Genomic DNA, 118,044 nt, shown 5'->3' with positions numbered 1-118,044 from the left:
GGCAGGCAGAATGACAAGCAGAATCAACCCCTAGCTTGTTGTAAGTAAGGAGGAAGACAGGTCCACAAGGGTCATCTAGTCCAACCCCCGCCATGCAGGAATCTTTTGCCCAATGTGAGACTCGAACCCACAACCCTAAGATTAAGACTCTCATGTTCTACCAAATGAGGACATGTTCTTTCAGATATTTGGGGCCCAAGTCATATAGGGATTTAAACACTAATGCACCTTGAATTGGGCCCATAAATAAACTGACAACCAATATACTGAGTTCCTTTTTTGGAACCTAACACAGCATGTTAAAACACGCACATATAATGTGGCTGAATAGACAAATAATATGAAGTGCTTCTTTTCTCAATGAAAGGATTATCTAATCAATTGCTCAAGTTAGTCAGTGTGCCCCACCCTGGATAGTTATTGCTTCTTTGTTTATTTTACATTATCTCCTTTCCTCTGAAAGGGCTCAAGGTGGCTTACAGGTAAAACAAGAACCACTAGAAACAGAGAAAAATCAATCATTAAAATACAATGAAACATTGATAGAATTAAAAATATATAATATATACAATATGTTAAAAACATACCAATAATTACAATAAAAACAGCACAGCACCCGGTCACATGACTGAAATGAATGGAGATAGTATTCAGCTTAAGTCCTGCCCTGCAGCCCCAGCAAGCTTTGGCTCATCCAGCTGAGCCCTGTGTGAGCTGGGGTGAGCCAACTATGCCAGCGTATTCCTAGCTGAACTTGCATTCAGACTTACACTGGTGTAGCTGAGCTCAGATAGAGTTAAATAACACGGAGGAAAACTTTTGCCTGACAGCTATTAGTATGGTTTCCACTGGGTGTGCATTAATGTGGTGGCACAGCTTATAGGGGGATCTCAAGCTGCAAGAAATCCAGTTCCCACCCCTGCACTGCAAGACCAGATATTTCTAAAGTGGGTTGCTACACCCACCATTCAGCTGTGATCTACATGGCAAAGAAGTATTTCAATTAAGTGTTATCTGGTAAGATAACCCATCCATCCAACCAGTTGCAATCATAGATTATCAAATCAGCAGGAAACAGTTTGTGTCTGAGGACAGTGATAACTGGGACACACAACAAGGGCTAAGAGAGACCAGAAGGACATATATACAGATGTTGAGATAGGTGAAAAGCAAGAGACTTTGGAATAGGGGGGTGTCATATGTGCATTATGGCAGCAAGGTCCTAGATTTGTAAGTTATTGCTGTACTTTATAAATCTTTTTGGGACAAAGATGACTATTATGGAATAACACTTTGCACATAATTCTTATTTTGTTTGCTCTCACAACTACCCTGAGATAGATCATCACCGTTTACACTTTGCAAATGGGAAAGGAGTGACTTGTTTCAAGCTTAGGCCATCAGTGCCAGGAGCTGAAGATCAGCTTTCTACCCATTATGGGGCAGTGGCTGCCGCATGAAAGGTGTTGTATGGATTTGGCTCCTGAAAAATAAGGATTAAATCGCTAAACACAAGTCCCTAATTGGATGTTTCTAGTCATGTGATTTCTTTCAGTTCTGCAAAAGATTTGACTTAAATAAATAAAAAGTTTCTGCCCTGGAGTAGCAAACTCGGCAGCCTACAAGTGGAACCCACAACAAAATGTTGCATTATTGAGTGTGCACTGATTTAAGTATTTGGCAACAGAAGTCCACCACTCATAAAGAGGAGATCATAACAAGCCCACCGGACCGAGCTATATTCTGCTCTTATGGACAAGAAGACAACGGGGGGGGGGGGAACGTTCATTTTCCGAACACCCCACAGGCGCAACCCTTTGGAATCCTCAAGGCGCCACCAGTGTTTACACGCCATTGGCCAGCAGGGGTCGCTACAACGGCACGAGAGGGGAAGCCGGTGGTAGTAGTGGTGGTGGGCGGAGCCGAGAAGAAGGAGGCAGGAGGGAGCGTGGCGGCGCTCCGCCCTCTCTCCCAAGATGGAGCCTTCCCTCCGCCTCCCTCCTCCCGTCATGCCCTGCGGCGGCCGGAAGCGGCAGAGGGGTCAGCGCGCGGGGGCCGTACCGGAGACCCGGGATCTGCACCGGCCTCGGCGGCGGAGGGCCTGAGGCGGACGTGGATGGCGGAGTCCGCGGCGCAGCCACCGGGGGGCGCCCCGAGCCGGCACGAGAAGAGCCTGGGGCTGCTCACGACCAAGTTCGTGTCTCTGCTGCAGGAGGCCAAGGACGGCGTGCTCGACCTCAAGCTGGTGAGGAGGAGGAGAGAGCGGGGGAAACGGTGTGCCGGGGGGGGGGGTCCTGCTTCCACAACATGGCTGGGGGTGGGCTATGGCTGGCTCCCATCAGGGCAAGAAGCACTCCTGCTGGGCAGACTTAGGGCTTCTTGGATCTACTTTGTTCCCCCTCCTCCCCCCAAAATCCCCCATTCACCAGCCAGAGGTAGCTGAACACACACACACACACACACACAAACACACAGCTAGTAAGAACAAGGTGCCAGGATCTGGGATGGGTTCCCGGTACCACAGCGGTATTGATATCACAGCCCATTCACGCTTAGATTAGTTTTCTTTATTTCAACAACAGCCCCATTAGTGTGGGGGTTTTTTTGGGGGGGGGTTTGTGTTGCTGCTATGAAAACAGTTAACAAACCCTTACCGGTAGATCTCAATTTATTTCCGTCCACCCGATGGTATAGACAAGGGAAAGGAGGCAGCGTGGAGTGGCCTTGGCAGGATTTATCTCTTGGGGCCGGATCGGGCTCACGAAAAGTAAGGATCAGGGCCCTATTAGGTATCTGTTCCGACCACCTCCTTTTGTCTGGACCTTGGGTCTGTTGCTGTGTGTCCACATTTGGGATCTCTTGGATGTGTGTGTGTTAGGAAAAATCCCAGTTAATACATTCTGCCTTGAATTGGGCTTTTCTCTCTCTTGGTCCTCAGACCAAATTAGCAAACCCTAGGGGCAAACTGCTTCCCCATCTGTTTGCTAGCTCTTCCTCTGACCTCCCTCACCTCATATCAAGGAAGCATGACCGTTAAGGTGCAGCATCCGCCAAATGGGGAGATAATGCTGAGTTGCATGTTGGGTATGAACTGCAGGAGTGCATGAAGGGATCTCTGCGGGTGGGGGTGTTACACTGAGCTGGTTGCATATGTATAACTTAGTCACAGGTGTGACCAGTTTGTTGCCAGTGCAGAACTCCAGCAGTTGCAGGAGCTTCTGCTTTACCGCAACAGTAGCTTCTGTGTGAAAGGGACTGCAGGTGTTCGCAACCTTGCCTGAAGTGCTTAACCTTAACTGAAATCTGCTTTTTGTTCCACTGCAATGCAGGCAGATGGGGAAACAGGCAGATGCCTCTGCAGTTCAAAACGGTTTAGGACCAAACATGGGAAATCTAGAGTAGAAAAAGTGGGCAGGAAGAAGCTTTTAATGCTATGAACCACAAACTGTTTAAACAACAACAAAAAAGCATTAGTGTAGTGTTACTGAATCCAGATGTGGCTTCTTTTGTGAACTAGGCCAGTAAGCTGCAGGGCCATCTAAGGGCCTTTGGTTTGGAAGGGAACAGCAGTGGGAAGGAGCCCTGCTGGAGCCCTGTCTAAGGTGATTGATGATGGCTTTGACAGCATAGGTCTGTGTATCTTTGCACCAAAGCAAACCCCCCTCTGTTCAGGTGGTGCTTACTCCTACGGAAGTGCAAGGAGGGTTGCAGCTTGAGACTTTTCATCAAGGCAGCTCTTGTATTTTGCTAACTCCAGAGGAGCAGACATAAGAAGCTGCCTTGTTCCCCCTAGCTCAATATTATCTAAACTTTAAATTACTGGCAAAAGCTTGCCAGGGTTTAAGATCAGAGGGTTGTATACAGTTTAGCACCACACAGAGTAGATCCATTGAAATTAATGGGCATTATTAATATAGGTCCATTAATTTCAGTGGGTCTACTCTGAGTAGAACTTGTGTACAATCCAGGGTCTTTCCTATCCCTACTTGGAGATTGAACCTGACTTCTTTTTCATGCAGAGTATGCTAGCGGCAGCATATGTCCATGGGCACTTTAAAGGCTTATTTACTGTGTTGGAAGCTTTTCTGAGTCAGAGTCTATTAGAAGTATGAAATAGTCAGGTAAATGGGTGGATATGCATACCCTGAGTAAGGAGATAACGATGTTTCTATGAAGTTGAGAAATGGAAGAGATTGTGGTAAGTGTCATAATTTGCACAACACAAGTGAAAACAGGCTCTGGTCAACAAAGATCAGGTACAAGAAGCATCCTTGTGACCCACTCTTAGTTAGAAGTTACTTGTGATGAATAGGCATAGCTGAATTGATAGTCTCGGTAAACACTGAAAGGGACAGTGGCTTTCTCTTCCCAGGTGGTTTATTGAGGCCAAGTTCCCTAGTGTCAAGTTTGGCAGTGAAATCTAATTTGGCAACTTCATGCCAGAGTCATCCGTTCCAACTTCTTGAAGGCTTTAAAGTCTGCTGCAGAATGTATGGGAAGATTTAGCTGGACTTGTAATCCAGATGGTTAAGCAAGATGGATACCCTGGGGAAGTCCATAAGAAAGGTGTAATGATTATATCTGTCTCTAGCTTATTCCTGGCATGTACCAGTCAATGGCTGTTAGTCATGATGGATGTGTACTACCTCCAGTATTGAAGAATTGTATCTCTCTGAATACCAGTTGCTGGGGAACAGAGTGTTATTGCACTCATGGCCTGCCTGCAGGCTTCCCATGACCATCTGGCTGGCTGCTGTGAGAACAGGATAGTGGGCTTTTGGTCTTACCCAGCAGAGTTGTTCTTATGTAGTAGTCATACTGTTCTTGCGAATGACAAAGTTGCACTTATATATCTAACAAACATGAACTGTGCTGCATGTTGCTGGCCATAGCTCAGTGGTAGAGCACATGTTTTGTGTGCAGAAGGTTCAGAGTTCAATCGCTGGCATTTGAAGATTAAAATAAAATCTAACGGCAGGTAATGTGAGCTGCTGCCAATGAGAGCAGACAATACCAGATTACATGGACACATAGCATAAGCTGCTCTTACACAACTCCCTTTGATCCATTTGTGCTCCCAGCATTGTGTGACTGAAAGACATCTGGATATTTTTATATCTGGGTGAAGTTACGAGTCCTCTTAATTTCTCTAGAACCTGCTTTCTAATAGTAAGCGCTCTAATCTACCTACCTTTTCACCTTTACCTTGAGAAAAGGGCATCTTGGTATCTACAAAATCTTTGTTAACACATCAGGCATTTGTTAACACATTGCATTTTATGCAACAATAATATGGGGGATTTTGATTTTCCCCCTCTCTTGCATCTTACTGCTGGATATGCTTCCAGGCATTACCTGTTTATGCATGCTATACATTTGGTGAAGCTGAGGATCCAGAAAAGTCACAGAATACAACCCAGCTGCCCTGCAGCGATACTGCCTAAACAGGATATAGAGAGTTTGGTTCTTACACTGGGTACTGATAATCCACATCACTGTTCATTGATGTTCTGAACAGTGGATATATATAAACCCTTTCATGTAATAAATAGGAAATCATCTTTTATATGTTACAGATTTTGGGTTTGCAATATTATTATCATGATGATGATGATATTACATTATCCTGTTCTTCCTGCAGGGAGCCCAAGACAATTTACATGTTTCCCTCTCCCGTCTCCCATTCACAATAACTTGGCTAGATAGGATTAGGTTGAGAGAGTGACTGCTCCAAGCAAGGCTTTATGGCTGAGTGCAGATTTGGATTCCTCACCCAGTTCTCTAGCCACTACACCATGTTGTCTCTGTGTGTGGCAGTGTATCAGAGAAAGCAATGCCACACATATACGCTTCTCTGCCATGAAAGGTGGGATTTGTTCCCTCGGATGTGCCATGACATCAGGCGGTCTTTGGGGCCACTTGGAAGGAACCCCAGGATCACAGATGGGTAGCAGCTTCTCATGCTGAACTTCTGTTTTGTTTATAAACTAACCCCCTGAAATGGAACATGTGGGAGGCAAAGAGATTTAATTAATGGTTCCTCTCCCAAACCCAAGACAGAAAAAACTGAGTCCATGCATGTTCCTATGTATAACTGACAAAGTGGCTGGAGGTTTTCTTTGTTTTGTCAGCTTCCTGCTATTCTCTGAGTGGCTCAGGCCTTCGTGAACAGGGCATGATAATGTTTTGGGTTTCCTACACAGGCAGCAGATACCTTGGCAGTGCGGCAGAAGCGGCGCATTTATGACATCACAAATGTCCTTGAGGGCATAGGGCTGATTGAGAAGAAGTCCAAGAACAGCATACAGTGGAAGTAAGTGCCCGTGAATTGGAGCAAGGATTGGTGAAACTAGGCTCTGTTCTCAGTGATGCATGGGGGGCAGTTGCATTTGAGGAGTGTGGCACAGTCACAGCTTGCATTTGAGTAGTTGACTGTGTCCTGAGTGCAGCATTTAAGGCAGTTTTGAATAAGCTTCACCAATGGTCATGCTGTTCTCCTGTTTGCTGAGTGGTCACAAATAGCAGGGAAATAGCTTATGAAATTGAGTTGTAAGGGGAGTTGCAAGCACCCACAGTATTGGGATTTAGGTGCCTGTTTAAACTCATCTGTTTGCATTTGCTTTTCCTGAGCAGTGATCCAGTTATGTTTGATGTATTAAGCAGATACACTAATTTGGGATGTGTTTTATGAATATAAATTTATTTTATGCTGTTTGCTGCCATGATATTTTCCCCTTGATGTTGGCAGCATAGCATTTATAGGTTCAAACTTATAAAAATGTACCTCACCTAAAACCTAATGACATGATATACTATTTGGGAATAAAAACATGACTGAAGTTTGGAGGAACTCTCTTCCAAGGGAACTGTGTTGGTGGAGGAGATCTTTGAATATTTTATTTTTATTATTTATTGCATTTATAGCCCACCTTTTTCTCCCAGGAGCTGAAGATGGTGCACAAGGTTTCTCCCCATTCTTCATTTAATCCCTACAACAACCCTCTGAGGTTGGTTAGGCTGAGAGGCAGTGACTGGCCCCCAGGTCAGACAGTGAGATTCATGGCCCCGTGGCGATTTGAACCCTGGTCTCCCAGATCCTAGTCCTGCCCACTAACCACCGCACCATACTGGATAGTGACATAATATCTAAAGGGCTGTCAATTCCTCTCTGGAAGGTTTGGGCTTGGAAACAAAGGGAGGAATAGTTTGTGCTCAGCGCGACTGAACAATCCTGTGGGTTTGGGGCGGTATTTTGCGGTTGCGATGGCAATGTCTCTGATAGCTCATGCCATCTAGGGAAGCTCTGCAAGAGGTGGCCTCTCTCATTTTTCTTGCTTCCAATTCTCCTTCCCTCCAGAGGAGTAGGTCCTGGCTGCAACACCCGTGAAATTGCCCACAAGCTGATAGAGCTGAAGGCAGAGATTGAGGACCTGGAGCAGCGGGAGCGGGAGCTGGAGCAGCAAAAGATGTGGGTGCAGCAAAGCATCAAAAATGTGACGGACGATGTACAAAATAGCCGATATCCTTCTGAGTGCACCGTAGTCCTTTTTCCTCCTTCTCCTCCTCCTTCCCCCTTTCATTTCAAGTTTCCAATGCTCGTTCCAAGATGATCCTTCTAGGATGGCGGAAGGAAAACATTACTTTCCAGGGCTTGAAGGCAGTGACACCAATCCTGTAGTGCTGGCACAACTCTTTAATTTCAAATCACTTGCCACCCTGTGCAGGATACAGAAATTTCAGTCTTCTTGCTGGGTCATGTCCACATCATTGGCCAGCGAGACATCTATGGTGAGATAGTGACTGTGTGTGTGTGTTTGCATCTATCTGTCCCTGGATGAAATGCTAAGAATACCAAAACAGCACCAACAACTCAACTGCCTTATCCCAGATCTCTTTTTGAGAAAATGGAAATAATTTCTCTCTCCACATCATTCATCCCCACTCCCCTGCCATCATCGCGTTGATGTCACTTTTCTTTAATCTATCATATTCCTTTCTTGGGAGTGGGTTTTGTTTTGTTCTTTTTGCAGAAATACAGCTGCAAAAGCAACAGAATCTTTTGGCTCCTTGAAACTTATTGTGTCATAAACTTTCATGAAGTCCACTTAATGAAGTAGACTGTGGTCCACAAAGGCTCATGTGCCACAGTTCATTTGTTAAGTCTTTAAGCTGCCACAAGACTCTACTAAGGCTCCACCTGCACTACACATTTAAAGCAGTTTCATACCCCTTCTAACAGTTACGGGTTTCCCAAAAGAATCTTGGAACTGTATTTTGTAAAGGGTACTGAGAATTATTAAGAGACCTCTTTCCCTCCTACAGAGCTATAATTTCCAGAGTGGTTTAGTCCCTCTTCCCTGGGACCTCTGGGAACTGTAGCTGTGTGAGGGGAATATGGGTTCCCTTGCAGTTCTAATCACCCTTAACAAACTACAGTTCCCAGGATTCTTCGGGGGAAAGCCATAACTATTCACTGTTGTGTGAAACTACTTTATAGTACAGGTGGGTGGGTGGAGCTTAAAAAGTGTTAACTTCTTAAGAAAATGTATCAAATCTAAAATGTCTTCCTCTGCTGCTGCTTTTGTAGAGATGCACCCAGTAGGTGGGGCACATAGGACACATTCTGACCAGCGTTTTCTGCAGCACCGACTGATCACTAGATCTGTTGTTCACTTGTTTCTTCCAATTCCCCTAAACATCTTGAAGTGTTCCTTTGTCCAAAGATCTCATTGTTTCTGGATGCATCTGGGTTTTTCCCTTAACTTCAGGAACGTTAGCCTATGTGACTGATGAGGACCTCTGCAAATGCTTTCCAGGTGAGGATGTGGTGGTGTATCCTAGCTAGATTCCCCTCCTGTATGCTGCACCTTTTCCTTGGCCTGGTGCTCTCCAGGTGTTATTAGGCTACAACTCCGATAATCTCTGATCATTGACTATGCTGGTGGGTGGGGGAGCACAGCAACGTTGGGGACCCCACTCCTTGCTCAAGGAACAAATGAACTGAGTTGGGCAAGAGTTCAGAGCCTGTTTTTCTTAGAAATCAGGCAAACTTTCACAGCTCTCAGAAAGTGCAGTAGCCCTTGTCTTACTACCCAGGCTAGATTCCATTCATGTATACTCTGTTTTGCCATCACCTTGCTTTAGTCACTTAGGTCTACTAGCATTAGCCAGATAAATATTGTGAATGAAATGGCCTTTTGCTCTGAAAAAATACAAGCAGCCTTAAAAAAAACAAATCACAAAAATATTCGCACTGCCCTTCTGTATCTGAGAACTGTACACAAGTCTGGGAGATGTCCTTTTTTCCTGCCAATATTACTGGCTGTGTTAAATGTTTGCAGACCAGGTAAAGCATGGATGGGGAAGTGTTGTCCCTGCTGATGTGGCTGAACTATGACTTCCATCATCCCTGGCCATTGGCCAACCTTGTGAGACTGATGGGGGTTAGCATCTAGCAACATCTGGAGGGCCACAGGTCTCCCATCTCTTGAGGGAAGAGGTGAAAAAAGAGGAAAGAGAAAGAAAGAGTGTGTGTCTTGGCTTGCAACGGCCCGCTGCTCCATTCTGCACCTAGATCAGATTAGTAAATGCTGCGTTTGCTCTCTTGTTCCAGGTGACACACTGCTAGCCATCCGAGCCCCATCGGGTACTCAGTTAGAGGTTCCTGTCCCTGAGGTAGGTGGCACGTGGATAACAAAGGAAAGGTCCCTGGTTGCAAAGAGGCAATGGTGGAAGCCTTATATGAGGGATCGCTAGCCTTTGGCTCTCCTGGTGGTGTTGGGCTCCTGTTGGCGCCACCATAGCTCATGTTTTGCCTGCAGGAGCTCCCAGGTTTAATCCCGAGCATTTCCAGTTAAAATGTGGTTGGGCAGGGGAAAACCTGTGGCTGAAACCTCAAGGAGCTGGTGGCCCTTGGAACAGTCGCATCTCGCATTGCAGGTTGATGCTTGCTGCAAGTTGTGAAGGCGTTTTCATTTCGCATTTTCTTGCACAACAACATTCATCTGGCACAAAACATTTTACCAGTGGAACAAGTATCCCGCTAAGATTGTTGAGATTCCTGCACTGCAGGGGGTTGAACTAGATGACCCCCCGGAGTCCCTTCCGCCTACAGTTCTATGAGTCTAAGTAACTTAATGCTATATTGGATACAGTCCTTTACACACATAAATGCATCACTGTGCTGGCTTGGGTGCCTTACCTTGCAGCAATCTCTCTCCCTTTCTTTAGGGCTTAAATGGTCAGAAGAAATACCAGATCCACCTGAAAAGCACAAGCGGTCCAATTGATGTCCTGCTCGTAAATAAAGACGCCTGGAGCTCTCCTCCAGTGGTACTACCTGTGCCTCCCCCGGAAGACCTCATTCAATGTCAGCCAGTCACACTCTCTAAGGCACAGAGACCACCTGTTGCCCACTTCCAAGAAGCATCTCTTCCCAGTGGCACACACCCTTCTGCGCCCGTTCCCAACAGCACACAGGACCAGGTCTCTGCTGGGCAGAAAGCAGCCAGCGCCACAGGTGAGTCGCAGAGGAGCTTTCCCTTCCTGTAACCTCTCTCGAATATGACACTGAAGTCGAGTCACTTGGCCTTGCTGTCAGCCTCTTCCAGATGAAAGGCGTGGGCAGACATGGCCAGAGGCCTGCCTTCTTCAGCAGCCACCTGAGAACTTTGGAACCTGGCCTAGGCAAGGTTAGGAAGCCTCCAACATCACTGTCCCGTTTCAAAATGGCACCCAAACTGGACTGGGGGTCCTGTAGCCCTCCAGATATAGTCAGGCTGCAGCTCTCATCTTCCCTAACCATGGGCCACACTGGTTGGAGCTGATAGGAGCTGGAGTTCAGCAACATTTGGAGGGCCACAGGTTTCCCACAAATGCTGTAAAACCTTCCTATTTCATCAAAACTTAAAGGAGAATTTAAATTTTCTGAGTCTTTTCCGTCATATGTATAGCCTCCTTGTGATTTTATAATTGTTTGGCTTTTTGTTTATTTGCTTTAGTGTAAATTAGTTTGAACTCTGGAAAGCAGTACAGCCAGTCAGCTGCAAAGTGCTTGGGTCTCAAACTGGAATAATATATTTACAGTGGACTGTACCAGCTTTTCCCATCATGTTTAAAAATTATAGTTGTATGTAAATTATCTTACATAATTTTCAGTACATACAATTATTGTAAGCCAATAACACATACATTCCTTTTTTCTAGTTCTGAAACAGCACTTTCTTTCATATATGTAGTTACTATATTTCTTATCCCAAATTAAGATATGGAAAACACATAACATCCATTCATTGTAATCATCACTAGTCTTAATGTATTTATTTCATTAAACAAATTATTAAATAGGCCGCCATTAAAGTGGTGTACACTGAGAATGAAACACAGAAACACAAGCTCAAAGAACAGTAAAATCAATTTAGCAAACTCAAACAATGAAACCATCCATACAGACTCTTAAAAACAACAGTACTATTTTATCAAATATAAAATTGATCTTCCATAAACGTCTGGCTTACACCTTGGGGTAAGATTTCCTTTAAAAAAGCCCGTATTCAGTAGGCGACTAAACATCCTCATGTTAGGTGCCTGGCTCGTAATTGATTCAGGAGAACTGGATCTACAACACTTCTTATACATTCAGAAACCCAATCAAGTATTGACAGCTGTTTTCTCTACTATTCCATTGTTGGGAAAGAGAGAAAATCAGTCCTTCCCCCCACTACACTCCCAAGTTTCCCTTCTACACATCCTTCCTTCCTTAAACTTGATATTGTGCGTGTACATACTCCATGTATCAGGGATGGGGAACCTGTGGCCCTCCAAAAGAGAAGTTGTTGGACACGGCCACAGCCAGCATGCCCGATAGTACTACAAAAACACCTGAAAGGCCACAGGTTCCCCATATATGGCTTACATACCAGTTTAACAATCTGCCTCCTGCAAGTGCATCAGAAAAGGGCAAGTTTTTTTCTGTGGCAGGTCTGCCTGAGACAAATATTTGCTTTGCCTTGTGCATTTGTTTGTGTGTATGTGTGTTCTCTCTCGAGGATTAAATTGCGGTCTACCACTCCTCACTCCTGGAATGTGTGTTGAATTGTTAAGGCAGTGGCTTGGGTTTTTTTGTCTAAAATTCTAACCTCGCACCTAACTTTGATAACTGTTTACAGGTTGACTCTTTGGGAAAGCTGTATCTTCCCAGTTAGGTTTTAATAAAAAGTATAGCTGTTTTGTGTTTTTTTAAAGTTGCATAATAGGTTGTTACTGTGGTAAGAATTTACTTCTACACCACCTTGCTCTCAGCCAGGCGAGGGTAAATAAAACACGTAACCAAGGAAATACTTCAAGCCCAGCACCCAGTTAGGAAGTCAGCATTTACTGTAGCAATAAGACAGAGCTCAACTTAAGTGGTTGTTCTCTAGCTGAACCACTAGTTAAGAAGTCACCTGCCACTAAGAGAATTAGAACAAGGGTTTTATACACACAGGACACAAAAGAGTCATAAAACATCTAAACGTTCTTAAAACATCAACATCCTTCTACATACATCAGGAAAAGTTACAGATCATGAGAAGCAAAACACGCATGGCTCCATCCCGGTACCTTGACCCCCACAATCAGCTTGGGGTGCCCCAAGAGTGCCCAGGCCATATGGTCTCAAATGTAGCATTTCTATCACTGTTCCCCTGGCAAGCAGCCCTTCATCAGGTTGTTGACATTCCTTCCTTTATCTCACTTTCCTTGGGGAAGCTTCAAGGATAGCTGATTTTACATTCTGGTCCTAAATCATGATAGATTTAGAATAACATCCTGGAGGGCCATTTGTGCCACTTTCAGGGTCAGATAGAAAAGGAATGCAGCATGGGAGTCATAAAATGCAAACACTGAGAATCAAGTCTAATACATGCTAGCCAAAGCTTCAATACAATTAATATTGGAATGTTTTAAAAATCTACACCCTGGGCCTCTAATTCTTACATCATTGCGATACTGTTCATGTTGGCTAAGTTGCATCTGGCCTGTAGTGCATCTGTCTGGAGAATGGCGGATGGTGTAACAGAAAGCTTTTGGACATATGAAAATTCATCCCCTTCATGTGGGAAAAGGCATGTTGAGGAGAAAAGTTCTAATCAATGACCTATGAAGGCTAGTAACTTTTCTGTGGCGTATTTATAAGGCTTAGGGGGTGCCTGCGGGCATTTAATGCAACACCGTACTGCCCTGGAGTTTGGTGGATGAGTGTCATGTCGTATTCAGTGTGCAATCCATGAAATGTTGCAAAATTGTCGCCATCTATGTCTTACACCTTTGCAGATAGTGGCGTCTCAACGGCAGAATCGAGAAGCAGTGGGGAGCTGGACCCACTTGCCCCCTCGACAGCACCAGCCAGCCCACCTGCTGGGCTGGACACGCAGCCCCTCCAATCCTCGGCCTTGCTGGACAGCAGCTCCATCCTGCCCAGTCCCTCCACCTCCTTTGAGCCAATCAAGCCAGACCCCACAGAAAGTGAGAATTCTTTGGTTGCTACCTTTTGGGTTGGGGGTTCCTGTGTTCCCAAATGGGCATGGCGCTAAGTCCCTCTTTTCCCAGAAACTGGAGCAGCTTTGTAATGGTTGCTATGGTTAAAAGTCTGCCATGGAGCAATGTTTGTGTGCCTGTGGTTTGTTTTGGGTTTTTTTGAATAGCAAAGCATCTGCTTTGCCATGTGCAACAAGGGTGGAGAACTGGATGTGGCCAGCAGGCCAGATTGACCTCCCCTCCCCCTGTCACAGGCCACTTTTGCAAGGTGGGTGGAGCTCCTCACCTTTCAATCAGCTGATGCCACAAGTCTCTCTTAGGGGGCATGCAGTGCATATTAAAGAAAATCCCAACATAATGCTGTATCAGAGCGGGCAATGAAATGGGATTTCTAAAATACTGATAGGCAGGGTTGTGGGCAGGATATTTATGTTGGTTTTTGTACTTTTTCATGTTCGTGGCTTCCTACAAGGAATCCTAGGATCTTTAGTTGTGTGGGAATGAGTGTTTCCAGACATTACTAGCTACTCTCAGAACTACAGTTTCCATGATTCTTTGAGGCCTGGTTCACAGACAACGCTCAACTGTAGCTTTTTGGAGTGGTTGCGAAGGGCAAATGGGAAGCATCAGTTTTCTGGCTGAAGCTAACTTTCAGTTGCTGCATCCAGCAAGGACAAACTGTGGCTGGTTTAAAATATTGTTTATTTAAATGAGCAAAGCTAAAGCCCTAGCTTCTGATCCTGGCTTGTACTGTACAAATAAAACCATAGCTTAAATTAACATTTGTTCCTGGGTTGTAAGTAGCAACATACTCTGGACAAGTAAGATCTGGTGCTTCTGAGCCCCTCTTCCTCGTGTGTGTTGCAGGAGATCATGAGCCTGAGGCTGGAGCAGATGGATTTGCATAGGCAGCCCTTTAGCATTGCTTCCAAACTGAGCCCTCCTTAAGCCCACAGTGTAGATGTACCATCAAGCTTCACAACCATCTATAGCGGAACTGTCTAGCAACAGTGGGCTTCCACCAAATATTATGGCAGGTGTTGGTAGTGTGTGTGTGTGGGGGGGGGACTCTGCTTGTGAACAGAGGCTATCAAACAGGGGAGAGCACCCTGTATAGGTTACTGCACTTTGGACATTACTGGAGCAGCATGGAAACCAGAGCCGTCTCTTCTGTTTTTCAGTACCGGAACTTCCCAAAGAGCTTTCGGAGATGTTTGATCCAACAAGAGGTGCGTTGCTTCAGCAGAACCATATTTGTTTCACTTTTCTGGGGCAACGTGAGGGACCTTTGAACCTGCTTGATCTCGCATTTTCTCCCATGTTTTCAGAGGCCCTTACTATACTCAGTTTGGAGAAAGCAAATATCATGGCAGAGTGGCCCTCTGCTGGATACATGTGAGATAACAGCTAGCTCAGGGATATTCATGCTGTGGTAGTGACACTGCCCTTGCTGTGAAATTAGGGTGCCTGTGGCTATCGCTTTATCTTGTGCAGCATTACTTGCTGCAGCGCAAGCTGGCATCTGTTCATAAGCAGTTCCTTTAGGCCTCATTGATCTGTTTGGGTCATCTGGAATATAACATTTCTCCCTGGGCATCCAACACTTACCCCAAGAATAATGGGAATTGTAGATCTGTAGGGGTGAACTATAGTTCCCATGATTCTTTGGGGGAAAGTCATGTGTTGAATGTATTATAAATACACAGTGGGGTGTGCAACTGACTGCTTCTTTTTACAGTTAACATCCAGGTAGTTAACATCCATCAAAGCCAAATCTGGCTTCTTTATCATGGGAGTGTATTCGAAACTGACATACCTGAGCCTTTGTTTGAAATGATACAGAATATTCTACTGTAGAATCCCAAAGCAGAGTGTGTGGTTGTAATGCAACTCTTTCTTCACACAGAATGCATGAATTCTGAGCTGCTCGAAGAACTAATGTCATCTGATGGTAAGGATTAAGCCTTTTGCTATTTCCCAGTTTTGGGGTGGAGATGGGTTTGGGTAAGGCTAGAAAGTTAGGGTATAGGAAATTGAGTTGGTCCAGTTGAACTGTAAGCAAATGGTAAAGCTCAGCTGAACTGTAATCAACTGAGTAGGCTAATGCACACTGGTCTCAAACTAACACAGGTGTGGGTCTGTTTACAAGCAGGACATCATTTGGACCTCTTGTACTCCTGATGTTGCTGAATTACAACTCCCATCATCACTGGCCATCGGCCATGCTTACTGGGGCTGATGGGAGTTCTAGTACAACAACATCTAGAGGGCCAAAGGTTCTCCATATCTGGACTAACTGGTTAGGAGCCACAAGCTAAGTGGTTGGGATCCACAAGAAGTGACCTAAAGTTGCACTTCTTATTTTTGTTTTAACTGTCCCCTCCACCCGCCACAAAACATAAAGCATATGTTTATCTTTGCTGCCCCCTTTTTTAAAAATAACAACAACAACACACATGTTGGTTCTGCAGTAGTTTAATTGCCATGGTTGTTCCTCCATCCCCCAAAATCCGGGGATTTGTAGATGGTTGAAGATACTAAGCACTTCCTGTTGTGGGTCCTTAACCCCACCAGTTGCTCTTCTTTCCCCACCCTGCAGCTACACTTCCTCAGAGAGAAGGAGTAAATGTGGCATTGGTATATCTGCAGTTTTTTTGTGTGCCCTAAAAGAGGCATAGAAGAGCAAAGGAGCTTATAGGTTCTAAAGTTAAAGCAGGGTCCCATGTTTCAAGGTTGGGTTTAATGGTGAGTCCTGAGGGTCAAGCTACAAGTTGACATGGGCAATCTGTTCCTTGGGTCTTCTAAGGTCTTCTACTTTTGGTGAAGCGTGCAGGGCAGGGAGGCATGTGGGAGGGGCCTTACCCTGGTTTTTGTTGCCAAAGGGCCAGCATACAAGCACAGTAAGCCAGACACAGCCTGACTGTACTCCTTTCCCTTCAACAGTATTTGCTCCTTTGCTCCGTCTCTCCCCGCCTCCTGGTGACCACGACTACATCTACAACCTGGATGAGAGCGAAGGGGTGTGCGACCTTTTCGATGTGCCTATCCTCAACCTCTGACTCCTGGCATATGGATGGACTTTAGGATACGTGTTTTTTAAAAAACAAACAAACCAGTCCTTGGAAAAACCTGGTGTTTTTTTGGATTCCTTTTCTGCTATAGTGCTCGAGTGACACACTTGGCTGCTCTGGTCTTGACTGAAGATCAACAGGGATGGACTTGCGGACCAAGCAGCAGCAGGAGCAGCAGCTCCCTTTCCTGGCTTCTTTTCTTCCTTTCCTATGTTGCACAAGGCAGTCCCCTGGTTTCCCTCTTGCTCCATTTTTGGCTGTCCTTTCACTAGATCTGAGGCCTCCTTCCCAGCGGCCTGCGGTCAATTCTTCCTGAACAGCAGAAGAGCTTCCTTGGGTCTGCAAGCCTGCTTGGCTCTTGGCTCCCCTACACTCCTGGTGGCACTTTCTGGAGAGAATAGGAGGGCTGAACAACAGGGGCAGGGAAGGCTCATGCTGTCTTGTCTTTATAGCTTGTCTCTATGTATTTCAGAGGTGCTCATTTCCTTTTCTCTCTCTGGCAACTACACACTTTGACACGAGGGGGGAGAGGGGGAAGCGACGCCTTGTCAACCCTGCCTTGGATCCATTTTATGTATGGAAGGTGCTCAGAAACTTCTTCCCGAGTTTCAGCCGCTTCTGTTTCACTTTGAGAGCACGACGATCACTCGGTCTTGCAAGCCGAAACATGTCCAGTTCTTCTCCTTTAGCCGTGTAGAGGTGCCAGTTTTGCACAGTCACTTTTCCTCCAAAGAGTCAGGATGGAGAAACAAATTGCCCCCTCCCCAACAGCCAAGTTGTTTAGGGATGGGGAAGCTTGGCTGGGATTGCCTGCAATGCAAGGCCCTGAGCTCGACAGTGAGAGCCCAAGATGGAGGGGCTTGGATTGAGGGAAGGGGCCAAGTCTGGGTGATTTATTTCAATATCCTCGGTCAATGCTGAAGGTGGGCTTTTTTTGAGTGCATTCGAGCTACTGCATTTTTCCCTTTCCAAATTGCTGCTTTCATTTGGATGCCCATCCGTGCAGCTTATCTTCTCTCCCAGAGTCTGTATGCGACACATCTTCCCCACCTTCCAACACTGAGTATTGCTCACCTCCCCACCTGCACCCGTGAGGATCTGGGTTGGTGAACCTCCTCCTATGACTCCTTTGCACTTCTCGACCTCTTTCCCGTAACCGCAGTGTTGCTCTCCAGTCTGCAGTTGTGCTTTCACCAGATGCCAGCCCCTAACTCACGCTCCCTGGCCCGTAACCTTTGCACAGTTCTTGGCCGCAGGCACTGAATATGAAGGTGGTGCTGCCTTGCACCCTAACCTTAAAAACTGCTGCTTGGGTGAAGAGTTTGATTTCAGTGGGATTTAGACCTGCAGCCCTAAGCACACTCACCACTAAGCTGCCCATATTAAATCAGGGAATGTTTGTGTTGTCATGTGGTAGCTTTTGGCCAGCAAGAGCTAGTTTAAGCTGGCTGCCCTGTCCTGCTTCCTAAGAGTGGCCACAAGGGTGTAAGTGGTGCAGCCGATACTTCCCTCTGTATGGAATATACAGCCCTACAATTCCTCGGCATCCTTTCCAGAGTGGGAACTTGTTAATACTCTGCTTCCAGATGCTTAGTGTTTAGAGAAGCCTCTGGTGTCCTGTTTAGCAGGGATGGGCAACGTGGTGTCCTCCAGATGTTGTACTCCAACTCCCATCAGTCCCAGCCCACATGGCCAGGGAGCTTTGGGAGTTGTAGTCTAGCCACACCTGGAGGGCTACCCATCTGCTTAGGCACCTGTGAGGACACCTTCCTGGCCTGCATGTCTCTGTTTCCAGAGCAGTTCCTGCATTGCACAGATGCTCTAGGAAGCCCAGAGGTGTGTCCCATTTCTTCCTCCCCAATAGGCTCAGGGGCTTCTCTGTGTCTTTGGGAGGGATCTGTTTAGCAGCTGAACCGTCACTTCCCTTTGCTATAAATTTCTTGCCTTCTCTTTAGATGACGTCCTGGAAAAGATACCTAAAGAAAATGTACAATGGGAAGGGGGGTGGAAATGAACTTTGATTCATATATAAAGATTATTTTTATACTTTTTGCAGCAAGAGACTTGCCTGTAATATTTGTACAGTTTTTGTTTTTTTGAGTGAATAAACAAAACCTTTCCAAAGCTGTCTCGTGTCAGCATGTTGGAACAAGCCATTTCATGCCCTCTGCAGCCTGGCTGATGCTGTGAGGCAATCGTATTGTAAGGCAGAGTTTAAAGAGATTCTAATGCTAAAGAAGGATTTCCATTGCGCGGAGCGTCTGGAAAAGAAGCAACAGCTGCCTCTTTTGGTTTCTTTTTCAAATAGTCTCCTCCAGTCTCAGATTAGGCTATAAATCAGGTGTGGCTAGTATTTGCCCCTCCAGATGTTGGTTTACACCTCCCATCAACCCTGGGCATCAGCCATGCTCTCTGGAGCTCATGAGAGGTGAACCCCATTAGCATCTGAGGGCACCATGCTGGCTCTGGTTGCATCTGTCAGTCTAGGCAGTCAAACTGCTGGAAGGTTGCAGTGCCTTCTGTGGCTGTAGAGACTGATACAGGAGAGATGCTTAGTTGCAGCTGGGGCAGATGAAGGCGTCTGGTTGTGCTGCTGCTGCTGCACTATGGCATTTCTTCTCTCTGCGCTCCTCCCAGCAGCCATTCCTCCTCTGGTCACTGCTATGGATGCACAACCTAATTGATGGTCTCCAGGTGCTGTGGTTGCCTGCATCATGGGGTTGGGGTTGCCAGCCTTCATGCCATGTTTGCAGACATCTTTGTAACACAGAGTTGATCTGCCAATGGGTCTGGTACCGGGAGCCAGCTTCCCTAGAGCACATCCTTGAGCATTCTGCTGTCTTCCGTTCTGTAGACGTGACCAAGCCAGTGTAGACGTCGCTGAGACAAGAGAGTGAACATGCTGGCTACTCAGTGGTGGAACTTATCAAATAGCACCCGGGTCAGCCATGTGGGGGGTGCCCCCGAAGATGGCATGGCACAGAGGGAGCCTGCTGCGGCAGGGACACATTCATGCGCCCCAGTCCGGGAGAGTGGATGGCAGCATTGCTGCCTACTCTCCTCTGCCAGAGCTCCTGGTCTGGCAGAGGTGGGAGAGGGGACTCTGGGGTGTGTGTGCCTGCTCCATGCCCCCCCATGGTGTGCCCAGGGCCACCCCCCCGCTACTCCACTGTGACTACCCCAAAGGTATTGTGCATTGCCTTGCTCTGTGGGTTTGGGGACTCTTGCCCTGAGGCTCCTGCCGCCCACAGAGCCTTATCCTGATGGGAGATTGCTGCTCAGAAGAAGAGACCAAACGGTTAGGGAGTATCTTGCTCTGGGTACCACCCATCCCAAACCATACTGACTTTTAGAAATCCCGGACCACCAAGCCCGGCAGGAGAGGAGCCACTTAACCACTGATGGAGGCTGGGATCATGGCCACCACCTTTTTGATTTTGCCAAGCCCCGCTCCCCTTTCGACGGCAACCTCTTCGCTCCCGCACCCTTGACGTGCAGAAATGCGGCACCCTGGACCCTTTTGCTGGAAACTGGGAGAGGGGCCGGGAAGCGAGGAGAGGGGCCGGGAAGCGAGGCGTCTGGGGGCCTGAGGATCCGGCGATGGGCTGCGCGCCGCCGGCCGGGGGCGCCCCGGCGTGTTGGACGGCGCTGGAGGGATCCGGACTTCCTAGCCCTCCCCAGGGGCGGGGACGCTCGCCTTCCTCCTCCGCACCCGTGGTTGGGGGGGAGCCCAGCCACCGCCCCGGAACTACCGAGAGTTGAGCAGGAGGAGGCCGGGCCAGCGCGTTCTGGCGGCGAAGATCGGAAGACGAGGCGGGAGGAGGAGGCGAAGGAGACGGCGAGCGCCCGGACGAGCCTTCCTTGGCGTGTCCTCCGGGGACCCCATCAAGGGCACCTGCTTGCAGAGGTGCGCGCCGGTCCCTTGCAGGAGCCAGGCTGGGGCTGCTCTCTGCAGGGCGCCTTCTTTTCCCGGAGCAGGCGAGCGGCGTGGTTCATCCGGGCCGCCGTCCCTTTCCACTCTCCCGCGGCGGGTATGTCTCCACCCCTCGTTTGGGAACGAAGTGAGGCAGCCACAGTTTGGAGGGCAGAGGCTGAAAGCGAAGCAGGGGGGAGGATCCATCGTACCCCCGCAGGGGTCGACGGACGGGGGGGGGAAGAATTGGGGGATCTGCAGGCGGCGGGACGGTGCGGGGGAAGCTTTGCAAAATTCTTCCAGATCAGAGTAGCTGCATGTCGTGTTCAAAGTTCCAGAGAGAGGAATTTTGACTTTGGGACAAAAAGGGTTAAGAGGCTAATTACTGGTTTCCGGAGTCAGGGGTGATTTGGTTCCATTTCGTAATTTATTTCTCCTTATGATATCCGCTCCAAAAAAGTTGTATTTAGGGACTAGCCCCTATGTTCGTTATATATTTTTGTCCACTATCCTTCAAGGAATATTTTCTCTCTTCTTCTTCTCCTGAGGTAAGGATCTCTATCTAAGGACATAGATTAAGCTGTAGCGGTTTTCATGCTATCTGGTAAGTGTTGCAGCTATGTCTACAAAATGATGGATTCAATGATGGTTTATTTCTTATTAATTTATATGCCGCTTATATGCAACAATGGCCTCAGAGCGGTTTACAAGTATAAGATCAGGACATGATTAAAATGCACAAGGACAAATCTGTTGCAGCATTAAAACATCCTTAATTAAAATACACAATGAAACAATTATAAAAGCATTCCAGTTAAAACACTTAAATCACAAGTTCAGTTCAGGGGGAATACTTGTTGAAAGAGGTATGTCTTCAGGATCCAGTGGAATGCCAACACCGATTGGGCCTCTCAAATTTCAGCAAGAAGGGCATTCCACAACACTGGTGGTCCCAGTGAAAAATCCCACCTTTGCATTGTCCTAGGCTGATAGCCATCAGACTAACTGGGTTCCATTAGCTGATTATAGTGCTGTTGATATGTAGCCAGTGAATGGTGCAACGTTTTGCCCCCACTTATATCAGGAATGGTGCAGAGTCAAAATACTGGGAGAATCAAGGGATAGCCTGGGAGTTGGGGTATTTTTTTGGGAGCCTGAGCAAGTGCAAAGTGCCTTGTGGTTTTACTTCACCAGCTTTAAAATGTGGGAAGACAACCTTGCTGTGTTTGGAGGTCTTCTTGTTCATTGGGAAAGGGCCTTAGCTCAATGGTAGAGCATCTGCTTTGTGTGCAGAAGGTTCCAAGCTCAATCCTTGGCATCTCAGGTGGGGCTGGGAGAGAGACCCCTGCCTGAAACACTGGAGAGCTGCTACCAATCAGTGTAGACAATACTAAGCTGGATGGACCAAGAGTCCAACTCATTTTAAGGCAGCTTCGTGTTCCTGTTGTGCTCAGTGGATCCCTGGACATCTGCCTTCTTCTGCCCTGGGTGTTATAAACCAGGGGTTGGAAACTTCCTTCAGTCCAAGGGATGCATTTCCTTCCAAGCCACCTTTGGTAGGTGGAGCCACAGGCAAAAGTGGGCGGAGCAATTGATGTGAATTTTTGCCTTTGTGAAGTAGGCTAGTATCTACACCTATTAACCCACCTGTCTCTATCCTCCATCCAGGCAAGCAAGAGCCATTATCAGAGTTCAAGGACACATTTCAGCCAAGCGCTGGCTCACACACTCAAGGAGGGTGTGAACAAAACCGGTGAGGGTTTGTGGCCTGGGGAGAGTCCCATGGGCCAGACTGAAAGGTGTGGATCTGGGCCTGCAATTCCGCTCCCCTGTTACAAAGCTTTGAGAACCCAGCAGTTAATACGCAAAACAAGCTTCTGGTTCCTAAGTGGGCTTCCTCAGTGGCAGGGGATTCCAGAGGATTCCTCTTGTGGCTACTTCTCTAATGGCCTTCTTAACCCCTGTGTTCTTCTCAGGTGGGAGCAGGTGAGGCAGCACCATGCCGCCCTCCAAAGATGTTGTGAAAATTGCTGTCCAGATGATGGGCGCCATCCCCCAGCTCATTGAGCTTAATCAGGTGATTGCCTTGCTGCCTTACCGTCCTGTGCTTTGTCCTAGGAAGGGGTTCCTGGCTTAAGTGTTACCCTAAATGCTCTACAAAGCAGGACCACGTCCAGGTTGGAATCCTTCTGGGCATATTTTATCTAGAATGGAAATGGTTTTGTTTCCCCCGCTTACGGAATCTGGTCTCCATGTGCCGTGTGCTTTTAATTGCAGGCCAAGCCGCTGTCAGCAGTAGTGAAAGAGGTCTGCGATGCGTGAGTAGCCTTTGCTTTCCACCTTCACCTTGAATTAGAGCAGCTTAGAGGGCAAGGAGTGAACTGCCAACTGTTCCACAGCCCTTTTCCAGCTAGAAAGCCACACTCCATAAATGTCTGCAAAAATCTACCATAGTTTTCTGTGAACATGTTGAGCTTTAACTTTGTTTACTCTTTCCAGCTTTATGCATGAGTAATATCTTCAACTCTGTTGTGATACGCCCAGGATTGCATGTGTGCACATGTACCACAATTCTCTCTAAGCCCAAAATGTGACATTGCTGCAGAATTCGGCTTCCTCAGTCTCTGGCTGCAGGCATTCCCTTTTACTTTCAAATAACTTATTGTGCTAAAGATGGTTGCAAAGATATGCTTGAAAGCGTGTTTGTGAACAAAGCATGGTTAGATGTCTGTTGCTGGAGTGGTAACTGAATAAGATTTCCAGAGTCCAATGATGGTCCTGTGTCCTGTGTAAGCAAAATAGAATCTTGTTGCTCCTTAAAGGCTGCCAAACTTATGATGGAGTAACCTTTCAGTTTGGACTCTAGTCTGCAAAACGTATACCATAATAAATCTGCTAAGGTGCCACAAGACAGGTAATTTTTGCTACCATACCGGGAGTGGTGCTTTACAAAGCTCTTTGGCTTTGTTCATGATTAGCAAAATCAGAATATATGTATAAACCTTGCAGAATAAACGGAGCAAAACATATGTTTTACAAAATCGCACAATGATTTTTCATGTGTATGATTTATGGAAGCTTCAGAATTCAACTGATTTTTGCATAGGATTGAATTCATTTTAGGGCAGTTCACACAAGCCTTAAACACTTCTTAAAAGTGTGAATAAATAGTAGTTTTCTTTTTCTTTTAAAGGGCTGTTCTCTGTTTAATGGTTTGAGTATTAGTCTATCAATCTACCTTTTCATCAATTTGCATATAGGTAAAAACAGTACTACCTTTGCTGTTAGAGACAGTATGCCTTTGGATGTCAGTGGCTTGGGAATCGTAGGTGAGGAGAGCAGTGGGGCACTCAGGTCCCTTTTTGGGGGCTTCCCATAGGCACCAGGTTGGCCATCGCGAGAACAGGATGCTGGACCCGATGGGTGGGTCCTTGGCCTGACCCAGCAAGGCGCTTCTTATGAAGTCTGAAGCAAGAAGCTTACATTTTTAGGTTTTTGGTGATGCCTGCATTTGTCCTAGGTGGCTCCTGAAATGGTGTTGTTCCCTCTTCTTTGTGGTGGCTCCTGAAATGGTGATTGACAACTACAGTTTTTAAAAGTATTTAAATTAAAAAGAATCAGGGACCATTTTTATTGACATTCAAAAAAGCAAACAGTGTTGCTGCTCTTAAAAAAACAAAACAAGCTTAGGCCATTCTGCCTTCTGTCCTCCATGTTGAATACTGTAGAAATTGATCTGCCTATCACAAGCATTTTGCCTCCTTGTGGGATGGGAATATGTCCTTTAGAGCTGGTCGCATTTGCCTGAGGCGATGCAGATGCTTTTGTGAGCCCTGCTGTGGCAGAACTCTGACGGGTGGTCTCTAATACAGGTGGAACTTGAATAATTCGGAGCGCTACGCTCTGCAGTATGTGGATGGGCAGCAAGCGTACATCACAGAATCGGTGAGTACATTTGGCTTATATCATTGATCTTTCCTAGGGGTTGCCCCCTGCTTGATCCTGTATTCTGTGCCAAATTTTGATTGTGCAACCGTTTTCTTTTCTTGTTTTTGCCAGAATCGCGGGGAGATTAAGAATGGGAGCATCCTGCAACTGACCACCGCTCCGGTAGGCTCAGTTATGCAGTTGTTAAGATGAAAAATGCACAATGAGATAACTGTGGTCCCTAGATAACTGTGCCATGCCCACTTTGATGGGCAGCTCTCAGAGGGTTGACCGTGCATCCATGTGGCCCTTACCTGAAAAAGGTTAACTGCTCCTTTACGCCAACTCTGGTATAAAGAAGGAAGTGCAATACTTCCATCTGTTTCTGATGTTCAGGCTGTAAGTGATGTTGCTTACACAATAACCAAGTGTCACCATCCAACCACCCACACCCAAGGGAGGTGTCACTTAGATTTGCAGAAGGACCAAAGATCTGTAGGAGGAATAGCTGCAAGCAAGTCAGGATTGAGCCCTAGAATGCTGATGGACTGAATTGCTGGTTGGTGGTGTGTGAGAATGGAAGAGCAAGTGGAAAGGGAAATATACCGACATACTGTAGAGTAGGGCATGGATGTCTGGCTGGCACACTCAACAGGAGTGTTTCATGCTTCAACATTTTGTTGCAGTTCTCACTTGTTCTGCATATCTACTTTTATCTTGCATGATTTTTTAAAGCATTTTTCAGATGTCCCCTCCTTGCCTGAGGTGTGATTTGTACCCTTTCCTAAATCTATTTTGTTCCTTTGTTCTATTTAAAAACATTTTTATACTGCCAATATAACAGAAGAAAACTCCTCCCGATGAGATTTAGAATTAAAACATGGTCAGAATGCAATAAAACATTTAAAGGTCAGCAGAAAAGCCCCACAAACATCCAGCCCTAGAAATACCAAAATATAGTATGTAACTGCAACAAAAGGCAAAAATATTTGTGGTCCTTGCTATTGTCTTGTTTTTATTGACTTGTGTTCTTCAACACAAGTCAATAAAAACAAGACAATAGCAAGGGCCACAAATATTTTTGCCTCTTCTGTAAGGAAAGCCCTTTATTAGTTTGCCGTCTCCGTTTTTCTTTCTTCTTCTTTTTTCACACTGAGATGGGGGACCTGGAATGGTGCGTGGTATTCCAAATGTGTCTGCTGCTTGGATTTGTCTAAAATTAAAAAGCCAAAAATTCTGCTTGGCAGGACCAAGAGGCAGCAAAGTTACATGGTGGGATTCAAAGCAACAATGTGGACGTGAAGTCTGAGTCTTTGAAGAAGCTGGCAGGCCTCTCCCGAGACGTCGCCTTTGCCCAGGAGTTCATTAGCAGAAACGGCCTCAACCAGCTCTTCCTCATTGTGGAAGAAGATAACAAGTGAGTATCGCAGGTGGGGGAGGAAGCTTCAGAGACCCCCAAACTTCAGAGGGGAACATAGGAAGCTGCCTTGTACCAAGTCAGACTGTTGGTCCAACTAACTCAGTACTGTCTTCACTGACTGGCAGTGGCTCTCCAGGACCCCTGGGACCTTCTGCATGCAAAACAGATGCTGTCTCTGAGCCAGGGCTTTCCCCATGCACTTTGGCTGCAGCTGATGCTTCTTTCTGCCCAACTCTGAGGATCTTTTATGCGGAATACCTTCATAAAGGATTTGCCAGTTTATAACTCATGGATGAGGGACCTGTGGTCTTCCAGATTTTCTAGGACTCCAACCCCCATCCATCCCTGAACATTGGCCATGCAGGCTGAGGCTGATAGGAGATGGAATCCTAGGGCCTCAGGTTCCCCATGCCTGTCATATCTCCATTTCTATAGCTAGACTGAGGGGAATCCTTCTCAGCAGTCGGTGGTTTGGTTTGCAGCTGGCAGATCTCATGTATTGAGAAGGACTATATCTTGTAACCCAGAAACCTGTAGATGATGTAGCAGCATCCAGCTGTGCTTTCAGACTTCTGAAATCCAAGTTGCATTTTATAGTCAACTGGGAAGTCCTTTTTTTCAACCCCAAATGTAGCTTGGTGGAGGAGGTGGGGTGGATTTTCATTGGGATCATTGTGTTTGGGGAAGGGTTAAAGTAGCATTCCTTCAACTGCACTCGCAATCGGGATTCCCCAACTCCCCACCCAGCTGCTGTTTGGGGCAATGGAGGAATAAAAGAACAGACCTAGGGAGACGATGCAGTTTGGAAACAGGAAAGATTAAAGCCATAGAGTTGACAGACACAGCCGGCTAGAGAACTCTGTACAGGCTGCAGCTAGTCAAGATAGCTGTGTGATAGGCCATCTATACCTGAAGAAGTTATGTTAAAAACAAAAAAGGAAGCCTACCATGGAAAAGATAGGGGGAGCATGTTAGGATTAAGTTGTGACACAGGATTTCCCATAAAAAGTGGCTAAAGGCAGTGTGTCTATTCCATAGTAACTGCCCATTGCAGAACCAGCCCCCAACACCAGATCTGGGTTTTTTCATTCGTCCCGTTGTACATGGTTCTCCCCCCATTTTCTTTTTTCTCCATAGCCATGTTATCCTTGCAACAACCTTACAAATAACTGCTTTGACAGGGTGTTTTTTTGAAAACACACACAGACAACAACAACAACATCATAAAAAAATCAAGTGGTATATAAATGTTATGAAATAAATACCGTATTTTTCACCCTATAGGACGCACCGGCCCATAGGACGCACCTAGTTTTTTGGGGGGGAATAAAGGGGAAAAATTTATTTTCCCCCAGCCACAGATATCTGCCCGAAGCACGGGGCGCTCTGCTTCGGTGCGCCCCACACTCCGGGCAAGCAGGCTGCTATCTGCAGCCTAGGGAGCCCTGTGGGAACTCCCGCGGGCTCCCCGGGGTTGCTGATAGCTTTCTGAAGCCTGGAGAGCGAGAGGGGTCGGTGCGCACCGACCCCTCTCGCTCTCCACGCTTCAGTGAAAGCCTGCATTCGCCCCATAGGACGCACACAGATTTTCCCTTCATTTTTGGAGGGGAAAAAGTGCGTCCTATAGGGCAAAAAATACGGTAAGTAAAAGCTGTGAGGTAGGGTAGGTTGAGAGAGAGAAACTATAGTAAGGGAGGGGGTGGAAGGCAGCAACTGTACATAGTACTCAGAGCAGATCTATTGAAATTAATGGACCTAGTCATGTTTGTTCATTGCACTGCGTCTATCCTTAGTAAAACTTGGTTGACTCTCACCCATAAACGCTCCAGAATTAATCAAGTAATTTTTTAATGTTTGAAGTAAATTTTCTTTCCATATTCCATTTGCCAAATTTGGAGTTTCTGGGGGCAGAAGTTGAGGTTTTCTGAGCTCTTCACCTCCTGCTTGTGGTTTCTGAAGTTCTCCCTTGGCCTTTTCTAGGAATTTGAGCTTATACAGAACTTCCTTCTTGTCACCTCTCGCTCTCCTTCTCTCTCTTTTTCTCCTTTGTCTTCCTTTCTCTTTCTCCCCTTCTCTCTTCCTTTCTAGGTGTCTCTCATGCATCCTTCCTGTCATTTCTGGGTGTCTCTGTTCCAGCTGCACTTTGGTCCTCCTGGGTGGCCTCTCTGGGGCTCTCTTACCCTGTTTGCTGTCTGTTGCTCCAGTGTAGGGGAGATTCTAGCCTATGCTCTGAAGGCCTTCGTGGAGCTGATGGAGCACGATTTCGTTTCCTGGGAGACTCTCAGTCCGGCATTCATCAAAAAGGCAAGGTTACCTATCCGTTAATGGCAGCTCATCTTGTTTTTGCAACCCATTGGAAACAAGCTCAAGGGCTTTGGGCATATCCACACCATGCTTTTAAAGTACATCCAACACACATTTAAAGCACATGACTTCTGCCAAAGAATCCTGGGGACTGTAGTTCCCCACTCACAGAGCTATAACTCACAGTATCCTTGACTGTAGTCGAGGTGGCAAGCCAAGGACCTGTGCACACCTGGAGCTGGTTCTGATGTTAAGGACTGAACCTAGGGTGTTCTGCTATATAGCACCCCTATGCAAGTCCCCACACAGGATATGTTTCCTTTTTAAAGAAAAGTGTGCCTTCAGTGCAAGTGTGGTGCATCCCATTTTCCACTCGAGACGAAATGAGAAGTGCTGCCTTGCCTTGCCCTGCCGCTGCACCACTCACACCGACGCATCCCTTATCTAGGTTGCGTGGTGCAAAGTGGTGGTGATGATGATGGCAGGTTCTGGCGAGATCTCATGAGATTTCGTTGAGATCTCATGAGATCTCATAGGAAGTCAGCACTGATGCTCCTATTGTTTCTGTCAGTGGAGGTGGTGGGGTGCTGCCTTGGGGAGTGGGTTGGCCCTGCTCCAATACATCCTAGGAACTGTGAATCTTACCAGGATATTCTACCATACAATTTGTGTTTGTTTTAAATTTTATCAGCTGTCTTGAGTCCTGGTTCTGGAAATAATTGGGATCTAAATAAATAAATAAAATCAATTATCTTCACCTTTGGAAAAGTACAGTTTCCAGGATTCAGTGGGAGATGCCAGGAAAAACGTAGGTGAGGCTGGGGCTTTGGCCCCTCCCAGACTTATGATTCTGTCCATTCCTGTTCCTTGGCTGCAGATCGTAAGCTATGTCAACATAGTCCCGATGGATGCCTCAATCCAGCAGATTTCATTGGCCATCTTGGAGAACATGGTGCCAACCAGCCATTCTCTCTTTGAGCTGGTCAAGCAACAAGTGACTCTGGATCGTCTCATTGGCCTTTTGCAAGTGTAAGCAAACCACCGCCAATTTAGTTTTCCTCCCTACAGGTGCCATTTTTTTCTTCTATTTCTACTCTTCTCGGTTTTACTGCTCAGGTGTCGGTATTAAAGCATTCTTCCCATCAAGGCCTCCATTGCCCGCTCTTTAAGCACAGCCTTCCCCAACCTGGTTATCCTCCAGATGTTTGGGACTCCCATACAAGCTGTGCTGGCTGAGGATGATGGAAGCTGGGAGTCCAGAACACCAGGAAAGTGCCAGGTTGCCAGAGGCAGCTTTAGGAAGTCTGTCCTTGTGTGCCTAGTTAACAGTATGACAAGCATTCATCTGTAGGTTTTAGTACCGGCGTCTTGTATGAATATACATGAGGGACCTTTGGTACGGCACACGGAGTGCGGGTGAGATCCAGTCTCCTCTAGCATTCGAACAATACTAATCTTTTGCTTTTCCTCTAGAACGAACCAGCAGCTGCAGCTGAAAGCCATGGCTCTTCTTATTGCTCTGCTCCTCAATGCCAAAGAGCCTGACAGGAGGGTAAGGGAGATCTGTTGGCCCCAGAAGGGCAAGAGGAGGAGCAGGTAGTCCTTAGCCAGTGGTGTTGGTGTAGGAGATTCACTTCCTGTAGGAGATGGTAGAGCCCCCTCTAGCGGTGACAACAAATATTGGGGGTGGGGGTGGAAAGGTAACACCCTCATTCCCAGCCTCTCTCAAGCAGACCTTGAGCCAGTGCATGTGTGCTTTCTCCTAGGTGTACAGCTATTGTGGATGTGCTAAATTCTGGACCATTAGTGTGTGTGTGGGGGGGCGAGGTGAGGCGGTTAGAGCAGGTGTGACTAACCTTTTGAAACCCAAGGGCCTCCTTGAAGATTGTCCATCGCCCCGTGAGATTTGCATGCCCATGGTGGGCTTGGCCAAAGTGACTGATGCTCGCTCACTTATTTGTTCATCTGGGCATGCATACACACACACAACAAACATGCTACTTCCCATACATACAGTAGATGCACACAGACATTCAGACAGACGGAGACAGCCCGTTGTTCTTTTGCTGATCAGCAGAGAGTGGGGGGCAATGTCACCTTCCACATCATTTTACTTCCCTGTGGTATCACTGGTCTTGGGGGAAAGGAGCCTCTCTTCTTAGCCCAGCACGGGTGTCAGATGGAAAAAAGGAGAGGAAAGGGCCTCTTCTCCCTTTGGTGCAGCACAATTCCAAGAAGATCTCCAAGGTTCAGGAAAGAGAGCTCCTCCTTTCCTGAGCCTCTTAGAACCTCTTTGCATTGGTGTCAGGCTGGAGAGCAAAGAGGTGCCTGGTCTTGGCAGAGGGCTAGCAGGCCATGAGTCACCACCCTTGTCCTGCAGCCTGCTTAGGGCAAGCACGGGGAGCTTGTGAATTGACATGGGTGCCAAGTAGTCTGTGGGTGGGGAACTTTGCCACCTGATGCAAGAAACTGGAACTTGGATGCTTGCACAGATGTGCTGGGGACCTGTGCACATAGCTGAAAGAAAGGTGGGGCGGGAGGTTTGTTTTGGAACTCACTCCCTGACTCCTTTCTCCTTCCAGGGCATGATGGAGTATCTGGGGAGGAAGAACCTCCGGCAATTTATCCACAAGGTGAAAGCATGCAAGTGGCCTGCGGTGGGGTGTGTGGCATAGATTTCCTCGTCGTAAGCGTTGTGCTTTCTCACCTGTGTGCCCACTTCTCAGGCATGGGGATGGAGAAGCTTTTTTGGCCTGAGGGCTGCAACCTCCCAGGGGCCGCGTGCCAGTGGTGGGCAGGGCCAGAGGCAAAAGTGGGTGGGGAAACAAACAGGAATTGTTACCTTTGTACAACAGGCTGCTTTCTATGAACACCCCTCTCTAGCCCCCACCCCAGGCAAGCAAGAGCTTGAAGACATAGTTCAGCCAGATAAGGAGGGTTAGGAGCTGGGCCGGTGATGGTGCAGCTGGGAAAGCCCGGGAGAGTCCTAAGGGCTGGATAGAGAGGCCCCTAGGCCTGAGGCTTCCCATCCCTGCTCTTACATTTTGTCTGACTGGCCTGATTTCTCTGGGTCCTCACTCTAGCTTTCTCCCCTTCTTCTGTGGCTTCTCTTCTGCCCATTTCGCCTTGGTGGATGGTACCCCTTGTCCCCACTGAGCTCTGCTGTGAGGAGTTGGAATATTGCATCAGGGGATAAGGGGTGGAGGTGGGAGGGAGGGAGGTGGACAGTGCAGGTGACTCTGCTGTTCTCCATCCTTAGAACATCATCCATGCCTCTGAGCCCCTTGGGGATGAGATGGCCCACTACCTCTATGTACTGCAGTCTCTCACGCTGAACCTTCTGGAGCAGAAGATGAGGACCCCCATGGACCCCTATTTACAGGTCTGCTCCCTTTTCCTCACTTTCGTGGCTTGCCTCTCAACTTCATTCTATTGCCCCAAAGTTTGATGGCCTCGGATCATTGGTCCCAGATTGCTGCAATCATCTGGAGAAGCCCTCCTGACTGGCCCCACAGTTACCACGTATTTAGTTTAGTTTTCCATGCCTTTTCCATGACTTTTAGCTTAGCAACCCCAGAACTTTGGAACACTCTTCCTGCTGAAATCTGTCAGTTCCGATATTTTGTTGCCTGCTGAAAACATGCTTGTTGTGCAAACCTGGATCAGCACTCCAGCACCTTCCCACTAGCCACCTCCCCCACCCCCAACGCCCACCCCAGATTGGAAATTTGTGGGAGGGAAAAACTGTTCCACAGCAGAACTACACCTTCACTGTCACACAAACAGTTCAACTCTCAGTGCAGTGGAGTTTTAGCACCTTGTAAATAAGCCCCACAGAAATTGTAACCCTTTTGGGGGCTGGCTGAGAAGGGGTAGAGAGCTCCGTTCTCCTGTATGCCTCTGTCACTTTGTCGCCTATGCCTGCCAGGCCAGTGTTTAAATGCAAGCTTGCAGAAGGTGCCAGTCTCATTCCCCAGCCTCTCCAGCTCATAAGGCAAACCCCGCTGATATTCTCTGTGCAGGATCAGAGGGAGCTCCTCCAGTCCCTGCGCCATGCGGCCTTTGTCTCCGAGAACGAATCCTATGCCAGCAGCTCTAACACCGAGCGCCGGCACTCCCTTTGTGCCAAGGAGTTCCGGAAGCTGGGCTTTGTGGTAAGTTCCTCATAGACTGGGGTGGAAGACCCTTTTCAGCTCAAGGGTTGCATTCTCTCGTGGGGAACCTTCTGGGGGCCTCATGCCAGTGGTTGACGGGGCCAGAGGCAAATATGTACAGGGGGGCAACAGCCGTGGCTCTTACTTCAGGACAGTTGACTACACGCCAGCTTTGCAGAAACCAGAGGTTTCTAGAGACTCCTTTGAGGCAAGCAGGAGGCATTGTCACAGTTCAGAAACACAGTTCATCTTGGCAGAAGGGCTCAAGGAGGGCCAGGGAAGGGCTGTGGCCTGGGTGATGGGTGACAGTTCAGATTTCCTGACAGAGAGGCCCAGAGGGTCACATTGGGCCTCTGTGCTCGGTATAGATTATATGCCACAAGAAGAGAGCACAGCAAGTATTCAAAGTACCCTCAGGGCAAGTTTTGTTGAGAGGGTGGCATCGCCTGGGTTGGCACCTAACAGCTGCCAGGCTTCCAGAACCAAAGCAGGGCCCACCGCTGACCCAGCAAGCCAGTCAAAGAGACCAAATTTCATGTCTTCGTCAGACTCTTCAGAAACCTTCTTGGCTTCCACCTTGGCTGGAACTGCTGACACCTTCATTGCCCTCCACGGCCACTGCTTTTATAAATATTTGGCCCAGCTCTTCAGACAACCCTGGGCAGCTGGGTCATGCTGGCATTTTATTTTCTGCCATGGTGGCTAGGCCCAGCCAGACTTGTAGTACTGCTACTCATCTCTAACTCAGCTTGTCAGGGCCTGGCAGTGAAGGCAAGCCCTCTGGCTCTCAGCATTTTGAGACACTACCTCTTTATTGTGTCTTTTGTGTTGTGTTGTTTTGTGTGTGTCTCCTCCCCTCCAATCTAAGCAGCCCTAATATTGTATTATGTCTTTCTTTTCCAGAATAACACTAACCCTGCCCTGGATTTGCAGCGCAGCCCTCCAGGGCTCCTTGCTCTAGACAGCATGGTCTATTTCTCCAGGCACTTCCCAAGTGCCTACAGCAGGGTAATGGAAGAGCTTGTTTGCTTTGTGATGCTGGTCTTTCCCTCCCCCCCCCCTAACTTATAGCAGAACTTCAGGAATCAGTAGCAGCCATGTGCTTGGGATGGGGCTGGCTCCAGGATTGAGATGCCCCCACTCTGGGCAGAGTGTCCCTCTGGTGGGCTTTCCTCTTTGATGGGGAATAAAGCCAGTTTGGTTCAGAACTTAACAGAAACATACCTGATTTGCACTTTCTAAAACAATAGGCAAACTGAAGCACAGCTATCCTTCCAAATTTGCACTTCTCTGAATTTCATGACTAATATAATATAATATAATATAATATAATATAATATATAATACTGCCTCCCTGAGCTTGCTTTTCAGACTCTTGCAGGCCTGATGAGGTTGTGACATTCTTCCTTTTCCTCTCAGTTCATTCTTGAGAACAGCAGCCGAGAAGATAAGCACGAGTGCCCATTTGCCCGGAGTAGCATCCAGCTCTGCTTCATGCTCTGTGAGATCCTTCATGTGGGGGAGCCTTGTGAGTATTAGTACTTCCCTTCTCTCTCTGAACCCCGGGTGCCTTGTGACTCTGGTCCCTCTGCCGGCATTCACACACTGTCATTGAGGCCTTCTTTATGAGCCGGCAGGGCTGGTAGTGAGGTTTCTTTCTCCCAGTTCCAGTGCATTCACAGCTTTCCATAGGAAAATGTTTCTCCACTGCTGTAGGGCTGGTACCATAGACAGGAGGTAGATTGGCATCTACATGTAGTATTTGGAGCATTTTGTGGCAAATTGGCATGGCTTTCTGATTTACAGTTGTCTAACAGCCCTTTATAAAGTGCTTTCTCTTCCTAAACTAGATTGCTGAAAAAGAATATGGTGTGGGAAAAATGAGTGGATTTGAGTGGAAGGATGTGTGAGTGTGGTTCTGGTCACATATTTCTGGGCTTGGAGGTGTGTCCTGTTCCTTTGTTCTTAGCCTATGTCCACCAACCTGAGACAGTATTTTGCCCTGGTTCTGGTTGGTGGGTCCTAGAGTTACAGTAAAAAAACAAAGTAGATCCCACAAGTCTAAAGTCTGCTGCACCTCCCCCATATGTGCTGTGGAAGAGCTGAGAAGGAAACAACAAAAGGAAAAATCAAGGCCTAAAAAATGGGAGGGGAGGGGCAACCAAGTTGCATAGCTGTGACCAACAAGTCCCCCTGGATGGAAAAGGAATTTATAGTGGTGTCCAGCTGCAGAGAATGAACGTAGGCATTTAAAAATATGGTGCTCTGGGAAGACAGAGGGAGCTCTCCTCCCCTACCCCCCAGAGCCCTTAGGGTAGCAGTGAGGAACTTCTGGCCTTTCAGATGTTGTCAGACTCCAGCTCCTATCATCCCTGACCATTGGGCCACACTGGCGAGGGCTGATGGGAGTTGGAGTTCAGCAGTATCAGGAGAGCACCAGGCTCTCCAACCATGCTTTAGGACAGAGCTTTCCAAACTGTGTGTCGCAACATGTTAGTGTGTCAGCTGCAGTGTGTGTGTCATGCAAATGTTTTCCATGCTCCTTCCAGGGTTGGAAAGGGGTTAGTTCAATCTCCAGTTTGTTAGTAAAACTGAATTACTGAATCACGAAATGATGCATGGTCTAAAAAGTGTGTCACCAACATGAAAAGGAAAGCTCTGCTTTAGGACACTCACATCCTGTTCTGCGAGACCTCTGAGAGAAATGGGAAGATGGTATTATGGGGAGAGGCGCTCTCCATGGAAGTTCTTGGATGGTTATCGAATTTGGAGGAGCAGAAAGGAGAGAGGAGGAGATGATTTAAAAAAACAGACCCAGGGATTGTGTTTCTCTTTTATGACAGGCTCTGAGACAGCCCAGGCCTTCTATCCCATGTTTTTTGGCCAAGAAAGCTTTTTTGAGGAACTCTTCTGCATCTGCATCCAGCTGTTGAACAAGACCTGGAAGGAGATGCGTGCGACACAGGAAGACTTTGACAAGGTGAGGCCTAGCAGCAGGGACTTTGGGGGCACAGGCTCAGGATGCAAATGTGCATGTGCTAATTGATATGTATAGGTGAATATCCATTTTATTCTCCCATGTACCCATTTTATCTTCCTCACAACAACTCTATGAGGCAAGTTAGGTTGATAGAGAGCAACTGGCTTGCTGTCACCCAATAAGCTTCATCGTCAGTCCCACGCATACCCATTGGCACTGTATGATAAATAAGATGAAAACCAAAACTAATTGAACTAGAATACCATTTTTTAAATCTTACATAAAATCCAGTAATTGACCAAACAACAACAAAAATGAATTAAGTATATCCTGCTCTACCAGATACATACCTAAATTTTAAAATCCCATTAAAAAAATTTCCAGTTTTAGTTTTCATGGGTGACTGTTAACCAGGACAAAATATTGGTCTTGAGCTATTGGATACTGAATTGAAATACTCCATCCTGTGCTGTGCTTACATGGAGGCCAGAGAGGGGCTGGCTTCCTTATCTATAGTTTTTAGATGGCTACTATTCATTTATTTCAACTTATATGCTGCTTTTCCACATAAATGTGCCGAAAACCACTCACAATGCCACAGCAGTTGTGCACATTGATACATTTGACATGATTTTTGTAGCAAACAAGATGGGAGTCGGGGAACAAAAGTGGTGTCTTTATTCTGTTTACGTCTCCCCCAGCCTTTCTTTTGTAATTTGAGCACTTGCTGTATGAACATGCTTGAGGGGGCTTTCAAGAGTTTAGGGGAGAGAGGAATTTGGTGGTGATGGGGATAGGGCATCATATCCCTTTGTTTACCCATTGCATGAATCTCTGGCCCTGCAGGTGATGCAGGTGGTTCGGGAGCAGATCACCAGAATCCTCACCCTAAGGCCCACTTCGCTGGAGCTCTTCAAGAGTCGAGTGAATAGCCTAAACTACAGCGAGATCCTGCGTCTTCGGCAGACGGAGCGGATGCACCAGGAGGAGATCCTAGCTGCGCCCGTCCTGTGAGTAAGGAGGCTTTGCTATATGTTTGTGCCTTGTATCAATACTTTTAGTATATCTGGTGGCAGAAGAGATACCTCAAGGTATCAATCTCTGCTCTAGCTTTGGAATTCCTGCTCAAGAGGGATGTTGGACTATGTGGCTTACAGGCTTTGTGATTCTAATTCTTACAGCCCTAAATCAAATGGTGGAGAAACTGTGACTCTCCAGAAGTTGTGGATCACAATCCCCACCATCCTTAACCATTGGCTGTGCTAGTAGGGGCTGATGGGAGTTGTAGTCCAACAACTCCCATCAGCCTCTAGGGGAAGGGCCATAGCTCAATGGGAGAGATCTGCTTTGTGTGCAGTTCAGTGCTGGAACAGAATGGGAAGATGTTCTGCTCTCTGGGAATGCCAGAACAGAGAGAATGTTCTCATTCCGGCAGTAAGGATGAGGCTGAAGGACTGTTGAAAGGTCATGGGGCCTTGTGATATTAGGCAGTGTTACTCTTCCTTCCACTGTGCTTTGCCCCAGGGAATTGAGAGAGCGCCTGAAACCTGAGCTTCTCAAGCTGATCCAACAGCAGAGACTCCTCCACCTCTGCGAAGGGACGCTCTTCCGCAAAATTAGCAGCCGGCGGAGACAGGGTAAGTGGCTGGAGGCCATGTTCTCCATTGAGGGATTGCAAGGGTAGCTGGAGCTTGTGTATCTTGGGCTTCTGATGGGAGAGGAGTCTACTAGGAAACAAGTGAGTCAGGAAGTTGGAAGGCAAGGAGCTCATACTGGATCTATTGCAGGAAGGGCTCTTGCAGCCATAATCTCCATGCTGTGACTTGTTTTCTCTTTGCTAGATAAGCTCTGGTTCTGCCGCCTTTCTCCCAACCACAAATTTCTGCACTACGGAGATGTTGAAGAGGGCATAGAAAGTCTGCCAATTGAGAGCCTGCCAGAGAAAGGTATGCAGACCTGTCCCATGTGTCGCATCTGACCTTCAATATTCCTGCTCCCACTATGGCTTCCAAGGCTGCTTTGCTTCCTCTGTTGTGCCACTCACAAGACCAAAGGTGGGAAGCCACCAAAGCAAGAATGAGAACCGAGAATCCCTAAAGTGGGTATCTCAGAAATATGGGGCCACCACTGAAAAGACCTTTGATCCTTCCTTCCTTCCTTCCTTCCTTCCTTCCTTCCTTCCTTCCTTCAATTTATATCCTGCCCTTGCTACCAAAGGGCAGCAAACATGAAGAGATAAAAACATCATAAAAACAATTCCAATACAGATGTAGGCTAGGAAACATCTCAACTTAAAAGCCTGGTTGAACGAGGTCTTCAGTAGATTCCTGTCTAATATTCAAAGGCGGGAGGGATTCCAAAGGGCAGGTGATATAACACTAAAGGTCCGATTCCTATATTGTGTGGAATAGACTCCCTGATCAGATGGCAACTGCAGGAGGACCTCACCTGCAGAGCACAGTGCTCAATTGAGTATATAAGGGCTGAGATGATAGTTCATTTATCTGAAAGTGCCCATCAACCTAATACATCTTGATAGTGGGCCCATACGCAGGGTCTCATCGAGGTTGATCTTAAAGGATTATATAAAAGCAGCCCTCCTGGGGGTGGAAGGAGAGGCTGCCACCCTCCCAGAGGAGGAGCAAGTCTTCCCTTGGGGCATCTTGTCAAGGACATCCTGCCAAGATCCATCTAGTCAAGCATCCCACCAAGTGCTCATCCAGGTGCCTGCAAACCAGGGCTGGGGGACTTGTGGCTCTCCAAATGTTGCTGGACTCCAGTTCCTATCATTCCTGGCCATGCTGGCTGGAGCTGATGGGAATTGGAGTCCAACGACGACTGGAGCACCACCACTGCTGCACCCTTGGCTTGAAGAAACTCACGTGGGAGGGTATGGATTGGGCACATTCTTATCCCTGCTCCCGAATCCTGTGGTTCTCCTGGTTTGAGCTCTGCACATCTGTCCTTGTTGCCTGGTGGTGTATTAAACTGTGTGTGCTTCTTTGCCCAAAGTTCCTGTGGCAGATATGAAAGCATTGCTTACTGGCCGGGAATGCCCCCAAACCAAGGAGAAGAGCTCTGGCAAACAGAACAAGGTCAGTTTGCACTCTGTTCTTCTTTTCCTCTCACATATATAAATAGGGGAATTGTGCACATGTATGCAAGCTACCTTCTCCCCCCTACTGTTACTTAAGAGTCCCGCAGGATCAGGCCAGTGTCCCATCTAGTCCAGCATCCTGTTCTCACAGTGGCAAACCCACAAGCAGGACCTGAACAGAAAAGCATCAGTGCTCCACCAGCTTCATTCAGGCCTGTTAGCATTAAATACGCATATTGATTTTTTAATGGAGTTCAAATTGTAATATAATATAATAAAATACAATAAAATAAAATAGCAGTAACAATACATTGAAAAACATACAGCATCTAGCATAGTGCATTATAGTTGCTACACTAGGCAGAAAAATGGTCTAAGACCCTCAGAAATTTTCAAGTGGCCTATGGGTTTCTGATGGTTTTCAAATTGTTTTGAAATGTTTTAAAGTTGTTTTTATTTTAACTTTTAAAACTGCATTGTGTTAACTTTCTGAAGTTTGATGTCTGTCTTCCTTTGGTTGGAAAGCCAGAATAGAAATTTAGTAAGTAATTCTGCTGAGTGGGGACCTGGACTTCTGCCCCAAGGTCTGATGGAACCGCATCATTGAAAACACCTGGCATCTCTTCCCACTTTCCTCCCTGCAGGACCTCCTAGACCTTGCCTTTTCCATCAGCTATGATGTTGGGGAACATTTGAATTTCATTGCTCCTACGCGCTATGAGGTGAGTAGCTACGTGCTGCAGAGGATCTCCTGTATCTTAACAGAATGGAGTATTGGTCTCTCTCTGCAATAGAGCAGGGTTCAAATGGAACCTGCAAGAACATGCTGATGCATGAAGTGCTCTTGTTCACAGTTCCACTCAGCCGTGATCTATGCACTATCCCTTTCCACTTCCTCTCCCATCTACCTAGCTCCTCTCCATGACAGCCAGACAGCATTTTGTAGCTGCATAGCATCCTCATAGGAAGTTGCCTTGTACTGGGCCATCTAGCTTATTATTAATGTCTACTGCCTGGCATTGGCTCTCCTGGATTTCAGGCAGCGTCTTCTCCCAGCCTTACCTGGAGATGCTGGGGATGGAACCGAGGACCTTCTGCGTGCAAGGTGGTGCTCTACCACTGAGCTAGGACCCTTCTCCCCTTAAGTGGCTACTCAGTCCTCAACAGGTTGTTTGGGGGTTTCTCTCCACTTGAGCCTCCCCCCCCAAGGCTTTGTGTACTCATGCAAACTTTGGGGATTCCCCCATGCCTGCTGCAAGGAGGGTGTTGTTTTGGCTACAAAAGCAATGGCAGGCACACCTGAACAATTGGAAAGAGAGGGAATGCTTAGGCACAGAGAAGGGACAGCAGTAGTACTCTAGTAGTCAGACCCAGCACGAATTCTGAAGTGGTCTACGGTGTGTTAAACATATCCGTTAACTCAGTGGGTTGCTTTACTCAGAGTATGCCCATTAAAGTGAATGAACCTAAGCCAGTCATACCCATGGGTTTACTCCAAGAAGGGCTAGCACTGGCTACAACCCTCTGATCCTTGCTTTGCCCTTTTGCAGCAACGTGAAAATAACACAGTGAGAATATTAGTGCTCTGCTGGATCACACCAGCTTCCTGTCAGAAAGTGCTTGTGTGAACCCCTCCTTCAGCGCACAGGCTGGAGCTTAGGAGTTAAAGGATGATGGGACGAGCAAACCCCCTTTTCCTTGTTCTTCAGTTCTGCTTATGGACCGATGGGTTGAACGTGCTCCTGGGCCGAGAGATGGCGAGCGAACGGACGCAGAGTGACCTGGACATCTTGCTGTCTATGGAACTCAAACTGCGGTTGCTGGATCTGGAGAACATCCCCATCCCAGATGCTCCACCAGCCATCCCAAAGCCCCCCAGCAACTTAAACTTCTGCTATGATTTCACCCATATAGAACAGTAAAGGCTACCTCTTCCTAGCATGCTCTGCTTCTCATAGCCGCTGGCTCGTTTTGGATGATCCTCCAAACCAGATCAGGAACACGCTGCAGATTTTCCCTCCCCCCAACCCCTGCTTAGGTACCAGTTCACTTCCCCATGTCATGTTTGCTGTAACCATTGTTTCCCATGATGCTGAAACTGAAAACACACACACTAAGCTTAATGCAACCTGACCTAACTTGCTTTCTTCCAGCTACAGCATTTGAGACCTCTCAGAATTTTGAATAATTTCCTCCAGGTTGTTTTGCCAGGGACTTGGGAACGTATTGGAGGACGAAACAGGTCTTAAAGATTGAAAACTGAACACTATGAAAGGGAAATGGGGATGAGCCACTGATTCCCACCCACGGGGCTCTCTTGTCTTTATAGCCAACACCTGCAACAATGAGTGCTAGAAAGTTGCTTTAAAAGAAAGAAGAGAGAGGCTTGCCTTCTGTGGATCCTGGCTTGTATTTTTAGATATCCCATTTTAGACTTTCCCATGTGATGATAATCCACCGCACAGAGACGTTGATTCTGTCAGCAAAACTGTTGCTTTACCAATGGATTGTATTTCACATTTAGCCTTGTTATACAGTGAGGTTGCCTCAATTATGCAGATGACCTATATTATGCAAAATTAAAGGAGTTGGGGAAATATGATCGGGGGAGGACAGAGTCCTCCCCTCCCTCGCTTTTCTGAGGAATACATAAATAGATCTCCCACCTTAAGAAACTTTGACTCCTTCCACAGAGAGTGGCAATGCCACCTCTTTCCTAGTTCTGTTTAGCTAAATACTGCCTACGGGATCTCTCTTTGCCACATTTTGAAAGGCAGAAACAAGCACTTTACAAAACTGGCTCCCTTGCTCTATGAGAACAGCATCAGGTATGTTTTGTCACCTGCCTGAGCAACAGGAGAGCTGTGACAGGGTGAGGCACTCTGCCTAAAACTGTAGCATAACTATCTTTTCAGGGACCTTTTCCCCATAGCTGTAGCAAGGGAGGAACATATGGAGAGAGGTGTTTCTTCTTTCTTTATCCCCCCTTTCCAGAATGCTTCCTTTCTTCATAGGCTCTTGAATCAGTGCCTGTTTCAGAGAAAAGCTCTTAAAATGCATCCAAAGTTTTCTTGAAAATATTTTCAAGATGTGACATGGTACTTGTTAAGCCAGGGGTGTGTGTGTATCTGTTGCTTTTGAACTATTTCCCTCAATTATGCACTGACAAAAGATGGATTCAATGGCCAATGTCAATCATGCAAATTAAGCAGCTTTAAGTAACTTCTTATTTTGCGCTTCTTACCATTCCACATACTTTTTTCTTTCTTTTTCTTTTGCTAGCCTCCCAGCGGCGGTGGGGTAAAGGGAGATACCTATGCAGACACTAAAGTCCCATGGTGGGGAAATTTTGGCCCTCCAGATGTTGCTGAACTACATATCCCATGAGCCCCAGCATTCATCGCCAATGGCAGGGATGATGGAAAGTTGTAGTTCAGCAACATGTGGAGAGCCAAAGTTTCCCCACAGGTTGGCTAAGGCCAGGAAGCTGACACTCAGGTGGCATTCCCATGGGCAGCCAATTCCTTTGTTCTTCTGTTAAGTCATTTTGTAAGTAAATGTGAATTTGGTTTTCTTGTGAAATTTTCTAGATGTCACACACACACACATACACATATATATGTATTTTCACAGCACTATGCCTCTTTAGAAACACTGAGTCCAATTGCACTGGAGCGGCTATTTCCTAGCCTCCTACCCCCTTACCTGTCTGTGTTATTCATCAATCTTGCAGCACTGTAGCTGCCCACTATCATAGGAAAAATTTCCACATTCAGTATCTTCTGTAAAGGACTTCCCAGACTCCTTGAATTCCTTCCTGCTCAGGTGCTTCTACTGTAACATGTTCACTGTGGTACTGCCTCTGGCACAGAGGCCTTAATATTATTATTATTAATAATAATAAAGGGAATTATCTTTATGGAGTTTTTTTTTGGTAACTGCTGTGAGTGATTGAAGCTTTGCGATGACTGTGCACAAACCAGAGGAATCGGTTTCTCTGCTTACCATTGAGAAAGCAGGCAGTTCCTCTTGTTGTGTGATGCTTTGGAGGTCGTGACTGGGATTAAAAAAAGCCCAGTGAATGGATGGCCCAACCTGTGGCCCTCATGTTGTTGTTGGACTCCAGCTCCCATCAGCCCCAGCTATTATGGCCCATGGTCAGGGATTATGAGACCTGTAGTCCAGCAACATCTAGAGGACCATAGATTCCCTGTCTCCTTTTTAAAGCAAGTGAGCTGCACTCTTCAGGCCACACCAGCAGCTGCTTTTTTAAAGTACTCTGCAGAGGAACCCCTGCATGAGAAGCCCAATGGCGTACGTGGAAGTAAGTGAACATTATGCAGCTGCCTTATGGTGGGCCTAGTTGTGGGTTCTCTTCAGGCCTGGTATCAGCATGGTGGCATCCCTGGGCAGCAGCCAGAGCCCAGTAGGGCTCTAATTGGGATGAGCCATGAGCATGACTTAGCTTTCTCTGGTTTGGGGCTCACAGTCTCTGAAGCTCAAAATAGGAGGGCTCGGCCCTGAAAGGAAACTGCAGCCGTGGCTGTCTGCACGAAAGAATGAAGTGGTTTTCAAGAGGTCAGAGGGCCTAGATTTAAATCTTTCAAAAATAGGTCATTCAACACTTGCACATGTGTAGAACAGAGAACAGCTTTGCTCGCTGTGGAGGTGCAGGAAATGCCTTGTGGGCAAGGTGTGTGTGACTGTATCGCAGAACATTGTCACACAACGCTTAGCTGGAGGTGCAACCTTAGCTGGAGGTGCAACCTGATTGGAACCCAGTGCCATTATAGATCCTAAACTGTGTGCTGGCAATGGAGATTGATCCATTAGAGCAAATGACCCACCAAACGGAGTTTGACCTCTGTGAGCCCCTGCCTGCCTGCCTTCCTACCTGCAGTCAGTCCAGGGGATGGCACTGTCTTGGCAGCTTCTTCCTTCTCTGTCTCAGTCAAGGAGGGCAAGTCAAAGTTTTACAGGCTGCTGTCTCCCTTCATTTATGATCCAAAGTGTGTAAAACAGATACTAAAGTCCTTTACTAGTGCAGTGGCTTTGGCAATGTTTATGGAAAAACCCTGGTGCATAAGCATAGTGCATTTTTCGAAAAGATGAGTGGGAGGCTGGCAGGGCACTGGCTTTCACACCTTTATATTGTTTGCAGGAATGCGCAAGAGGAAAAGTTCAGGTTACGGACTCATCTCTTCACTGCTGCCTGAATATGCCATGGACTGCTTTTGTGGGAGTGACCTCCCACTGTCTCCATGTGTGCCTCTAAAACTAGCAGCTGTGTACCAGGGGGATCTGGAAAGAAGAAGCCTCCCTAGGTGCAATTTCCCAGCTGATTTTTTTAAAAAATCCCTTTCACTGACAGGGATGTTGCAGCTGCTGAAAGCAAAGGTGCAAAGTAAGTGCTTGGCTAGCGTGGGATCTGCCGTGCTCCAGGCAATCCTTCCCAAAGCCCAAGGTGCACTTCCCCATTCTACTTGCGGGATGGGGGTGATGGAAGGCTTGTGCAACAGCCAGCTCCTCCACTGAGGCAGGCTTGGGTGAGGATGCACAGTGGCAGCGGCACAGCTGCACTGGGGCAGTGGGACTACCAAGACAGGAGCTGTTTCCCAAGACAAGTCCCCTATTGCCATTGAGGCAGCGTGGGGAGGCAGAGCCAGCTTGACCACCATTTATCTCTGGAAACTCAACCTACAAAGCTTCCATCAGAGAGTGATGGAAAGGTCTGCTCCACCCACAAACCGTGACTGGATGCTAGTCTGACTCTGCAGCGGGAGTTGTGACTGGAAATGCTCAACGTCTGTCATGCTGATCTTGCTGCACATGGAGACGTCCAAGCTCTTCAGTTGCTGGCACTCCTGCCCAATGGCCTTCAACGTCCTGCAAGGGAGAGTTCACCAGTTGTTGATTTGTCTCTGCCTCTCTTTTGGTTCCTCCCAGCCAACCAGCCCTTGAAGGAGCTTTCAAAGGCCTGCCTCTGGCTTGCCTTTACCTCTCCTCTCCACCTGCCAGTGATCTTTGCACTCTGCAGCACTACTCACCTGGGAGTCAGCTGGTTGCAACCAGAAAGGATGAGATGCTGAAGTCGGTGCAGGGAGCCAGCTGCTTCCATGAAACCTTTGTCGGTAAGGTTTGTGCAGTGACTTAGCGTGAGGTGCTCCAAGCTCCGGCAGTTTTGAGCGATGGCTGTGAGGCTGGTGTCTGTGATGTTGGTCACAAGGCTGAGGGACAGGCGCTGCAGCTCGGGAAAGCCGATGACCTGAGGAGGAATAACAGAACAAGGACAGGAAGTTGGGTGGCCCTGCCTGGGCACTGGGATGAAGGGTGCCCAAAAGAGCATCCTTGCCCAATGGCTGTAAAAGCTTTTGCTCTGCCATTGGCCATGCCCAAAACCATTCAGGGTGGAGCTCCACACCAAGAAAGTGAACATGTGGACTGCAGTGTGTAGCAACTGAGGAAGAGAACTTCTTTCAGAGCCATTCTGGGGGCTGAACAAGATGCTTAGAAAGGCTTCTTGGAGTGTGCTGCTTCAAAGTGCAGTTGCGGATGGGACCACATGTGTACAAATGCTCTCCCAGGTCAAAGCCCTCTCTATGTGTCGAAAACAACCACATCAGAAAGATGGCGACTGCTTGGAACCCTTCTCCCTGACACGCTAGTTTTTAATGGGCAGGGAGCTTTGGGTAGCTTGGCCAGGTCTCATATAAGAGAAGGAAGTAGGAGCTTGAACTTTAAAGCTCTCCCCCCAAGCAAATTGATTACATATCCTGTGACGTTCCTTGCATTCCTTTTTGGATTTTCTGCAGAACGTGACCTGTTGCCAACCCGTTTAATCCTCCCACTTTTTTATGCCTTGACAAGTTTCTCTCCATCTGTGTATCAAACCACTTCCTCTTCCTCCGTGACCCACTTTTCTAAAGCCTCTTCTCTAAAGCCTCTCATTCTCTCCATGGTTGTGTAGCCGGTCCCTCTACACACTGACGTCTCACTACCCACACATTTTGCTCTTGCTTGTCTAACGGCAGTCTACCTTGGAAGCATTATATCCCTCCCATGGCTGTACTGTTGGTGCTCCATAGATGTTTAATTTAAACAGGTGCCACTGAAAGGGCAGGACACACAGCTCAGTAGTACTAGGGCATCTGTTTTGCATTCCAAAGGTCCCAGATGCAATCATTGACAATCTTATGTCAGATAAGAAAGACTCTCGAGATGGGAAAGACTCATGCCTGAAACCTGTGGCCCTCCAAATGGTGTGCTGGCTGGAGCTGATGGGAGTTTGTAGCCCAAGAACATCTGAAGAACCACAAGTTCCCCACCCCACACTGACCGAGAGGGACAAATGGTCTGACTCTTGAGTAAGACGGCTTTTGACGTTCTTATGGTGGTACTCCTGCTACCCTGAAGCCAAGGCTGTAGATGGTTTCTTTTGCAAGAACACTCTGGCTCATAGGAATTTGTCTATGGCCGGATCATGTGTCCCATCTAACAAAGCACCTACTTTGCCACTAAGCAATGGTCTCCCCATAGCTGTCTGTATTTGCAAGCTGCAGTGTCCAAACCTTAGCTATGCTTGCATCTGTGAGTTTCGTGCAGGCTGTCAGGTCAAGTTCCTGAAGACGAGTCAGGGCATTCAAGGAGGCTTTGTGCTTCTGCTGAGCATCCTGCTTGCTGAGGTCAATAAGAATCTGGGTGTCCTGCTCCAAATCCTGTGGAGGTGGTTGGAAAAATCCCATGTTGCCAAAGTTCCTGCTGAACTTTGGGCCAGCATCCTTCTGTCAAGGCAACAGAATGAGGGGTTAAAAGGAAGCTGGGACCATCTTGAGACTCTCTGTTTCCTATCTGGGTGACACAGGTGAGAACCAATGCTGTTGATTTGAGTAAACTAAGATGCAACAGATGTTACACAGTGAAGGCTAAGGCTGTGGTGTGAAAGTAGCTCCTGACCCCTCTGTTTAAACAGCCTCCCAAGGCTCATGCCGCCTGTAGTTTCTTGTGTGCTGTAATTCACAATAAGCAGCAGGGGGCCACGAGACAACAGGAACCAAAGAGCCAACTAATCCCAGCATTCTGCTTACGATAATTCACCAAGGAGGCTCACAAGCTTGATATGAATCTGAAGGTCATTTCCTGTTTGTCTAAGAATAAAAGGCAAACTACTTTCAAACCTGGGGGAATCCATTTCTACTGTCCTAGTTAATAGCCCTTCTAGTGTGGATGGTTGGGAGGAAGGCAGAAAGGCCAACACCACTTAGAAATGCTAACGGATAATAAGTGGTATATAAATGCCTTAAATAAAAATAAACAAACCATAGGTGGAGGCAGAGTCAAGTAATTCTCATTTTGCCTGCAGATCTCTACAACGGCAACAATGAGACTAAGTAGGAGGAGGCTGACAAACCTGAACTGAAGGCTGAGAGCAGATTGAGTTTGTGGGGGGGGGGGGCAGTGCCTCATTTGCCCTGATGAACCAGCCTCCACTGAATCCATGACAGATAAACTCACCCCACCCCAATGCAATCTATCATTGTGGGCATCACTGTAAATAGTTTCACTGAACACTGTATATTTTGCATTCTGTGAAATGCTTCCTTCTCTTTGCCTTGAATTGCCCCCGAGACAGCAAAGCACAAGGGAAGAACTACCTGGCCACTGGGAGGTTATATCCCCTGCTCTGCAGAAACAGGATCCTGGCCATCTGGAAGATCAGTCTGGCCCCACCTATTGGCCAGAGAAGTGGCAGCAGCAGGAATCTCTATCTGCCCTCCCTGCCAGAAAGAACATTCTGCTTCAGTTGCCGTGGGACCATAAAAAATATTCAAAATGAATAATAGATCACAGACTTTTGATTAATCTTGAGTGAGTGAGTGTCACTTGTCACCTCTGCAAAACCAGACACTGAGTACCCAGTGGCCACATAACTAGCCAGCCAGCGTGCCAGAATCGCTGTTCTTGGGATTAAACCAAAATAGTGCCAATACCTAGGAACAGCTGAGTACTACAACTTAGAAAACTGATAAACAGCCACCAGTACTTTCCGCATCTGAACTGGGCAAAGTTTTCCACGCTGGTTCTGAGAAAGCAGGTACCTTTTCCTTTGGAAGGCTCCTGCCGTGATGACAGGAAGATAAAACTGCAGGGTCGCTTCTAGTCACTGCAAGCTGTGCAGCTCAGCACGGGGCAGGGTATGTAGACTGCAGCATCTGGACTGTGGCAAAGGTTTCACCCTGGAAAGGAGCAACTTCTGGACAAGCTACCAGTCTCTTCTCTGAAGCCCTGTTCACCACAGACAATGTGCTCCCCTATTCCAGGACAGAAGGTTGCCCCTGCCAGTATGCCCAACCTCAGCTATATCTTTATTAGTCCAGTAAAGACAAGAGAGTTACAAGTTGGGCTCCTGGCCTCCAGAGAGGCAGCAAGAAGCAGATCTGACCAGTTTCCCTGCCCTTCTCCCAGCTAAAAGAACAAATTAAGCACTGGATTAAGAGGAAACAGCTTCTTATTATGGGCCTCTTTGGGGAAAAAAGGGAGGGAAACCACATCAACAATAATCGGATTATCAAAGATACTGTCATTGCACAATATTTCTCCTTTCCCCACTCCCAGGTCACATAACCAGAAAAATGTCTACTCAAACCTCTCTGGCACGTTCACGCTCCTCTCTGGGCTCCTCAACCCCCAGCAGGCCCCAATCCGTCAGCTCCTTGCACCAAGCCAAACGCAGGACTCTCAAGAGCAAGAGGTGTGAAGCGATTGCTTGGATGCTTCTGTTAGTGATGGACACGCAGGAAGAGAGATCCAAAACCCGAAGGCTCTTTAGGCCTTCAGCCAGTGAAATGACCAAGTTGTCCTGCGGAAGAGGGGGTGGGAAATGTTTAGTTGAAGGCTGCATGCACACCACGCATTTAAAGCACATCCCCACTTCCAGCCAGGAATTCTGGGAACTAGTTTACCCCTCACAGAGGCTCCATTTGCACTATACTCTTAAAGCAGTATCATACCACTTTAAACAGTCATGGCTTCCCCCAAAGAATCCTGGGAACTGCGGTTTGTTAAAGGTACTGAGAGTTATTAAGAGACCCCTCGTTCCCATCCCAGAGTTCCCCGGAAGAGGAATTGATTGTGAAACCACTGAGAATCGTAGAGAATTGAGCAACATCTGGTAAAAGGCTGCTAAATAACAAACAAACACCTTCGAACTTACCCGTAGTAAAGAGCAGAAGGCAACATTCAGCGAGACCAATTTGGGCTGTCCCTTCATAGTCCCAAATGCTCTCACCAGCTCACTGCACCTCATGAGGCTGCATTCAGAAACATCCAGGCTTTGGAGCTGCTTCAGGTGTGAAATGCCCTGGAAGCCGGCATCGGTGACACGTGGCAGCTTTCCCAGACACAGGTGCTGAAGGGACAGGAGCCGGGAGGTGATGACAAGGACAGCCCGGTCAGACAGCTCCGAGCAGCCACTCAGGTCCAGCACGGTCAGGTGGGGCTGGTGCTGACACAGGATGCTCACAGCCTCATTGGTTAGATCCCGGCAGGCCTGCAGCACCATCTCCTGCAGGCAAAGGTTCTCTACCTGCACCAGGGACTTCATCGCCTGGCTCGAGATACTGGTGCCACTCAAGTTCAAGGCCTTCATGGTGCTGGCTCGCTCCCGGACGAAGTGCAGGAGGTTGCGGAAAGACAGCAAAGCCGAGGAGTTGTAGTTACTAGAGCCGTAGTAAGTGTCCACCTCGAAGGTAATGTGGCAGCGGGCGAGGGAGAGCTTGGCCAGGGATGGACAGCAGCTGGCCAAGCGGTTGAAGGTGAGGTCAGACAAGTATCGCACACCGGACAGGTTCAGCTCCTGCAGGTTGATCAATGTTTCTTGGGCTTGCAGGAAGGTCTCCTCTTTGGAGAGCAGGGTCCCAGACATGAAAAGGCTGTTGCAGCCGCTCAGATCCAGGGCTGTGAGGCGGGGGCAAGCAAGAAGGAGCTCACTGAAGTTGGCCTCCGTAAGGCTGCTCCCGTGCAGGCACAGGCTGCGCAGGTGAGGCCCAAGGAGGCTGGCAACGGACTTGATGACGTCCCGGGAAGTGGTGGAGCCGTCCAAGTTGGTCATCCTGACGCTCCACACGTGCCTTCGGGACAGATTCTGGATTGTCCGGAGCGAGGCAGAGGTAGCCGGGATGTTATACAATATGCTTTCCTGGAATTTGAGAGGGACTACATGGTGAGTTTTTAGATATGGACCAAGAGACATGGCTTCAAATTTTTTTTTCAGTTAGCAAAAGAAGTACCCTGGGATGGCCAGGGCAAGACACACCTTCTCTTTCTTGGCCTAATCTACTTTGCAGGACTATTGTGAGGGTAAAAAAACCCAACATTCACTGCCCTGAGCTCCTTAGAGTAAGGGTCAAAGGAAAGAAAGAGTGACAAATCTCTCTCAATCTATTTTCGTTTGTGTTCTTTTGTTGGAGCAGCTCCAGTGTAGCCTGTGTTGTGTCTATTGCTCTTGAGGGGGGGACTTGTGGATGGATGAGCCTGCCTTTGAGGAAGGACCATGGCTTAGTGGCAGAGCCCCTGCTTTGCCTATAGAAAGTCCCAATGTCCTCAGAACATAAGAAGAGCCCTGCTGGATTAGGCCTGTGGTTTATCTGGTCCAGTATCCTGTTCTCACAGAGGCCAACCAGATTCATCTGGGAAGTCTGGAAGCAGAACCTGAGCACAACAGCACCCCCCCCCCCGGGCGTGTATTATTTGTTTACCCTACACTTTTCCGTGCAATTCTCCATCACTTCCTAACTACAAAAGTCTGCTGCCACTGTTTTTTAAAAGTGGATCAGTTACAGTACAGTGACAGAATGCTTGAATCCACTTTAATGACACAAACCTAAATTTCCGGTATTGCGCTTGAATCCTTCCCGCAAAATACCGACAGTCTGGAGGTGACTTGTGGCTTAGCATTATGTCTGAAATGGGGCTATGACTCTCCCGCAGGGCAGCCCTGTAAGAACAGAGGAAGTATGGGTAAGACACCAAAGCAAGAAGGTGTTACCTGGCGTAAGGTGTCCTGGGCTGCGAAATACCATGTTTGATTCACTAGAGAGGCTTCTTTCCTATCTGCGATGGGCAGGAAGCTCAGGATATAAGTGATAATCTGCAAGGAAGAAAGAGAAAAGCTTTGACAATGAGTGCAAGCTTGTTTTTCAGCAAAAGGGCACACCAACTTTAAAAAGGCAATTTAAATTGCAAGGAATAAGAAAGGCCAAGTTTAATCAAGATTTCCATGTGTTTTTGTGGACACGTGAGGATACTAATTCAGCTACTGAAACGGTTAAGATGGGTTTGCAGCCTTTGGCCTCCCCAGTACCTTAATTAAAAATATCTGGCCATCCAGCTCATATCCTTTCTGTGCAACATAATTATATCTGATTAGAGAGAAGAAATGGGGATGTAATTGTGAAATTAATGGAGCAAGATCTGGCAAATTACTGGGCGGAACAAAAACATTTCTACAATATGTGGGAAGAAAATATCTGTGCTGTTTGGCTGATAGAATCATAGAATCATAGAACTGTAGAGTTGGAAGGGATCCCAAGGGTCATCTAGTCCAACCCTCTGCAGTGTAGAAATCTCAGCTAAAACATCCATGACAGATGGCCATCCAACCTCCAAGGAAGGAGAGCCCACAACCTCCTGGGGGAGGCCGTTCCATTGTCAAACAGCTCATACTGTCAGAAAGTTCTTCCTGGTGTTTAGTCAGAATCTCCTGTCTTGTAACTTCAGTTTGAGTCCTACCCTCCAGAGTAGGAGAAAACAAGCTTACTCCTTCTTCCAATATGCAAGATAAATGAGCAGTGTTTTTACCACAGAAAATGAAGCATTACATCATTTCATTGGCTTAAGGAATATGGGAAGACTGAGGTAAACTGAGTTGAGGAAGAGGTTGGAAGGGAGGTAAAGTTAGTAGGTAAAGTAAAATGTTTATGTATCACTTGGGAAGACGGGTGAACTAATGTCAGTGGAAGAAGCAAAGATCACCAGTGTCAGAGCAATGATTCTTCAACATCAACTTTGTTGGACTGGTCATGTTGTTCAGATGCCTGATTATTGTCTTCCAAAGCAACTACTCTCTTCCCAACTTAAGAATGGAAAGCGGAATACCAGTGGACCACAAAAGAGGTTTAAAGACACTCTCAAGGTAAATCTTAAAAAATGAAGTATAAGCACTGATAATTGGGAAACACTGGCCTGCGAGTGCTCCAATTCAAGAATAGCCTTTAACAAAGCCGACATGGACTTTGAAGATGCAAAAGGGAGAAACGAGCTAAGAGAATGGCACGTTTGGCAAATCCTCACCGTGATCAACTCCCATCCGTAAACCTATTTCCCCACTGTGGAAGGACATGTGGATCCAGAATAGGCCTCCACAGTCACTTACAGGCACACTGTTAAGGGCTACAAGTGATCGCCAAAGAAGAAGAAGGGAGGGAGGGCAGGTATTCATCATGAAAGAGCAGACTCTTTTGCCTGCTTGGGTGAAGGAAGTATTCTGCAAGTGGCAATGTCTGCTTTTTCAGTCTATAAAAACCCAGGCAAAAACCCTTGTCAAGGTCGCATATTATAAGGCTATTAAAGCAGTCAATGATTGACTTGGAGTTGATCGTACAAAATTGAAACAGGAAAACTTGTAATTGCCATCCCTGAAGAAGGCATTTTGACTGGATGCATTGGGCTTTTTGAGCCTATAAATTCTCTTTTATGTACCAGTGAGAAGCCAACATATATTTTGCCCTTCTCTGGATGTTGCTGTGGTTGCCCTCCTTTTCTTTTTAGAAAAGATTTATAATTTTCAGACCAGGGAGTAAAATCTCTTTAATGAGGTGGAAATTGAAAAATCAACTTCTGAGACATGGTGGTTTCTCTGATAAACAGATGTTAAAGCAGCCAAACTATTTTGTGTTTTTATCAGTCTGTCTTTTTGTCTCTCGTTCATGCCCCTCTTCTCCCTCCAACCACAAGATTTGCTTGGACAAAGCTTGTTTGGACCCAAAAGGATTCCTAGGTGGAAACAACAACAAACTGAAAAACCACCCAAGCTATAATCTGTGTTTTAAAAACCTGTTCCACCTTGAAACTGTGTTGTTGGTATGCTTTTGTCTACAGAGATTATGTTTTTTAAACAATTGTAATTGCCCTCTAGACAGCATTTAAAAAACTAAAAATAAAACTTTTTTATGAAGTTAAAATAATAGTCCAGTAAAAAATGTAAAATAAAGTAAAATAACAAAAAGAAAAACTGTACATAAGAACCCCTGGGTTCATAGCCGTAATAACATAAAATAATGTACATTCTCAAAAGACTACACAATATATTAGATGTTAAAACAAAAACTGGCCTGATGCAAAGATAATACAAAATGAAAGTTATGGATACCAAATAAAACCATATTTCATATGGACTTGCCTTCCCCTAACTGACTTGTCATATAAATACCAACTGGCCACCAAATGGAGGTGAAATCAATAGGTTTAGTTACATCCTGAAATACCCTTAATTTATGAGCTAATTTTCCAGAAATAAGGGTAAATATTACTTTACTAAACCAAATATTTAATGAAAAACGTGAAGATTCCTTCCAGCCCTTGGATATGGTCAAATGAGAAGTTACAAACAGAAAAAATATAAGTAGTTCCCATATTAAGTCTGTATTCAACTCATCAAAAATTGATAAAAGACACCATTTTGGGTCTTTACCTATTATTTGAGCTATTTTCTTCATCATCTCTTTCTATCCCCTTTAGAGCGACTTCCACCATTCAAATTTTTTACCACACTGGAAAAGTGAACTCCCACTGAAGTCAGTTTTTAAAGGAAACCATACAGGCCAGCCCTTCAAACATCATCATTGTATTCTGTTATAAGAAAAACTGCTCCTTTTCCCTTATGGGGTACCCAAGAGCCCGTATAGAGTCCTTATGTAGGTTCTCTATTGGTAGGAGAAAATAACAGAGGCCAACCAGAGAATATTGAGAAGCAAAGCAGCTAGTAAGCCTGATCTTTATTAAACGGTTGCAACAGGGTGCTCACCCCTCAATGCAGGAGGGAGGAGGAACCCAGAACAGTGGTGTGCAAGCCCTGTAGCTCAAGACCACCCCCCTCAATACATCATACATACATCACAGAAGGGGCAGCCTATCACAGAAGGGGCGGTCTACAGCAGAATCCTGTCTGGCAGGAAACCTGCTAATGGGTTTACCTGGACAGCCTGGCCATTATTTTGTGATGATACTGTAAATACTTAATTCCTGAGTCCAGGTCACAGACTCACCCTATTCATACACAAATGTGCCCTTAAAGCAGGATTTGTGAGTACAGAGACAATGGGGAGGCTTTTCCCATTTCCATCCAAACTGCAGAGGAATATTTGAGGTCACTGAAAGAGACAAAATGGCTTTAGGACTGTTTTCCTGTACTGTTTCAGACATGTGGTTTATATATTTATGTATGTGTTTGTCTGGTACATTTATGAACATTTATTTTATATCTTAGACCTTATAATTCTCATAATAGTTTCATGGAGCATTTGACAATATGGAAGGAACCCTTTAACGCATGCGTGACATGTTTGCTAAACATTTAAAGGAAAGAATTTCTCATAAATTTCTCTACTTGAGCACGGCTAATTCTGTAGTAGAATCTAGGGAAGCTGGTCAGGTTTTATTGGATGAGTTTTGGTTACTAAGACCTCATGCTGTGGACATGGTGCTGTGAGACATAGAGCAGCTGCTGGTTGGCTGGTTCCTTCCCCATTATGGCTAATAACATCTAGTGGTGAATTGCTTTTTCAAGAAAGGGCAGCCCCAGTCGCCTTGAAATAAGTGGCTGTGAGGATATTACTGCAAAAGTCATCCTTGGGTCCTGAGAGCTGCAGTAACTATAAGCCAGTCCCTAATACGGACCTCCTTCTTGGGCAAGGTACCCGGTACTCAAATAGGTGGTGAGCATTTGACACCAGGTATCCTTGAGATTGCTGATTTAGACCTCTTTTAATCTTGTTCCAGAACTGGCACACAAAGACACCTTTTTGTGCTTCTAGCAGAATAGCATTACTACCCCTCTGGAATTTATCCCAGAAATGGCTCCTTGATATTGAGAGCTATATCTATATACAATCTGTATCTTCTTGTCCAGGCTTTTCCAAATGAGTTCACATGCAGGAGGGAGTGTGGGTAAGAAATAAGTGACTTCCTCAAATGCATGAACTTGCCCTAAGTTAGGTTTGCTGTCCCTTACTTTTAGAGTCTCTCAGTCTCTCTACTGATCTGACAACCTTTCCCTGATCTAAGCTCAGTTCACTACAATTTATTTTCTTAAAACCAAGGATCCCTACAAAACTGACTCTGGCAATCATTCGCCTCCCCTTTCCAACCACACTGATTTAATAGGCATTTAATAAGTTTAGGTACTAGTTTTTCACTGTGAATACCAATTGCTGGAGCACGTCTAATTTGCATAGGTGATAAGGGCTTCTGCTTTTTACTATCGGTGGCAAACCCAGTCTACTAAAAGTACTGTGTTTTTCGCTCTATAGGACGCACTGGACCATAGGAGGGGGAGAACAGAGGGGGGGAAATTCTCCCCCTCTCTGCTCAGCGTCCCTTCAGCGAAGCGGCAGGAGAAACGGAGCCCCTTCCATTTCTCCTCCCGCTTTGCTGAAGGGGCGCTGCGCAGAGAGGGAAAACTGTGCAGCGCCTCTCCAGCGAAGCGTAGCCTGGAGAGCAAAGGGGATCGGTGTGCACTGACCCCTCTCACTCTCCAGGCTTCAGGCGGCTATCCGCAAGCCTTTGGAGCGCAGCGGGAACTCCTGCTGCGCTCCGAAAGCTTGCGGATAGCTGCCTGAAGCCAACAGAGTGCAGCCTTTGAAGTCTCCGCATAGCAGCGGGGTGAAGGCACCCCGCTGCCCTGTGGAGGCTTTGCGCAGCCATCCCCAAGCTAGAACAGTGAGACGGAGCACTGCGCAGCGCTCCGCCTCACTGTTCTGGCTTCGGGGACGGCCTTTGAAGCCTCCGCAGGGCAGCAGGGTGCCTTCACCCCGCTGCCCTGTGGAGGCTTTGCGCAGCTAACCCCAAGCTAGAACAGCGAGACGGAGCGCTGTGCAGTGCTCCTTCTCCCTGTTCTGGCTTTGGGCTTAGCTGCGCAGCCTGCATTCACTCTATAGGACGCACACACATTTCCCCTAAATTTTTGGAGGGGAAAAAGTGCGTCCTATAGAGCGAAAAATACGGTATGTACAGTACATTGAATTTGAGAAGGGGTGTGTGTTAAAATAGTCAGTCTTTCTTGCAGCCACACCTATGAATAAAGGACTGGGGGTGGGGTGTATTCCCTATCATGCACTTCCACAACCATAATCTACCTGTATGAAATACTGGAGCATCAAACCCGTCCAAAGCTTTGCTTGCACACATTGTGTTATTAATATATGATGTCCCCATGCCAAGTAAATTATTTTCTTGCCACTACAAATGAAGTGGGATTTGCACCTCAAAATAACCATGGGGCGACACCCTAGGCCATATATCTCCTGTGATAAGACATGAAAAGGAGCAACATAGTTGAGAGTACTGTACTGCAATTTGTGGCCCAGGCAGAATACTAGAGTATCCCAGAGGTAATAGTCTCCAAGTGGCAGGGATGTATGACTCAGGATGGTTCAAATCTTACTTTGGGGGAATTTTGGTTCCTTATTCAGGCTGTATTTCACACACACAGAACCACATTATTTGAATACTGTTCAAGTGGAAAATTCAGGGGGGAAACAAATTATTTCCTTTTGCAGCACCCTGCACAGCATTGAGTGGCTGGTACTTGTGACCATCCTGAAACCACTTCCTTGTAGCAGCTTATCTACGTTAATTAAAAATCAAACAATCATGTGCTATCTTTTAAAGCTTCTGAAGAAAGGTTTACAACAGATAAGCTGCGGGCTAGGTACCTGAAGAGCAACAAGAACAACATGCAGAAGATGCCAGATTAATGTCCAGGCATCATCAGAGAGGGCTGGGAAAGATCCGCCTCTGCTCCTAGGGAACTACTGCCAGTCTGTGCAGACAATACTGAGCTACATGGAGAGCAGTTCTCTGACTCGGCGTAAGGCAGCCTCCCAGATTACAGTACAGTACTAATAAATAAAACCGCAGGGCAAAGGGGAAGCTATTAAAGAGGCAAGTATTCCATATGACAAATGAGAGGGCGTGTGTGAAGCCGAGTACCAGGCAGGAGGAAAACAATTACCCGCCGACACGTGTTTGTAGACATGTCTGCGCGCATCAACGCGTGTTGAGTTAGGACCTGCGCCCCCCTCCAATCCCCTTGCAAAGCTGGGGCGATCGTTAGTAGCAGCCTCTTTTCTTCCCCTGCTCCTTACCTCCATAGGCAGGTCGCATGCCTCCATAGCTCCCCGGAGCTCGACCTTGCGGGAAAAGCAGAAAACAAAAGTACAGTAAAGCCGGCAGGTCAACGGCCAGGCCACGCCCCCATCCCTTCTCTCAGCCACGCCCCTTTTCCCCTCCTCAGCTTCCTCGTCTCTCCATGACGACGGCGCGATGCTTTTCGGGAGTTGTAGTCTTCCAAGGACAGACGTTTGTTGTCCGCGTCTGGCGCGAGCGATGACGTAGTGATCCCTGTGCCGGAAGTCTTGCTGTGCTGACTTGGTGGGTTTTCTGCCTGCCTGTCGTTGGGACTCACCGTAGAGCCACCATGGCGGTGAGTGAAGGGGCCCGAGCGTGGAGAGCTTTCGAGCGTGTGGGGTGGGGATTTTTGTGCGCGGGGGGCCAAGCCTGGCACGGATCGGGGCCGGAAGAAGGTTGTGGGTTCTCTCTGGCTAAATCATACTTAGAGGAGACCCGTTGGAATCAATGGAGTTGACTCCATTTATGTCAGCTGGTGTATGTCATATGCGACGTATTCGGATGCAGCCCTCGATATTTTTACACCCCCATTCAGGATCAGCTTTCATCTCTGCATATTTCCCCCTTTCCTGTGCAGTTTTATTTTATTTTTATTTTTTAACGTGGTGCCAGCTATGTGGCACTTCACAAAAAACTGGCGTGACAGGCCCGCCCCCAAATTTGCATGCAATTTTAAAAAGACACATGGAAACAAGCGAAGACGGGGTGGGGGGGAATAGAGGTATAAGTAGAAAGAGGAAGAATACGTGATTACTCCTGTTATATGTACAGTACTTTAATAGGCTTAAGGTTGTAACTGGGCAGCAAGGTGTAGTAAATAAAGCTGCTGAGAAACCTTTTGGAATTGTTGGAACCTAGACTACTTAAGGTAAATACTCTCTCCCACTTTAATATTACAATTCTGTAAATTGTAATTGTTAAGTTGTGGGTGAACATATCAGACGACACAGCGATTCTTCAAAGCAGCTCTTTATTCATAAGCTGGAATAGAACTGAACTGAACAGCTAACAGCTCAGCCGACCCGCTTTTATAGGCCGCCGGCTGTCAACATTGTAGCAACAACAACGCAGGGTTTCCCGCCTAAAGTAACTGACGTGGACCTGAGTGAAAACTATATACATGGGTGGCCAGGGTGAGAACTTCAATACATAACAGTAATAATTGCATATTCTTCGTTTGTTTAACCCGTCTCCATTTCGGAACACTGCCACTTCAGTTTTAGCTTTTGTGCTGGTTCTACTCTACTCTGTGATTCAGAAGTCCAGAGTGTTGGGTTTGGGTAGGAGTCACCTGGATTCAAATCTCAGATGAACTGGACAGATTGAACTATTTCACAACCTTGTTGTGCAAGAGAGAAAATAACTCACACAGGCTCTTGTGAAAGATCAGAAAATAAGGGTAATTTTTTTTTTAAAATGAACTTCCTTGATACTGGCTTATTCAGCACATTTAGCATTTGACTCAGTCCCTATTTTTCTATTTTTTCAGCCGAAGGGAAAGGTGGGAACCAAAGGTAAAAAGCAGATATTTGAAGAAAACAAGGATACCCTGAAGTTCTACCTGCGGATCATCTTGGGAGCTAATGTAAGTGTGTGATGCTCTGTGTGTATAGATTCTATACAGTGGACAAGGCCAGCCTGGATATTTTGGGCAGAAAGTATTTGCAGTTCTAAAAAACAAACAACCTTTAGTTCTGAATAGCTTACCTGCTGGGTATCTTTCCCTCCCTTTTTACTTTGTGCAAGGCCCAAAGAAGTAAGAACTGATACCTCACATGCTGCAAGCTGTGAGATACCACTTCTAAGACTAAAATGTCAGGGTGGGAGAGATAAGGGGAACAGATATTATATGGGTGAGCCCTGGATTTGGACTACTGCCCATCCTTGCCCTACGTAACATGGAGTTCAAGAGCCTGCATTGCTGCTGGAAAGCCAGTCTCCTTTTCTTTTTGATTGACAGTTCAGTTTCTTCATGGAAAGGATTATCATCCTGCCCCCCCCCCCTGGAAAAAACCTCTTCTGGTCTGAGTGCGAGCCATTCATTAGTGAAGCTTGCATGTGGCAGATCCTGCCTACCTGGGGTGCTTGGGACTAGGTGATGGTTGGAGGCAGTGTGATTTAGTGATAATCAGGGCCAGAACCTAGGAAATTCAGAATTCAATCCCTGAACTGAGCCAAGCAACATGTTCAGCATGCAGCTTTTTATTACTGCAAAAAGCAGTCAGAGGGCAGGGGATGTGCATGCTCAGAACTGTGGGACAACGGGGTTTAACTATTATGTCTTAGGCTCCAATCCAAACAAACCAGCCTCCTGTCACTGCCTCTCTGCCCCCCACCTTACCCTCTGCCCTGAAGCTGCTGTTTGCCACGGAAATGAAGCTGTTGAATATTTGATTTGTTGCATTTCTATCCTGCTTTTCATTCAAATGAATCTCAAAGCACCTTACAAACAATAAATAACAATAACATAATAGAGCATGGATAGGCAAACTAAGGCTCGGGGGCTGGATCTGGCCCAATCGCCTTCTAAATCTGGCCAGCAGATGGTCCGGGAGTCAGCGTGTTTTTACATGAGTAGAATGTGTGCTTTTATTTAAAATGCATCCCTGGGTTATTTGTGGGGCATAGGAATTCGTTCAATTCCACCCCCAAATATATAGTCCGGCTCCCCACAAAGTCTGAGGGACAGTGGACCAGCCCCCTGCTGAAAAAATTTGCTGACCCTTGTAATAGAACATCACAAATACAGCATAAATCATATTAATTAGCAAATCATTAATAAAACAATTACCACCTGTAAAACACTATTAACCAGACGGAACTAAAAAGATAAACATCATGATTGCAGCAAAAGTCATGTTATATGATTAACAAATCAGTATGGCATTTAGAATCTATAAATACATTAACAACATTATCAAAATAGCAACTAAAAATGATAAGCTAGGTATTGTTAACTTCATATACACATACTGCACACCCCATGACTCATAATCTTTCACTCTATTCAGTTCATTAAAATACACATGCTGTTGGTGTCAATAGGAGATCTTCTGCCAGAGCAAGGACAGCATTGGAAGGGTGGCTTGTGGTGGGACTATGGCACAAGGGTAAATAATAAAAGCAAACCAGAAACCAAAAGTTTTTTATGCCACAGTCCCAATCCTGCAGCTGCTGTTTACATTAGTCTTTTTAAAATGCACATTATGTCCAAACCATTTGTTTTTAACACACAGTCAATTACTGGACTGATCAGAGGGGAGGTTGGAGATGATGCTTCGCCCATCTCACAGGGTTGGTTTGCTTTTTATTGGAATAACCAGGGAGAGGAAGGTGGAATGGATACACACTGTCCTGAGCCCTTTCAGATCCTGTCTTAACTATTCTGTTCTTCTAAAGTAGCTACTCCATAGGCCTTTGCTGGTCATTCTTTCTAAAAAAACAAAAACAACCCTTAGCTATCAATAGCAACAAGACAGCCTGTGTCCATATCTGTCTGGGAGGGAAGGAACTTAGTATGAAGTTGTCACTTCATAAACTGCTGTGCCTGAAGATGGAACGGTGGGTTTGGGTTTCACCAGTGTGGCTTCATTCAGATTTAGATGACACAAGTGGAACCTGCAATAAAACTTTGTAGTGTGGAGTGTTCCCAGTTCACTCCCCCTCCTTTCCCACTCCCCCACCCCAGTTTTTCCCTCCCTGTCCCAAACAGTCAGAAAGTATTCCATAGTTCACACAGCACTCATTGGGGTGTTCTGTGGGTTTCCCTTCCACCCCAGCTTTTTTTCCTAATGGCTTTTGTGTGCTTCTGAAATAGTTGGGGTTCCCCCCTAGTCTGCTGCCTCCTCTCTCTTGTGTGTCCACAGTGTTGTTTGGGCTACAATGGCACTCACCTCCAGAACTTATTTATACTGCATTCATGTTTTTGATGCAAGAAGATTCAAAACTATTCTTTGTGTCATCCCTTAATTTCAGGCAATTTATGGAATTGTTAACTTTGTGGTCTTCTATGCAACAGCCACTGCCTGGAGTTGGGTGAGTCCAAAATGTCTGGTGGGAACTGTGTTGGTGAAGGTGGTATACTCTGATGGTGTAAATTGTCATCTCCTGAGGGAAGTGCAATCCAAAACCATGTTGTCTCCCAGCCCCTTCATTTATCCCTGAAAATAATGGCATTTATACCAACAGTGAAAATACTGTATCATTACCATATGTAGCCATATACTGAGTTAGAATATTGAGCCCATCTAGCTCAGTATTGTGTTAGCAGCACCTATGTGACCTCTCTGAGTTACAAGCCTGGTCAGTGTGTATTGAGGGCTTCGGCTGCCCAGATGACAAGACCCCCATCTCAAGCCTTGCTGATGTGGTCCAAAGGAAAGCAGAGCAATGCATTTGGTGCCTGCTTGGCTGCAAGAGTTGCCAGAAGGAGGCATACAAGGCACCATCCAACCATCTTAGGGACTTCCTTCTGGATTTGTGTAGTGTTTACTCCTTAGCCTTTTCTTCTCCCAAAGATACCCCACAAGGCAGCAGAAGTTTAGGATCAGTTTTCCTTCACTTAGATGGACTACCTTCCCAGGTTGACTAGCCCCATCTGCCCCTCACTTCCCTCTACTACATCATGTGCACAAACCACCTTCTTGACCATAAAAAGCCATTTAAGCCAGTGGCAATCACTGCATCTTTTGACACTGATGCAAGTTAAGAGTGCATGTGTGAGGAGGCAGTTTGTCCAGAATCTTCTGCCATTCAGTTTTTTCACTTTCTCCATGCTGTGTATAAGTTTATAAAGCTTTTATCATGTCCTCCTCTTCTCCTCACCCTACCATGTCCTACATTCCTAAGTTGAGCAAAAGCTGGACAGGTGCTATAGTTGAAAGAGTGCTACAATGTCCCTTTTGTCTCTACAATTCTGTGGTTCTATGACTTTAAAAGGCTCCAAGTGCTTTAGTCCAGGAATGGCTATAGATGTTTTTGGACTCCCAATTCCCAGCGGTCACACCAAGCATAGCCAGTGGTGTCAGGGATGATGAAAGATGGAGCCCAGTACCCTCTGGGTATCTTTACCTTGTTGATTTTTGTCTTCTCCTTGTAGATTGCATTTGTGTTCAGTTTGATGATCTACGGGGCCAGTTACCGCTCAATGAGCTCCATGGCAAAGCCTTCTTTTGCGGATGACGGCAGCCTTGCAGATGGTGGAATTGACCTGAATATGGAGCAGGGGATGGCAGAGTGAGTGTCTACACTACACAAGTCCAGGTGAGCAGGATCTGCTGCCTGAGTGCATACACAGATCTCCTTCACCCCTGAGCAGGAAGCATATAAAGGTACTGGTGTCTTTGGGGAGCCATTGGCTGCTTCTCAGAGCTTTGTTCTCCAGCTCCTTCACTGAGAAACTGCGGGGGGACGGGACCCTTCCTCCTTGTGTACACCCAGTGGTTAAGAAGAATGAAGTTCCTAAGTCCTTCCTTCTCACTGTCCCCTGAAACACGTTGCTGTTCTCACTCCTTGTCCTTTCTGCCATTTGTCATCCCAGTTGGTGCAAACAAATTACAAATAACTTTAGAAATCTGAATGGACTTGATAATGCTTAATATAGATTAAAAAGTATATGATGGTCATTGATTATAACAATGAAGATTTGAATTTCCTCCAAGGAGCTCAGTTGTGCGTTTGGAACTGGGATTTATGAGCTGTGGGATAATAGATTTAGATTCAAAGTTCACATTTTCCTTGGCTGTTCTCAGAAAATATTATACTGGATGCCTTGGTTGCCTTGGTACTTCCAGCATCAGTGGCATCGCTAGAGGCGACTGAGAAAGACAGCAAAGCACAGTGGCCGCTTAAGGGATCTTGCTGTGTTTAGGGAGGTGAAGCCAAGAGGAGCAGCATTTTGCTCCCTAGTGAGCAATAAGGTTTTTGAATTGTTATCCCTATAGATTAGGCGAGTGAACCTTATGCGCCAGCATCAACTAGCAGTCATATTTCTTGTTGTTTTTAACCAGGCTATTTCTGGAACGCACACACAGAGACCACCAACACTCCCATGCCATCCCTGCCTGCAGCCCCTCTCCTCCAGTCTCCAGACTCTATGGCAGAGATGGTTTTCTGTAGCTCTTCCTGCTAGTGAAAGGTTTTGGGACCACAGGCCTAGGCAAGGCTTTTATGCTCTGAACCCGTAAACACCAGCTTCTTCTTGTTTATCCTCAGGCATCTGAAGGATGTGATCTTGCTTACAGCCATAATCCAAGTCCTCAGCTGTTTTTCCCTCTATGTGTGGTACTTCTGGCTCTTGGTGAGTCTTTCTAGCTCCATTGTTTGGTACATAATGAACTTCTAACTTTCCTTTTCCACTGTATCTGCAGATCCCGGCCACTACCTGCCTGGATCAACCTTATACTCTTATCTGTGTTCAAAACAACGTTTTATTCTTCTTTTTTGGAAACGAATAATTGGGAGAGGACTGTAAAAGGTCATTTCTGCAAAGAGGTAGTCTGTAAATACCATGTCTGCTGTTGGAGGCAATAAAGCTCAGAATACCAGTTTGCTGGGAATTTTTGGTGCAGGTGTCTGGTTCACCTGTGAGATCAGCCTGCTGGACTAGATGGGCCTTTGGCTTGATCCAACATCTTAGGATGTTTGAATAAAAGTCATAGTTTTTCTCCAGATTCCAGGTGCAAGGAGAAATGGTGAATCACCTGCCCTTCTAATGCTGTCCTATAGAGATTAAGGGGTAGCTTTGAGAAATGAGAATTAGTGTCAGGCTTCTCAATCTTGTTAAAGAAGTTCAGGCCTGGAAGTTCACGCTTATGGAAAAATTGGGTTATGAAATAAGAGTGAGAAGAAAAAACACAACGATAAATAACTTTTACTTTGTTTGGTCAGACTTCATTTTGCATGCAATGACAAAGGAACATGGCTTCAGACCACCTATTATTTATAGCAACTAATAGAATACTATGCTGGTATGAAAACAGTTATTGGTATATATATTTTTTGTAACTTGGGTTGTTGCGTACCTGAAGGATCTGTAAAAAAAATAAATCTTTTCCTCTCTCTTTTTTTGCAGGCTCCGGGTCGAGCACTCTATCTCCTCTGGGTTAACATCCTAGGGCCTTGGCTCACTGCAGATTCTTCAGCCGCCAACCAGGAGCCCAACGAAAAGAAGCAGCGTCGGCAGGAACGCCGTCAGATGAAGCGTTTTTAGCTGTGCTCATGGAAATAGATATCATGCCACCTGTTGTCTCCATGTGGCTGCTTATCAGGGATGTGATTTCTTTTTAACCAATCAGAAACGTCAGGGGTTTCTTCTCTCTGCTGACCCTCCCCTTCTGTGACAGCAGTTCACTATAAGGCAGTGAATCTGTGTCTCCCCCAGTTGCTGCCAAACTTCATCTCCCCATATTCCTGACCATCGGCCATGCTCCCTGGGGTTGATGGGATTTGGAGTCTCACAGCACCTGGAGGGTCACAGGTTCTCCATCTGCGCTGTAAGGCTCAATTGTTTCAGGGGAACTGTCGCCAGGCAGATACTTGGCCTTCATCTGCTTTGTGGCAAATGGGAAGGGGACCTCTTGGATGTTGGAGGCGTGTAAATATCTTTATAAAGTGATGCTGTAATATGAATCTAAGGGTGGAGGCACTGCAGAGTTTTAAGAAATGGTTCATTAAAAAAACCCAAAAGGCTGTAAGAGTCTATGAGAGTGCTTGTGGCTGAAGTTGATTTTATATCATCACAACTTGTACCTTTCACATTTGTTGACCCATTTCTAAGTGGGCACAGTAAATAAAACCAAAATACAAAACAAGCAATAAACTTGCAACAGTCAAAACAATAATTAAAGCCAGAGTTCAGAGAAGATCACATCCCATTTAAGGCAAAGAGAATAAGAGGCTAGTTGAGGTGTTTGAAAGAAGTTCTCATTTAAATCCTGGTGTATTTTTATTTTTAAACTGGCAGGTAGGAACCTCTGGCCGAAAGGTGGCGTGTAAGTATTTCATACACAATTGTATGCCTCCCTGTCCTCTATAACAACAAAGCTGAATTGATGAGGTTAGATGGGCCTCCCTTTGCAGTGAATTTCTGAAACCTAGCACCACTACCTGAAAGACCCTGCACTGGCTTCTTGTGAATCTGACGTACTTTGATGAAGGAGCTGGAAATCCCTTTTTCAAATCTTTGTGCGTTGTGGATTTGTAGCACTCCTGGAAATGTATTTATTCTTTGGCACAAGGCTATTAGAGCCTCCTTGGAAGCAGGGACAGGGGGGCAAGTTAAACTAATGGTAAGGACCAGCGGTATCTCCAAGCAAGGAAGAAAAAGGATGGTTGGAGGGAACAAGATTGGGCCTGGGGTTGAAGCTGCTTCCTGCAGCGGGAGGGGACAGAGGGCCTGACAGCCTCCCCCTTAAAATAAACCAGCAACAACAGAAGGTGGAGGTGACCTCCTGCTGGTTCTCCACTTTGGCTTCATAGGAATGTCTTCAGGGGGCTTTGCTTCGGGAGAGGCGCTTAGTATACCTTACTGGTGGCATCTAGCCCCCAATTCAGGGCAGAGTGGTAAGGGGAGCTGTTTTGCAAGAGGACATGGGCAGGATGGGTGAAAGCATCACAGAAGTAGCACCCCGCCTTCCTACAGCAGAAATATTAGCACATAGCCCTGCATCTGGAAGACAACAACTGGAAGCAACCATGCTAGGGCATGTTGACCCACTCTCCCCAGCTCACTGCTCCACCCCCAGCCCCAGCTGACTGGAGTGTGAGGCCAAGTTGCTTGAGGGCATTGGAGACATCAGACGCTTCCTGTGCTCAGCCAAACTGCTGGACATTCCCCAAGGTGATCTCCATCAGCTGTCCTGCAGGAAGGATTTCAGAAGAGGCAGCAAAGACCACCTCATGGCCTGCTCTTACTGAACTTTTTCCATCCTCGGCCAAATAAGATCTATGATCAACTGCCCTGTGAGAAATACCCTGGTGACTTTTTAATATCCCTTGGCCTTGGACAGATTTGTATCCTGAAAGGAAGGATGCAATTTAGTTAATTAGTTAAATAAATAAATAAGATGCTGAGAACAGGAGGGAGAAAAGCATTGAGGTGCATCATTACCCTGAAAATATGATCAGAAGGAATAGGAAGAGATTTGGGGAGGGTGCATTCTCACATTATGGGGGTCTACAGGAATTTTTCTGGGGTTGTGGTAGAGCAGAAGTAAAACAATGAAAAGGGGAGAGTGGCCTGATTTCTCACAAAACGTGAGAACATTTTGTCTCGTATCTTACATATGCTAGAAACACTTAAAAAACAAACAAACTAGGAATGGGGGGGGGGTTTCATCCACCCCATGACCCAAATTGGAAGTAGCATCTGGTTAGAGAAGGAAAGGGGAACATTGAAGATAAAGAAGAAAGGAAGGATGACGTCTGTTCCTTAAAATACAACTTCCCTTGTCTGTCGTCTGATTAAAGCTTGCTAGCCCCGTTCAATGTCTTCCCTTCAGTACCCTCCCCTTCTTCAAAGAAAATACGTACTCCATTATTTCTGTGAATTTCAACTTTTAAATGGGGTTTTTATTTTGAAGGCTGGATAGGGTGTGGTCTTGCACAGCTTCCACATCGTCATAGGCCAGAAAGGGAGTGGCAACCCACTTGTTTTTAAATATTTTGCACATTAGGTTTCTTCCAGTGTTTTGGATTTACTCCAGTAGCTCTATTTAGAGATTTCTTCATGTTTCCCAGCCAGTCAGTTTCCATCAGTGCTGCTGCCTCAAGAGAGAGAATGGAGTCCAGTACAGCCTAAGTGAAAGAAATGCAGTAATCCAAGAGGGAAGTTGTTGGGTTTTTTCTTCATTTGGGGCCTTTTCTGGTGAAGGTATGCAAGCTTTTGCATTTGACAGAGTGTCCTGGTTTTCAGGCAAAAACGAAGCGTCTGTGTGTATAGCCTTACTGGAGCCACAATGGAAGCTTTTTAGTCATTTAATGTAAGTACAACTTTCAGAATAAATTGTTGAGATAATATGGAACTCTAAAAGCCACTTTTATTGCCTAGGGAAATTGCTCTTTAAAAAAGAAGTTTAAATTCAACATGTTTGTAGATACCAGGTTTTTGAACTCATTTTCTGATTTTGTACAAAAGGAACAGAAACAAATATTTTGAGACAGTATTCACACGTGTTGTGTACATGTGGATAACATTCATATATCTACTCTTACCAAATAAGTATTCAATTTGTAAGAAAAGAAGTGCTAGAGCACAGGTCAGCAACCAGCACTCCAAGTGGCCCCCAATCTCATTTTATGCAGCATCCATCACCTGAAACTACCCTATTCTTCTGCTTCATCAGAGTTCCTTCCTGTTCTGTTCCTCATTTTTCTTGTGTAAGTGAGTTCCCTCTCCTTTTTTTTCTATGTAGTTTGAGAACAATTGCATCATTATTTTATTTGATAAACAAAAATTGATTTTTTTAAACAACTTTTCCCCTGGTTGTAGGGAAGAGATGATTTTCCTTAGCTATCTGAAAACAAGCTGGTATGCTTCTGCCATACCTGTTTGTATAGCACACTAAAGTAAAAAAGAAATAGCTTTCACTTTCTTTCCAGAACAATAGCTGTAACAAACAAACAAACAAACATATTCTGTATATCTATTTGAGAGTAATACCATCAAACTCAGTGTGGCTTACATCTGAGTAGACTAGCACAGGACTGGGACTTTAATCTGGTGAAAGCTGAATCAGGAGTCTCTATTCCAGATTACTTAATTCAGAACACTCTTTGTCTCTGGCTTTGCCCACTGCCGATGCAACCCCCTTAGGGAGTTACTCTAAAGCTGACCACCCCTGTGCTAGACCACAGAAGTCCTGTCATTTAATTTCAGGTGGGTGGTTGTAGGGGGTGCAAGACTTTCTACGTAAGTTCAGAGGCAACTGTGTCTTTGATATTCTGAGATACACGAGTGACATGGAAGAAAAAGTGTCACTACGTAACAAGAGTCCTGCCGGATCAGGCCAATGGGCCCTCTACTTCAGCATCTTGTTCTCACAGTGGCTAACTAGTTCCCTATGGGAAGCCCTAAGCAGGACATAAGCAAGTCTGCTTGTGATTCCCAACAACTGATATCTCCAACAAAATACAGCCTCCAATATTATGGAGGTAGACCACAACCATTGTGTGGCTAGTATCCATTATTCTCTATAAATTTGACTTATCTTCTAAACCAACCAAGTTGGAGACCATCACTACAACTTGTGCTAGTGAATTCCATTTATTTAATCAATTTCTATACCAGCTAAACAAAATAAACGGTTTTCAACATGGGTTAAAACATCTTTAAAAAATAGCAAATACAAAAAAGAGAGACCATTTTCTGTAAAACACCATTAACAACTGAATAGCGTTTTCTTTTTAGTATCAAAATAAACATAAAAGGAGCAACAAAAGTGCAAGGAGAATTCGCAGCCAACGCAGAAAGCAAATAAAATAATCTTAAAAGATGAGGAAATGAAATAGTACAAATGGAAGTTCCCTTGTAGGCAATCAGTGCAATATTGTGGTTAGAGCAGGCATCCCCAAACTCGGCCCTCCAGATGTTTTAGGATTACAGTTCCCATCATCCCTGACCACTGGTCCTGTTAGCTAGGGATCATGGGAGTTATAGTCCCAAAACAGCTGGAGGGCCAAGTTTGGGGATGCTTGGGTTTGAGTGTCAGAGTAGGACCTGGGAGACCAAATCCGTCCTTGACCATGAAGCTCACTGAGTGACCTTGGGCCAGTCACTCACTCTCATCCTCACCTGCCCCACAGGGCTGTGGGAATTGGAGGAGGAAAACTGTATTCCACCTTGAGCTCCTTGAAGGAAGACGTGGGATACAAATGCAATAAATAATAACACAAAATATAAACAAAAGTATACATTCCAACTTTAAAAAACCCCCACCCCACAGCCATATGACTGACAACTACGCGCTGTGTGAGGAAGCATTTTCTTTTGGTTCTCCTGAATCTTCAGACCCTCGGCTTTATTGCATGTCCAGGAGGTCTAATATTATGAGCAGGAGAAGAAACTTTTCTCTTTTGGCACTTTTGGTCCGGAATTGGGGTGCCTTTTGCTTCAAGCTGGAGGCGTTGGTCCCCTCTGTATTTGAAACGAGATTTGTGTGGGGCTGTGAGGAACGAACGAGTCTTCTTTCGAAGCGAGCAGCGTGATAAGGAGCCCGTTTTCCTTCGACGAGCATTAGGACTTTCGGGTGCCCAAAAAAATGAAGCCGCCGGATACGCCCGTGTTTTCGCGGCGAGAGCTGCAGTACCCTGTGCCTGCCAGGAGGGGGCGGGCTACCTGGGGGATAGCTGAGGAAACTGCGAGCGGCAGGGAGAGAGAGGCGGGGCGGGGCTTGGAAGGATGGGGGAGGAGTCGGGCCGCTGCTCTTGCTGTCGCCATGGAGACGGGCCCCGCGGCCTGACCCGCGCCGAGGAGCCTTTGGTCCAGCAGGGCCTGCCCTGAGGAAGGGGGCCCCTCAGCGCCCTCCCGATCCCGGGCATGAGGCGGGTGCGTGGCCGCCCGGAACTGCCACTGAGCTGGGGGGGGAAGGTGAGGAGGACGGACTCGGGCCCCCCTTCCCCCGGTGGGTGGGGGTTGGATTTATACAGCCGCCGGAGTGAGGCCTTTCCCGGCCGGGGGAGGGCGGATCGTGGACTTATGGGGTGCTCGTGGTTTTCCACGAACCTCTATGGAAGTATGTTTTGGGATGGAGGAAGGGACTCTGCCATCACCGGCGTCTTGGCTTGAGAAGAGCTGGTCTCTCCCTCTCTGGCTGTCGAGTTTAAATCTATTTTAGTTTTTTTTTTTAAATCTACTTCTGTTTAATTAGTGCTAGAATTATAATAAAAGTTCTACGGAAGTGAATAGCAAGCACGATCCCGTACACGTTTACTCGGAAGTTATGCAGGCAGTTATCTGTGCACGCTTTCCTAGGAGTGAGCCCCTTTGAATGGGACACACAGTAGTATAAGTTTTTTAATGCTTGTGGGACTTTGAAGACTTAACAAATTTATTGTGGCCATAAGCCTTCCTGGACTACAGTCCATTTCATCAGATGGATGAAGTCTTAGTTATCCTGTGTTATAGTTATACACTGGGTGCTTCAAGACAACCTGTTTATTATTCAGTGTTCAGACATCCAGATTTATTTTCAAGGAGGCTAGACACTTTCGACCAGAGGTTTTCAACCTTTTTGAGTCCACGGCTCTCTTGATGTTTAACTGAGCTTCCTGGGCACGGCTGGACCGCGTAGCATGTTGAGAACTGAAAATGCAAGTTTTCCATTATTTGTGCTTTACTTCCACTGACTGGCTTTTTCCTAAATCCTATTTGAGGCATTTGGACAGTTGTGATTTATGAACTGACACTTTAATTTCTCCATACTAGTAGCCTCTGAACATCTCTTGATATACTACACCTAATTTTCTAAGGCATGGGCTGCTGTTTCTCTGAAAGGTGCCTCAGTTTTCACTTTATAGAACTCGGAAAGGCATGTGGAAAAATAACTCCCCTTCTTCCCAGCTTGGAGACAATATGTTTGCTTCCAGTTCCAACCAACCAGATCACTATATTTCCTTCCTCAATTAGCCTTTGATAACTTTTAAACACCCACTTACCAGCTAGTTCTTACTAAGGTGGTAGACAGTGTTCAAAACTCTCATTGTTCTAGGCACATTTTGCGACAGGGAATTTCATTAGTGTGAGCACTTTCTGAGCTCTGGGCACAGTACTACCTGTGCTTCTGTTAAGTGCTATCTAGCAGAGCTATAGATTTATATATTTTTGTCTCCTTAATCATCTGCTGTGATTCATAATAATATGAATGTTTACAACACTTTCTTTTAATCCTCACAGCAATCCTGTAAAACAGTCTAATATTACTATCTCTGTTTTCCAAATGAAGAAGTCTGGATCAGGGGAAAAAAATAGCTTCTCTAAACCCATCTAGTGCGTACATGATTGAGATCAGATTTTAACTAGAGACATCCAGACAATACTACATACTACACAAGCTTTCTGTGGTTGCCACTTGAGACTCTTTCTCTTTCAATTTTTTTTGGCAGTCCCTGACTACAAAAATTTGGGTGTTGTGTATTTGAGTATTGTGAGCACACGTGTGCAGTCCTTGTGTTGTAGTGTGTATTTATAAGAAAGTGTCTAGGAGACCTGGCAATACACTAGTGTTGTGTTCCCTAGGGAGTGGCATCAAAAGTCACTCCTCTGCCAATGCATAAAATCAGTTGCTTTAGCCTCTGCTTAAAAAAAACAAAAAACCTCTGTTAAAGGAGAATCATGAATTTTCACCTCTTGTAGAAGTGTATGTTGTGTTCCAGTTTCACCAGCCAAAGTAGACAGTGGATAGCTTGCCTCTTTTTAGCTTTTGTAGTTCAGCTAGTTTCATATATTGGAGAATGAAGTGGGCTTTGCTTTGCAATAAAGGATGACCTATTTGGTGGGCTTTTCCGTCACACCTGTCTTCACTGGATAAAGATGAAATGGGTCAAAAAGTACCCAGCAAAAGATACAAAATTGTTTTTAAAAACAGTATTACTTAAAATGTAAAGTATCATTTTTGTATTGAAGGCTTTGGCACAGAAGCCTTTATGTATTGTATTTTTTCAAAAGATTGTTTTTGATATTATTTAATCCTTCTAATTTACTCTGACTATCTATAGAGAAAAGGACTGTGGGCCTTATGAGAACATTTTAAGAGCTACATGATCAGATTAAAGGAGCCTGCACTGAGAAACTGAGGCTACCATCTTGCGGCTGGGGTAAGGGAAGCCTCCATGACTTCTGCAACTTTTATAGTCTTCCATGGCCTTGGGCTACTCCAGGTTACACACCCCTTGTGAAGCTTAGAGTTTTCATGTGATGTCTTTGCTTGTTTGTAATAAATATCAAGTAAGGGTGCTTGTATTAGATTTGTGCAGAAGACAAAGTAGCTGAACTTGTGGAGATAATCCAGTCCTCCTCTTCCCTCTGTTTGCTTGTCAAAGTACTTAGCATAAATGCAGAAAGTCATTAGACATACATACTGGTTAAAGGCAGACATATGGACAGGGGAGGAAAAACTTTGCTTCAGAACTACTTATGTTTGGTGAGATATGTTTCCACAGTGCACTAAAACACACATACCCATTCAGCTACGGGGTTTGGGATGCAAAGCATTACGCAGTGCTCACCTAGAGCAATAGCACACTTGGCAACATTGCACCTATCTCAACGCCTAACAGTATAACAGATGTAACCTTTAGACCTGGTCTAAGCAAACCTCCAAAGAGACAATGCAAGCTGCAGTATTGTCTTATGGGGTGGCCTTTTTATTATTTATTTATTTCATAATTTTTATACACTGCTTGCTTTTTAAAAACCTCCAAGTGGTTTACAGAACAATAACGTTATCAGTAGAAACCTTTAAAAGCAACTGTTTGAAACGTTTTTGTTTTTTTTAAAAAAAATCAGCAATAAACTAAACAGATTAAAACACATGAACATTCTATAAATCAGGTTGGGCTTGTCTGAAGAAAACTGTGTTTAGCAGGCACTGAAAAGAGGACAGTGAAGATGTCTGCCTGATGTCAATAGGCAGGAGGTTCCAAAGTGTGGGTCCTGCCAGACTTAAAGATCCATTTTCTACAAATGTAGAACAAATTATATTATGTGGCACCTGCAACAGTGCCAGTTCCGCAGATCAAAGTAGTCAAGTGGGTATATTTGGGCAATGCAATTGATCTTTCAGATAAATAAAGCTACACAAGCTGTGGCACGTTATGTTGCCACCTCTCTGGTGTTTATTTAGACAGGCCTTTTCTCCACAGTAAGCTTTGACTGAGAGAGGTTTTATCCCTGTAAAATTTGTCTTCTGGGCCTCTTTCAAGAAAGCATTTTCTCATTTTTCTTTTCTGCTTCTGGTAGATGAACATCTGCAATAAACCACCTAATAAGACAGCACCGGAGAAGAGTGATGAAGCAGCTCATGAGGTCCAGTCCCAGCATGCCCGGAGAAATGGCTGGAGCTGGCCTCCACATCCATTCCAGTTTGTGGCTTGGCTGCTCTACCTCTTCTTTGCAGTGGTTGGCTTTGGTGTCCTTGTGCCACTCCTGCCTGCGCACTGGGTTCCTGCTGGGTATATTGTATCCTTACATGTTGATGTTTCAGCATAGTATTGCAAATACAGCTGTCACAATTACTGGTGAGGTTATTTAGGAATGGTAGAAAACCTTTAGTGAGCAAAATCACTGAGTGTTCCTCTCGTTCATACTATACCCTTACTTTACTGCAATTTGTAGGATTGTTGCATTACGCTTTCTGAAAGAATAAATGCAATTTTCTGTACACTAATGGCTCATGCCCTTTTGCTGTGTCCCTTTGCTCTCAAAGCTGCCCACATCCCTTGTTAATTTTACTTCTCCTGTGCCTTTGTGAATGAATGGTAATTTGAATCCTTTGACTCACTTGGTGACAAAAGAGGCCTTTTTCTTAACTGAAGAGATTAAAAACTGATATTTTGCTCGCTTAAATGGGACCCTGAAAATGAGAAGTATATTTGTAGAGACAACCCTTAACTGTGTCCACTTCAGTGTCCCGGAGTGTTTTTTCTCTGCCATCTAATAGTTCATCTTACAGCAGTTTCTATTGACCCAGCTGATGACGGTGTGCGAGAGAAGAATTACCAGGGGCCACTCACTACTTTCAATCGAAGCCAGCATGCTCATGTCATTGAAAACCGCCACTGTCACATCTGTGATGTCAATGTGTAAGTAATAGTCTTTCTCTTCCTTGTGTTTTCTGTAAGTTTATTGCATTGAATCCTCTCACAGACAGCAGTCAAGTATTGGAAATATCAGATGAAGCATATGTGTAATAGTTGTGGAGTTATATTCTACCTTCATTGGAGAACTGGAGATTTATTGAGCACAAGGCTGTCAACTAAATACCCATTTGTGGTTCCAGAAGCAGTTCAGTCCTTAATTTTTCCTCAGTTCAAGTTATGGAAACAAATACTGACAGGGCAATGGTTGTTCCTGTTGGTAGGGTCCTGTGTTTTTGTTGTTGCTTCATTTCACTGGAAGCCAGTGGCTCTGCTACCTTGGTGGCAGGAAGTCATGGACAGCACAATAACCACCAGCACCATTGTGTTTGTGCGTTGGACACAGTGGTTAGGTAGGGATTTTGGCTTGCCCAACATACTCGTCTTTCAGTATTTTTATTGTAGCATTAAGAGAGAGGCTAGAATGGTCTTGCTCAGGTGTGCTGGCAGGAAGCATAAAAGTCAACAGCAATTAAGGAAAGAGCAATGGTCTCGTGCTGCTTCATTGCATTTAAGTGGGAGTTGCATTGTTGCAAAATATATAAGTAGGCTCAATTGGGTTTGTAGCCTGAGAGAAAGAAACAGGAGGAGAAAGAGAGTGTGTAATGTTGGTCTTTAGTAGACTTAGGTGTGCTATTCTTCCCCTTTTCTTTGTGTTTTAGGCATCTAACGTAGCATCCCAGACTGTGAGAGGCATGAGCAACAAACTGTAATTAGTTCTGTTTTGCAGGTTTTATCCACTCTAACATGAACATTCCTTTCTTATTGTTAGGAGCTCCAGATCAAAGCACTGTGGGACCTGCAACAAGTGTGTGTGTGGATTTGATCATCACTGCATGTGGCTCAACAACTGTGTGGGAGAGAGGAACTATTGGTATGGGTCATGTCTTTCACAGCATTAATCCACACAAGCAAAGCTACTGTGCAAGACTGTTGAATCATCCCTGTGCCTTGTGCTTCAGCCACTATTGTCCAAATACCTAGTTTCTCTCCTTTTCAAAATTACAGCATACTCCATACAAATCAGAGAGCACCCTTAAGTTTGCAGCCAGAATTGCATGCCTACTTCTTCAGTAGCTTTTAAAAGGGAGCACAGATTAGAACTTATTTAGCCAAATATTAGGGATCTCTGTCCAAATGCTTATTTGGAACCCTAACTCAAACAGCTGGACATAGAGCTCACTTTCTTGCTCTGTTCCTTCTGGCTACTGAAGGTTAAGCTTTGTCTTCTTTTAGTAGCTCTGAAGTAGGTGATGCCAACCTTTTTTGGCATGTGTGTCACAAGTCAAACTTAAATTAGGATAGAGTTCTGTAGTGTGTGCCACAGTACATGCACATCCCTCTGGCCTTTGAGGCAAAAAAAAATTCCCAACTGCGCTTATACACTGATGTGGTCTGAGCAGACAATGATTGACCAGGAAAGGGATCTAAGGGTCATGGTGGATAGTTCAATAAAAACACAAACCCAGTGTGCATTAGCTATAAAAATACGAATTCCATGTTTGGGGTCATTAGGAACAGAATTGAAAACAAAACTGCCATATCATAATGCTGTTATACAAATCTATGGTGTGATCTCTCGGAGTGCCATGTTCTGGGAATGGACTTTCAAAAGGATGTTGTAGAACAGGAAAAAGTTGCATGAGCAACTCTCTTATGAGGAAAGACCATAACATTGGGGGCTTTTTAGTTTAGAAAGAAAAGCAAGTTGTATAAAATTATGAATGGTATGGAGAAAGTAGATGGGAAGAACCTTCTTCCTCTCATAATGCTAGAACCCGGATCATTCAACAGACAGAGTAGTGCTAACTGACCTTCTATTTCCTTGGCAGGCTTTTTCTGAACAGCGTGATATCTGCCATCCTAGGCCTTCTCCTAATCCTACTCATTGCTTGCTACGTTTTTGTGGAGTTCTTCCTTAACCCCATGAGACTGCGCACAGACCAGCACTTTGAAGGTATCAACCCACACTCTGCATGAGGAACTGTCTCAATGTGAACACTTTGTTCAACTAGGTTCCCTCACGGAGCACCTCTAATGATTAAGTATCCCAATTATCATACACTATTACAGCATTCTATGATCAAGAGCAGCATAATGCAATTTCTTAAATAGTTAACATCTATAAAGAGATGTTCAAGCTCAAAGTTTCTTAGAAATTTTCCCCTTTGATCTGAGCAGCAAAGGTATTTTGCACTTTCTCAGTATCACTCCCCTTCAGATGTTCCATGGCTCCAGACTTGGCTTCAGTTTCCTTAATTGCATAATTCTGTTTTCTAGGCCTGAAGAACCAGACGGATGTGTGGTTTGTGTTCCTTCCTGCTGCTCCCATTGAGACACAAGGACCTGCCATTTTGGGTTTGACTGGGGTTCTGATTCTCCTGGGGCTGCTGACTCTGTTCCTGTTGGGTCACCTGCTGATCTTCCACATTTACCTCAGTAGGTATCACTTTTTATCCTGTATTTCATGTTAATTGGGAACCCCCGCTGTGCACATGCTGTGTAAGGAGCAACTGGGATATGTTTTCTATTGTCTATATAAATACTCTGCCGAGACTATAAAAAGAAGTAAGTATTTGCACACGGGCTTCCAATCTAAGGCACAATACAAAAGGAAAAGGAAATGAGAGAAGAGAAAAGACAAGCAAATTCAGATACTAAGTCTTAGAAGAAGAGTTTGGATTTGATATCCCGCCTTTCACTCCCCTTCAGGAGTCTCAAAGCGGCTAACATTCTCCTTTCCTTTCCTCCCCCACAACAAACACTCTGTGAGGCGAGTGGGGCTGAGAGACTTCAAAGAAGTGTGACTGGCCCAAGGTCACCCAGCAGCTGCATGTGGAGGAGTGGAGACTCGAACCCGGTTCACCAGATTACGAGACTACCGCTCTGAACCACTACACCACACTGGCTCTTAAAGTTACATAATTCCCCTTATAAGTGACCAGCTGAACTGGCCACTGAGGAGGCAGTTTTGGGAGAAGAGGAGCTAAATAGCAGTTGGTCCCAGCTAAGCTGATGTAGTTGGTCTCTCTTCTCTCTGCTCAGATTCATCTTACTCTTCTTAGCATTTTTATTCCAACAGTTGTCTGCTTCCATTCCCCAGTGGTTGAGTGTGTGTCTATCCTGAATTTCAAATGGTGGGGTAGTAATAAGCAGAATGGCAATTGTACCTTCCCATTCAAATATCTTTCTAAAGTGTGAATGCAGCTGAAGGTGAAGGTGGCTGGGGCATACATTCACTTATGATCTGGATAAGTCTGGATAGACAGTGGAGTTCATAGCACTCTCCCAACACAGTTATCCAAGGACCACCCATGATTGTTTTGTTTGGATTGGAGTATTTTGCATGCAGTGTTTACGTAACTCTTTGATTTAACAATGAAAAATGTATTATTTATTGAGAACCAATAAGGAGAATGTTAGTTAATAATTTTGAGCTTTTCCACCTTTATTCATGCAGTGCCTGAGCTGGCAGATTTTCTATCATTTAATTCTTCTCTTTTCCGTTTCATTAGTGTGGCATCGATTGACCACCTACGAATACATTGTGCAGCAACGCCCCCCTCATGAGATGAAGGATCCTGTCAAGCAGCTAGAATCCTGTCCTTCTCAAGTGAGGCCTATTCAGGTATTGCAGGGGTGACCAACCTGTGACCTATGGGCTGGATCTGACCTGACAAGGCACACAGAGTAGTTTGCTGGCTCCTGCAGCTTCTCTTCCAGTCTCAGCATGGTAGCACCCATTACTGAGATTGAGAGTCAAAGTGCTCTGCCTGCTCTTTAGAGGTGAAGTGTAAAAGGCAGCTCTGTGGTGGTGGTGTTTTAAAACCTACACTGGGAATGTATTTAAAATCTTAGCACAAAAGGTCTTTCTCTCAAGAGCTGGCAAAGCTGCTTTCTGCAGGGATCGGGGAAATCAGTTGGGCAGCTGATCCAATTGATGCCCCACACCTGGCATCAGGTTTGGATGAAATGACCTTGTGGGCCCAATTGGGACCCATGCCAAGCCAAGTTGCACCCATAGTCCTGGGATTTCCCAACCCTGATATAGATAGACAAATCTCCTTTAACTCAATGGTTCTAGCAGAGGGCATTGATTTGGTTTATATAAATGATGCTTATATTTGGATCATTTAATACTGACCAAATTATTCTTTTAAGAGAAACACAGCATTTACAACTTTTTAAAAAAGAATAATTTTAAAAAGAATTTTAAAAAGAATTTAAAAAAATTGATTCTCATGCAGCATATGCCTGATCAATCCTGTCTTGGAATGTATAGACAGTATTCATATTGACAATAAATTCAGTTGTACAATTTAAAGGAATCATCCATTCCAAGTGGATTTTGTGCACTTTGGGTACAAAGTGATCTTCCATAGTCTCTCAGTGCTGCATGGTGAGAGACAGTTTAGCTTGTATACTTGAATCTAACTTTGAGCTGAATTTCAGATATGCAAGAAACATGCAGAAACTTGTGCAGACTAAAACCAAGCTGTCAAAGGGAGGTGCAAGCCATGATTTGAACATGGCATTAATAGGGAGCTAGTGACATTTAAATGAAGTGATTGATAGTGTTGGTGCTCAACTAAACACAGCATAATTTTATATAGTTCATAAACTATTGCCCAAGCCTTTCATCTTTTTATCATCTAAAATACAACTAGAAAAAATGAACTATATGCAAGTGGCTCTCATTTTTATTTTGGTTGAGATTTTTTAAGACGTTGCAATCTATGCATGTTTACTTGGGAACAAACCCCATGGAACATACTGGGACCTCCTTCTGGGAAAATATATTATAGGACCAAGCTTTTAAAAAGTATTGATGATGTTGAAATCTACAGGTACCTGAGCTAAATAACCAAATGTTCCTTCTTTGCCCCACAGTATGGAGGCATTTGTAGAAACAGCGTTTTACAGTAATTTTGACTTACAATAAAGAGAGGGAAACTAACTTGCCTGGATGTCTGGGTTGTTCACTTGCCTCTGTTTTAAAATAACTCTTGCACGTTTCAGGAAATGCAGTTTTATGTAGGAAGCCTTGGATATACCAATCCTGAGATCCAGGTGGAAGACTCTACAGGATTAGCATCTGGGAAAGAGTGAGTAAAACTGATGCCAAGTTTCTTTTCATATAACTGAGCTTATCTAGAAGCTGTTCTAGAGTCACAGCAGGTAATTTAATGAAGTCACTCTGAGGGGAGGAAAAATTAGCACTTCCAGTTTTTCCAGGCATGTGAGGTGTCATAACACCATTCTCAATGTACATAATCTCATAGGTGTAAGTAGAGAGGTTAGCTGTTTGTGTGAATGGGCTATAAAGGAGCTTCCCTGTGTATAAATGTTACTAAAGGGACACATGGAGCAACTTTTATCAAAGCATTTCCTCAAATTATGGAAAAGAGATTAAATACAAATTAGAATATTAAGATGAAATATACAGAAATTATCCACGTTGCAAATGGATTTCACATGAAGAGAAAAATTATGTTAACCTATTATAATTTACATGTTGTAACATTTTTATTTTGTTACTTGTTTTTGTATTTTTTAAAAAGCAAAAACTGAAGGCATTTCTTCTTTCTGAAGAAATTCTGGGAGGTCAGACTAGAACTCCAGTAGCAAAGGCTTGATGGGCTGACAAAGGAGGTGAAGCTTTTATCTGTTGCACTGTAGATGGATTGGTATGTAAGAAATCAGCACTGCCTGTTCTGTTTTCAGCCTAACCAAGTTCTGCATTCGCAGCGATGGCTCAGACACCAAACTCATCCTCACCCCTGAGCAATCAGAGGTGCAAGATGGAGACCAGCCACAGGTGAGAGATAGAGCTGTGAATTCTAGCTTTTGTGCTGGGGCTGTGCTGCTGCGCCTGATCTTGGGGCATAAGACATCATGCCACACTTCCTCTTTCATCTGCAGCTGTTATCATTCACAGCTGAACTTGTATCCTTGACATCTACCCTTCTGTGGTTAGCGCCCCTTTATCTGCTTGTATCCTTCCACTGAAGCAAAATTACAAAGTTCATACTTTGATGGTAGTATGAGGAATGGGGTTCTGAATGCTCTTAAACTGAAAGCATTGTTGTACTGAGGCTAAATATGAAAAGGGTCAGATGTGCACTTTCTCCTTCTTTTCCATGTTTTCATGGAAAATCATCTCTCTCATTCTGAGGGTATTTATTATTTTATTTTTAAAATTGTATACCACTTAACTGTAAAAAACAATAACCCTCACACACACACACACAGAGAGAGAGAGAGAGAGAGAGAGAGAGAGAGAGAGAGGGAGGGAGGCTGAAAAATAGTGACTGGCCCAAGATTGCTCCTAGGCCACCGTGCAAGCTTCAAGGCTCAGTGGGAATTTTAACTCTGGTCATCCAGGTCCTTCTTTGTCACTCTAATCCGGGATTGGCTAACCACCCAAAGCATTTTTTCCCTGCCTCCAAGTCCCCATCTGTTGTGGCAGTTGCAAAGCCATTGTTGTTTTTTGTTTCTCTCTGCTCAGCCCACTCCCTATTGGAAACACAACTCACTTCCTCCCTGGTCATCAGATTAATCATTTTATGAGCAGGAAGGGAGTGATAACACTCCCTCTTCAGTTGATCGGCACAGATCAGCTGAAGCAGGAGGCTGTGTGATTATTCCCATGAGTGTAGCATGAGAGTGTATTTTGGCCACACCACTGGCATTCAACCCCAGTGGGCTGGCCAAGGGTGAATCTGGGCCTCAGGCCACTAAAAGATTAGCCACCCCTCCTCTAACCATTAAAATTGCAATGATTTTAAGCAGATTTGTCTTGTTGTGTAACTTCAGAAAAAGAAGAAGAAGAAAAGGAGAAAGAAGTTGCATAAGGTCCCCTCTTCTGTGTCAGAAGAAAGATCCAAGATGGCTGATGGCCCATGGTCCTCTCTTCCAGCTTTACAACCAGGTAAAAGGAAAAGGTGGAGAGAGTCAGAAGTAGAAAGTATTTGAATAGAGTTTTGGGGGTCATGAATGGTGTATGAAGGCAGGCATTTTCTCTTCCTTCATCATTGCACAGCCTCTAAACATTGGAGCATTTCTTCTCAGCAGCAGAAACCATATAACTTATTATCACATGTGACCACTAGCTGACCAATCAGTAGATTCCAGATTTAACTGCAGAGCTGCCACCTCTCCTTTCTCTAGATCACTTCTTTCTACATGCTCTAAACATACATGTACTGGAGCTCTGTTCTGTTTGCCTCTTGGCCTTTCTTGTGGAACAGGGGTGGTGGATAGGATCCAGCTGCTGGGCCTGATCCTGAGTTCCCCTGAGTATGCTAGGTGGGCAAGGTGGCCTACCTGTCAGTTCCTGTCAGTCATCAGGCGATGCAACAGAACTTACTAGTGTAAATGCTTGGTCAGTACTTAAAGCAAACCCCTCTTTGTGTGGGGATTGGCTGCACTGTGGAGTTCCTAATTGAAACATGCCAGTTGGGAATTCAGAAGCACAGCCAATCCCTGCAAGGCTTGTTGTCACCACCAATCAGGTGATTGATGCTGATGGCAAGCCTCACTTGCCAAGGAACAATCAGGGGCACACTCTAAGGTTTCCAATTATTGATTTGCAGCCACATCTCTACCTGCCCACATCTGATACCACACATAAGGTCATGTGTGGTTTGTGGAAGATGTCTTCACAGGGCATATTACGAGCCCTTCCAGACTTAATTTGGTCTGTGGTCTGGAGGTTCCCTGCCGTTGCTGCTGAAGGAGGGAAATATCATTTCCTAACACCCTCTTCCTCTTATGTTTGCAGAACTTTCCATCACAGGTGCCACCTCCTCAACATCCTCGTCCTCCAGCCTTCGCCTTCCCATGCCGGCTGCCCCTCCCAAAATAGTCACACCCACAGGCAGCAACGGTTCCGTCCAGGCCGCAGGTCCTCCAGCTGACTACCATTCCGAGTCAGCTGAGTCCATGGATGAGATCCCCGTGGCTCAGACGCGTCTGGGGAGCAGTGCCCCAAATGCAGCTTCCCAGAGCAACGCTCGGCATCTCCCCTTTCCCACCGTCCACTCCAGAGGGGGAGGAGAGAAGCACCAGAACACCACGCACAACCCAAAAGACAAGAACTGTCAGCCACCTGCAGGGCAGCGGGTGGAAGAGCTGGAACTGTCTCCTAAGATCCCAACCATCTTTGTGAGCAAAAGCAGTGGGGAGCCACCTGTCCCCAAACCCTGGTCTGGTGAAACATCATTTGAACCCCCCCACAGAAAATGCTCCAGTAAACGGCACGTGGATGATCAGGACTGCCACGTATGGGACTCAACCACCAGTTCAACTGCAGCTTAGACATCCTAAGAGCCAAGGCAGAAGAAGGGATGTGTGGGCTGCTCACTCTCCAAATATATTCATGTTCAAGGATTTAATCTTGAGTCATCTGTCTTGCTCTCTGGAGCTGGCTGGTCATGGCTCCTTGTTAACCTGCCTTTTGTGGATAGGGGAGAGGGCTTATTCCATCATCTTTGTAGCTTTTGCAGGGAAGTCATTTTGCCTTTGAAGGCCAACAGAATTGTAGAAATCTGCTCCTGGGCAACAGTCTTTCCTCACTGATGGGTACCAGGAGGTTTGAAGGTTTAAGGCTAAGCCTTATAGGTGGTTGGATTCTTATGTCAAGCTCTCTTACAGATCCCACAGAAGCAAGCCTGTGCCCTTTGCTTAACGCAGCATATTCCTATGGGGTGCCAAAAGCAGCTACCACAACAGTGCAAGGAGCAGGGTGGGAAAGTCACTCGTCCTACAGTAGCATGGATTACACTCTCCTCTGGAAACTGCTCCCTGTTTTTCTATCTCTCTGTCTGAAAGGGTTTTCTCTTTCTGTGATGGCTTATTCTTGCCTTGTAATGCAGATTCACAGTGGAGGACTTGCATCAATGCCCAAGGACCAGAACCAGGGACTTTGAGTGGGTGGCTTCCCTTGAAAATGCTGTCTGGGGAAAATAAGGCTCTTTGCAAGGTGTGCAAGGAGATAAAGTCCAAGGACGAGGCCCCTGGGTGCTTGTGAACCTCCTCAGTGTTTCACTGCTTGCTATGGAGAGGGACCATGTGATGGAGCACATGCTCTGCAACTCGAGCAGGGTGGGGAACCTGTCATCCCTTCCAGGTGGTGGGCTGCAGTTTCCCCACTTCTGCCCTAGAAGTCTCGTGTTCCATCCCTGGCATCTTTAGTTTATAAAGGCACAGGTAAACAGTACGTGAGACTGTGCCTGTGACCCTGGAGAACCACTGCCAGCCAGGAAAGACAACACTGGTCTAGACTGATGAATAGGTTGGCCTCTTGCAAAGCAGCTTCTGATGTTCACGCAGCAATATTCTCGGGCTCCTTGAACAGCTCTGTTTACAATAAAAAAAATTTCTATGCTCTTTGCTAAATATTTTTCTCCTCCACCACCACCCTGACTTTTGTGCCTTTGGTGAGGATGAGCAGCAGTTTTACCTCTTTAGAGGCCCAAAATGGTTCAGTGCAGATTCGGTTGGATCCTGAATGCAGCACCCCTCCGCTCCTGAAAATGTTGTAACCTTTTTTTGGGTGGGGGTGCAGTCAGCCCTTCAGTACCTCTTCAAATAGCTGCACTTTTCAACTGGTTAAATACTCAGAGGACAAATCTGTTTTTATCTCTACTGAGAACATTTGGGAATTATTATCAGTAGAAAGAAAATCAGATTTGTCTTCTGAAAGGACAGCTCAAGTAGGATAGCACATTTGTTTCAATTCACAAGCTCTTGGGGGTCAGTTCCTAGCATCTTGAATAAAAGGATATCAATGTCAGGGATGGGAGTGATTCTGCTTTGCCTGAGTTTCTGGAGAACTGCCAGTCAGAGTTAGTGCTGAACTAGATGGATTAATGGGCTGTGTTGGTATAAGGCATCTTTATATGCTCAGCATATTAGAAATAACTCATAATACAACATCCAACCTAAGTCCTGGTTCTAGATGTGTTGAAGAATAACCAGTCTTCAAAATCTGCAAATTAAAGTAATCCACAGAGTAGGCTTGTAAGTCCTACAGCAGCCAATACTTGCAGCAGTCAAAACTGAGGGATTACGAATCTAGAGTAATCTTTACCAATCCTACATGCTCTCTAATCAGGTGGTCTCTAAGGACCAAACAGCAGCTTTAAAGTGATTTGGGTGATGATTTTCATCTGGAAAATGGAAGGGAAGGGAACTTTTAACCTCCTCCCACAATGCCTTAGTCCCAGCCAGATTCCCTTTCCCTCACAATCCCAGATCTCCCACTGTCAGATCTAGTTGTGCATTGTTGGCTCTTACAAAACAAAACCTCTAATGGCCTCTAGAGGGCAGAATCTGAACAGAAGTGCACCAGAGCCCAGAACACGACTTGCATCTACATCTGCTGCTGCTGTGTGCTGGGTTGCTTGACGTATTAAACCTGACAGCCACAGCACTCTTCCCTTTCTCTAATCGCCTAAGAGGCATCTGGAAGACATTTAAGACAAAAGCAAGTGGTCCTTTCTGGGTTTGGAATGAAAAACTGTGCATGTTGCTGCTGCCAGATTGTGTAGGGTGTGGATTGCTTGGCCAATCTCTCCCTGTGCAGGTGGCTTCATAGGAACATCTACAGCCAAGACCAGAGCAGAGATGGTTTCCCATCCACCTTTCAGTGTGTTCTGACTTCTTGTTCTCCAGATTCCTCCTTTCCCCCTCCCTTTGGAGAAATCCGTTTGAGGCTGTGCCCTTCCTCTTGGTGTTCTGATGCTGGACGTGGTGGCAGTACCTATATTTCTGCCAACATCGCTGCAGGGCAGCCTTTGCGAAGCTGGTGCCTCCAGATGTTTTGGACTGCACAGCCACTGTAGTTGTAGTTCAAAACATGGAAGGCCCCAGCTTCACAAAGGCTGCACACTGCAGCAGGCTTAGCCAGGCTGACCAAAGCAGATGAGCGCAATGGGAGTGAGGTGTCCTATCCCTTGCATCAAGGGGAAAGAGCTTGTTTGAAGCCTGTAAAATGTGCTGTGTGGATGAAACAGCAGGGCAAGTGCCCACTGAAAGCCAGGGGCCTAGCTAGAGTTTGCTGGTTGCCCTCCTGCTGTGTGCCCTTGGCTTGCCCCTGGAGAGCAGTTGCTCTCAGCCAGCCAGCTCAGTGTCTCATTTCCTTCCCCCTGCTGTGCTCAGCTGCCAAGAGGAATCCAGCAGCTGCCCCACAAGGTTGCAGGATGCCTGCCGTCTAACTTGTATCGGCTCATTTCCTTTCAGATCTCCCTAGGGTGCCCCCCTCCACCTTGGCTCCAGTGACTCTCTTCCGTGACACTTAACCGGGCTTATGCTCCCTCTTTGGCTGTTGTGGGTGCTTGCAGAAACTACCTGCTGGCCTCCTGCCATCCTTAGGAAGATATTGGCAGTTACTTGCTCCTGTGGCCTTTCAAGACCATCCACCCCACTACACAGGTCTCCACGGGGCAACTGAGCTTAATGGAAACTGCAGCAAGTTGTTGAGTAATGAACATTTAAATGTGGAACAGCCTTGGGAACTCCATGGCCATTTTTTTTAAAGGCTGAAAAGGAAGTAGAAGTCTCTTTATTCTTAATTCCCATGGAACAATGAGAATATTTAGTCATTAATGGGGTTGCTTTGTGTTCCACTTTACACTCCTCTGTTTGAAGGGCTGCTGTTTAGTTTAAAGATGAATCCTAAGAAGGGAGATCAGGGGCCTTTAATTTGCCCATCCATATTTAGTGTCTGGACAGCACACTGTGCATGCATGTAGGTCGCCTAGTCACAATCTCTATGGTGGTGAGAGGTACAGTATTAAATTGTACTAATTATTTTTCAATTTACATGTCTAAAATAGCACATGCAATTCTGTTTCTCCTTTCATCCTCTTTTGGGTGTGTGATGCATTTCCTCTTTGTGATATGTAAGTTTGCCACCCTAATCAGTGCACCCCTATCATTTTCCTGCTGAGGAGTTCAAGGCAGCCATCATGGCTCCTTTCCACTTTCATTTTTATCCTCAGAATAACCCTTTGAGGTCAATTAGACTGCGAGATGGTGACTGCTCCAAAGTTACTCAGTGAGCTGCTACTCCTGGGTTGAAACTAACTACTGTACTGATTCTCTTCTGAGCTGGGGTAGAACAGAATTCACAAGTGGGATTGCCAAGAAATTCTTGTAGGACAAAGCATTTCCCGTTCAGAATTCCAACCATAACCACCACCACTTCCTCCCCATTTCCTCCCCAACAGTCAGCCATCATTTTGTGTTCTGGGTTTTTCACCAGCTTATTTGTGCAAATCTTGGGATCCTTTCCCAACTCTGCTACCAGCTCTCTCTTCTACATGGGCAGTGCTGTTTTGGCAATTTAAGCAACAGCACTCGTAGCCTGAACATTGGAAATAAAAGGAATGACACCACTGTGTGTTGAAGGGAACTGCATGCTCAGCTATGGTTGCAGGAAGATGCTGCTTCTGTACCACTCCCTTTTCACCATTCCATCACGACAGTGAACCTGGCTTCAGGTAATGACTAGGTTTAGCCAAGCAATGTTATGTTGCCTCCTGGTGGTGGGGTGCAGCTCTTCCCCCATATATGTTGCAATGTTACATGTGCAGTTGCTGTGGATACCAGGTATATATATTGCATAAGAGCCCAGTAGACAGTGCTAGTGTTTTGTAGCAACTGGTGTTATAGAAGGCGTGCTGTGTAATAATCATCTCCCTCTGGGCTTCCTGCACAAATTCATGTCTTCCCTCCCCCTGCAAAATAAGGTTCCCTACTGGAACTAAGAACAGAACTTACTTGAATGCCAGAGAAAGCATCTGAGGATGTGCAGAATGCCCTTCCTTTACCATTGAATAATTTCAACCCGTTCTAGAACCAGCTGCCCTGTGAGCTAGAGAGGAACAGGGAGCCAGCTGTCACCGACTGTCTCTAAATGGCCTGTTTTTACTAATTTAATTATACATTATTCATAATACTATTCATTTTTCATATATCTTATGCAAGTCGCTCTGGGAGATTGTTGTTTTAAGAGGGGGCTAAAAATGCTATGGAGAAATGCATACCTATATTAAAAAGGGGGAAGTGCTTCCAGAAAAAGAGATTAAATGTTGTTTACATGCTTGTAAATTCCAAAGGTCCCTATTTACTCAGGTAAAAGTCCGTTTTCTGGCCCCTGTCCTTATTTTTGTTTCCTTTGTGGTTCCTTGTTCCTATTTTCTCAATGTGAATTGCTAAATTTGCCGTTATTTAAGTTGCAGGCTCTCCCACAGGGCTATAGATGTTAAGGCTGCAATCCTACAAAACACTTAGATTCTGAATCATTGAGTCATTGAGTGAGAATACAACTTCAGGGTCGAACACCTGCTCAATCCAGGATCTGCAATGCAAGATACGTACAACTTCACCACCGAAGATGAGATAGCATCCTCCGCTACATCTGTGGCAGCAGGCTAGTTGCAGAGTGGGGGGCTGGGGGTAGGACAGGCCATGTAACATACACAGCTTAGGAGGAACACCAAGGGGCCTGCTGCCCCCAGCATCTGTAATCTCAGGCCATTACCTCACTTTGCCTAATGATAGAGCTGGCCCTGCTTGCAATGTTATGCAGTTGTGCATGCATACAAATGGGATGCATTTCAGCTGCTCTTATAGCATTTTGTACCCTTGAAAACCTATGCACAGAAAAATCTCCCCTCTTTTTAAATCTGTGCAGGAGGGACCACTGCAAAGAGCAAGGACATACAGCGAGGAGTCCTTTGACAAGGTGTAACAGCAGTGGGTGGGGTGAGCCCACAAAGCAATCTTCGGCATGAGAAGCAGGGTGTTTACAAGCATGGCCCTATTTCCATTCCACAAATGTTGCAGGGCATGCTCTCCAGATGGCTTCTGGCATTAGCCTCCCTTTGCCGCTGCTGAAACAAAAGTCGTGGTGTTCCAGTATGATAAATAGGATCAGAGCTGCATAATAATAGAATCTCCATTAGCCCAGATATAACATGATGCTAGCTGACAGACCACACCCAAGGACTGCAGACCTCTCTTAGATTTTGTGCTGAGCAAGCCAGGAGGAAGGGAGTGACTTGGCCACACTACGCCAAGCACCAGAGAACAGGGTGTGGAAGGACAGATGTGCACCCCATGGATCAGCCTTTGTCAACCAGATGCCCTCCAGATGTCTGGGCTGCAGCTCCCATCAGCCCCAGCCAGCTATGCTGCTGTGGTTGTTGATCTGCTCATCAGTATGTTCTACCTTTTGAGTGCAGCTCCTAAGATCTGGCTGTTTCCGGCCTCCCCTGCCATCAGATTGATCGACGCAGGCTGGCTCAAAGCCCAAGGCATTGCTGGGAAATCTAATTAAGGCAATTGGTTTGTAGGGCGGTGTAAACCAGCAAGCTTTGCTTTAGAGTGCTATGCTGTCAGCCAAGGACAGGAGTGGAAGATCTGCCCAGCTCCCTGAAAGTGGGCTTGGCTTAGCTACCCACCAGTTTGGGAGGAGGCAAGCTTGAGGGATATGGGGGCTGCCTCTGATGATATGTGGGTGTGCAGTTAGGATAGAGGTGCAGTTAGGTAACTTCATGTTTAAGATTCTATGCTCTTACAAGGGGTGTATTCTTCCAAAATGTGGTGTGCAAGCCTTACTGTGTCTGCCCAACCCTCTTGCTCCTTCTGGTGTGGAGTGGGACTCTGGACTTCTGCTTGAAAGTATGGACTTGATGGCACCGCTGAGTTAGGGTACAGAATCTGAGTCCTGGATGGGTGGTTTGCATAAGGCTGCATTTACTAAGGTCTCTGGGCAGCTAGCAAATCTTCCCTAGACTTGCACAACCAGTTCTTTTCAGGCAGGAGAGGTGCGGGAGGTTCATTCTGGTAGGTGCAGCAAGGAAGGTGGACCTTTATGCACTGCCAAAAAAAGAGGGAATATAGTGTCACGAAAGACAGCATGGATTTGCATAAAATGGGCACATGCTAATTTATATGTATAGATGCATTTTTTTTAAAAAGGTCACCATTTTAAAGACAAATGCAACACATCCTGCTTGGCAGGGGGTTGGACTCGATGGCCCTTGTGGTCTCTTCCAACTCTATGATTCTATGATTCTATGATTCTATCTCACCACAGTGGGAGAAGACTGTGACCAGGTGATGTGTGTGGCAGCACAGATAGCTGTCTAGGTGCTAACTTTTGACGAGCGCCTTCAAGGATGCCTGGTCTCCCTTCATAGGGTTGTTCATCTTTAAACTGGAGTTGGGCTGGACAGCCCTTCAAATAGAACAGAGGTGGGAACATGGAGCACTCCCAGTACATGGAGCCTACAACTCACATCATTCCTGACCATTTTACCGGCTGCCTGAGGCTGATGGGACATAGAATCCGACAATATCTGGAGGGCCACAGGTCCCCCACTCCTGAAACAGAGCTGTCTTTCAAATAGGATGCTGCCAACTTACAGACCTTTAAATTGCCCTCTGTAAAACAAGAACCATAGGTCTTGCTGATTTGAGAATCTCAACATCTTTTATTTACCTGCCACTCCTTCCACGTTTGAAAAATCAGGGTCTGAGAGGGGTGAACAGTGACTTGAACCTCAAAAATGGTTAAACAAAGTTGCTGCTGTCTGCCAATCGCATGGCAAATGCCTTGGAGAGTCTGTGTCTTTGTGGATTTCTAGTGCTATAGTTGGCAACCTGATCCTCTCAACTTTTCTTTATTCAAAAGCAAGTGACTAGTCCACCTCTTTAGACATATTTTTGGCAGCAACTAGTGAAAAGCTCAGAAAGCTAGTTGATGTGGGCAGTCCAAATGATGAAAGGGGCATTAGCACAGCTCCCCTTTGCCTCACTTGGTGAAAACTTCCTCTCTGACTCTCCAACCTAACTTCAATCTTTAGGAAAACTCTTCCTCTTTTGCTCTAAATGGATGACATACAGTAACTGGTATACACGACACGAAGCTAAACACGCAACATGGAGTTCGTTTGCATCCCTTCTTAATCTGATGGTGGGGGTTCACAGGAGACCCTACAGCCCTGATCAGAACTAGGCAATTAGAAAACCTTCAGTCCTGCCGAGATGGATCTGCCTTAGGGAGTTCACCTAAGGGTCAGAGCCAGCCCATTTCTAAGCTGGGAATGAGCTTGGAGAGTCATTTCCCAAGGGAGCCCTTTTGCATGGGGAATGCCTGCTTTCCCTTCCTGCTGAGAGTCATAGGTGACACCTCTGGGACCCTGGGATGCAGCTGATGGGCTGGGGCGGGTTGGCTCAGCCCTGCCCGGTTGCTAGCTGCACAGGGCCTGCTGCCGTGGAGACGCCTTTGCTTTCACTACAGCCGAAAACATTTCTCCTCTCCTCTGTTGTGCAGCCTGTTTGTTCTGTTCTTGGCATCCTCTCTATTCAGAGCGAAACAATACCGCATGTGAAAGGCAGTGACGGCTTGTACCGTCCATTGACCTCTCCCACCCCATCCCCAGCTTACTGCCTGCTTCCCTCCCCCACAGTCCAAGAGGCGAGGCCACGGCGGAAGCAGCAGCAGCAGCAGCAGCAATGCTTTGATCTAGATGTTCCCTGACACCATGGAGATCCCTTCTATGGGGGCCAAACAGATATCTCTGGTCCCTTTTGGTCTCCCGCTGCAGGAGCCTCTGGATTCCTGATGGTGTGTGTCACACAAATGACCTGCCCTGCTCCCACAACTGCTTGGAGGCCTGGCTAGGAGGGCGGGCAGCTTCCTCCCTTGCATGGCTGAATAAGCAAGGGAGAGAAGGCAAGGAGAAAGAAGAAGTTGTGTTGTAAGTCCCAGAGTAGTAGAGAGCCACAGTTGGGAATTGCTCAGCTGCCTTCATGCGACACCATCAGACTTGAAGCTCAAGCCTGAATCCCATTAGCTGGAATGAGGAGGTCACAGAACTAGGAGTTTCGGCCACATCAGCTCAGCCTCTGCCTGACTGTGGGAACAGAAGAATGAGCCAATGTGCATTTTGTTCCTTGCTGACATCAGCCACTATCACAAAGACTCCCAATGCCTCTGGTCAATGTTCCAGTCCTCTGGTTCTTGGGTGCTCATTTAGAAGGGAACAGGGCTATAAAACGTGCTGCACTCCTTTATTAGGTTGTTTGTAAAGGAGAAACATAAAGATTTGCCAGGCACAATCATTTTTTCCAGGCAGAAAGAGCAAATTATGACACACGCCCTGCCCTCAGGTTCCCAACAGCAGAAGAGAAAAAGAGGGTGAGGAGGGAAGAGGAAAACCAGAACATTCAGGTACCCAAAAATGTTCTACTTGCAGAATGACTTGGTCAAACAGCCCAGGAGGAGACAGTTCTAAGTGATCAGCCAGATGGCAATAAGTCCTATCAATTGGTGGTTGGTCACCATTTGGACTAGTGGGTCAGGAGAGAGGGAGCCTAACAGCAGGTGAAGTCAGTGCCAAGGTTAGGTAGAGCCAGCTCTTTCTAGCTTTGTCCCCATCCACCTCCCTGCTGAGTTCTACAAGGGGTAACACTGAGGAAGAGGAAGCTGATAGGCTGGGCCACCCCCTGGACTAGATGCAAGTGTAAAGGCAGGCAGGCAGGTGGAGGCAGACTGAGGGCAGAGCCCCATTTGCCCAAATGGAACAGCCTCCATTGGCCCTAGCTGACCTGATGGAGAGGTCTGTGTCCTCATCTCCCTCTGCCTTAGCCTCAGTTGCTGATTGTTGTGCAGGTTTTGCCTGACAACGGTGTCGTGCCCTAAACAAAACAGTTACACAATGGGTAGCCAGAGGCATAACACCTAAGCACAGCCCCTTGTGAACTTAGCTGCAGCCTTGACTTCAGTTAGGGTGTTTCTGTGGATAGCATAGAAGCTGTTAAAACTCTCACATGGGTTTGGAAACCAGGCCAGGCCACCACTCCCAGGTCAACCAGCCATGGCAATGGCAGTGTGCAGCCTTTGACTTCTGTTCGCTTTCTCAGCTCATCTGAGCTTTGCAGTGTGAGAACCGCCTGCGCTATTTTCAACTAGGCCCCTCCCTTAGTTTTCAAACTGCATCGCAAAAGAGCCCAGCTGGATCAGACCAAAGGCCCATCAGGCCAGCATCCTGCTCCCACACGGGTCAACCAGATCGCTCTCTCATAATACAGTGGACCCTTGGTTCCCAAATGCCTCTGTTGTCGTACGTTTCGGTTCTTGAACACCAAAAACCCGGAAGTAAATGCTTCTGTTTTCAAACATTTTTTGGAACCTGAACGTGTGATGCAGCTTCCACTGAGTGCAAGAAGCTCTTGCAACCAATGGGAAGCTGTGCCTTGGTTTTCAAATGTTTTGGAAGCTGAACGGGCTTCCGGAATGGATTTCATTCGAGAACCAAGATACCACTGTACTAGAATTCAGGGCCTTCCAATGCTGGAAGATTCAGGAGAGACAAAAAGAAAGCACATCTTTACATTTAAAACTATGGAACTTGCAGTGATGGCCAACAAAGAGGCAGTGATGGCCAACAAACTGGATGGCTTTAAAAGAGCAACAGCTACCTCTGGACAACCTTGTGCTTACCATGGGAAATCAGCTATGTCCTGCCGGTCCTCATTATGGAGATCACACACACAACACACTTCATGGGTGCTATAGCACCTGAGGGTGCTGGTTGGTGACCCTGTCATACAACACCCCCAGGCTGCTTAATTACAGCTGATTTGGAGCTCTTGCAAAACAAGCCCACTTCCCCCAAATATTGTGCTTTTTGCAATAAGGAAAGTATAGGAAAATGCAATGAAAGGTGTGGATAACACTTGCTTGACACAACTTCACCTAATTTTCCACAAACAAATCAAGATGAAAGTTCAATAAACAGGTTGTATGGAAGTGACCATTATAAAAGGCAGTATTTGTAAAATAATAATAATAATAATAATAATAATAATAATAATAATAATAATAATAATAATAATAATAAATGTGTTTTGATTGAAAACAACCTTCTTCAGAAACTCTGACTGAAAATAAAGATCGTATTGGCTTGAGAAGAGAACCTAACTTGCAATCAGTGCCCTTGAAGGTAGTTTTGAACCAAATGCATTGGAGTATATGTTTCTTGGTATTTTACAAGCCCGCCATTTGATTTTTATAACCACTTGGAGGCCAAAATCTTCCTTCTTTTGCTTCTCTCAGTTCTAGTTGTACCCCATTCTTTTTCTTTGCAAAATCCAGTGTGACACTCTTAGATCCTCTACTACTCTGAACAAGCTTCTCTTTCTCTGGGATGCAAAGGCAAACCTCTTAAGGGGTGAACCCTAGGCATCCTCTTTTAGTGCTTTCTTTCTCTGTGTTATATGTGGGAGGGCAACTGGAACTTCTGCTCTGCATAGGCAAATGAGAATTGGATCCCAACAGGCATATAGCCAGTGGTTTGACTGCCGAGTCCCAAGCAGGTAACTGCGACACTAGAAATCCTGTTCAAAATCCCCCTACATTTCTGATGTGTTCACCAGCCTTGAAAAATGTGCAGGTAATTTTCAGAACTTTTAGGACTGGAAGACTGTTTTTTGTTATGTTTAGGAATCTAAGGTTATTCATATTCTGAATTGTCAGCAGTAGCATGTTTTCTGTACTTGAGGAATAGAAACAGTCCTGGATATGATCTATAGCTTACTCACCTAATGTTTTTATTTAAGATGGCATAAATCACACATTTAAAAGCTTGATGTACAGATAAAAAATAGCCCAGCTAATCAATGGATCCTGACTGTTCAAAGAAAGTGCTCTCTCCTTGTAACACAGTGTTTTTAGAATCATAGAATCATAGAGTTGGAAGAGACCACAAGGGCCATCGAGTCCAACCCCCTGCCAAGCAGGAAACACCATCAGAGCACTCCTGACATATGGTTGTCAAGCCTCTGCTTAAAGACCTCCAAAGTAGGAGACTCCACCACACTCCTTGGCAGCAAATTCCACTGTCAAACAGCTCTTACAGTCAGGAAGTTCTTCCTAATGTTTAGGTGGAATCTTCTTTCTTGTAGTTTGGATCCATTGCTCCGTGTCCGCTTCTCTGGAGCAGCAGAAAACAACCTTTCTCCCTCCTCTATATGACATCCTTTTATATATTTGAACATGGCTATCATATCACCCCTTAACCTCCTCTTCTCCAGGCTAAACATGCCCAGCTCCCTTAGCCGTTCCTCATAAGGCATCATTTCCAGGCCTTTGACCATTTTGGTTGCCCTCCTCTGGACACATTCCAGTTTGTCAGTGTCCTTCTTGAACTGTGGTGCCCAGAACTGGACACAGTACTCCAGGTGAGGTCTGACCAGAGCAGAATACAGTGGCACTATTACTTCCCTTGATCTAGATGCTATACTCCTATTGATGCAGCCCAGAATTGCATTGGCTTTTTTAGCTGCCGTGTCACACTGTTGGCTCATGTCAAGTTTGTGGTCAACCAAGACTCCTAGATCCTTTTCACATGTACTGCTCTCAAGCCAGGTGTCACCCATCTTGTATTTGTGCCTCTCATTTTTTTTGCCCAAGTGCAATACTTTATATTTCTCCCTGTTAAAGTTCATCTTGTTTGTTTTGGCCCAGTTCTCTAATCTGTCAAGGTCTTTTTGAAGTGTGATCCTGTCCTCTGGGGTATTAGCCACCCCTCCCAGTTTGGTGTCATCTGCAAATTTGATCAGGATGCCCTTGAGTCCATCATCCAAGTTGTTGATAAAGATGTTGAATAAGACCGGGACCAAGACAGAACCCTGTGGCACCCCACTAGTCACTCTTCTCCAGGATGAAGAGGAACCATTGATGAGCACCCTTTGGGTTCGGTCAGTCAGCCAGTTACAAATCCACTGAGTGGTAGCAGAGTCAAGACCGCATTTTACCAGCTTCTTTACAAGAATATCATGGGGCACCTTGTCAAATGCCTTGCTGAAATCAAGGTAGGCTACATCCACTGCGTTCCCTTCATCTACCAGGCTTGTAATTCTGTCAAAAAACGAGATCAGGTTAGTCTGACATGACTTATTTTTCAGCAATCCATGCTGACTATTGGTGATCACAGCATTCCTTTCTAGGTGCTCACAGACTGTTTGCTTAATGATCTGCTCCAGAATCTTCCCTGGTATTGATGTCAGACTGACTGGGCGATAATTATTTGGGTCCTCTCTTTCCCCCTTTTTGAAAATAGGGACAACATTTGCCCTCCTCCAGTCTGCCGGGACTTCGCCTGTTCTCCAGGAATTCTCAAAGATGACTACCAGTGGTTCTGAGATCACATCTGCCAGTTCTTTTAATATTCTTGGATGCAGTTCATCTGGCCCTGGAGACTTGAATACATCTAAACTAGCCAAGTATTCTTGTACTATCTCCTTAGTTATTCCGGGCTGTGTTTCCTCTGCTGAATCATTTGCTCCAAATTCTTCAGGTCGGGCATTGTTTTCTTTATCGGAGAAGACTGAGGCAAAGAAGGCATTGAGGAGTTCAGCCCTTTCTGTGTCCCCTGTTTGCATTTCACCATCTTCTCCTCTGAGTGACCCCACTGTTTCTTTGTTCTTCCTTTGCTACGGACATACCCATAAAAGCCTTTTTTGTTGCTTTTAACCTCTCTAGCAAGCCTGAGTTCATTCTGTGCTTTAGCTTTTCTGACTTTGTGTCTACATGTGCTGGCTATTTGTTTGAATTCCTCTTTGGTGGTTTCCCCCCTTTTCCATTTTTTGTACACATCCTTTTTAAATCTTAACTCAGTTAAAAGTTCTTTAGATAGCCACCCTGGCTTCCCTTCCATGTTTCCGTCTCATTGGTATTGCCTGAAGTTGTGCTTTTACTATCTCCCTCTTAACAAACTCCTAGCCATCATGAACTCCCTTTCCTTTTAGTATTACTGTCCATGGGATCTCACCCAGCACTTCCCTAGGTTTTATGAAGTCGGCTTTCTTAAAGTCAAGAAATTGAGTCCTAGTATGCTTGGCTGCTCCTTTCCGCTGTATAGTAAACTTCAGAAGAGCATGATCACTCGCGCCTAATGATCCTTCCACTTCTGCCCCACTAACCAGGTCATCAACATTGGTTAGGACCAGATCTAAAATGGCTGTTCCTCTTGTTGCTTCTCCCACTTTCTGGACAATGAAGTTGTCTGCAAGGCCAGTGAGGAATCTGTTTGACCTTATGCTCTTGGCTGAGTTTGACATCCAACAAATATCTGGGTAATTGAAGTCCCCCATTACTACTATCTCCCTTCCTTTTGCATGCTTGGCCATCTGTTCCAGGAAGGCATCATCTATGTCCTCCATTTGGCTTGGGGATCTATAGTAAACTCCCACAATGAGGTCTCTGTTATTCTTCTCTCCCTTAATTTTGACCCAAATGCTCTCACTTTGGCTTTGAGGTTCTAAATCTTGAATCTCTTCACAGGTATACACATCCCTGACATATAACGCCACTCCTCCTCCTTTTTTGTCTTGTCTGTTTCTCTGAAATAGATTGTATCCCTCCATTATTACATTCCAATCGTGGGACTTATCCCACCAGGTTTCAGTGATGCCTATTATGCCATATTTAGTTTGCTGTACCAAGAGCTCAAGCTCATCTTGTTTATTTCCCATGCTTTGCGCATTAGTGTACAGACATTGAAGTCCATTAATCATTCCCCCGTGTCTCTTATTTAAGGATTTTTTTCCTCCCACCACTAGGTCTGCGTGCTGTTTGCTCCATTTGGTCTAATTTCTGATTGCTAGATGGCACAGTTGATTTAATAGTCCTGTGTGGGATTTGTAATGGGACAAGAACACATTTTGTGGGAGCCAAAGACAAACATCTCCTGTTGATGGAAACGTCTTCTCTTTGGCTGCAATCCTGTGCACACTTACCTGGAAATAAATCTCACCGAACTCATTTGGACATGTAAAAAGCCTTGTGCTGTTGAAGTACTTAGACTTAAAAGTACTTCAATTTTTGTTAAAGTCTTTGTTTTGAGAGCTGGTCCTACCATTAAGCAGAGTGAAGCAAACACCCCAGGGGGCAGCAGCAACAACCCCCCACCAGTTCCTCTGGAGTTCCCTGTTCTCTTCTGCTGCCACAGGGTCTGTCCTGAAGGAGCATCTCCACCCCCATTGTTCAGCCCGGACACTGAGGTCCAGCGCTGAAGGCCTTCTGGTGGTTCCCTCACTGCAAGAAGTGAGGTTACAGGGAATGAAGCAGAGGGCCTTCTCAGTAGTGGCGCCCGCCCTGTGGAATGCCCTCCCATCAGATGTCAAAGAAATAAACAACTACCTGACTTTTAGAAGATATCTGAAGGCAGCCCTGTTCAGGGATGTTTTCAATGTTTGATGTTTTATCGTGTTTTTAATATTTTGTTGGGAGCCACCCAGAGTGGCTGGGGAGGCCCGGCCAGATGGGCAGGGTATAAGTAATAAATTATTATTATACTTTATAATGTGACTGTTGAACAAAGAAGCCCCACCTGTCGCTCTACCTGGCCCCACCCACCCACCACTGGTATATGGCCCCTAAGAGGTTGCTTACTGGGCAACCCTTGTGTTGAAAGAGGTCTCCTGCTTACAATGGCAGATGAGTCAAAGTCTCATCGAAGTCTAATGGAGGCTGACCCACTACCAGGGCAAACGTGGCATATTGCCTGTCTTCAGCCTGCCCCCACCTGCCTGCCCCCTTACAACTAGCCACAGTGTGTGTGTGTGTGTGTGTGTGTGTGCTTTGTCACTGGAAGCCATGGGCTTTAATTGTATGTCATAGAAAGCTGTCCTTTGCTCATCCAGAGCTTTGGTCTATTTAGCTCAGTTTTATCCACTCAGACTGGTAGTGGCTCTTCATGATTTCAAGCAGGGATCTCTCCCAGCCTTACCTGGGATGAAACCTCGGACTTCCTGCCCACAAAGGAGATGCTCTACCACTGCATTATAAGCCTTGCCCTGTGACTTCTAAGCTCCGAAATGGCTGGGTGAGGGGGGCAGGATATGCATGCAATCGCTTGCTTTCCTTAGAGGAGCTTAGAGCTCCTAAGAGCTCAGTGGCAGAGCATGGCTCCGGGTTGAAACACCAGCATGGCCAGGTAGGCCTGAGAATGTCTCTCCCACCTGAAACCCTGGAGGGTCACTGTCAGTCACTGAGTTAGATGACCAAGAATCTGGAAACCAAGCCAGATGAGAGGGACTCGGTCGGGTATGTTTCGCCTGGTAAAGAGGAGACTGAGAGGAGATAGGATAGCCATCTTCAAATATCTTAAAGGGCTGTCACATGGAAGATGGAGCAAACTTCCGGAATCTAAGACCCAAACCAATGGTTTCAAATTACAAGAAACGAGGAAGAAGTTTCTGCCAGTAAGAGCTGTTTGACAGTGGAACAGACTCCCACACGAAGTGAACTCTCTCCTTCCTTGGAGGATTTCAAGCAGAGGTTGGGTGGCTTTCTGTCCCGGATGCTTTAGTTGAGATTCCTGCATTGCAGGGGGCTGGACTAAATGACCCTTGGGGTCCCTTCCAACTCTACAATTCAAGGGCTCAGAGTCTTGGCACAGGCGGGGGGGGGGGCGGCGGTCTTTGGGCTAAGCCTCTCGCTTTGGGGAAAGAGAAGGGCGCGCAGGAAAAGGTTGCTGAGAACTTCAGGATGACATAAGCATCTCTCTCTCCTGCTGCCCCCCCCCCTCGCGATGCCATCCATTTATTCCCCGCTAATGTTCCGGAGGCAGCAGCAGCAGCAGCAATCCCAAGGTCCCAGCATCATCCACCGTCGCACTAATGGCCCATTTGGCGCCAGGCCCACGTTGGGGCGGGCGGAGGGGCTGCCCAGCGCGCCTGCGCCTCCCTCTTCCCCGGAGGGAGGTGTCTTGGCTCTTCCTCGCTTTTGCACGCCCCCCCCCCGCCGCTTCCTATTCCCTCCCCGCGCTGTGTCACTGGGGTCTCTATGGAGACGGGAATCAACAGCCGAGCCTCGCCCCGCCGGCAGCGGCGCGTCTCCAAGAGCCAGAGGGGTGGTTTTCTCCCCCTTTTTTTGCAAGGCGCAGCGTTGTGGAAGGCAAGCCGGGTAAGGAGCGCGCGCGGGGGGTAAGGCGTAGCCAGGCGAGGGGGATCCGGAGTGGGGTAAGGAGGAACCGGGGTATCCCCATCCCCGTGGACAATGCAGGCTTCTTGCAGCCGGAGGCTTGGGGAACCCCCATCTCTCCGTCCCTCCTGCATCCACCCACTAGCCATGCTGACCAAACCTTTGCATTCCGCTCCTTCCCTTCCTCTCAGTCAATGTACCTCCGACGATCTCTTCGTTTATTCCCATCACTATGCTAAGGTTGCAATCCCGATTCTCTACATGCATACTCGGGAGGGAGTCCCAGTAACTTCAATGGGATTTATTTACTTCCACGTAAACAACAGCCGCGAGGCTGTTGCTTGATGTTTGCGGTCGCAGGGTCATCAGGGGGTGCCGCTTCCAGGCGGGTGTTTGTGGAGGGGTCTCCCTCTGTTTTTCTTCATTGCACCCGAGGCGATGATGTCACTTGGCTCCAGACTAACTAATTCGGAATAATTCCTTCTCTTCCCTAGTTCCCTATGCATGTATAATATAAATACCGGGTACACCCTCCTTCCCCTGCTTGTTTAACTAACCAGATTGTGATAATGGGCAGCTTGTCAACTGGAGCAATCTCTGTTAGGAATCCTTGTGTTGTGTCTGCAAACCTGGAAATGGAGGAATTAGCTTGGCATCAGCTGTGCTTTGATGAATATTTGACTCACTAGATCTGCACCACATACCCTGAGTCGGCAGATCCACCCATGACTCTCTATAAAGCTTCTTTTAGGTGCTCTTTATTTGTTCCAGGGTATGCATGTTGTTAATAGCATTGTGGAATAGAAAGCAGAAGATAGCGCTCTCTGTTTATTTCCCCCCAGTGGAATTTGTTTATTTGCATAACATAATTTTGCATGTCAGAAATAAGCTGCACTGAGTTCAGTGTATTCCTGGAAAAGTGTGTTTGAACTGCAGCCTTTTTTTCTTTTTGATCCCCCCCCCACCTCATGCTTTAAATTGATTCCCCCTCCCATCTCTTTTTGCATAGAACATGGATGAGTTGACATTGCTTTGTCTACATTTTGCTCTGTTCTTTTCTAGAATCTCCGCCCATCATCTGCTGATGAATTTTAAAATTTGCAACCCGGGACCTCTTAACTGTTGAAACATAACTAACCTGTGGTAAGGAATCTTGTGTGTGCATTCTTGCTTGGAAATGCAGAGTTGGATCCAGACTTAGTTGTGCGTAGAGCAGACACATCAAAATCAATGGGTCTTCTTTAAGCATGATTAAAACTGGATCCTCATCTAGTTCAGTAACCTCTGGGAGAATCCCAGCACAGACCAATAGGCACAAAATGGCAAGTTGTCCATCTTGGACTGTAACGTCTGTGCAGTTTAAACGTTAGAGATAATCACAAATGGATGCATCCAGCAGCTTCCCAGGATCAGTCCCTGGTGTCTCCAGTTAAAGGTTCAGATTGCATGGATTTTATTTATTTATTTAAAAACATTTCTGTAACGCTTGATTGTACAAAAACCTCTAGGTGGTTTACCAAAAAAAATAAAACATTCAAATTATGAAATTAATTTACTTAAAAACAGCTCTTGAGATCCTGCAGAGCCACTGCCAGTCAAAGTAGTAAACAATAGTGGGTGGGATGGACAAATTGTCTGACTTGGTATACAGCTTCTAAAAGCGACTCTTCTGATTTTTGTTTCGGATGTTGAGAATGCACATATGCACGCAAAAAGCCTGAGAGATGTTTTACAGAGGTGCTTTTGGCATCATGCACAACCGTGCCTTTAGCCCTCTGTTCTTGCGTATGTCTGGATTTACGTGCTTGCAGAAAAGCGGCCTTTGAGTGCCGCTGGCATTGTTCTGGCTTGGTGATATCATTTCTCAGGCTTCTGCTTCTAGCAGTTCAGCTGAACTGGCAGAATAGAAAACTGCACCAGGCAAGCTGGCTGTAGTTCAGTGATAGAATCTTGCATGCAGAAGGTCTTTGGGTCATTCCCTGGTATCTCCAGGTAGGACAGGGAGTGACTGGTCTGAAGCCAAAGACAGCCACTGCCAGTCAGTGTAGACAGCACTGAGATGGATGGATCCCAGCAAAGGAGAGCCTATCACCTCCCAAGGCAGCCTGTTCCATTGCTGGACAGCTCTTTCTCGCAGGTTTATCGGGAATATGCTTTCCTGCAGTTTCCACCCATTAGTTTGTGCTCTGCACTCTGAAGCAACAGTGCACAAGGCTGCTCCATCTTCTGTGCCCTTTGGGAAGACCCCCGAGAGATGGGTGAATTTGTCAGTTTCTGTTTTTCTTGGTTTCTCGTTTTTACAGTCAAGTTTTCCACATTTCCGCAACAGCTTATCAGCATTTTAGTGCAAATTTATTCTAATATGCTCATTTTTGTTCGTAATTTTGCCTAACATGCCTTTATGATTGTTATTTCCACTGATCTTTGCATTTATATGCATGCTTACTACAGTATATGCATTTTGTACACATTACATAGGTGGAGAATTGCATTGTGAAATTTGTAGAAGTGTGAATTTTGAAGGATAGCTGTGTTCACGTAGTGCTTTGAAGCGATTTGGTAAGTATGCTTTAAATACAGTCTAAATCAAATTTCTCCCCAATCCCCACTAATGGACAAGGATAGGGAGCCAAATTGGAACCACGGGGTGGAGGGAAGCGGGTTTTAACCCTCTGCCTGCATCCCCTGTTGTTTGGAATGAGAGGAAAACTCCTGTTTCAGTCAGTGGGAGCTTTCTTCCTATTGCAAATAGCAGTTGCCGGGGGTCTGATTCCAGCTGCGACCACAGCAGGGGTTAAAGGGTGCATGGGGAATCTTTTTCAGACCAAGGACCACATGTTCACCTGGGCAACCTTCTGAAGGTTCCATTCCAGTGGTGGGAGGGGCCAGAAGCAAATGTGGATGGAGCAATGAATGTGCATTTTACCTTTGTAAAGGTAAAGGGACCCCTGACCGTGAGGTCTAGTTGCGGATGACTCTGGGGTTGCGACGCTCATCTCACTTTATTGGCTGAGGGAGCTGGCGTACAGCTTCCGGGTCATGTGGCAGCATGACTAAGCCGCTTCTGGTGAACCAGAGCAGCACATGGAAACACCGTTTACCTTCCCGCCAGAGCGGTACCTATTTATCTACTTGCACTGGTGTGCTTTTGAACTGCTAGGTTGGCAGGAGCTGGGACCAAGCAGCAGGAGCTCACCCTGTCACAGGGATTTGAACCGCCGACCTTCTGATCGGCAAGCCCTAGGCTCTGTGGTTTAACCCACAGTGCCATCCGCGTCCCTTTACCTTTGTACATTAGGCTAATTTTAAACACACTTACTCAGCCACCTCTAACTTCCATCCAGGCATGCAAGAGGCAGTCAAGTACACATTCCAGGCAGGCGGAAAGTTAAGGAGGGTGTGAAGTAGGGCTAGTCAGGAGTGTGACCTGGAGACAGAGGTGTGGTTGAGGGGGGGGTGCGCCAGGCAAGAGTTCCAAGGGCCCAACGGAGAGGCCCTTCAATGCACTATGTAGTAACATTGGGGAATATTCACAGAGCAACTAAATAAGAGGAACAATGTTTGGATATTCCAGTATAAAGCCAGCACTATTTCTGCATCAATGACATGTTGCAAATACACCCTGGGAAAAACACCAGTTTGGAGGAACCCTCTGTCTAAGAAGTGCAGGCCAGGCCAATTTCCTTAAAAATGCAGACGGGATAAAATTCTTGAGCCTCCCAGCTGAGGAGTTAGATGTTCACTGGTTGAGCTCTGATATACCTTTGACTTTTGCAGCCCCTGTGGGGTCCTTTCTTTAACTTGAACTGACCCTATCATGCCGACTGTTGGTGCCACTTAAGTTTGCAGCCATGCAGAAGAAGAATCAGTGGTGGGCTTTGCTATGACAGATATTTCCTTTTCCCCAAAGGTTGCAGTTTCTTTAGGGTTTCACTTCGAGTAGTACCAGGTACTTCCTGTGAAGCTCTTGCTTTCCAGATATTATTAGACACCAACTCCCATCATCCCTGATCCTTTGCCATGCCTTGAGAGTCTGCTGGACCTTCTGGGCAGGATTGAATGCTTGAAATGAAAGCAGACAAGCAGCTCTAAACCATAGTTTAATTGTTGTAGCTTTGGAAGTAGAAATGGTGGTTTAGGTTCTAAACTACAGTCAGCACAAACTATGGATGTGATATCTTGTCTGAATTGAACCAGATTGTTGTTCTGTGTTGCCCACGTAAGTTGTGTATGTGTGTATTTGTGTAGCTAAGATCTCTGAAGAAGACGCAACTAGCAAGCCAAGCATAATGACTGACTTAGTTAGGCGTTGGCCAAATGGTGAAAGAGTCCATACATACCTTGAGCAACTGTAGAAAGGCAGGGTTGGTTTTAAATAAATACATTAAATAAATACAAGGATTAAGAGCTGCTGCCCTCTACCTGGGTGCTTCACGATTTATGTGTCAATCATGTTTGCTGTGGCTACAACTGACGTTACCCACAGTAAACATGTAAAGTGTGAAGGGCAAGTGAGTGTCCCTAAAGTGCAGCTCTTTGTGTACTATGTCTCTGACTGTGGGGATAGACAGATGCCCTCTGAGAGCAAACTGCAGATAGAGCATTTATCCCTAAACACACAGGGACGTGTACCAGGGAGTCCTGATAGGCTGTGACTCCCTGTCTAGCAGAAGATCCCTGATTGGCTGCAACTGTGACTCACAACCAATCAGGGCTCCTATGTGAGTAAGGGAGTCTCAGCCAATCTTAGGTGCATGCATATCAATTTTTGTGTGAAAAGTGAGAAAACTTGCAGTTTGCTTTGCTCACCTGTGCAAGCATCTCTACCTCTGCATGCCAGGGAGACAAATTGTGGGGCCCACAGGTTGCAGTCAACCTAAATCTCAGTCAAAGGGGCATCTATTATGGAACATGCCGCAAGTCTGTCAGTCAGTTTTATTGTATATAGCCAAAGCCTTCAAAAGGACAACAGAGAATAAAAGGAAAACTTTCAATCATACAATGTAGCCGTTTACAAGATTAAATAAATTTACAACATTAAAATGTAAGACATGCATAAAGCTTCTGCTGGAGAGGGAGCCTTTAAACCATCTTTTTGAGGAGTGTAAGGTTCAATGTAAGTAAAGTATAAAATGATGCACATTTGGGGGAAACACATATGGTGGTGCCTCACAAGACGAAAAGAATTCGTTCTGCGAGTCTTTTCGTCTTGCGGTGTTTTTCGTCTTGCGAAGCATGGTCCGTCGCAACTGCGCCTCTTCAAGCGGCTTAAAAAAAGAGCGCAAGACGTTTTCGTCTTGCGAAGCAAGCCCATAGGGAAATTCGTCTAGCGAAGCAACGCAAAACCGGAAAACCCCTTCGTCTAGCGAGTTTTTCGTTTTGCGAGGTATTCGTCTTGCGGGGCACCACTGTAGGTTTGAGCTTCAAGCTTCTTGGGTGAGAGCTGCAGCAAATAATTTTAAAAAGTTAAATTATGAGTGGCTATTCACATGGGTTACCGCATGTGTGCCTCAGGGGTAAAGCACACTGACCAAGGTACACTAACTGAGTTTAGTTCTCCACATTTGCAAAGTCAAGGATTCTGCAATTGGATAAGTACACAGCTGTACATTATCATCAATCTTTAATTTATTATTTATTAAATTTCTATACTGCCCTTCATCTGTTTAAAAAAGCCATAGTTTAAAAAGCCATAGTTTAATATGCCTACATGTTATTGCAGTTTTCCAAATGGCCAAACCTGCATAATTTGTGCCCATTTTTTTTTTTTTGCAGTTGTGCACCCAGTACACCTGCTGCTGTGTACAGTGTACCTCAGGTTACATACGCTTCAGGTTACACACGCCGCTAACCCAGAAAAAGTGCTTCAGGTTAAGAACTTTGCTTCAGGATAAGAACAGAAATCGTGCTCCGGCGGCACGGCAGCAGCAGGAGGCCCCATTAGCTAAAGTGGTGCTTTAGGTTAAGAACAGTTTCAGGTTAAGTATGGACCTCCAGAACGAATTAAGTACTTAACCTGAGGTACCACTATATTTCTGTGCATGCAGATTCATGTACATCCAAGTGTGGCTGTGACTTCTGTTGGGTAGGGCCTGCAGCTCCGCTGCTCCTTTCCAGGAGATACCTTCATCCAGCAGAGGAGAAATTTTAAGGAGAGAGAGAGAAAGGGAAAAAAGTTCACACGCATGTCTATGTCCGTTAGTGTGGAGTTAAGTACATATGCTAATCCACACTATCCTCGCCAGAGCAACCACGTCCAAGTAGCACAACCCGCCCTTAGCAACCATCGCCAGGCAACACAAACTGTGGCCGCCCCAGCAGCCAAGCCCACATGCCTGTTTTTGTTTAATGTCAGGCCGTAACTAAGATCCTGGACCTGGCAGGCCCCCCAGGCTGGCTAGTGCCCTAATAGCCTGCCCCGGGCATGGGTGGATCTTGGCAGGGAGCCCGAGCAAGGGGATAGCTGAGGGTAAGTGTCCGTGAGAAATGGACAGCGTTTCCCCAAAGCAGCAGTGGATTGAGTTCATAATTGTGCGGGGAAATTCCAGTTAGTGCTGGCATTGACACAGGGCAAGCCAGGGCATTTGCTGGGAAGGTACGTCTGCTCTTGCTAGGCATGGGCAAATTTGTCCATTTTGGTTTCTCTTGTTTCCTCATTTTTCTAATCTTAAGTTTAGTTCTCCACATTTGCATAGATGATTGCAAAAATAAATTTTAAAACTTGGGGGGAAATCTCATGCAAATCCATCAGCGTTTTTGTGAACATCTCTCCTAATAGACACCTTTTTGCCTACAACACACAACTTTTGCAAAGCGATTTTCCTTAACATACTGCACTTTCCTCTTGTCCATGTGCTGGTTTTTTTTTATTATGACAACAATGGTGTTCGCAAAGTTTATGATAAATCTGAAAAAGCCAGTAGCTTCTACAGAAGGTTTGAGAAGAGTGCTCTATCTATGATACCCTGATTTATCTCAGGAACCAAGAAATCTGTTCAGACAGTGCACTAAGACCAACAATGGAGCTCAGGGAGAAATCCAATTTACTTTGCATTTAAATGTGGATTTTTCTAATTCACACTTTCTAAAACAATTTGTGAACTGAAACGCAGCCAATCCTTTGGAAATTTGCAGTTATCCAGATTTTACAATGCAGTTCTCTAGCCAAGTGGTTGGCATCTGTCTGTCTCGAGAGACAATGGATCATGCCTCCAGGGATGAAGGCAAACCGCTGAGTTAGCAGCACTGAAATGACCTCCTTGGGGCACAAGCCTGAGCAGTGTATATGGAGGTCCTGGGCTGGCCAGATGACAAGACCCCCCCCCTCTCAGCCTCACTGATATGGTCCAAAGGAAAGCAGAGCAATATGTTTGGCACCAGCTTGGCTGCAGCAGTTTCTAGAAGGAGGTGTACATGGTGCCATCCAACCGTATTAGAGACTCCACTCTGGGTTTGTGTAGCGTTTACTCCTTAGCCTTTTCTTCTCCCAAAGATATCCCACAAGGAAGTGGAGGTTTAGGACCAGGAGTTTCCTTCTCCTAGAAAGGTTGTCTTCCTAGGTTGACAAGCCCCATCTGCCCCTCTCTTCCTTCTACAGCATGTGCAGAAACTGGCTTCTTAACTGTTTGACCCAGTATTGGTTTCATCCACGCAGTCTGTCTCCACCAAGGGATTGAGATACGTTGGCTACTGTCAGGGAACTGCCATCAGCTCAGAGGCGAGAGATGGAAGGGCAGCTGTGTTACAGGGAGCCTCCGAAAATCTTGCGAAGCAGTTCCTCTTCTGGCGAGGGGGGAAGCCCCATCTCCAGTAGAGAAGAAGTGCAGGGGCCAGAGGATGCTAGGGAGAGCCTTAACACTGAGCCTGAGCAAGCCGGAGAGGCGGGAAGCGCGCCCTTGCCAGCGCCCATTCTGCGCAGTAGTCTTCGGCGCAGGGAGAGGCGGAAAAGGCTGGGGGTGACGCGACCTTTATGCTGGGGGAGGTACAAAAACAGACCACTCCCAGATTCTGCTAGCGATTGAGCCAGATATGAACTTACAACACTCTTCACTGTAAATAGTTTGCACCAAGAACAGTGGCGTAGCATGGGGGGTGCAGGGGGTGCCGGCCGCACCGGGCGCAACATCTGGGGGTTAGGGTTAGGGGGCGCAAATCCATGGGTTAGGGGGCGCAAATCCACGGGTTAGGGGGCGCAAATTACTTGACTTGCCCCGGGTGCTGACAACCCACGCTACGCCACTGACCAAGAATAAAGCCTGTAAAAGACAGGTCGGAGTCCTGCCTGGTTACTCTCAAGCAACCACAACAACATTTGACAGCTACCCTCACTTAGTTTAGCCAGCCAGTCAAAGTCGTTTCCTGGGGTGTGGCCGCTGTTACATGCTAACAGAATTTAGGAGCCACAGGTTAGAGCTGAGTGCAGACAGGGGACCAAAAGTGAACAAACGACTCCAAAAGGAGTGCAATATATCCCCCACCAGAGGCACTGCCCCACCCCTAGCACCCCATACACCTCTCTAGTCAGTTACTGTGTACTATGATACATATACTAGAGTAAAGTGTTCATATATACACATACATTACTGAAAGCAAGATATAAAAATGCATTATATATGGGGAATTTGCTTTGCAAAAATGTGTATAAGGAGAAAGTTGCCCTAAGATGCAATTGTCTTAAGGACTCTCCCCCCCCCCGCCCCCACTTTTAACAAAAATTGCAAACTTTGCTGTGAAAATGTGGAGAACTGAATTCCAGTTTGGAAAAAAATGATAAATGAGGGGAAAATGAAACTGACAGATTGCACCATCTCTAGGTAGGGGGAAATGTCTAGAGGAGCTTTAGGAAATGTGTACATGATGGCACACGTAATGCCTGTTTCTTGGACCTGAGCAGCCCCCTGTGTGTTTTACAGAACATCATGGCTGAGAGCACAGACATGGCTTCATTGGAGGAGAGCTTCCGAAAGTTTGCCATCTACGGTGACACCAAAGCAACAGGGCAAGAAATGAATGGCAAGAACTGGGCCAAACTGTGTAAGGATTGCAAAGTAACTGATGGCAAAGGGGTCACCAGCACAGATGTGGACATTGTTTTCAGCAAGGTGAAGTAAGTGCCTGCTTCCATCTCACTTCCTTCTGCTTCTGCTTCGTGTTAGTTCTTAATTTACAAAAACGAGGAGACTCGGATGGGACGGAAACCCGTGAGCAAGTCTTTGCCACAGCGCTGAAGCCCTGACCCTGGAAGCAAGAGCCCAATGAACTAATTCATAGGAACATTATACTAAATCAGATCCTTGGCACCCTAACAGGCAGGTTTCCCTCCCATACCTGCCTCAGATGTTGGGGATTGAACCTGCGACCTTCTGCATTCAAAGCTGATGCTCTTCCACAGAGCTACAGCCCTTCCTCAGACTTCCATTCATATTTTCTGTTTTAATAAAGGGCACAAAAAATGCCTACCAAGCAAGGCCTCATTAAGACATGCTGAGGCCCTAAGCTATGTCAATTTCAATTTTATTTGCTGTTACAACCATTGTGGTCATTTCAACCACCTCCAGAAAGAAATATACATCCTATGCATACTATACAGAATGTGCATAGATATTTTGTTTTGTGTGTGTGTGTCTGTGTCTATATAAGCTTTGCCAAGTCGTAGAGATCCCATAGCATTACCATCCCCACCCTGGAAAATTCATAGACAACACTGAGCTAGGTGTACCAATAGTCTAACTTGTTATAAGCCAACTTCTTATGCCCTGTTGAACCCCGCTCCCCTCAAGTCAAATACTTACAGCACAATTTTATGCATGTTGACTAGGAAGGAAATCTCATTGTGCTCAATGGTGCTTATTCCCTAGGGGTAACATGCTTAGATTTACAACTTTAACCAAATACCTTCCTAATCTATTTTTTGACTTCTGGAAAAAATGTTTGAGATATTTTTATAACACATTTGTAAAAATAACACAGCACATGTTTATCTGTTTACTAAATATAAGTAAAATAGATAAACCAGATCTCAACTGATTAAGGGCAGTGAATTTTTTTTCTTTACTCCAGTACATAATTTTCCAGATGACTTGCATTACTGGCGACAAGGGACAGAAACTCTGCACATGTTCAAAAACCATATCTGTAGCCAGACTACAAACCTAGCAGAAAACAGTCCAACCCACAAAAAAGAGGCTTAGCTTTCTGTGTCAATGCCAAGCACCAGCTTAAAAAGATACACACACACAGCTTCTTTGGCTCAATGCCAGCTTCAGTTTGGCATTGTTGTGTTTCACATCTGTGCTTCTGGGGAGACTGAGCATGCATTGCTCAATGGTGCTGTCCCGGTTTGATTCAGCAATATTGGCAGGAACACTTTTGTTTGTACTGTTGAACTGCTCCATGTCAGCTGCTGTTTGAGAAATTAAGCCTTTGGTCCTGGCAAAAATAAAAAAAACAAACAGCTATTGACTGCTGCTAGTGTAACTCTCTTGTAATGGAAAGCACTTTGGCTGCAGCAGCGACAGTTACAGTTTAATGTGGGGGGGGGAGAGAGAAAGAGAGAGATGAGCTGGGCCAGCCCACCAGGTATATCTTTTCCCTCTTTGTAGCAATGCCGGGAAGGGGATTTTTTAAAAAAAATTATTGGTGGGATCACAGTTGGGGAGAGAAGTGATAGACCTAACTTCTGGGCTTGCAGTGATCTCAACAGCAAGTAAGGCCCTCTGCAGCTATAAATTAATTTAACAAAAAAAAACAAACACAAAAAACAACAGTCATAGTGGCACACAAGTGTAATATGTAGACTTGTGACCCCAGGACATGCCCAGCTTCTGATGGAAACTGAGACATAGATGCCTGCTGTGCATTCAGCTTAACGTGTGACTTAACCACCAGAAGCCCCATATCTCAGAGGTGTGTGGACTGGTTGCAGTTAGTGGTTTGGGGAAAGCTCTTGGCATGTGTGTCACCTCTTCTGAACTTGAGTCTGGTCATAACTCAGCTTATACCAGGGATGGGGAAGCTGAATGTGGCCTCCAAGTCTCTCTGGCTCCTCAGGCCACACCCCTCTCCAGCCTTGCTTTGCACCCTCCTGGACTGCTTTTGCTTGTCTAGAATGTGTCCTGCAACTTAGATGACGACTCGCGCTTGTCTGGATGGGGGGTGGAGGCAGGGAACTGTGTGTGTGAGTCTGTGTAGAAACAAGCCTGTTGTACAAAAAGTAAAATCAATCTCTGTTGCTCCACCCTCTTTTGCTTCTGCTTCTGGCCACCACTGGCATGTGGCCCCCAAAAAGCTGCCTAGGAGGGAATGTAGACTTCCAGCTTGAAAAAGTTCCCCTGCCTCTGGTTTATGCAGGCAACAGAATCAATAAGTAAAGCTATTTTCTGGATGGCGTCACCTCAAGCCACAAATGAGGAATTGCATATCTGAGTGCTCTCTCACACACCCAATATTTCCCTGCATGTAAAAAATCAGAGTGAAGATAGGTACTTGTAGGATAGTGGGCCTGGTTTGGAAGCGCCTTTGTTGTGGTCCTTCCAAACATACCTTTCCTCTCTGGGGGGTTGAGGTCTTTTTGACAATTTCTACCAGTTTGCTGCAGAAGCTGTTAGCATTCAGCACCGATAGGTGTTGCCACCAGCTACCCAGTCTCTAGGACTTTTAAACAAATGTTTCAGTTATTCTAGCTAGTTAGCTGGTATATAGCAAGATTTTCAGAGATGTAGCCATGTTTAAGTTGTGTACACACGCCAAACCAACTTCAGTCTGAATTGAGAACGACCTAGCTGTGTTTTAAGCTGGTAATGTGTACACAGTCTCTTTCTTTAAAAGCAACAAAGATTCTTGTGGCACCTTAAAGACTAACAGTTTCATTATGGCATAAGCTTTTGTGGACTACAGTCTGGCCTGGCCTGACTACATCGGATGAAGTGGACTCTAGTCTGCAGTGGTCACAGCACATCTGGAGTACCATGTCCACTTCTGTATGGCACAACTTAAGAAGGACGTTGACAAGCTAGAGCTTGTCCAGAAGTTGACACCCAGGATAGAGCTGGGTATGTTTAGCCCAGATAAGAGGAGATTAAGAGGAGACATGATAGCAGTCTTCAAATATCTGAAGGGAGGTCATGTAAAAGATGAAGCGGACTTGTGCTCTGTTGCTTCAGAGAGCAGGAATAGATTGAGTGGTAGAAATTGCCCAGAACCAAATCCCAGCTAAACAATAGGAGGAACTTGCAAGTTCTTGTCCTTCTACAACTGGGAGCCAGGACACCCTCCTTGCATGCTTTTGCTTGGCAGGAATGTGTTCTTGAACTCTGATAATGGTTCGGGGTTGCCTGGAAGGAGGTGGTTAAGGGGTGTGAATGTGTATTGAAACAAGCCTACTGTACGAAGGTAGAATTTGTATTCATTCCTCACCCTCTTTTGCGTCTGGCCCCACTTATCACTGACCTATGGCCCTTTAGAAGTTGCCTAGAAGGAAATGTGGCCCTCAGACTGAAGAAGGTTCCCCACTCCCGGTGTATGAGTCAGAGGGGCAAAGGTGGTTGCGATTTGGCTCCTGAGTCCCTTGTGCCTTTTCTGTTCCAGAGGGAAGACGGCTAGAGTCATAAACTATGAGGAGTTCAAGAAGGCCTTGGAGGAGCTGGCCCCAAAGAGGTTTAAGGACAAAAGCAAAGAGGAAGCGTATGAATCCATCTGCCAGCTGGTGGCAGGCAAAGAACCGACTAACGTGGGCGTCACTGTGAGTAACTGCTGCCAGTGCTGGAGGAAGAAGCAGAACAGACTCCTGGTGGGAATCCAGAAGCAGGCCAGGTTGGGCCTAGGACAGGGATGGGGAGCCGGTGGCCTTCCAGGTGTTGCTGAACTCCAACTCCCATCAGCGCCAGCCAGCATGGCCTGGGATGGTGTGTGTTGTAAACAAGTAATATCTGGAGACCACAGGTTCCCCACCTGAACTCCACTGACTAGGAGCAGCTCTCCAGGGTTTCCCAAGCCTTTCCTGGAGATTCTGTGAATTGTACCAGGAAATGTCTGTATTCTGGTAGTGAATTGCAGCTTTCTTGTATGGTAGGGCTTAACTCACTCTCAGTACTTCTGGACAGATCAGTCCTTTTCTAGTTCCACAAGTGATCGTTTATGAACCACTTCTATCCCATTAACTAACAAAAAAGAAAGCAGTATGGAATTTTGTTTATAAATAATATTTCAATACACAATTTATCATAAATTGTACATTTATATACATCTTTTATCTCACTGTATGTATTTATGTACAATCCAGTGCTTTTTTCTGAGGGGTACTCAAGGGAATGCAGTACCAGCACCTTTTTTCTAGAAGAAAAGTATTGTACACATTTTAATATGCATTTTAATGCATTTTGTTTTGTTTTCTGAGCCGGGAACTTTATCACAAAATTCAGTGAAGTGTAAAATTGGGTGGATAACTATGATCTAGTCTTTATGATAGTACAGCAGGTATGGATCAAGTCAGTCTGCTTTGGAACTCATAGAAATTGAATTCCATAAGCACCCCACATCCAATACACCTCCTTTTTTCCTATGGGAGGCCCCAGGTTTAATACCTGCAGCCCTCATGGAGGATTGACAAAATCATTGAGAATAAGACTTATCGATCACGATGGCTATGTTCCCTCAGGTATCAGAGCCAGTGTGCCTCTGAAGGCCAGTCTCCAGTAGAGCACTACTGGGCTCATGTCCTGCTTGTGGGCTTCCTACAGAAATAACGTTGGCCATTGTGAGTAGAGGGCTCTGAGCTGGATAGGCCTTTGGTCTGATCCTGGAGGGCTCTTATGTGCCACTTGAAGGAGCCTCCAAATTGCAAGACTGGGGAAGACCGCTACCTGCAATGCTGGAGAGCTGTTGGTAAAGCCAGTGGTACTCTATGTGCCAGGGACGCGGGTGGTGCTGTGGGTTAAACCACAGAGCCTAGGACTAGCCGGTCAGAAGGTTGGCGGTTTGAATCCCCGCGACGGGGTGAGCTCCCGTTGCTCGGTCCCTGCTCCTGCCAACCTAGCAGTTCGAAAGCACGTCAAAGTGCAAGTAGATAAATAGGTACCGCTTTGGTGGGAAGGTAAATGGCGTTTCCGTGCTCAGGTTCGCCAGAAGCAGCTTAGTCATGCTGGCCACATGACCCGGAAGCTGTACGCTGGCTCCCTCAGCCAATAAAGCGAGATGAGCACCTTAACCCCAGAGTCGGTCACGACTGGACCTAATGGTCAGGAGTCCCTTTACCTTTACTCTATGTGCCAGTGGTTGGGCTTGGTACAAAGCAGCTCCTCATATTATTGCATAGTAGATAGTAAAGGAGGTGGAGGTGATGTGGAGGCCATGTTCCGAAGTAGGGGTGATGGTAGTTGTTGCTGAACAAAGAATGGTTCTGACCCCCTCCCTTGTTTTTGTGATTGGCAGAAAGCCAAGGCTGTGGGCGCGGTGGAGAGGCTCACCGACACGTCCAAGTACACAGGCTCCCACAAGGAACGTTTCGACGAGAGCGGGAAAGGCAAAGGCAAGAGCGGACGGGAGAACATTGTGGACAACAGCGGCTACGTGTCGGCCTACAAGCACGCCGGCACTTATGATGCCAAAGTGAAGAAATAGGAGCGGCTGCCACACCCGTTTGAAGGAAGGGCCACCCTAATGACACGCCCCCTTGCTCTCATGGGGGTTTGGCTCTGCCCGGCCTCACTCCAGCCCCAGAGCAATAGCTGGAAGGGGTGCCTGTCCTTGAATGGTTTACGCAGCTGCAGTGTGACCCGGCCACGCACCTCGCTTCCCAAAGTTACACAAACTCAGACTTTTATCTGCGGCACCCGCCTGCGCAGCCTACCAAAGGCCTCTACACCTCAAATGTCTCCCTTACCTCACTCTAACCAGCCCCCTCCCCACTGCTTTCCTCACTAGTGCTAATAATGGGAGTCTTCTGCACCGTAGAGAAAATAAAAGGAAAGCTTCATTTGTCATGCAGCTTCTAGGGCCACAAAGCTTCTGTCAGGGCAACAAGATGGCTTCCCAGGCTTCTAACAGCATTTCCTCATAGCCCTTGCTCTTCCAACCCATGATGGTGTCTACTTCCTGTTTGCAGGGGACCCCAGTGCTTCCGACGGCATCATTTCACCGCTTTTGATTGTATCAGAAAAGCAGTATATAAAATAAAAGTACTACTCACAATCATCTTGCTCCTCAACTGACAAGGTAGCTGATCCCTTTTAAACACTGCACGCAGGTGTGGGGGAACTCCTCACCCCGTGGAGGATCACATTCCCTCAGGGGGGTATCTGCTGGGGGCACCATGCGATTGGTGGGCACAGCTAAACCCAGGAGGAAAGGGCAGGAAGGACAGGGAGGGAATTTGATTCATTTAACATGTAAAGGCAAATCTGTTTAATACCACACTGAATAGTAACTGTCCTTCAAACTTCACACCTGTCTGAATTTTGCAGTTCTCTAGCCAAGAAATACATACACTGCTGTGAAGTATGTCTATAAATGCATATATTCATGAAAATAATGTTAAAAACGCATTGTATTAGAGAAAACTGCCCAGCAGAAATTCGCATATTAGGATAAACGGCATACATGCATTATATTAGGAGAAATTTGCACTAATGGGAAAATGCATGTATTTGCCTCCAACAAAGTTAGTTGATAGTCATTAATTTCAATGGGTCTACTCTGAGTAGAATTAACATTGGCTACAAGCTTTCATAAGTGCTTGCAAACATGTATCAGGAGAAATTTCCACTAAAATGTTAATGCATTTTCATGTGGACTTAAAAAAAAAAATCACAAACTGATGTGGTGGTATGAGATCTTCTTGGTCTGGGTAAAGAGACTACTGAGTCAGAGCTTCTCAACATAAAATAATGCCTTTGGGATCCCAACTGTGTTGGAATACCATTGCATGTGATCCAGACCTCAATAGAACGGTTTTTGTTGTCTTCTGCAGTTGAAGCAAGGATGGCAAGCCGCTGAAGGAGGCTGCCTCATGCCTGACTCTTGGATAGGGATAGGCCAATCTGTCAATTCTGATGTCTCCTATTTTCTCCTTTTTCCAAGTTTCGCCACATTCCTGCATCCCTTTGGGATTTTTTTTAAAAAAGCCACCTTAATAATTCTTAAGCATTTTAGTGCACATTTTTCTTAATTTGTCCACAATTCAGCCTAATATACATGCATCCTTTGTAAGCGATTTTTTCTTAAGAGAATGCATTTTTGTAAGCTGGCTCATACAGCACATGCATTATTGTGCGTAAATTCCTCAAATATATGAATTTTCCTTCCCGTTCTTTGGTTGGAGACCTGAAAATGTCACAGGAGAGCTGTATTTTGGTTTGTGCTTCACTTCAGGAAGTGTGAATTAGGTTGGCACACATTACAGTGTGAATTGAACCCCATCCCTATCCCTCCTTTTGAGTTTGCATCTGGGGAGGGGCTTCCCAGCTGCTGTAGGCTAGACCAGGTATGTGTTCAGTGGCTCCTTTTCCGTCGGGTGCCAAAGCCCCCAGCCCCACCTGTTAGAGAATTGGGGGTCGTGTAAAGGTGGGGGAGGAAAGTGGCACGAAGGCCAGAGATCCTGCATCTTTACTCAGTGGTGGAACACATTCTTTGGCTATGCAGAAAGTCCCAGGTTCCATCTCCTTATGGGGGCTGGAAGAACCTGTGGCTAAAACCCTGGAGAGCTGCTGCCAGTCAGTGCAGACAATACTGAGTGAGATGGACCAATTATCTGAACTGGTAAAAGCCACCTTCCTATGTTCTTCCTATGCTGGGCTCCAGAATGTAGCTCCACTATGTGTATCCTTTAACCCAGTCTGACTGGGCTCAGTGTTGGAGCATCTGCTCTGCACGATGCAGAAGGCCTTGAGTTCAATCTGCAGCATCTCAAGAGAGGCCTGTGAATGTCCCTTGGTCTGAAATCCTGGCGAACTTCTGCCAACCACTATAGTAGACAATACGGAGCCAGATGGACCAGTGGTCCCAGTGCTCTCACCTTGAGGTGGGGGAGAAAGCAAACAGCCCCCCTAAGTGTCCTGTCTCTTCAGGAAGAGTGTTGCAGGCACCCCCTCTCCCAGAGTCCAGATATTTCTGTGGGCTGGGAGAGTCGCACCAGCTGAGTAGCGATGTTGTTTTACAGCCAGCATGGAATTCTCTGCCTGCGACGGAAATGGCTTCCTGCCAGGCCTCTTGGAGCCTGTGTGGGCCAATATCTCAGCCGCTGATTTTTATGGCCTTGCTGCTATTTTCTCCCTCACATTTGTCTCTCTTTATCAGTTTTCCCAGTGCAGGCTCCTGAGAGGAATGTCAGGCGATGGCTGACCCACCATCCCTGCTCAGTTCAACATGAAATAAGAAGCTGTCAGACCGTTCATGGTACATTGAGCTCAGTGTTGTCTGCACAGACCGGCAGCAGCTCTCTAGGGTTCCAGGAAGGGAATCTTTCCAAGACATACCTGGGGGTGGTGGGGATTGAACGTGTGCCAAGCTGGTCCTCTTCCGCAGAGCTATGGCCCCACCTCAAGCAGCCCAGACCCCCTTTCCCAGAGGAAATTAAGTTGTTTGCTAGCTGCTGCCTCCCCTCCAGAAGCAAATTTGGACACAGAAGTTGAATAAGAGTTTGTTGCAAACTTGGGAACTACCATCTGAATGTAGACCTCCTGGCTACCTATGACTGCCCACCAGGGAATACATAGGCTGCCTGCCTGGGATTGCAGAAACAAAATGGGTGGGTTTGTTTCAGGCACTCGATAGTACACAATTCAGGACAGGCTCAAGACACATGACTGCCTAGGGTGGCCTAGATGGCATTCTGCCATTCCATGTACAGAACTAATCAGATCTGAATCCTACTTCTGGTAACAGAGTAGTGTTTACCAACACATATGAGGGCAATAGGGTAGCTTCTGTGGTCCTGTGTGAAAAGGGTTATTGTCTGAGGATGGCAGGTTTGGGACAGTGTATCAAAGAAGACTGGATACTGCCAAATACAATCCTGTGTTTTAATGTCCTGCGTCTTCCTGGCTGACGGGGGCCCTGAGGATATTAAGGATACTACCCTTCTTCAATATCCTGCAGCCGGCATTATATGGGAGAGGCAGCTACTGGCAGTTCCAGTTTGGTGGGAGCTATCCTGCCTCTTTTATACAAGCAGCCTGGAAAACATGCTTTTTAAATTGCATAAGCAGAGAGGCTGAAAAAGTGAGAATAGCACTTTCATCTGTTAGCGAAAAAGTGTGATGCAGATTGAGGATACAGCCAAAGGAGCAGAGCAGACGACAGCACCATCTGCTGGGTTAAAGGTTTAATGCCCCATGAACGTTGGGACAAACTACTCCAGAAAGAGCATGATGTATTCCTCACCAGGGGGACTACTCCTCTCCTAACACCCATCCCATATGCTCATCAGAAAATGAGAGAAATAGATTCATCCACTGTTATCCCTGTAATAATTGTATGGTGCAAAAAACAGCTTTGGAAAGGCAATCTCTGCCTTTGCTCTGGCCTAGAATGGCTCCCTCTCCTGTAATTGCTGTTTCAGGGAACCATGAGATTCTGGTTCATAGGAAGCAAAACCAGTCTGAGCCTTAAAAAAAAAAAAGGCAAACTACCTGACCAAGGTGAGTAGCCTTCAGACTGGTCAACTGGACCCAGCAGGTGGGGAAAAGAGGCTGGTGGTCAAACTCTAAATGAAGGGAAGCCTGCTGGTGGAGTCTTAGGCATTCAGCTGATCTGGAGCTCTTTCACAAGAGGCCCACCCCAAATGTGACTTTTTTGTGATCAGAAAAGTGATGGGGAAATGCACTGGGAGGTGTGGGTTAACAATGGCTTGATGAAACAGCATCTGACCTCCCTCTAAACAAACTAGAATGAATGCTCAGTAAATAGTTAGTGTTGTCTGTGCTCCCTGCAGAATTTGTGCAGGGATAAGCTGGTCATGTAGAAAGAAACCTACCATTCCTATCAGATTCTCCCACCAACAGATGGCGCTGGAGGTTTATGTGAATCAGAATTAATGTTCATTTCTGTCATTATGCACAACAGAGGGACTGTGAAAGAATCTAAAGGGGCCAGGGGGAAAATAAGCCTTTCTGCTTATAGAGGGAGAAAAACAGAACAATGCAAGTCCAGAGCTGTGACTGGGGATGGACAAAGCCATCAGTTGTGTTCCTCTCAGTTTCTCATTTTTCCAGTCTTCAGTTCTCCACATTGTCACATCAGCTTGTGATTTTTTTTTAAATGTGAAAATTCACCAGCTTTTAAATACAAATTTCCCCAGACATATACATTTTCGCCTAATTCACACATTTTTGAAATGCAATTTACCTTAAT

The 118,044-nt window shown here is 46.0% G+C and overlaps 6 protein-coding genes across 10 annotated transcripts; 5 read left to right on the top strand and 1 right to left on the bottom strand.

The window, feature by feature from the left end:
- The first annotated feature begins 2,009 nt into the window (after positions 1-2,009).
- On the top strand, positions 2,010-18,710 carry E2F4 (E2F transcription factor 4). Its single transcript, XM_082229421.1, is given in 10 exon segments — positions 2,010-2,245; positions 6,204-6,313; positions 7,358-7,520; positions 8,771-8,816; positions 9,614-9,675; positions 10,231-10,519; positions 13,312-13,503; positions 14,697-14,744; positions 15,422-15,466; positions 16,459-18,710. Coding segments are annotated over 10 exon segments (1,200 nt in total). The 5' UTR covers positions 2,010-2,116; the 3' UTR covers positions 16,575-18,710.
- Positions 18,711-21,127: 2,417 nt separating this feature from the next.
- Positions 21,128-42,300, top strand: ELMO3 (engulfment and cell motility 3). Its single transcript, XM_082229419.1, has 21 exons — positions 21,128-22,252; positions 22,476-22,576; positions 22,777-22,817; positions 24,372-24,444; positions 24,559-24,609; positions 25,674-25,843; positions 28,051-28,166; positions 28,963-29,179; positions 29,624-29,702; positions 30,733-30,783; positions 31,410-31,532; positions 32,173-32,304; positions 33,208-33,312; positions 33,724-33,832; positions 35,148-35,284; positions 36,131-36,294; positions 36,809-36,921; positions 37,126-37,230; positions 38,297-38,379; positions 39,026-39,103; positions 40,091-42,300. The coding sequence occupies exons 2-21, from the start codon at positions 22,499-22,501 to the stop codon at positions 40,301-40,303; spliced, it is 2,238 nt and encodes a 745-aa protein (XP_082085545.1). The 5' UTR covers positions 21,128-22,252; positions 22,476-22,498; the 3' UTR covers positions 40,304-42,300.
- Positions 42,301-43,937: 1,637 nt separating this feature from the next.
- Positions 43,938-56,915, bottom strand: LOC309535845 (uncharacterized protein). Of its 3 annotated transcripts, none has more exons than XM_082229318.1 (7): positions 56,801-56,915; positions 50,425-50,526; positions 48,592-49,575; positions 48,025-48,237; positions 45,950-46,162; positions 44,429-44,646; positions 43,938-44,267 (listed from the first exon to the last, which is right to left on the bottom strand). In XM_082229318.1, the coding sequence occupies exons 1-7, from the start codon at positions 56,825-56,827 to the stop codon at positions 44,093-44,095; spliced, it is 1,932 nt and encodes a 643-aa protein (XP_082085444.1). In that variant the 5' UTR covers positions 56,828-56,915; the 3' UTR covers positions 43,938-44,092. The 3 variants fall into 3 exon arrangements, with proteins under 3 accessions (XP_082085444.1, XP_082085445.1, XP_082085446.1); XM_082229319.1 differs by having other exon boundaries at positions 45,950-46,159; XM_082229320.1 differs by having other exon boundaries at positions 45,950-46,096.
- Positions 56,916-56,998: 83 nt separating this feature from the next.
- Positions 56,999-64,532, top strand: TMEM208 (transmembrane protein 208). The gene is made up of 6 exons (XM_082229409.1): positions 56,999-57,138; positions 58,333-58,428; positions 60,819-60,878; positions 61,942-62,078; positions 63,057-63,141; positions 63,916-64,532. Exons 1-6 carry the CDS (start codon positions 57,133-57,135, stop codon positions 64,051-64,053), a joined length of 522 nt encoding a protein of 173 aa, XP_082085535.1. The 5' UTR covers positions 56,999-57,132; the 3' UTR covers positions 64,054-64,532.
- A 2,007-nt stretch (positions 64,533-66,539) lies between these two features.
- Positions 66,540-82,090, top strand: ZDHHC1 (zDHHC palmitoyltransferase 1). 3 transcript variants are annotated; one of them, XM_082229333.1, is made up of 12 exons: positions 66,540-66,823; positions 71,556-71,654; positions 72,799-73,017; positions 73,465-73,640; positions 74,467-74,568; positions 75,527-75,651; positions 75,975-76,133; positions 77,210-77,322; positions 78,714-78,799; positions 79,419-79,512; positions 80,511-80,625; positions 81,478-82,090. In XM_082229333.1, exons 3-12 carry the CDS (start codon positions 72,799-72,801, stop codon positions 82,011-82,013), a joined length of 1,725 nt encoding a protein of 574 aa, XP_082085459.1. In that variant the 5' UTR covers positions 66,540-66,823; positions 71,556-71,654; the 3' UTR covers positions 82,014-82,090. The 3 variants fall into 3 exon arrangements, with proteins under 3 accessions (XP_082085459.1, XP_082085460.1, XP_082085458.1); XM_082229334.1 differs by lacking the exon at positions 66,540-66,823 and adding an exon at positions 69,259-69,429 and having other exon boundaries at positions 79,443-79,512; XM_082229332.1 differs by lacking the exon at positions 66,540-66,823 and adding an exon at positions 69,259-69,429.
- Positions 82,091-99,783: 17,693 nt separating this feature from the next.
- Positions 99,784-113,886, top strand: TPPP3 (tubulin polymerization promoting protein family member 3). Its single transcript, XM_082229408.1, has 5 exons — positions 99,784-99,843; positions 101,179-101,259; positions 107,613-107,806; positions 111,286-111,439; positions 113,128-113,886. The coding sequence occupies exons 3-5, from the start codon at positions 107,619-107,621 to the stop codon at positions 113,314-113,316; spliced, it is 531 nt and encodes a 176-aa protein (XP_082085534.1). The 5' UTR covers positions 99,784-99,843; positions 101,179-101,259; positions 107,613-107,618; the 3' UTR covers positions 113,317-113,886.
- Positions 113,887-118,044: the final 4,158 nt, after the last annotated feature.

The sequence above is a fragment of the Podarcis vaucheri genome (assembly GCF_965113315.1).
Source record: "Podarcis vaucheri genome assembly, chromosome: 7".
In the NCBI taxonomy this organism is placed as follows: Eukaryota; Metazoa; Chordata; class Lepidosauria; order Squamata; family Lacertidae; genus Podarcis; species Podarcis vaucheri.
The sequence above is the reverse complement of the archived record's forward strand: the minus strand, read 5'-3'. Positions and strand labels throughout refer to the sequence as shown.

What these genes read in the sequence shown, in the direction of transcription:
- LOC309535845 (XM_082229318.1), bottom strand. Translation starts at nt 56,827, where the DNA reads ATGGAGGCATGCGACCTGCCTATGGAG. An exon ending in CCTTCTGCTCTTTACTACGG is followed by an intron (nt 48,238 to 48,591) that starts GTAAGTTCGAAG and finishes CCTCTTCCGCAG; the next exon opens with GACAACTTGGTCATTTCACT. An exon ending in CAGATGCAAGCATAGCTAAG is followed by an intron (nt 44,647 to 45,949) that starts GTTTGGACACTG and finishes ATTCCTCCTCAG; the next exon opens with GTCATCGGCTTTCCCGAGCT.
- ELMO3 (XM_082229419.1), top strand. Translation starts at nt 22,499, where the DNA reads ATGCCGCCCTCCAAAGATGTTGTGAAAATTGCTGTCCAGATGATGGGC. An exon ending in CTCATTGGCCTTTTGCAAGT is followed by an intron (nt 29,180 to 29,623) that starts GTAAGCAAACCA and finishes CTTTTCCTCTAG; the next exon opens with AACGAACCAGCAGCTGCAGC. An exon ending in ATCCTAGCTGCGCCCGTCCT is followed by an intron (nt 36,295 to 36,808) that starts GTGAGTAAGGAG and finishes GCTTTGCCCCAG; the next exon opens with GGAATTGAGAGAGCGCCTGA.
- TMEM208 (XM_082229409.1), top strand. An exon ending in GGATCATCTTGGGAGCTAAT is followed by an intron (nt 58,429 to 60,818) that starts GTAAGTGTGTGA and finishes CCTTAATTTCAG; the next exon opens with GCAATTTATGGAATTGTTAA. An exon ending in ATGGAGCAGGGGATGGCAGA is followed by an intron (nt 62,079 to 63,056) that starts GTGAGTGTCTAC and finishes GTTTATCCTCAG; the next exon opens with GCATCTGAAGGATGTGATCT.
- ZDHHC1 (XM_082229333.1), top strand. Translation starts at nt 72,799, where the DNA reads ATGAACATCTGCAATAAACCACCTAATAAGACAGCACCGGAGAAGAGT. An exon ending in CACAGACCAGCACTTTGAAG is followed by an intron (nt 75,652 to 75,974) that starts GTATCAACCCAC and finishes TCTGTTTTCTAG; the next exon opens with GCCTGAAGAACCAGACGGAT. An exon ending in GGATTAGCATCTGGGAAAGA is followed by an intron (nt 78,800 to 79,418) that starts GTGAGTAAAACT and finishes TTCTGTTTTCAG; the next exon opens with CCTAACCAAGTTCTGCATTC.
- TPPP3 (XM_082229408.1), top strand. Translation starts at nt 107,619, where the DNA reads ATGGCTGAGAGCACAGACATGGCTTCATTGGAGGAGAGCTTCCGAAAG. An exon ending in ATTGTTTTCAGCAAGGTGAA is followed by an intron (nt 107,807 to 111,285) that starts GTAAGTGCCTGC and finishes TTTCTGTTCCAG; the next exon opens with AGGGAAGACGGCTAGAGTCA. An exon ending in CGACTAACGTGGGCGTCACT is followed by an intron (nt 111,440 to 113,127) that starts GTGAGTAACTGC and finishes TGTGATTGGCAG; the next exon opens with AAAGCCAAGGCTGTGGGCGC.